We start from the raw sequence: 124,704 nt of genomic DNA, 5'->3' as shown, positions 1-124,704 counted from the left end.
TTTACACGGACGGTTCTGTCGCCTCTAAAAGTTCAGCTGGAGCAGTGGGGATTCTCGAGGAGTCTGTCACCCTCAAGTTCAAGACATATCACATTACATCATCGACGGCTGCAGAACTCGCAGCTATCCGTGCTGCTCTGGAGTTTATTGTTCACAAATCATCACATTCATGGTCCAATTTATGTGACTCAAAGGCAGCTCTCCATTGTCCGATGTCCCCTTTCAACCACGGACCAAATGTGCAACTATTCACAGACATCTGACTGCTCCACTATCACGCAATCAACAAGGGGCACAACATCATCTACCAGTGGATACCAGGCCACGGCGGAGTTTCGGGAAACCACAGTGCGGACGACGCTGCCCGATCGGGCCACGATGGTGCCCATGTTATACCAATACCACTGTCACGAACAGATGCAACCACAAGTGTTCGCTCCCTCGCCCGCGAGCTTAAGCAGAAACTTTGGAACACCAGTGAATTCACGAACGCACGTCTCCACAGATCGGATCAACGTCTGCAACTCCGTCTACCACCAGGGTTACCACGAGCGGAAGCAACACTTCTGTGCCGCCTGTGGCTCGGCGTGGCATTCACGAAGTCCTGTTCATTCCGCATTGGGATGGCCGACAGCCGTACTTGTGACACCTGCGGCTGCGAGGAGACGATTGAGCACCTCCTTTGTGACTGTCCCCGTTACAAAGTGCCAAGAAAAGTGCTCGTGACCATGCTCGAAAAGCTGGACAATCGCCCCTTTACAGAGGAAAAAGCTCTAGGACACTGGTCCAGACGGGCTTCGGCCCTCAAGGCCTTAAGGGCTTTGCTGAAGTTTTTAAGGACATGCGAATTGTGCGGCCGCCTTTGAATGTTGCAGTGCGTAGTATCGCGTTACTGTGTAAATTTTCTGGTTTCCATTATTTCCCTCTTCTTCTTCTTTCTCCTTTTATTACCTTTACCCCTTTCCCCAGCACAGGGTAGCCAGCCGGTACTTACACTGGCTAACCTCCCTGTCTTTCGTCTCCTTTGTCTCCTCCTCCTTCATAAACTTCATAGTGAAACTATACCGGTAAAACATGGCTACAGAAAAAGGGTATCTTTGTCTCTTTGGTCAACTGTTGCCTTTGTGATGCGCTAGAGACAATTATACATTGTTTTTTTAGCTGCACCGACGCCATCCTATTTTGGGATGTCCTCCAATGGACTTTAAAAAAGAATTTGAGATTAACGTTCATACTGTGCTATACCTGCTGCTGACCTCTGATAACAGTGCACCTTTCGATATGTTTTTTCTGATGGGAATGAACAGATTGTGGAAAACGCGAATGATGGACCGAAGCGCCGAAACGGTGGTACCTACAAGGTTACATTTTATCCGAATGACACTGCACCTAAACTTCAAGCTATAGGCAACAACACTTAGTTGGATTTCTTGGCGTATCCCCCCCCCTTTTTCTCCTTTCAATTCCTCTCCCCCCCCCCCCTTTTTTTTTTCAGCCGGCGTGTCAGACGCCCTTGACACGCCGTCTAACATGCGTGGGTTAAAAGAGCGGGGTGGAAGATGAGGGGTGGCCTTGGCTTTGTCCTTGTGCACCGAGTTCTTTTACTCTTAATTCGACACGCTAACACACCTTCCCTCGTTTCCGCACCCTTTCGCCTCACACCCTCTCCCCTTTAGAAGAACCCTACCTATATATACCGTGGCGAGGAAAGCGTACGTCGCCTTGAAGAAGACAAGTCCACTTGTCGAAACATTGGCTCCTGCATTCACCTTGAAGGGCCTATCCTACCACCCTTCTAAAGTGAAACCTACATTTCTACCCAAAGTATGAACGATGCATTTTTTCTGACTTTCATTGTGCTCACCATTCTCTCAGTATGCACAACTCGTGAATGTCGGGTTGATTACTAGTGTAATAAATACCATGAAAGAAACAAAAAAGAACGGGCACTGGCTGAGTTGGTAAGCGTTGAGGCCTCGAAACCCGGATGTCGGTGGATCGAATCCGCAGCCTGACAAGCAATTTTCATTTTCTCACGTCTTGAGTTTTCTTTTTTTTTTTGTACGGCAACACCGACGCCGACACGAGTGAGGCAATGCAAGTTTCGCGTGAATAACTCCTACAGGCGCGTCCATTTCCATTCGATGGGGATGAAATGCGAGAACACATGTGTACTTAGATTTAGCTTCACGTTGAAGAACCCCAGGTGGTCCAAATTATTCCGGAGTCCCTCACTCATAATCAGATCATAATCAGATCATGGTTTTGGCACGTAACAGCCCATAATTTTATGTTTTTTGTTTCATTCAAGGGATGTGCCGGCTAATGCGACTGGCAGCGTTCAAAGTTTCGCAGGGCGATGCGCGGCTGCCGGCAACAACAGGCGGCCGAACACGGAGTCGGCCGACTCTTCAAGAAGACTTCGTCAGTCGTTAGCAACGCGATGTTTATTGAAGCGTCACCAGTGTAACGTAAGGAATTTCAAATAAATCTGCTTGGCTTCAATGAAAGGCCGCCGTTACGTGGTTCGGGGCGGAGTGCTGATGATGCTTACGCTGCGTCTCGGTTTAAACTTGGAGTTGCTGTCGTAACCTGCGGAAGTGGAACGTACGGGGGCGGAGATTCTGCGCACGTATTTCATGTCCACATCCAACACGGGAAGTGCAGCGTCGGTTTTGGCTTTTTCAATCTGGCACAGCTCATTTACTTTAATGAACGCAGACTCAGCTAGCTTGGCATAAATTGTCCAAGTCAATTGGTCTTCATAGAAATAGCATGCATATGAAGGTCTGCATTAAACTGCAGAGAAATTGTCCGGCTAGTTTGGACGCAACACGTATTTGTATGACAGCGATGTTCGCGGTAATGTTGCTTGTTCCACAGCTGTATACTAATTTTACAGCAAAGCTGCAAATTCGAATTCTGCAATGGTTGTCGTGCGTCGGCGGCTGCGTGGTCGACATCGAATGTTATCCAGAGAACTGGACGCAGTGTAGCCTCCGTCGGAGCTCCGAAGCGGCTGGTTGGTCAGTTGTCGGATTTCGTCCACTAATTTGCACTATTAAGCGCTGCGGTACGTCTAAAATAACGGCAAATGCAGGCATATCTTCATATTCATAGCGAAAAGGTCAAGCTTTAACATGATTTAAAATACTTGATGAATAGGCTGAATCGTCCGAAGCCTTATTGAATTCAAAGAAAGTAAGATTTTACGTTTATTTGTAGATTTGAAATCAACTCCCCGGGGTATGCGGGGTAAGCCCGGGCATGGCATTTATTTGAATGCCATGCGTGTGCTTCGTTTGATGTTTAAGGAGGGCGAAGTAACGAAACGAAAATGGGAATGGGTACTTCAGCAGGAGACCGGTATAAGAGGGGAGTAGCAAACTTTACGTTCGCCCTCTCGGCCTGTGCGGTGTTCATCAAGTCCGATGGTGCCAGAATGTTTGACGTGGCACGCGTTGAGTTAGGTCCTGCAAGATGGCAAAAGGTTTCACAATATTCACCGGCCACTTTCTTTGGGGACACAAGCCAGCGACGGCGAAAACAAAATTGCTGCAGTTACCATTAAACCGTTGAAGTCCGGCATTGCCTGAAGTAACCACATTTACTAGAGAACTCACAGCCAAATCACTGCAAAAGCTGCTTCATGACATAAAGTGCCCTAGGAGGCGGTTGCTGTTTTACTCGAGCAGCGCCTGGACTTTCACCGCGTAAACACATAAGGGCCTTCAATCGAAGGCACCTACGGTGGTCTGCAAAGCTACGAATAGTTTGAAGAAAATGGTTATCGCAGCGATGCCCGAAAGGCCTTCCGATGAATATGGTTGAAATCAGGCAGCCGCTTGTAGGAGGAAACATAAATTGCTAACAGGCATGGAAGTGCAGCCAAAAAATAATGAAATCAATGGCGAAAAAAGCCGTCTGCCCAACCAAGTTCGCGAGTTCGAGTGGCTGCGAACGTGCGGAATGTTAGCAACACGTCGGTGCCCGGCGTAATTCAGGGCAAGGTACCAGCAACCAGTGTCCAAATTGCGGTAACCAGGAAACCGAAACCATGCACCATGCCCCTTTTCAAGCTGCATAAAGAAAAGGGTGTGCGGCACATGACCAAACACACCTTCAGACTTGGAGCTAACGCAGGTCGCCGAAGGCAACACAGTTCGTTTCGGGTGTTTGTCTTCTTGTTCGCGCTTTCTGTGCTGTTGAAATGCCGCTGCCTGGTGGCGGTGCGCCACAAACCACAGCGTCCCACACTTTCGGTATTGGAGAGAATCCGCAGCATTATGACGAAATACCTGGCTGAACAACAAGACACAAATGCTCAAGTACACTTTCTGAGGCAATGGTACACTCAGTTTTTCAGAATTCGGAATGATAAAATAGTATGCCCGATATTGTCCAATTATTGTCCCCTAGCAAGTGTTTTTTTTTTGAACGTGGAAGTATGCAATAACTATGAAACCAGCCAATGAAGGTTTTGTTCTTGGATGAAGAAATATTAATATACCAGCCCATGGCAAGCAATGAGGATCAAGCGATAATACACAGGCTAATGTGAAGTTCCGCGAGTGGGGAAGAAAACATTGTTAATGGAGTTCACGCATAGATCTATATAACCTAGTGAATGCCTATTGAACACTTCAGCAACTCTGGTGAACACGCCATTAATAATTCACCCCCGCGACTCGACCCATGCGACGCACACCTCCCGCTGTGTCTCTCCAGCAACAATCCCTTCGTGTTTTACAAAGTATGATTGATTTTTGCCCTCAAAGTGGTCTTACTCTTTTCCTCATCTCCACAACACGTGTTTGCGAGACCACCGCAATGTCTGGGCGAGTTCTCAGGAGTAGCGCAAGACACAGGAGTCTCGTACAGTGCGAATTGCGTGTGAAGCGGATCCACGAAAAATCGGTAACTAAAGACAGCTAGGAAGACGCTTTAGGTTCGTTATTATTTTTTTATGGTCACACCCAGCGACGTCGTTGCCCCTAAATGTCGTGATTGTATCATTTTTCTACACTGAAATGTGCAATCTGCGCTTGCTAAGCATTACCAACTCACTACACTTTTCAATGAATTGTTTTTCCATATTCAAGTGATCATGATTACCGACACATGGTATGCGTCAGAGAACGAACTAATGCGCTTGCCTGGTTCACCATTTTTGGGAACAGAGCTTATCGACTAGGGGGTTACAGCTTGTGTCAAAGCGCTTATTGTGGAAAGTGCTTGCCGACTTTTCCATAGCTACCGAAGATTGTGAAGTTTCAGCAGTGCAGTATGGACAATGCGTGTTTGTTGTTGTATACCGCCTAGATGGAAACACCAACACTTTTTTATTCTTTTTTTTCCAAAACTTACTCAGCTTTGCATCAGTGAACGAAGTGTGCCCTACTATTGCAGGAGATTTAAACATAAATTTTTTATCCCAGTCACCGAAATCTTGTGAATTGCTAATGGTTTTCGAGTCATTTCACTGTACTTATGTTATTACGCAACCTTCATGAATCGGGCATCTTTCTGATAGTTTCATAAATGTATTTGTCACAAATTGTTCCGAACATTGTGCAGATTCAGGTGTGATTGTCGAAAGTTTAGGTGACCACTTACAAGTTTATATGTTCTGCCATTTTAATCAAAGTTTGAAAGATACACGTCACGCTGAGACATTTTTCGTACAGGAACTCAACGTCAAAACATCAGGAAAAGTTTGCGCAAAAATTGAATATATTAATTGGAGCTCCCTGCTTCAAATAACTGATGCAAACAACATTTACAATACGTTTATGAACATACCGAAGGAACCATATACTTGCTGTTTTCCGTTTAAACAAGTAGCAAGGTCCACTAAAATACGGAAGCTATGGGTTACGAATGATTGTCTGAAATGATTCGCGAGAAAAATTCAGTATATGCTACATTTGTGAAAACAATGGCCCCTAATGATCTCGCAGCATTCAAGAAATGCCGCAGTGGTGTAACTAAACTTTTGAAAAACACAAAACTTGGATAGTTTGGACATCGGTTTAGTCAAGTAAACGATCGAAACGAAACACTCTGGCGTGAAGTTAACAACCTTTTAAGACGAGACCGTGAAGATGAGTTGAAAGTTACTGTGGGTGGCAAGTTGCGAAGGGGCGAGGAGCTAACAAAGACATTTAATGACTGCTTTACTTCTCTAGCCTCGAACAATTACGACAAAACAGCAATTAAGTTATTGGGTGTACTACGTAATAAACAGTCTGCCTTTTCTGAACCATTGTCTCCTGAAGAGGTGTTCTAAGCTTTCATGTCTCTGAAAAACAGCAAATTGCGTGATATAAACTGATGGGCTGCAAACGAAACCTATTAAATTTGTGCTCGATTTTCTGTTACCTGTCCTCACTCATATGTTCAATATTGCTTTATCTACTGGAGTCTTTCCCGAAGCAATGTAACATGCCAAGTCACTGCACTGCTTAAATCCGGTAAAAAAAGGAATTTTAATATTACAGACCAGTTTCAGAACTACGTGTAATTCCAGAAGGATTCGAAAAAATTATCTCCAAAGGGTTACCTTATTTTCTAGAAACATTCTATCATATCCAAGCAACAGTTTGGTTTTCAAAAAGGAATGTCGACAGAGCTTGCTTTACTATCACAAAAGGAATCCATTCTTAATGGTTTTGAAGACAGAAAGACAACATTAGGAGTTTTTATTGACCATTCCAAAGCGTTCCACCATAATATCTATTTGATTTTATTTGATAAATTATGACATTATGGGTTTCACAGCACTCCATTAGCACGTACACAGTCATATTTAAGACATAAAAAGCAGTGCGTCTTAATTAAATCTCACCAATCGACTTAAAAAATATTGCAAGGATTTCCGCGAGGCAGCGTTCTTGGGCCAACATTGTTCAACATCTACATAACTGACACCGTTCGTATAAGCTAAAAAACATACTTCATAATTTATGCCCACGACAGCGGTTTGTTTTTGCAGTCAACTAGTCTGGCCTACATTGAGTAGGTCAGACTAGTTGAGTGACTACCCTGAGTAGTTTACTTAAATTCCGCAAAATTAACTCCTTGGAAATGCATAGTACGAAAACAAACGCTATTCTGTTTGCTTCACCACAGAAAAACATTGCTCGGAGCATATTGTTAAAGCTTAGTGCAGAGAGGTTAGAGCTTGTAACAACAGTAAAGGCTTTAGGAGTAGTTTTTATAGACCATTTATTGTGGCATGATCACGTCGCCCAAGTTTCAACGTCTTTGACCCGGGTTTGTGGCATACTATGCCAATTCAGGCATGCTCTACCTCCTAAATTTAAACTTTTATTCTACAACAGCCTTTCTGCTCCTCATAAAAATATCATATCAATTATGAAATCATATATATATATCATATAAATTATGTAAACCATTTCTCAAACGAATCTTCATAAACTACTAGACCAGCAGAGGAAAGCTGTTCGAAATATTACGAATGCCTCTTACGACGCTAACACAACTGAAATATTTCGCTCCCTTAATGTGATTCCCGCAGAACACTCGTACGAAACAAACATTGTTATAAAATGCAAGATCAGTCTTCTATACAACAACACAGTTTTCTTCGACTTATGGAAATTAACTTTTCTCGCACATGTACCGTACAATATAAGGAAAAAGTATGCTTGGCTACTGCCACATTCAAGAACAAATTATGGATTTGCTAGGTCAGGGGATGTATTCTGAAACGTTCGCCGCGGCGAACTTTTCGCACTGGCCACGCCTCCGCCGGAGCGGCGCGCGCTGAATGGCTGCTTTGACAAAACCGGAAATTCAGGTGGCGCAAGTGAATTTCCGGTTTTGTCAAAGCAGCCATTCAGCGCGAGCCGCAACGGCGGAGGCGTGGCCAGTGCAAAAAGTTCGCCGCGGCGAACGTTTCAGAATACGTCCCCAGGATATCGTGTACCGAAGTTACTATACTCCTTACAAAATGTTGATATAACCCTAAATAATGTTTCTAAGCGAACGTTGACAGCACAACTTTCAGAATATGGGCATTTGTGTGAAACCCCTGACATAAACGGTTGTAGAAATTGATTGAAATGCTTCACATGACGGTATTTTGCTTATATATCTTGATAAAGGTCCTTTGTAAGAAAGCATGTTATTGTACTAAATTAGACCTTTGTGTGAGTGGCTGTAGGAGTTACAATGGCAAGTTTTAGAAATCTGAATGTTGCAAGAGTGTTTCAAGAACAATGTTTCAAGAAATTTCTATATATGTACTGATGTTTTTCCCCATTGTTGTAAATGAGCGCACTTCTTTTTTCTTTTGTTTTATTGACAACCTATAGCAGAAACGTTTCTGGTATACGCGTGTGTATATGTATATTATGTGTATTCTGAATGTGTGTATGAATCTGTGCCTGTTGCCAAGAAAAGGGGCAAGGCCCTAATCAAGCTCCTGTTTTGCAGCTTTTTGTTCGGGCCCTAGCTTTCTCAGGGTGTCTACCAACCGGGAAAACCGGGAATTCTCAGGGAATTTGTACAGTCTGGAAAAACTCAGGGAAAACTCAGGGAATTTGTGCTTCTATCAGGGAAAATTAGCTCTAACCTTATTGAAAGGGAACGAAAGTCATGTTAATGCTGGCTCCAGTAACAGACGAATCGCAACGAATCGTCATTGACGCCGTGTCATCGGCACGATGTATTGCCAGAGTAGTTAACGACCGATTTTCCAGACGTTTTTTCGGACATGCCCGATAATTTGCACGGCTTTGCGGCACCACCACATACTCCACAGTGTCAGTGTATATTGCCCTAACTGCAGGTCTCAAATGACATTAATCAAAGCCGCCACCACCGCCATTTTGATTATCTCGTCGCCTCGAACCCGCACTATCACAGGCAGATCCGCCGGCAGCCGCAACCACTACCACATCAACGTTAGGCCTAGCTGCTTCTACGTTCGCTGTTAAGCTTCTTGCCGTGCGGTGCCGTGTTTTCCATTGAAATAATTCGCCGCTGTCAGCAATGGCACCGACTCCGCCTTTGTAATCCTCGCGATTGGCTTCGAAGGTCGCAGAGCACAACGCGTTGCGTAATGCTAGGCTCCAAAAGTTAGCTTCGCCTCAGTGCAGTATTGCTAGGCGGTGAAGCATAACAAGCATGAGTGAGGTGCATTCCCACATTATGTGTGTGAGTGTTCCTGTTTCTGAACAGAGGCTACATTGGTCGCTTTCCTTGCCCCCTGTGATTTTGTTAATGTACTTTGGGTGCGGGTATGTGTTTGTCTGAAGTCGCCGAAACGCGACCGCTTGCGTTTTATCGAGTTGCTTGGCCGGTGGTGGGAGTGCGCGACGCCTCAAGCGATACCTATGGGCTATTTCATGATAAGTCTCGCAGGGTACCTCGTGTCTCATCTCCTCATTCATGCCGTCCGCATCCGCGGACGAGGCTCGGCGCGCGAGATCTCGAGCCAAACTGTGAGCCGACGCGTTGCCGGGCACAGCCGCGTGAGCGGGGGTCCACACGAGGGTTTTCAAGCCGGTTAGTGGGCGTTGTGTGAGGACATGGTGCGCCTGTTTGGAAATTCTACCGCGGACGAAATTGCCGATGGCCTGCTTGCTGTCGCTAATGGCGGTATTCGCTTCCGCATGCATGGCCATGGCAATCGGGGTTTCCTCCGCTTCCACCACTCGGCCAGCCGTGATTGTTGTGTTCTATCAATCCTCCGTTGTGATCCGCTACCACCGCGGTCATTAGGTCGCCGCGAGGGTGTCTGGCTGCCAATGGCGTAGCTAGGTCGTCTGGCACCCGGGGCCCATAAGTCTTCTGTCATCCCTCCTCCTACCCCGGTTGTAGACGAGGAAGGCGAGGATATCAACAAGTTCCGGGTGTCTTCAGACGTATATGGCACCCCCCTCCCCCCACTGGCCCCTTGCACCCGGGGCCCACGGCCCGCCGGCCCCCCCTGTTGCTACGCCACTGCTGGCTGCGTCTGTGTCCATCTTGCAAGCTTAATTATACACGCGTGCACCCCCATCTCCTGTCATATTACGAGCACTGATATGCCTAATAAGCGTACTGGCAGGCCTTAAAAGCTTTTTCAGATGTGCCTGTGGCAATTTTAGCCTTTAAGGGCAGTTAAAGACATGCGTTCATGGTGTTTGGACTGCCCGATTTTTCGGATATTTTTGCGGCCCCTAGAGAGTCCGAAAAATCAGACGTTGATTGTACAACTGACCAAGAGGATGCTTCAAGTAAGCCATGGGGTGAAAGCGTGGCAGAAGGAGGATGAGGACAGAAAGGACCGACACACTGAGGAATTAACAGGAAAGGAAGCGTGCCGGCACCTTTTTGAAGGAGCTTGAGCTAAAAAAAAAAGTGTTGGCTTACGCCGAGATACAGGTGTCCCTCATCCAAACCAAAATAAACTCTTTAAAGCAGTGAAACCCAACACTGAGATGTCATGTACGGGCTGAGGGTATGTCAGGACAGTTGAGGTTGACTTCCCAGCTGCTGAGAGAGAATCTTAGTTGTGACAAAGTCCAGGCCTCATACCGATGAGCTTGCTATCAGTTGATAGAAATAGCTCATGTTCAAAAATATTTACTTATGTATGCATCTCCATTTCATTCATATTTGAATATGTTCGACTCAATTCGGAATGGGTTTTACAATTTTTCTCGCTGCGCATTTTACGAACACCTTCCTTCTGTTTTCTTTTTAAATAAAATAGATATTACTCCTTACTATTCAAACTGGATTAAGTCATTTTTTATTTCACCATGCTTTCTAGAGAGTGATGGCATCGGACAACATGGTGTCAGCTTGTCTTGACATAAAACGAAGTTCTGGCTCAATCAGGAAATTTTGCAAAGGCGCTCAGGGAAAACCTGGAAAACTCAGGGAATTTGGAAATGTCAACTTGGTAGACACCCTGGTTCTTTCATATTGTAAAAAAAAGAATGCTGATATAAAATGAAGTCAAATGAAATAAAAGATACTCTGCAAGGCAGCGATTCCAGATGCGGAGGAAGAAGGAGAGTAAATGGTGCTTGGGGTCGAAGTTGCACTGTCAGACATCCTTGGATGAGCGGGTTAACGCTCAATAAAGGCATTTTGGACTTCAAACATATTTGATTTTGGTCAGCACAGCGGGTCGCTTGCGAAAACCGCATGTCACATGATGTCATGAAAACATGTAGCACTAGCACGCTTCTACCTCTGCAACTTGTGCTACCAATGTTGCCTTACTTTGGAACTGTATTGCCGAGGGGACCATTCGAAACTGGATCATGCATGTTTGGGGTGCACAGGTGCTACATATAACCTCTCGCGAGGCGTTCACAGGGGCACAAAGCTCGGCAGCCCATTTGCCAGTACCGCTGTCAGTGGGCGCGTTTGAGGTAGCTCACTTTACAGTAGTAGGTGCGATTCGTCAAAATTTAAACAGTGCTCATCCGGAGTTATAAGACTTATGAGCGTGCAATTTGTTGCAGAAATTTGGCGTTTGGTTCACTTATGGCGTCCCCGCGTTCTACACGCAGAATTCAAAAAACGGCATCAAGAGGCTCGAGCAGCAAGAAAGGGAGATTAGAATTCGCGCTCACCAAATTTGACTGCGGTCAGCCCCCTACGAATAGAGAACGAGCACGAATACAAAACAAAAACACAAAAAAGCAGCACTGCGGCAGGTGATCAGGTCATCTGAGGCAAGACCGAAGTTAATTATGCTGCAGGAATCCTGAGCGGTCGAAATTATGCTTACTGGGTAGGAAGAGATATGTAGAGACAAAAAGTGGGGAGAGTGTTCGCGACCTTCATTGACGAAAAGCTGCCATACATTGTGCATGATATTCATCTCAGACATTCCAGGTTTGCATTTATTCTAGTTGAGATAATCCTTAAAAGGAACAGATGCAGACGCAAAGCATTTTCTGCTTGAATATTAACAGCAGTCCTAGTCACATGAGGTAGAGGTTTAGAGCACTCTTCAACAGGGTGCTGTCGGTTGCCAAAAACTCCCCGCTCATTATTGAAGGGGACTTTAATGCTCCCTATCGCATATAGGGAGTTCTACCTTCACTTGGAACGCAAAGAAGGTAGAGGAGCTATGGAGTCTCGCCATCGACCTGGGGTTATGCTTGATTACTGATCTGGCGTATCCCACCCGTTGTGGCACGTCCATAAGCAGGGACTTCATATCAAATCTCACTTTTGTAAACAACTCAAGAGGACCCGATTGGGAAAATTCAAACGTGGATCTCTGCAGCGATCATTACATCATACACATAACCATACCCATACCGAGACAGGAAACTAGAATGTTCAAGTTCACTGATTGGGATCAGTTGAAGAAAACAGAAGGAAAGTGGGGCCTTTAGATGCCGAGCAGGAGCCCCTACAGACATGGGTCATCCAGCTCAGAGAGGACGTCAAAGGGGCCACTAAAGAAATCAGGACAGGGGAAAATATTGAGGCTATGGACAGCAGGCTAGCGCAGCTGATTGAGGCCAAATAGGCTATTTTACAGAGATGGAAAACGCAGACTTAACAGAAAGCTAAGGCAAAAATTGCCCGAATAAACAGAGAAATCGATGCACACTCGAAGACCCCCGTGAACTAACAGTGGGATGAGATTTGTAACTCCGCTGATGGTACACTCAAACATGGAGGTAGCTGGAACCTCAAGCACTTGCTCAACGTGAATGGAACAAGGACAAGCAAGAGAACAGCCACAGCTAAATTGATTCATCAGGAAAGCCAGGATAAAACACAGGGGGATACCATGGATTGGGTCGCAGCCAAATATCTCCCACTTATATAATCAAATGAAGGATATTAGAGCCCCGAATATACGGGAGTCATATGTGAAGAACTTGACCGGGACTTCACTGAGAGTGCAGTGAGGGCGGCTGTTCACACTCTTAATGACAGATCGGCGGCTGGACCTGATAGCATAGCTAACAAGGTATTAACAAAATCTAGATGATGAATCAATTTCTTATCTAACTGAGCATTATAATAATGTTGGAGAAAAGCTATATACTCAGAGGAATGTAGGGTGGCCAATACTATCCTCATATCAAAACCAGGCAAACAACTTACTCTGCACGACCTCTGTCCTATTTTTTTACCATCGTGCCTAGGCAAAGCTATGGAACGTGTAATCCTAAATCGGCTCACGAAATACGTTGAGCAGAACGACATCCTCCCATAGAGCTTGATCGGCTTTCGTCCCGGGCTGCCAACTCAGGATGCTATGCTACTGATCAAACACCAACATATACAGGCCAGCCCAGCTCATACGAAACCTTTTTTTGGGATTGGATGTGGAAAAAGCCTTTGATCGTATAAAACATAAGACAATAATTGACGTTCTCTCGGAGATGGGGTTAGGTAAGAGATTTTTAACATGATTAAGGACTTCCTTAGAGGTAGAACTGCACAACTCATGCTGGGAGAGCTTAAATCACAGGTAAGAGCTTGGGAAATAGGGGCACTCCCCAAGGGGCTGTGCTCTCACCCATGCTGTTTAATTCAGCAATGTCCAAGGTTGCAAGAAATCTGGAGAAAATTAAGGGTATACATTATGTGGCATATGCCGACGGCATAACCATGTGAAGTGCCAAGGGCAATGTAGGACAGACAGAGACCAGATTACAGGAAAGTGTATATGTTGTAGAGAAGACATGGTTTTTAAATGCTTGGCAGCCGGATCAGTGCTCTTTGTCATTAAACATCGTAGAAAAGGTCGTAAACCAAGAGGTTACATTCCGAGAGATGAGACAAGAGTGTGCTTATACACTCATAAGAGATACTTCATCGGGCTAGTGGAAAAAATCAAGGTTCTTAGGTATCCCATAGAAGAAAACAACGCTAACTATAGAACACTACAACATACCTCGAATAAAACAGATGAAGTCATTAGGTTACTAAGGAGAATTACCAATACGCACAAAGACGTAGGAAAAGACAGCGCTTTGAAGCTAATACACGCCTTTGTTCTCTGTCACTTCACTTATGTGGCTGGATTATTCAAATGGAAACAGAGAGAACTTAACAAACCGAATGTGATGCTCAGGAAGCTTGGTAAAGTAGCTCTAGGTATACCAAATACCGCCGCAACCGACACAATCATGAATCTGGGGGTGCACAACACAATGGAAGAAATTGCGGAGGCCCAACAACTAGCGCAACACGAAAGATTGACAAAAAACAGGAGCTGGCAGGAACATATTACAGGCAGTAGGGGTAGAACTGAACAGATCAATGAGCCCAATCAAAGCTGATGTAAAATTAAGGACTGAAGTTAGGAACAAGATCAGAACCAACCCTCTCCCCAGAAACATGCATCCAGAATATATCAAAAGGAGAAAGGCAAGAGCTAAAGCACTCTTGCAGGAAGTAGAGCAGCAGAAACAACTGGCAGCTATAGTTGATGCTGCCTTGGTGAAAGGTAAAGAAGCACATACGGCCATTGTATCAAATTATCAAGGGAAGGTGCAAGACGCTATAACTATTGTTACCAAGGACCCTATGGTGGCGGAAAAAGTGGAAATTGCTCTAGTCATCAGTAGTAATAAGTGGGCCTGCATTTAGAGTGATTCTAAATCCGCTATAAAGTGTTTTGATAAAGGCTACGCACCTGGAATTGCAGCTAAATCTTTTGAAAACATTAGGATTAGAGAACGGAAATCCGATGGTTTCCTGCGCATAGGGGAAAGTGGACGAAGCTCGGGTAAATCTCAGTGAGGTTGCTCATGACTTGGCACGAGGACTTGCTAACCGTGACAGTCACCATCGAGCCGTTCGCCATCAGGCCAGGGAATCTAGAGATAATTTAATTACAATGACATTACCAAACAGTACTATTTAGGACGCAGACAATTCCCATTGCCACATTCAGAACAGATCAGGGCTGAAGCAATCTCACTGCGCTTACTGCAATGAGGTACATATCCCAGGTCGTACCACATTAATAAAATATATCCAGGGAGGGAGATTAAGATGAACTGCAACGATTATAATGGCAGCATTGGAATCAGACATTGTTGGCGGGGTGCCGCGCGACTCTCTCCAACCTCGTTGAAGAATGGACACTGTGGAAAAAAAAGGTTTGAAAGCCCATTGTGCCAAGACCCACTAAAGGCCGTCCAGAGGGTCCATGAATTCGCTGAAGGGCTTGGCCTGACGGTGCCAACGTGGGAGCTTGGCTTAAAAAGCCGAGCCTCCGGACGTCACTAAAATATAAGTTTTCATACACACTCGAATGCAAGGTTTGAACGGAGAATCCGCTTCAATGTATCATAATTTAATCAGACAAGCTTACTAATGCGTGAATAAATGTATTTATTGCATTAGGGTTGCGTCAACTGAGTACAGTAGTGCCAACATGCCCTCAGCAGCTCGCACAATACCTTTCACATGCATCACCGCGGCGGCGTACCCGACACTACTAAATATTACTTTCAGGTTTTTCAATGCGTTCTCAGAAACGTTCTGAAAAACAAATCAATCCTTGTAGACATGGGTATTGTATGTTTGTTTTGCAACAGTATAAATACTGAGATTAAAATTGTTGTTTTGGTGCCATATGTAACTCGTTGCGAGGGGATTATTTTCTCTGTGGAGGGGCAACGTAAGACAGACACATTGTGATCAAACCTGCAGTATTTTATTTCATTGACAATTTCACTCACAGAGTGCTGCATGAGCGCACGCAATATTTCTTATTCGCCACCATCGTACACCAGGACGGTGCTCAATAACGGCATTAATAATTTCAGATTTCATAATAAAGGTTCCACAATTTCATTTTATTCATTGCATAATTATAACATGAAAATAGCAGTGACTCATAAACTGTACCTTACCACGTTGGGCTACGAACTGTTGCATTACGTGTGCCATTTCGTGCGATTCAACAGTACGAATTTCCTCAGTAGACTCACTTCGGAACTCAGTTCGCCCCGTTTAACCTATACAGACGGATCAACACTTTGTCTTTAGGTGCGGCCATAAAAGAGCAGGTGCCAATCTCGAGGTCATGCTGCAAAAGAAGGTAAAAGAGTGTCTTCATAGGAATAGCTTATAAGCAGTGTACTATTCAGCACTCCAGCTGCGCGATATTTAAAGAAGCCAAAAGCATTCTGCCAGAAAAACAACAGAAGCCAGAAAAACAACAACAACAAAATACCTTCTACTCAGATCATTTTAAAGATAAATAAAAATAAATTTGATGACTCGAACAATTATAGAATATTATGACATGATTTTGTAAAGTAGCAAAATGACATTCACGACGTCAGAAAACGAAATAGGTTTTACATTAAAGAAAGGCGTTATTAGGAACAGCTGCCGTTTGCCAATTGACACAAAAACGATAATCCTGTAATGAATGCTGTGCATCATGGTCTAATACCTTTTGACTTTTGCCCAGGACGATGCGATAGTGGCGCAGCGTTTGCGCGGCAGCTGAGACCAGCTCAACAAGCGCTAGACGCTGACCGATGCATATGCGCTGGCCCAGGCCGAAAGGCTGGTATGCAGTCGGGTTGATGGAGGTCTTGTTTTCCGGACTGAACCTGCAGTTAAGAGATATACAAACAGTGGCTAATTCAGTGGGTTGGCACTGCTTTATTCCGGCAGCAATGCAAGGGAACCAAAAGCGATAGAACATAAAATGTAATTTTATTCTTCTGCGTAGTTAGCAAAGTGATGCTCAAGGTGGGAAAAGAACTACAGTCGAAGTTGAATGGTTGTTCTCTATATAAAAGGCATTTTGCAGTTTTCCGCATCAGAATCTCGCCTTCAGCAAAACGGGATAATTGCAGACGGTTTCAGATGCGTTGGACTGTTTATTTGCACGTATAAAGGAGTATTCATGCTCTGTGCGGATTTAAAAATATTTTGACGGATGGAATTATTCACAGCGCAATAAACCACCAGCTTTAAGTGAGAAAGCAATATCACAAACTACTTCTTTTGTGGACATAATAATAGTGATTACTATTATTGCTCAGTGATTAACTAAAGAGCTAAACCCTGGTATTAGTTGTGCATATGTTGCGATGAAGTAAATGACGTCGGCTGCATCTCTGCAGCCACTTCCTTAGTGGTAATCGCTCTGTGTAACAATTGTCATATTACCTCTTCTCAACATGCCGTCAAATATTTTAAAGGCGAAGAAAGGGGCTTAATACAGTTGCCTGATTTTATCAGTTATAAAATAAGAAGCCAACAAAACTGACACCAAGGATAACACAGGGGAAATTATTTGTGCTTAATAAATGAAATTAAGAAACGGTAAATTATTGGAAATGAAAGTGGATGAAGAAACAACTTGCCACATGTGGCGTTCCATGCATTGTTTGCCCAAAAAATCTTCCTTGCCGAATGTGCAACAAAGTTAATGGCACCAAAAGTGCATTTTCCTAAGGAGAATGACTAACAATGCATCTCCTATCTTATGCTAAGTTAACAAGTATCGAACAATGACCGGCTTAATTTCAATAGTTAAGGCTATTGCCCTACAGTATTCAATTACCGGTGGTACAAATAGTCGAGACAGCTACAACCACTGCCTGAACAGCAACCTCATAATGGCACTAGAAGATCTTAGTAGCCAGATGTTTCCCTGTAAGTTATCGTTAAATGCAGTTTTTTGTTCGGTGTTTCGCGATAGTTACCACGGCAGGCCTATCTTGCGCGGTGCCGAGAGGCATACGTAATTCATCGTGGCACGAAGGGCAAGCAAAGAAGGAAATATATTTACTGTGTACTTGCCAGAACAAAGGCAAATCCCAAACCAGAGCAGGCAAATCCAAAACCTTAACGTCCTCGGCACCAAAATCGTGCTCTGTCTCTTTCTCAATGTTTTGTACAGGGCTGTAGCAATATTGCACAAACAGCAATGAACCATCGCTGTGTGGCACAATATAGTAAAGACAGCTTCTCAATTTTAAACAATAAGCTGGCATCTCTGCAGCGCCCACGATACACTAATTGTTTGCGGATTTTGCCCGACATCATTCTGTTTAATAACAGAACAAACAATATGTAATTCAACAGCACGAGCCATGGCACATTGTAATAATGTTATGTTATAAATTGTTCTGCGTACTGGTACCTTCATTTTCATTTCATTCTGTTTATCATTATTAGATTAGTAGTGGGTTCGCTTCCACCGCTTGATTTGGAGGGAATGTACTGTTTGGACTGTTTGGAGAGAATTTCCATGTACTACGTACATGGAAAAAAGTACACCTATTACATGCAAATACTAAATGTATTTGCATCTCCTACAGAATCAATATCATTCTGAATACGGTTTTAGCGGAGTGAGAGCGTTGTATAAAGAATGGTGCCGGATCATGAGATAGAAATAATCAGAAGAACAGGAATGGGCTGGGGTGCGTTTGGCAGGCATTCTCAGATCATGAAGAGCAGGTTGCCATTATCCGTCAACAGAAAAGCGTATAACAGCTGTGTCTTACCACTACTCACGTACGGGGCAAGAACCTGGAGGCTTACGAAAAGGGTTCTACTTAAATTGAGGACGACGCAACGAGCCATCGAAAGTAGAATGATGGGTGTAACGTTAAGGGATAAGAAAGAGCAGATTGGGTGAGGGAACAAACTCGAGTTAATGACATCTTAGTTAAAATCAAGAAAAAGGAATGGGAATGGGCAGGACATGTAATGAGGAGGGAAGTTAACCGATGGTCATTGAGGGTTACGGACTGGATTTCAAGGGAAGGGAAGCGTAGCCTGGGGCGGCAGAAAGTTAAGTGGGTGGATGCGATTGAGAAGTTTGCAGGGACAACATGGCCACAATTAGTACATGACCGGGGTAGTTGGAGAAGTATAGGAGAGGCCTTTGCCCTGCACTGGGCCTAACCAAGATGATGATGATGATGATAAAGAATTGGAATTCACGGACCTGACTAGTACGAGAAAGTCGTCACTACGCTCATTAAGAGGCTTCTTCAAGAGTTTATTCTGCGACGGAGCGTTACTAAACCTGGTCAGGTTGACAACACATTTTTCTCCCTGCTTTCGATTGATCGCAGACATTTATTAGGCCTCTAAATATCACAACCCGCTATCCTTGCGGAGACTTCTTCTGGCCTTCATTCCATTGTAGAGATTTATGAAACCTATAGGAGTAACGGCTACGTTTGGTAATAGTATTCCTGCCTGCACTACGTCGCAGAAATGTAACAACGCTCTGCAAATTGCCACTGCATTCTTTTTTGTGCTTTCGTTCTATCACGCACATTTATTGTAATGCTACATGTCACCAATAAGTTCTCTTAAGAGCTCCCTTTCTGCGGTGATTCCTTAACAGAAATTTATTAATCATATGCAAGTCACCACTACATTACTTTAACAAAAGTTGACTGTTGAGAACATAGGATCGCGTTCTATACAAGAGTCCACACAGCAGAATACACTTGGGAGTTCGCGGTGCCAGAACAGTCAGTCGATAAATTAGATTGTCTTATCAAAGAGATGGCCAACCTGAAGACAGCTCAGGAATACAATTGCTTCGCTTAGCGGGCCCAGAGTTAGACTGCAAAAGCAGCGTCTCTATGTACGAGGATAATACAGTGGGCACACCTTGTTCCTTTCGGCGAAAGCGACTTTTGCAAAAGTAAAGATGAAAGTGGGACATCGTGCGGTGCTTTGTCATATGGATCATACGTGCTATCTTTTCATTGTGGCTAGAGTTATTAGAACTATGCGTCACTGGTGCTGATTGTCGTCTGTGAGGACACGTCGGGAGTATCAAATTATGTAAATTTTTGCGGAAGCTTCCAGAAAAATATGCGTAAATTTCATCATATTCGCGATGAATATTTTACGTAATTGCTTCCGAGTTGTTTCAATAATAATAAAGGCAATGTGCAGTATATTGTGTACACAGCGAGTCTCGTGTATTGATGTATACCATCGTCATTGACATATAGCAAAATCCTGTGAAATTTACGGCAGGTATATTCATTCGGAGAATGGTGAGCACACATTCGATTATACCCGCAATAATTGTGGCGCTGATCTACGTCTTTTCTATCTGGCAGGTTGCCTTCATCAGAGCGTATTAGGCGGTTCGTACATGCATCGCTCTCTGCGTCATTACCGGGCTACAGTAAATGTGGCGGGTAGTAGCAACGCTGTTAGCGACATCTTGTGAGGCTTTGCCCAAAATAAATACGTGAAAAGTGTTTGCCTTACGTTGGTGCTCACGTCGAAGCAATATCCAACAAAAAGTACTGCATGGTGCCGATTGCATCGCTGCCGACGCTTCGCACGAGCGCATAGGTGCAACATAGTTAGTTGCTTACCCGCCTTGGTTGCTCAGTGGCTATGGTGTTAGGCTGCTCAGCACGAGGTCGCAGGATTGAATGCCGGCCACGGCGGCCGCATTTCGATGGGGGCGAAATGCGAAAACACCCGTGTACTCGGATTTAGGTGCACGTTAAGGAACCCCAGATGGTCAAAATTTCCGGAGTCCTCCAGTACGGCGTGCCTCATAATCAGAAAGTGGTTTTGGCACGTAAAACCCCATAATTTAGTTAGTTGCTTCAATTTTAGCTATAGTTTCCTTCCTCTTTAAACTCTGCGCCATAAGAAGACGCCACCGACCCGGTAGCTCGCAATTATGTCTGCGGAAACCCAGCATACCTTGAACAGCAATGACGCATATAAACACGTTAAACCATGCTATTGGTGTTCTCTGAAAAAAGCCATCTGCACTCATTTGAAATGATTAGCCCTCCAACAACGTCGACGTGCGCTCACCTTTCCGGGTCAAATTTTTCAGGTTCTTTCCAGTACTGCGGGTCATGATGGAGCTGGTACGTAGGCACCAGAACCGAGGTTCCTTTCCTAATGACGTAGTTGCCGTAACGATAGTCTTCGTCCGCACATCGTGTAGTAAATCTAGCGAAGAAGAATTGGAGATTCGTGAACGTGAATATGAAACCAATCAAAAGATTGCACGCATCTCAATCACATAGCAGGTGAGATTCCTTGCAACATTGCAACACGGGCTTACAGTCTTTTTTGTCTCTTTTATTCCCTGAAAGACTGATTGAGTACCTTATACCGAGTGAAGAAATAATGCGTGGAAGTGCCATAAAAAAATTTTAATTAGTGCTCTTACAGCAACATGCGTGCATGAAGCGGATACTTAAGCTCGTGGTTTTTATCACGCGTCGAGAACGCGTAGCAGTAATAATAATTTGAGTGATAATAAAATGTGAATTCCTGACCACTTTCAAAATTTCAGTACAAACTCGAAAGTAAACCCTTCACATTTTAGTGCTTCTGTTATTTTTGCCGTTCTTAATATAACAAGAGCCCACATACGAAGAGCGGGACGATTTTTGCGCGCTGAATTAGTAGACATAGCGTTTCCGCGGAAATTGTAACCTGAGAGCCCATGCTTGCCGCGATTTGTCGCCGATGTCGAAGATATAGTAATTAAAGATTTTATAGAAATATTGCACTATGACTGGACTTAGCGTTGCTGTCTTGTGTGTAGTATATATGATTCATCATAATGCCAAGCTGAAAGATACCATTGTTCAGTCTGCAAACCTCATTTCCCTTTAAAGCCTACTTTACAATATTGATTCGGTGGTCACTTGTGCCTAAAATAGGAGAACCAAGAATTATTACATTCGTAATGTTGGTTTGGAAGCTCGAATGTTCTTTAGATAAGGCTTAAATGTCAGCGTGCGACCGCCAATTCATGTCGGCTCCGGTTCAACAGTGGCTCCCATCGCGGTGCGCAGATATCTCAGTAAAATTTTTCGCTCTTCAGTCATTCACACCAACCACAATGAAATGCACCGTAATGACAAGCACGCGATGTAACATAGCCTGTTTACACATAAGATTCAATATCAGCGTTGAAAAAGTCATAAAACATGCGGCGACACTGTCATCTATTTTAAAGCTCTCGAAGTCGCATCAGTTTGGACGCCCGTATTGGGATCACCAACATTGTTTCAAAGTGTTCTGTGAGCCGGAATTTGCTAAAGGTATTTTCTTTACGTTTTATTCTTTTGAAGCTGGTTACAAATGCTAACTTCCTGGATTCATAGGGCAAACATCCTTAAAGGGCTCCGCGTAACGATCGAAATTTAGGAAAGAGTACTGGCACGAAATTCTTTATTTTTATCTTTTATTTGCAACAAACAAAGGTTCGAACACTTCAGGGCCTAGAAATAAACCCGGAAAGCTTCAGATCACCACCCACAATTAGCTGTAACACTTGTTTCCATGAACCGGCTTCTGCGTTGGCACTCAGAAACTGCCAGAATCATGGCGTCATGATAGCACAGCATGGCTTGCTGCTACGGCTGCTGTGGTTGCGACAAGCAAACGCAACCACGAGATGCGTGAAAGGAAAAAAAAACTGTTGGGTGACCCCCAGATTTTGAGTTGTCCCACGCTCAAATTTTAGTTGGCCCACTACCGAATTTGAAGTTATCCAACACCCAAATATTAGTTGGCCCACGCCCAAATTTCAGTTGGCCCATCCCCATACTTCAAATTGGCCCATCTCCAGAGTTCGGTTGACCCACCCCGCTATAGGCTCCATTATGCATTTTCTATGGAGCCCTATGTATTCCTACGGGTATGTAAATCTCATCATATGGGTAGTCTCACTGATTATTTTATTTTTTGGTGGTTGAAATTACTCCTTATCGCTTAAAAGCTAACAATCATGCATATTTACGCTAATAAAATGATGAAACGTCTTAACTTCGCAAATTACGCATTTTGGTGCAGATACAAGGAATTACGTTTTTCTCGTGACAGGCAGATTTTGAGGGTTACTCGCCAATGAATGCTTGTACATTAAAAAGTGTCATCAACCCGACTGTAGCACGAACCGCTACACAAGAAACGAAGAAAGGTTTGCTTAAAAATTAGAATCGTGCTCTGTATGTAGGATCAGCTACACTAGGGCGACGAGAGTTTTTCCCGTCTACGAATATTCCTCAGCCTTTCGGACTTCTTCCGTTTAAGAATGATTGGTCACTTGATAAACATGCGCAGCACTACATTTTTGTTTATTTTTTGAGAGCAACATACTTATAACTAACTTATTTGCTACACAAGGGAAATTCAAGACGATGAGCAAAGAAAGCAGGAAAGCAGGAGAAAGCAGGAGACAACGTAACGACAAGTAGACTTGCCTACTTCAAGGCCTTGAAGAAGACAAGTTCACTTGTCGAAACATTGGGTCCTGCTTCCACCTTGTTCTCAATCTGCTCATCATCTTCTTTCTTATACAAAACTTGCACAATTTGACGCCATGAAGTCACGATAATATCGATGACGCCAGGTCTAGCTCTGCGAAAAATATTTTGACATGAAATCAAAGTCAATGTTTCCCTGCCTTCATACTACCATGAGAAGCTATCAGACAAAGACAAGGAGAGCACAGGGGAAATTACTTGTACTTAGTAACTGAATTAAGAAATGATAAATTAATGGCAATGAAAGGGGATGAAAAAACAACTTGCCGCAGGCGGGGAACGATCCTACGTCTTCGCATTACGCGTTGGACGCTCTGAACGTGGGATCGTTCCCCACCTGCGGCAAGTCCTTTCTTCATCAACTTAGATTGAGATTAGTTTATCATTTCTAAATTCAATTAAGAAGTACAAGTAATTTCCCCTGTGTTTTCCTTGTCGTCTTGGTTACTGGGCTTCTCATGATTTGATTAATAAACATCGGGCCTCCTGGTTAACCACCTTTCTCCTCGTGCCTTCATACTAGTAATGTAAACAATTCAATTCCAACAAGCCGCGTACTGCGGTACATCATTTCTATCGAACACACTGAACGATGCTCATGTAAAATAACTGCCTATAACCATACTGTAGATTGGATATGCCGAACTCGGAGAGTTCGTTGCCAGAGCCATTAAACTGCTTGCATGCCACTAACTTACCATGAAGAGGAAGTGTAAACAGCAGGTATACGCAATTTTGCGATTCCCAAATGACATCATTAGTGACCCTGAGGAACAGTTCTACGCACGGCAATATTGACTGCCGACTACGCGCGCTTTTGTTCTTTAAAGAAGGGATTCCGTGCTTGATTATTTTCTCTATTGGAGATGGAAATCTGGTACACAGTGAGCGCATCACAAACGTGTGTGTAAGTCTGTAGTAAGTAAGTGGAAGTATTATACCAAATAATTGATTTACTGACCTATTTAAAGGTAACAACCTTGATCGTTATGACCGTGCACGACTGCACTCCTTTGAAGAATAAGCTTTCGCATGTTTCATGGGGCAGTTTCAATCAACACAATACGGTCTGAACAAGCACTACTTCCATTGGCACCTTACTTTTCGTCGACTACCGCCTTTTCGTGTAGAGTGCAAGTTTAGCTGCTAACCTCTATGACAAGCCTAATTTTAAAAAAAATAAAACACCTGCTAGCTCACTTGTGCCGTACCCTAATCACGGAAAGTGGTTCTCAAGCAGGTAATGACGGTTTCTCACATGATTACTGGCGGATACAGCCGCAGGGTCTCAGAAATGACTTGGTTTGAGTAAGGAAGAGTCGTAACAGTGCGCAGTGATAGCTGGTCTCCCTGAAAAAGGCACAAGAAACACATGCGCAATTGGCACACCGGAGCTAAAATCAGAAGTACCGAACAACTTGCGGAAGATCACTGCATCTTTTAGAACAAAGGTTCCCTTTTCATAAAGTGACATCGTCAAAACTATACATAGTAATAGATGGTCGTAAAGTTATCAGTGACAGCTTAATTATTTCAATAAGTAGCTACAGGCCACATTCAAGTGATGGACGCATGAATTCGCGCTACTTATTGATACATGGGCTACGGAAAAATTGCGTGCAATGTACACGTCAGCATGGTCCCAGTGGTTAAAGGTGCCTGAGGCCTGCACGCTGGTGCCGGCAGACGAAAAATTGGAGACACAACATTAGTACGCTTACTGGTATTGATGAAAATTTTTTGCCTGTCGGCACCGCTGCGTAGTCTGGGAGCGCCTTCGATCTCGCCCACCATGTTCTAATTTATATTGCATCAAGGTTATGAGCACTATGCAGGTTTATTAAAAAAATAATCATAAGAATAAGAATGGGTTGCGGTGCGCTTGGCTGGCATTCTCACATCATGAACAGCAGGTTGCCATTATCACTCAAGAGGAAAGTGTATAACAGCTGTGCCTTACCAGTACTCACGCACGGGGCAGAAACCTGGAGGCTCGCGAAAAGGGTTCTACTTAAATTGAGGACGACGCAAAGAGCTATGGAAAGAAGAATGATGGGTGTAACGTTAAGGGATAAGAAAAGAGCAGATTGGGTGAGGGAACAAACGAGAGGTAATGACATCTTAGTTGAAATGGACATGTAATGAGGAGGGAAGATAACCGATGGTCATTAAGGGTTACGGACTGGATTCCAAGGGAATGAAAGCGTAGCAGGGGGTGGCAGAAAGTCAGTCGGGCGCATGAGATTAAGAAGTTTGCAGGGACAACATGGCCACAATTAGTACATGAGCGGGTTAGTGGGAGAAGTATGGGAGAGGCCTTTGCCCTGCAGTGGGCGTAACCAGGCTGATGATCATGATGATGACCGGTTATAAAAGTATATTAATGGTTCCGACCATTAACCGTCACTATAGTATCATATCTAATGGCAGCGACTTCTCACAGTAAAGTTTTTATGACTAGATATGTAGGATAGTGCTCATTTTCGGCTTTTAGTATTATTCTTACAAAATTACCATGGGATGCAAATTGAGCGGCGATTGATGCATAGGAGTTTGATTCATGGTGAATCGAATAAAAGTAATACATCTGGGCACCTACATAGGAGCTTGTTCTTTAGGCCGCGAATCTCTAAACACACGTTGTAGGTTGAAGAAAGTGCAACGCCACTTCTTATGCCTCGTGTTTTACCGACAGGTTCACGCATCTTTCTATGCCGCTCGTTGAGGTGACCAAGTGTTGAAAAATTTGTATTTGAGGTAAAGGTAATTTGTATTGCGGTATTGGGTGTAAACAAATGACCTTGCATCGGTAAATAACTGACCAAGATTTTGGTGCCAGCATGCCAGGGTTAAGCACCAGCTGCTTGGAGAGACCCTCACTCTAACTTAGTACTCAAGTGTAGCTGAGAAAAAAGTAGAAGGTATAAAAATTGAAAAAGAAATTATGCAGGTCCCAAGCACGGTGTGAACTGGTTTACGCGAAGCCATTGTAGACTACCTACGCGAAATAGCGGAATAAGGCAAGAAACGCGCTTCAGATTCCAGTGAGTGCAGCTTACTTTAGCCACTATGGTGGAACTTGACGAGAAAGTGCAACTTTTATTGAACATTGAAACGTCTGCAAATCACAAGACAAGACGCGCTTGACCTTACGGAAACGGGCCGCATTACAATGACAGACGAGCAGAGCATTTGAGCTAGCAACGCGTTCCATCACTTGTAACTTCATCGTCAGCATCGTCAGAAGATTCACACACTCACTTTGCATAACTTGTTGATACGCGACGCGTTAACGCGCCGAGCGTCTCTAATGCTGGCTTGCACCAGGGAAGTTCGTAAAGGTGTTCAATTTCGCCGACGTGACTCTGTGGTCTAACACAAAGCCAAGTCGAACAATCACGTCTGTTTAATCCAAAAATCCATAGTTTCGTATTATAAGGACCTGCTTTATTCCAGCCGAGCTCGTGCTACTGCCACGAGGATCAATCTCCGCTGTTGGTCATATATACAGCTGTAGATGTACAATGGATTATGATACGTAGATATGATGAAGTTGAAAGTCCGGCATGTGTTGCGCTCACAAGATATATATATATATATATATATATATATATATATATATATATATATATATATAGTATTCAAAGATCCCTGACTGGTTCTTCGGCTTCCCGGCAACTGCACCTTATGTAGCCGTAATGTCTTGCTGGAAACACTGGCGGCGAACGCTATGCAGGAAGGCGAACTTCCTGGTTCCTTTTCAAACGCAGCTTGTATAGGATAGCCTGCTCCGGAGATGTAACGCCAAAAAACTAGCTGCTTTCAGAGCTGCACACATGCAATGACTGCTATTTTAAAAAAAAAGATGAGCAGTGAACATGTTGAACGGAGTATCCTGCTCCGCAACCGCGCTACCAGCGTCACTCCCTCCGCCAATATGAGTCGTTTGTCTAGGTAACTTTAAAGGAACGGGTGCTTCTCGCGTCAGAACACTATCGCAGCTGCGATGGGGCGGCCGCGCGCAGTGCGTTCGACCGAAGGACAGGCGGCGTTTGATGAACGCTGCCGGGAACTCACTAGGGAAAGGGCTCGTGGTTGACGTGCAGACTTTGGCGTGAGGGAACACGAAGCCGATGCGTTACGACAACGAAGAGCCGCGGATCCCGGGCTTCACTTGCAGCCCTATTCGCAGTAGTGGGAGGGTGGTCAATTTCTTTATGGTGTTGCAAGGAACCGAGTGGGCCGGGCACGCTCTTGTTAAGACAGACCTCAAACGCTAGAATAGCAGCTTGGGCTTGTTGGTTTTCCATCCTGCTAGTAACAGCGCAAAATGTAGAAGAGACGAGACAGCGCTTGTGGTGTCTTCTTATTTCGTCTCTTGTCTACATTTCGCGCTATTACTAGCAAGACCTCAAACGGCAGCTGGAAAACGCTATCACGTTAAAAAGAGCTTGTGTTTCAGTTTCCGCGTAACAGAACTATGTTCGCTCGTTGGCCAAATTACAAATCGAGGCTTTCATGACAGCAGGATGTGTTATAGTCATACTTAACGAATTTTATGATGCATTTTACTTTGACGTATTCAATAAGTTTGGCAACGCCTCTGCGCCACGCGTAGGGCCTGCGTTGATTCGGATGCATGGTTTGATCTCATTTTCTTGGCCGGAGACACCACCGCCGGCACCGCCACCGGATGTTCTGGGACACGGGGCCCTCAAGGCTATCACGTTAAAGTACCATGCCACCACGAGATTGCACGGCTATCAAACAGTCTCAGCCCGAAAGTAACCTGTTCCCCACAGACTCGGCGTTCACACGCAGCGCATTTCCTTGATCTTGATACGCAGTAGTCGCCGGGAGCGTGTGTGCGTTGTGGAAAGAACACATGCACGTACTGTTATGACCGTCACTTGGCCAAGTGACAGTTGAACTGCAAGCTTTACCACTCGGACTTCTTGATGGCGCTGCTATATTGCGCGCACAGGTACACACTCACATAGTATATTTCATGTTTTGCGGGATTTCTCGATTGAGCAGGTCCATTATGCCTTGTTAGAATATATACACAGTGAAGCTTTCTGTTTGTGCTGATTCAGTGGGAATGCAAAGTAAAAGCAAACGCTTTGTTCAGGTATATTGTAGAGGAAATGCAATGTATTTTAAACGAAACACATAAGTGTAATATAACGAATAATCACGTGTGTTCGTGGTGGTCACCTTTGTGTTTTAACGCTGACGTAGGAGCCCATATTTCTGCGCCATTTGTTCGAGGTAGCAGACCTCCCCTTGGAGCCGCAGATGTGACCGTCCAGACGGTTGCCATGCGGGGCACCACATGCGCAGCAAAAGACTGTTTCGTCGGTACCTTCTCCCACCTAATCACGGCTTCCCGGATCACGCCCCTCCCCCCCCCCCCCCCTCCGCACCCTTAACCGGCGGCCAATGAGAGCATGCGCAGACCGGCTTTCCCCATCGACCTTGCACTGCTGTGGTCAAAGCAGTGTGAGCCATTACTGCGAGATGGCGCCGCCTTCCTGCAGTGGAAATGCTTTTATTGGACAAAGCAGAAGAAAATGTCTCTTATAGTACGGCAGCAGGACCTGATGAAGTCCCAATAGAGCTAATCGAAAACCTCGGCAAAAGAGCAAGGCACTCGGAATAATGGCATAGAGAAAAGGATTAGAACGAAGAAAAATCCTGTTCGATGGCAGGAAAGCAAGATTAACCGCATCTACAAATGGAAAGTTGATAAGGATAAGACAGACTCGTGCAGGACTGCTACAGTAACGTCGGTCATATATAAAATGGCAATGCAAGCCATAAGATTGCAACTGTCGAAGTGGGTGGAGAAAAATTATGTACGCGTACTAAAGGAACTGCAGAATGGGTTCAGGTAAGGCAGACGCTTAGACGACACGTTTATACTCAGACCACAGATAATTCAGTAGCTCAGAATATACCTTTATTGGTGCCATTTCTAGATAATGAAGCCCATGACAACGTAGAGTGGGAAATGCTATGAGATAAGAACGAAGGTGTAAAAGACGATTTCGTGGAGCTGCTGAGGGAAACATATAGAGAAAACCGAGTACAATATTTATGGTAAGGTCCAAAAGGTAATGAAGCGGTGGGAATTCACCAAGGACTGAAGCAAAGATGTCCTCTGTCAACATTCTTGTTCACGCTTTATGTGAAGTACATAAAAAGACGACTGGAAAACAGCGAATTAGGGTTTGATTTAGCGTACATGCGTAATGAACAAATGCTGCAAGAGAATCTCCGTGGACTGATGTATGCGGGCGATATATTGTTAATAGCGGACAATAAAAGAAATTTGCAGGCGCTTACGAACATCTGTGGCAATGCAGCGACAAATATGGGACACAATTTTACCACAGAGGCATCGGGAATTATGGCCTTTAATGAAGATACGAGTGAAGTAATGAAGATACCTGGTGCCAATTCAACAGAAAGTCATACCCATAGTCAAGAAATATAAATACCTCGGCGTATACACAAATGAAGGAAAGACTCATTGAAACATCCATCAAGATAATGTGAAAATAAAGAGGAAGCAGGATATTGCAATAATAAAACAAGGACCATTTTGGGGTTATAACAATTATGAGGGGGTGCGTGGAATCTGGAAAGAACTAATGGCGCGATCACTAACGTTCGTAAATGCTATTCTGCGCTTAACGGACAAAAGAAACATACCGGAGAAAATGTTCAGAAAGAGACGAGGCATGTCTATGCTTCAGCGAAAATCTGGTGACCCTTCAGCACATCCTAATGGAACGCAAAGAAGTGCGCCCTGAAGTGCTAGCTATTCGTCGAGAACGCACGAACAGCAGCAGGCGCTAGCCACGGTCAGCAAGAGCGGTCAGAAAAAAGAGCTCCGCTTTACTAAACACGTGATGTGTACCTCACTGTAAACATGTTGCTTCTACGCCTCTTATGACTCTCGAAAATCTTAAGGGACATATTGACAAAGTACACTTAAAATTCCTTTGCAATTGCTTTTATTTACTTATTGAATTTGAGTGACGAAAGTTTACTGGCGGTTTCTATAAAGACTCGAAGCAACATGCACTTCCTCTCATTCACGTAGAATAACACGTGTTCTTTTTTTTTTACTCGGTGCATGACAGCTGGCATGCCCTATATATTGCGCAGGGAACAGCGATAGGCAGCACCGTTTTACGCTAAGGCAGCATAACTGATGCTGTTTAAAGCGTGTAAATTCGAAACTGTTGGTGCGCATTGTGGCACGTCACAGCGAAATTGTTGGTCATTAGAGGAAGTGCACCGAAACGACCGTCAACGCACGGTAAATGTGTGAAGAGAAAGTAAGGATGATGGCAGCAGGTGGGCTCGCTCATTAAGAAGAGCGAGTGTTCAGTATTGAACCTGCAACGGTAAGCTGTCCGCGGGGCTTTACGTCGATACAGATGTCAAGTCACCGAGAAGTAAGACAGAGTTATCCTGCTTTTTCTTTATCACGACCTCGAGACGGTGGTGTGCATAATTTTCAAATTTAGTCTTACGCAGGTATTATATAGCGAATTCTGGTATGCTTTTATGTTTGTAGCCTACAGAAGGGGCAATTACGTGATATTGTATTCTACACGAATATCAACGCTCTACCGGAGGTGTAGTAATGTGAGCTACAGAATATATTGCACAGTACAACTTGTTTTACATAATAGGGTGCTGTCCACGACCACAGAAAAAAGATGTAGAATCAATCTTTTACCGAGCATTGTGCCTTTGGTTCCCTGGTGGAAAAAAGTATTAAGAAAGCCTCCACTGCGTCATCTCGCGGCACCATTTTGCTGCTTCGGGAGGCAAACCAAAACGATCAACCGAGACTCGTGCTGTTTCTGAACGCTTTAGAACAGTTTCACCATCTCCTAAACTGAAGCAAGCGCATTTTTTGTTCTTACATTGCACAGGCGAGTACATACCGCTAATACAAATTAAAAACATCATAATTATCTAGCGAACGAAGTATTCAAAATAACAGCTGACCTCTTTACCAAAAGCGTCAAGGACCTCCTGGCGCATTTTCTCCTGCACCTCCGGATACCTCCCCATCAGATAAAACCAGAAAGTCAAAGCCATCCTTGTGGTATCATATCTGCAATTACAAAGAAACGCCGTATTTGCTTCAGCACTCCAATTAGAGTGATAGCGATGCTTACCCTCCAATGAAGATGGCCATGCAGTTTGAAGACAGCTGGTTTAGCGTCTCTGGAGGGAGGGGTGCTTTGGAGAAAGCATGACCGAGGTTACAAATTGTAAAAGAATATAATTTTAGCATTCTGTGCAATAATAGAGCGCGTTGTCAGCTTGAACCTTGATGCTTAATCACAGTATATTTGTGTTCCTGTTGTGCAGCTAGCAAGATACATTAAACAAACACAATAAGAAATTACTTCATTCGAGAAAGAAAACTGGACGCTACATCAGTGTGAAAATAAAGCAGCCTACAAGGAGATTTCAGCACATGGATAAATTTCGCAATGTATTGTTTTGCCCGATAAACTTTGCGTAAAATCATAACCTAGTGAGCTGTGCGAGAGATTATTTCCCCAAAAGCGATTGGCATTCACATCTTCGTCCATTTTGTGTTTTTCTGCCAGAAATCACAAAATACAAAATTTTTTCCCAGTAACAATTGTTGACAATCAAAACTTCAGCTGGTATTCAGAAGTGTAATGCTTGCTAACGTTATCGTGCCATTAACGAAATCGTACTCCATGTGATTTGAATGATACAGACTTTTAAGCAACTGTTAAGCAAGCGTCAATAAATAAAAACATTGTATTGCAGGTGTTGTATTGTGCAGTAAGGAGCAAAATCTGATTACCTCTATGCACGAAGCAGCCTAGAACATCTGCATCATTTCTGTCGTTGGTTTAGCCGATCTGTCACGCATGTCATGTCGAAGCGAGCGAACTTTAGCTGTAGCGACCGCGTCAACCTCGTGGATTCGATGTGCACAAACATGGAACACACAACGGAGCGCAATTCCTGGACATTACAAATGAGTAACGCTTATCAGCTAGCATTATACGGGCTCTGAGGCGCCCGTCAGCACTGGTGAAAAGACGCATTTCGCGGATAGCATCTGCTGATGTGAACGTCTCAGCTAACCTCCGTTTCATACAGCAGGTTCGACGCTGTGGAGGCTAGAGATACTTTTTGCAGTGGTTGCCTTCACAACAGGAAACAGTTTGGTGTCTTTTGACAGATTATTGTGAAAATGTTCTTTATATAAAGCCAGTTCTAAATGAAAACAAGAATTTGCCCTTGGAAGTAGAATTTGCTTTTCGTTGTTTCTTTATTAGCTTTCCGTTGCGGCAGCCTCACGTGCATGCTCGCGCGAGCAAACGCCGCTGGCGCCCAGCGAAGCATAGACGGAACGCGCGGAGGAATACAACTTGGAGACCGCACTACTTGCGTAACATCCACAGCGTTGCACCTGTCGTATGAAACGGAGTATATATTGTATGAAACGGATGTATCTTGCCGTCGTGTGGGTCGCGTAGAGCTCGTAAGCGGAGCACGAAGTCACTTTTTTTCGAAAACGCTCTCTTTTCAACATAAGCCTTCTCGTCGATCTTTTCGGGCTGGTTTATTTCGGCATAAAGCAGGTTCCCATACGCGGCTGCTATTACAGGCATGAGAGAAGCCCCCGAATACACGCAAAATTGCCACGCGACTGGCCTCTAGCGTCCCTTCGCGCTTATTCGCGGGCTTCATTCATGCTTGGAAAACCCTTTTATGTAGCACGTAATGAGCAACAGAAAGCTGTATCAGATGTTAATAATGTTGCTCTGCAATTCTTTTTTGGGCACGTTTCAGCTATTTATAACATTTGAGAAGTGCATAAATAATTGCTAGGTACGAATTACGTATTTAAGCGGGGCGCAAAAATAATCCGAGTGTCTGCAAGAGACGGCAAACAACATTATCTTGGTTCTGTCCAGCTACTTAGCATCTGTATATATTGAAGGATTGGCTCAAATTACGTGGGACACCTGATATAAGAGTCAATACTAAAATCCGTCAAAATTACTATCGTTAAGGCTGCCAGAATATAAAGAAGTCAAGCATGCCGGATTCTACGAATGGCTCCTCTATGTGTACGTATCCTTCACAATCCTTAGTTTTTGCGTACCGGAGACTACATTGGATTTCATCAATGCCATTAAGGTGCTGCGTTCATTTGCATGTTGCAATGGCGTTTTACATTTTACAGCGTACTATTCGTACACCGCTAACAAGATCCCAAGCTTGCAGAACGAGCTGGAAACATCGCTTGTGCGCAGTGATAGTCATTGCGCAGCTAATTTTGCTCAGGCACGGAAACACTTCGCAGGTGTAGGTAGCTTCGATATCTTCAAGAGCCCCGAAACCACGCATAGTCCACAACCAGCGAAATTTTAATTTTCAACCTGTTATAGTCGGAAAAATACTGTAATTACTCCTCTTAAGAATGTTAACATTTCTTCCCAACTGCTTGCATAAGCTGGCGTGTGCTGCGTTACTCTAGGAAAAATAAAAAGTCTCAGACAAAAATAAAATAGTTCCCAAGTGATGCCGATAGTCTGGTGTGAAGAAGCTGCCATACGCGCATCTTGCCCTCCTGTTTTGAATGAAAAATATGATCCCCTAGCATTGAAAAATGAAAAAAAAGTTCGTTTAACCTGTAATTTGATGTTCTTGAAGTACGCTACGTTTGCAGTGATTCACTAGTGTTTTGAATAAATCGGCTACTGCTTAAACTGAATTAGCTGGTGCTTGGTATATCTTGAGTGGGGCTTGGTATACAGTGAGTGCCAATTAGATTAATTTGTATGATTCCCACAATAAATTGACTGATACGTTAAGTTATTCGAGCAGGAAAATCTGTACACATCATACTCCTTTTTAGAAGTTGACTAACAGTAATGATGATGGGCTCTGATAATTTATGTATTTACCATCTTGCATAGCGAATGACCCCTTAGAGCACATAAGTGTGTTTGCCATATGAGAACTGTCGTTGCAAACGCAGTAGCCGAAATAGATCTATGAAACATTCTGCCTGTACAAGCTGTGTGGATGTAGTTGAACGCCCATATATATTGTGTTGCGAGCCTTCAAAATGCCTGGCGTAATGAAGAGGTAGCAACAGGTAACTTTAAAGACATACGCGCTCGCAGGTGTTGGAGTGGGCGCAGCGCGAAGGCAGAGCCCGACTTCAGTGCATAACATAATATAGCTGCGATCAGGCCTTTCAATGTTTTCTTGTCGCGTGCTTTGGGAGGTGCTGTAGCGATAGTGTGGTACCGCGATAAGGTGGGCACATGATAAGAATACAGCTAGTTCACATCGTTACGCTGAAGGTGTTGCGAAAAAGCGAGCTTAAGAAAGGTATAAAATATGCAGAACATATTTTACCATGAAATGCGTCCAAGGCAGGTGTTGCTGAACCAAACATCAAGTACTGACAAATAAGTATTTTCTATGTGCTATACGCACTTGTACGAAATTCTCAGTGCAGCTTTATAAATGATACTTCTGCCTTATAAAACCAGCTGCTAGCGACATCCTTCGAGGAGTGGGCTGGGCATCCAAAACGTATCAGTGTTTGCAATGAGTTTTGAGCAATCTCGATATCTTCTGTCCGAGGACATGAAGAGGTCTTGTTCTCTTTCTCGCACATTTCTATGTTTTATTTGCCTCATTTCTAATAACAAGTTTCGTGCAGTAGGTTAGGTCAACAGTTTACGTGATACCTGTGTTGTCTACACTGACGTCATGCTTCTCGACTTCGGAAACCTTTTCTTCTAGAAGACCATCGAGAAGAATTTGAGCCATGTCCGGTACTCTCACCTGTAGAAAAAATACAGTAGAAGACACACTTCGACACAGTCTTCCGGAAATAATGGCTATCACTAAAAATCTCCACCTACCGACGCATAAGCGCTTTAATCTTTCCGTATCGCCGAGACAATAATGCTAATGTATTATCTTACATTCCTTACCACCGCTGCATTCATGGGTCGTAGGATGAGCATCAGAATGATTGCTGATGACTTGAGCATTCCTCAAGCCCAAGTTTTTGAGATCGTGACAAAAAAGTCAGCCATGAGGAAAGTGTGCGCGAAGTTCGTGCTGCGAGTGTTGTCACCGGAGCAAAAGGCCAACCGGAAAGCGATCTGTTAGTATGTTCTTCATCATGTGAATGAGGACCGCGACTTTTCGGACATTGTAGTGACCCGTGACTAGATGTGGGTGTTTGATTACGACTTGGAGAGCAAGCGGCAGAGCTAAGAATGGCACACCCCTTCTTTCCCACGCCCCAAGAATGCACGAATGAGCAAATCCTAGCAAAATTCCATGCTCATTTGCTTTTTAGATCGACATGGACTCATCCACAAAGAGTTTGTACCACACGAACAAATAGTATATGCAGTTTTTTACGTTGAAGTCCTCAAAGGACTGCGAAAACACATTGTTCGTGTCCACCCAGCCATTACCAACAACTGGCGGCTGCACCATGATAACGAGCCGAGCCACACAGCGTTCCGCGTAGTGGAGTGTCTTGTCAAGCACAAGGTGGCAACGCTGTCTCAGCCCCCCTACAGCCCTGACTTGGCCCCGCCAAACATTTTTCTATTCCCGAGAATAAAATCGACGCACAAGAGCAAGCATCACAAATTAGTAGAGGCAGTTCAACAGGCCATGATGAGGGAGCTAAACAGCATTCCAGTGCAGGCGTCCCTGGAGGCGTACGAAAACTGTAAAACTCATTGGCAACCGTGTGCAGATGCGGAAGGGTGCTACTTTGAAAATTTCTAATCGTTTGTAGTATTCTCATGATTAAATTTAAAAAAAATGAGTCCTATTACTTTCAGAACAGACCCTGTATATAGCGAAACATTAAATTTCGTAACGGCTACATTTGTACCCACCTGGTTAGACAGCTCTGTCTACACCGACGCATTGCCGGTAAGAGACAAAGCAAGACAGCATTAGTAGAACTAAACATTCGTCTCATACATTTGCGACTACCAACTGCAGGCGCAAAAGTGTTTTCGTACTCCAGCCAACACAATGTAATAAAAAATTAGTACATTCTGGTCGAATGCGCTTCACAAAGAAGAATAAAGTGTTACGGCTGTCACCAGTGCTTGCGGCTGGTACCGCCAGTTGCTACGGGGACGCGGTTTTGGCAACCTTCAACAGCGTTTGCTTGGATATTGTATCAGATTGACCATCAGAAAGGGTTCAACAGGAAAGGCAAGATGATGTGAAAACAGGACGAGAAGTTTAATGCATCGTTGCGGGTTAGCGGTGCGCTTCAAGCCAAAAAGTACAAAAACGTTCAGCGTTCGTGCTCCTGCAGGCATGGGCAGAGAAGATGTGTCCGTAGTGTCTCGCTGGCCTTCTGCCTAACACCATCAGGGCAACCGCTTTCTTTCTTGTTTACTGGTAGCGGGCCTTGCGAGCACACTGGTCACTTCACACAAAGGAATACCGAGAAAACTCACCCACTTGCATAAAGGTAAGGAGCGTAGGTAACGCCAGGTCAACACACTGGGCAACCCACACAAAGGAATTCGGAGAGAAACCACTACCTGCCGTAGAGGGAGTGAACGCATATTAAAGGAGAGTAGCATTTGCACTGGTGCGTAATCCCGCCGCTCACACCCGGCGGACAAGTTTTTTAGGTTGACAGGGAGACGATTGGGCATGTCGCGTCTTAGGTGCTTGGCATCCATTTCCTCCATCGCCACACGTAGTGAACCGTAAGAACAGACAAAAATGCACGGAACACGCGGACAAAATCGAAGTGAATAAAAATGCTCGAACAATGAATTTTGTAGTGAGCCATCATATTGACAAAGGGACTTCGCCAGTTGCCCTGACCAAGACAAGTCACTGCCAAGACTCTCACACAGCCCTCCTTGTCTGAAATTGGCCCTGCGGCGCGGACCACACGAACAACTGGTATTTGAGATCAGAGAACTCATTCATACCTTAACTGAGAAAGGACACCACGTGGCATTTCAGTGGCTTCCCAGTCACTGCAGAGTCATAGGGAACGAACACCCTGATAACGCTGCTCGGTCGGCTCTTCAAGGGGACGAAGAGGAGCCGGTACCGTTATCAAGGAGAGATGCCGCTCGAAAACTTCGAATGATCAGCCGTGACATCACGTTCTCCTTGTGGAACGCTGGAAGTTTTCACGACTACCGACTCCACAATTTTGACTCCTCCCTACGCCTTTGTATTCCAGCTGGACTCTGCTGCCGTCGTGGAGCTACCCTGCTTTGTCGACTATGGCTAGGGGTGGCTTTCACCAAGTCTTTCGCTTACCGAATTGGATGGGCCGACAACGCCTCGTGTGAGGACTGTTGTAACGAGGAGACTTTTCAACACCTTCTTTGTGACTGTCCTCGATATAATTTACGGAGACAATCACTCGCAACAGCGATAGCGCGCTTTGACGAAAGACCTCTCACAGAGGAACCTATTTTAAAATACCGCCATCATAAGCCATCGCAGCAGAGGGCGACGAGGGCACTGTTGCGGTTTCTGAGGGCGACAGAATTGGACAGGCGGCTGTAGCCTGAACAGATGTTGATAATGCGTCAAGTGTCACTGTGCTGTGCGATGACAGTATTCGGTGACAGTGACCGATTGTGATTGTGTGTCTACGCTCCTTCCTTTCCTTATCTCTACTTTGTTACCACTTTACCTCCCCCTTCCCTCTCTCCCCAGCGTAGGGTAGCCAACCGGATCTTTCTCTCTGGTTAACCTCCCTGCCTTTCCCCTTTCCCCTCTCTCTCTCTCTCTCCTTGTCTGAAAGTTAGGCCCAGATACATTGTTTTATTGAAGTTTTCATGACTCCCAAGTCTCCATCTTTCCCTGAACTTCTGCCTTGTAGAAACAATACATCGTACTACAGCAAGTGTGGCTGCTGGCAACTCTCTTAGTACCGATTGCTGTCATTTGCTTATATTTATAACTGAGGGCCCGTATTCAGGAAGTTTATCTTACGCGCAGAGTTGCCCCCCACCTCTTCAATCGCCTCGTTATCTCCCGCATCCGAACGCCACCTTAGCAAGTTTCCTATAATTTGAATTTCGATGCCGACGACGACTAAGCATTCACATTGATGCGAAATAGGCCGATCTTTGCTACCGCTGAATATTTTTATGCTGCGATAACGTGTCAGTTCAAGCTGACCTCTTTTATCATCTAGATTCAAGGGTATTTAAGATATAGTTATCGACCCATAACAAGAAATTTACGTTAAGTTATAGACTAGATGCTCTTTAATTCAATGAGGCCATGAATAAACCTAGCGCTGTAATATTCATCGCCATCTCAGAAGCATACTTGAGCGGAGCCTAAAAATACTTGACGGCAGGTCGCACCTGCCACTGTTCGCCGTTTTTCTTGAGGAAATGTAGAAGCACCCACTGGCGCATCTCAGCGGCTTCTTGACATGCATCTTCAATAATACACTGTCTAGCTGCGCGCGATTAGCCTTGCCGGATTTGTGGGGTTGAGGCTGAATAAGTCACATTTTGAATGAGCTTTTCGGGTAATAATTCATTCCTTATGCGTAAAACGAACACACGGTGTTCAAAACAAACATGCGAAGAATGTAGCGCGTGCCGTTAGGGTTATAAACATTTCCACGTTATCTCGCACTAGAAGTGCTGAAAACAGGCTGCCTGCTCTACAAGGTAATTCCAACACACTTGTAGAAAGCACTCGTCCTTGCTTCATGAAACCGAGACCAAGGGTGGCAGAAGTCGGTGTACATGCGGCCACACAGATGAACTGATGTACGACGAAAATCGCTCTTCTTATACATTTTTAGCCCAAGCGTGCCAAGTAACAGATTTGTATATTTTGCAGAAACGAAATAGCCTATTTCAAATAGAAGTATTTCTTTCTAAAAATTTAATTCATTACTGTTTACAAATACTGCCGCACCAACGTAACGGAGGCCTTACTAAATATTAATCAATTACTCCAACGTTACTTTCCTTTTGGCTTTTATTAACACTGCACAAGTGCAGTAAATAGAACAAAATGGCCTGGTTCTTCCACAGCTTACTATGCTGCCCTTCACACGTTGTTTATAGGCGCAAGAATGGCTTTTCGAAGTTTTATTCGGTGCCCTTGCCTCGTTTTGTCGAAGTCGAAGTCATGTGCAGCGACCATAAAAGATCACACGATATGCGCGCTGGAGAAACCAGTGGTGTAGTAACATACGAAAACCTTGATTAAAAGATTGTAGTTACTTAATGTCGCGATGCTCGGGTCTAGGTTCTCGTTCAAGGGCCGAGTTTAATTTTAGGGGATGGTGCTCTCCATAGGGCGAGTGAAGAACAGAAACAGATGAAATAAGGCGAATTCTTGGCATCAGCAGCTGAAGCGGCTATCGCTATTGAGCCACAGAAATGTGGTTTCGGTGTGTCTGCGAACATCTGATGGAGATGTGGTGTGAGAGTAGGGTCGAAGAATAATACGCACACGACAAAGATAATGTTCTGATAGAACAAGAACCTATGATTACCGGTCAACCTCTAGAATCTCTGCGCGTTTCTTTAGCTCAGAAAGCCACAGAAGAGCGGCACCATAAGAAGGACAGTTGCAATAGAATGAAAACGTGTTTTAGCGCACATGGCAGGCATTACTAGATCATGCCAGCAGCTTCCCGTTGTCATTGAAAATAAAGGCGCATGATTATTGCATTCTATCGGCGCTGACATATGGGGAGGAAACTTGCAGTTCAACGAAGAATCTTGACAACAAGTTAAAGAACGCACAAGGAGCGATGGAACCAAAAATGTTTCGCGTAACGTTAAGAGACAGAAAACAGAGTGGTGTGGATCATAATGAAAGCAGGGGTTGCCAATATTTTAGCTGATACTAAAGGGAAAAAAAATTGAGCTGGGCAGGTCTTGCACTGCACAGGACACTTACATCAAGAAATCATCTATAGCTACTCCCTGAACGACGTGTGACACAGTGCACGTAAAGAGAAAGGTCAAGCGCCTAAGACGACAGGGTATTTCCCGTGACATAGTAGGACAATACCAAGCAACATTAAGTGAGGCGTTCAGTGTTGCTAAACATCGCTATTTCCTGTTAACCCTGCCTAACTTCATCAGAACTCCTCCTTCCATGTTTTGGGGCTATCTGAGTAAAAAAAGTAAATCATTCGATTGTGCTGTGCATGAGGGCAATCCTGTCGTCGCTAAACAAGATATCGCTGATCCCTTCAATGCTTATTTTAACACTGTATTTTCGAACTCGCCCGTTTCCCCTCGTGTGAGTGGCGTAGCACACAATGATCATCTTAGTTTTATTCCTTTGTCTGGCGTCTTTTCTATGCTTGTAAATATAAAAACAATATCGTCTCCAGGGCCGGATAACCTGCCACACGTGTTTCTTCACAGATACGCCGAAATGCTATCTCGCTTTCTTGTTAACATCTTTCGTGCATCCCTTTCACCGGCGGTACTTCCTAACAATTGGCTTTCTGCTCGTACTGTTCCGATACTAAAGATAGGCGATCCATTACTAGCGGCACACTACCACCCCACATCACTAACATCATCTTGTTACAAACATTTACAACACATTCCTGCTTTTCACATCAATAATTTTCATGATGATAGAGCCATTCTATCTCCTATGCAGCATGGTTTTCGAAAGGGCCTCTCCCCTGTAACCCAATTAACCACTGTACTTCACAGTCTCGCTAGCACTGTCGAAAAATCAGGACAAACAGACATCATATTTTTGGACTTCAGGAAAGTATTTGATCTTGTATCGCACGCAAAGCTAATGGAAAAACTTGAACATCTCAACATTCCTTCACATCTCGTTACTGGGATTCGCGCTTATCTTTCCAACTGTACGCAATTCGTAGTAGTTGATTATTGTTATTCCTGTATACTTCCTGTCACCTCTGGTGTTCCCCAGGGTAGTGTTATTGGATCATTATTATTTAACATATATACTAGCCTAGTGTGCACGCTGGGATATGCAGCTTAACATTGATAAAACAGTATTTATGAAAATCACTAGAAAAATTAAGAAATTGTCGTTTACCTATAGCCTATGAAAACCTCTTATGGAGGTGAATGAATATAAGTACGTCGGTGCTACAATAGCCACTAACCTTAGTTGGAAATCGCACATCTCTCATCTTTGCGACTCAGTTTTTAAAAAGCTTTGCTACATCAGGCGTAAATTAAAACACGCTTCTTCTGAAACCCGTCTTATAGACTACAGCTCTCTTGTCCGTCCAAAACTCGAGTACGGAACTATTGTATGGTATCCCTATACTAAAACTAACATCGATGCACTAGAAATGATACAAAGTAAAGCAGTAAGCTTCATCTTCTTTAAATATCGCTCAAGTGATTCCCCAAGTCAGTTAATGGCTGAACACAACATTCAGTTTTTATAACAAAAAAGGAAAATTCACAGGCTTAAATGTCACTTCTTACTGACTTACGATAAGCTATCTCTTTCTCCTGAACGTTGTATAACACCCCTTGCTGCCCGCCTAACAAGACATCGCCACGCTGCCTCATTAAGGCCTTATATAAAGGTAGAACCAACGTCGTTATGTATTCCTCTTTCCATCACACATTAACGGAATGTAACAGCCTACCTTATAGCAAACGTGCCAGCACTGACTCAATAGCGTCTATTACTATATAAAAATCAGTGCTTGTGGTTACGAAATATTGTTTCAATTTGTATCGTTATGCAATATTTATTAATTTATGCGGTGTAACAATTTTGAATTAGACACTCCTCTTTCTCTCTATTATATTTCCAGTGCTTCGAAATTCTGCTCATGAAACAGTGTTTCAATTTGTATTTGCCGCTCTCTGTGAATTATTTAGGTGCTTTACTCATCATAAATTCCTAATTTCTATTACTTTTTTTCCGGAGCTGTTTCTCCTCCTTCGTGAATCTATTGTGTTATCTTTTTTGTATGTACCTTCCCCTTACGCCTCGGCCTTCTAAGGCCTGCAGTATTCCTAAATAAATAAATAAATAAATAAATAAAAGAAATAATCGATTAGTTATTGCAGTTACAGAATGAATGCCAGAGGAAGGAAAGCGCACTTTAGAATAACAGAAAATTTGTTGGGGTGACGAAATGAACAAATTTGTGGGCATAACTTTGATTTAATTAACGCATAACAGCCGTAATTGGAGACCGCGGTGAGAAGCCTCTGTTTCACGGTTAACGTAAGAATAGACCGATAATGATGATAATCTGGGGGACTTTCCTTCGGCACTGTTCACTGCCTAGTCAGATAGACTTAAACGACTAGTTGTAACGGACGCCATCAAACGTTCACGTTATTTGAAAAGGTGGCCAAATCTAAAACATATTTAAATATTGAGACGCGGGCGAGATGTAGGCGAAGGATATATTTAAAAGTATTTACACAGAAAACTAGGGCAAGAAATGATGTCCGATGCGGCCCACCTGCAAGCATTCTCATCGTCGTCTTCATCGCTTTGCTTTCCTCGCGTTCATCCACTTATCGATCGCTCCGTAACATCAGCCTCCGGTCGTGGAAGTGCCATCCCGGCACTTGCTACGAAGTTGAGGAGCAAGAAGGTCAATACGGCTTCAACCGGGAACGTGAACGACATGAATTTGTAGCGGGGAGGTCGAAGAAGCAGGGCGCAGGGGTACAATCTCGTGGGTGTAAGGCCCGGTGTAATGTGGGAGGAGCTTCTCTGATAGGCCAACACGGTGCCATAGTGACCTATGGTCGCCATGTCAGGCGTGAAGTGTGCACTTCTGTGTCGGCTGTCGTAACAGGGCTTTTGGTTTGGACGAATGAAGTCGTCAAGCTCGAATCAAAGGCGTGAATCGGGGCAGGGGTAAAGGCCTCAATCTCGCGGCGCACTATCCGTGTCAGGTGATCTGGCGTAACTGACAGCTATGCTGCCGTGTGGTCTTCGGAAGACATTGCCGCCGTGTTGGGAAGACGGGCAAACGCGTGGCCAATACGCTGTATTTTAGCCTGCTCAAATCGCCGGCACCGCTTTGTAAGAGCGTCGACTGTAGAGGAATTTGTGCACATTGAAAGGTTCAATGCGTCGTCGGCAATCCCTTTCAAGATTTGCCCAACCTCGTCGTCCTCCGTCATCTCGGCATCGGTCTTTCGACATAGCGATAACACGGCTTCAATGTACGAGACGTATGATTCTGTAGACACGTCGTGAGCACCTTTTTTCGCGGTGATCTTTTGGCCAACGGGCTTCCCAAACAAGTGCCGCAGTTTTTCTCTGCAGGTGTCCCAGCTCCCGATATCAGTTTCGTGGTTTCCGAACGATAGTTTTGCAGATTCCTTGAGGTAGAAAATAATATTTAGCGACATCAGGGTCGGGTCTCATCGGTTGTTAGCTCTCACGCGTTCGTACTCCGCTAGCCACTCAACGTGCCCGGATCCCGGGGTTGCACCACCACAACCATTAAAGTGGCGGGCTCTGATGTAGGCGCTGGTGTTCCGCCATTGCAGAGAGAAATCCAACACGAAGGCTGCTGCGGAGTTCTGTTACGAGGCATGACGTACCCAGCACTTCCACCAATGTGTGACGAAGGCGAGATGTAGGCGGAGATTTACAAAATATTTACGAAGAAAGCTAGGGCAAGATAAGATGTCTTATCCGACGCACCTGCAAGCGTCCTCATCGTCGTCTTCGTCGCTCTGCCTAGCGTCGCGTTCATCCACCTCTCGATCTCTCCGTAACAATATAAAGGTGCCTATAGTGTACAGTCCTAGAAGTATGTCCTTGTCATAAAATCTAATAGAAATATATATATATGGCTCATAACATGTAATATACCACCGGTAAAATATGGGTTTAACAACCAAAAAAGCTTGCCTATATCAGAGAAGTCATAGACTGCACTAAGCGAAGACCAATGGAGACGCAGCTCTTACTGCCTATGCGGGCCGTCTATGAGCGATTTCAGGAGAGAGGGAAAGAACGGTATTGTAAAAGAAAAACTCAGGCGCTAGAGTACCTACACAATAGTCCTAATCTGCAGGCTGAAAGCGTTGCATGTTCAGGTGACTGAGGTGTAGCTGCAGGACGTTAGTTGTGCGCAGGTGGTAATCAAACAACTTACATTATTTTCATCCCTTCGCACTCTGCACACAATTTACCTGTTCGCAGATGCGTTACCTGTCTCAAGTGGAAATCGTTATATACAATTGGATACTGAAAAAGTGACGGAAATATAGCTAGCGCGTTAGTGACTACGCAAGGTTATTAGTAGATTACAAAATTACTGCAAAACATAATTGAGTAGAAGTAAATAATTACATCTGATTGCTTGCGTACAAGTCTGCTTAGTATGCATAAGGTTCTGTATACCAACATAATCACACGAACAGGAACAAATATAAATTGAGCATAATTACGTTTCACCTGGCGAACGTCGCTCTAAACCCATGAACTATCTTTCCAAAAATTTAGGCTTCCGAAAGACGTTACATTTAGAAATGGTTTAGTAGTGCTATCTATTTGTACAACTGATGCGCACTCCCAAATTCCAAGTTCGGTTACATTACGCACCTCCGGATTTTTTCGTCGGTATTGAATGACTTCTGTGACTTTTTTGGTCATTTCTGCATGGGGATTGCTGCTGATCCTGTCGATGACCATGAAAGCCCACTTCAGGAGCCATTGCCAGTGGTACAGGTTCTCTGAAATGAGTCATATGCCACTCCCTATGGTTTGGTATTTTCAGGAAGATGTTAGTGCGAATAGCCAGCGAACCAAGCAAAGTCTTTGTCAAATATTTGGTTCCATAAGAGCAGCTGGAAACACATTTGAGGCAGTATTGTTAAGAACTGCCTCGAGCAAACATTGAATTCTCCGAGTTAAATAGTTCGTTGTCGTTAGAAAGTATGTGCTTAAAGTTTTCTCTCTTCGGAACAGTTATAAATACGAATTTTTTGTTAAAAATTTGTATGTTTGGAATCACCAGCTATCCGCAATTAAGCATAAACTGGGTCCAAGCACGGAACAAATGTTATGGTGGTGACGATAACAGGCATAAAACACAAGTACCTGAGCAGTGCGGCACCTTACGTTGATCCGGGAGCCATGCTCTTCCGGCTAGACTTCCGCCATTCGCATTCCCTGTTGAGCCTTGACCATGCTAAGAATCTGTTTATTCGCTCCCATAGCTCTATTTGTGCGTTTACTGAATAGCGCTTCATGACATGCAGTGTAACGGCAGGAAGTTAACAAAGTTGTGAATGTAGAGGACGTGAAGATAGCTTTGTATTATTGCTGAGAAAGGCACTTCAACATTGAAAAGGTATTCAAAAAATACTGGGTATTCTATTCGATACCATTTGTCTCTGGTTCTATTCTATACTCGTATTCGATTCCGTCTTCACGATCCCTATTCGCACGTAGACACGATGCCGCGCGCGCGTGCACCACTGACCTCTCTCCTGCGTGGAGAGCTCAGTGACGTGACGCACAGCTCAGTTTTATAGAACACCGCGAGAGAGCGTTGCCTACCGCGCATCGCTAAAGCACCTCAATTTTCGAAAAGTAGCGCCATTCTTAGATCTTTCTGCCACTCTGCTCTCCCCGGCGTTTCCTCCTCCACGCCGACTGTCGCCCGTCTGCTCCGCTCCTCCATAGGCCAGTGTGTGTCACGTGAAAGCACGCGTCACGCTTTTGTATATTATGCGAAGCATACCAGCCGCACAACCACGCTCTTCCTTGCTGTGCCGCGCGCGGCCGCGTAGCTACCATATGACGTCATAACAGCTGCAAAAGCGGAGGCTCAACTCGTGCGCTCGCTTGCGGCTGCGTAGCTACATAGCCGGGTCTCAGCTCGTGCGCTCGCCTGCATGAGTGGTTTCTTCGTCTAGCCGAACCAAATATAGCCAAGCAACAGCAGTTCACCAGCCTAAACAGTTGTTCAACAACTGAAATAAAGGCTAGTATGCTTCGCATCCTGGGCTTAACCTTAGCTAAGCCACAGCCATTTTTTTTTTCTTTCCAGCATGCTCCGATTGCCATTGCTGGTCCAGTGCGACGAAAGTACGCGCACGCGGATTGATCGCGGAAGGTCGCGGGATCACATAGCGGCCGCGGCGGCCACGTTTCGGTGGGCGCGATATGCAAAGACGCCCACGACCCGTGCACTGGGGCACGTTAAAGAACCCCAGCTGGTCAAGAATAATTCCGAGTCCCCCATTCCGGCCTGCCTATAATCGTATCGTAGTTCTGTCACGTAAAACCCAAGAATCAATTTTTTCCCTGTCTTGTGTGCCTTGAGTGTTCCAGTTAAAGCAACACTGCTTCCCTGCAACAACTTACAACGCAATAGAATACAGATGAACCTAGTATACAGATATAACCTAAGCACTTGAATGAAAATGTTACTAGTGCTAATTAAAGGGGGGATAATTATTTAGCGAACCACTGTTCAGTTGTTTTATAAAGTTCGTTCTTGCTATCAAATTGCAACCACTTGCATTGTAATAAATACTGTTTGCAGGGAGCGGAGTCTTTTTCTTCGCTGGATTTACGTTTCGGATAGTGGCAAGTCCGTTTGGCACTATCTGATCAACCCAAAACAACATTTGTAACACCTGACGGATTATACGAACTCATCGTAATGCCTTTCGGCTTGTGTAAAGCTCCAGCCACTTTTGAGATAATGATGGATAACATTTTACGCGGCCTCAAATGGAACACAAGCCTATGCTACCTGGATGACGTAGTTGTCTTTTCCGCTGATTTCCGAACACATCACAGCCGTCTAGAGCACGTTCTGAAATGCCTTACTGACGTGGGACTTCAACTCAACTTTAAAAAATGTCGTTTCGGTGCCCGGAAGCTCACTATTCTTGGCCATGTTGTATCGCAAGACGGCGTCCTTCCGGATGCAGCCAAGCTCCACGCTGTCGCTTTCCACATCGAAAGAAGTTAAAGGAGCTTCAATGTTTCCTTGGTTTATGCTCGTATTTCCGACGTTTCATTCAAAATTTCGCTTCCGTTATTACACCCCTGACAGCCTTTCTTTGTGGCGACAAAGAGCTTTCCGCTTGGTCGCCTGCCTGCGATGAGGCGTTCACGAATTTACGCCACCTGCTAACCTCACCACCTATCCTCCGCCACTTCGATCCTGAAGCCCCCACTGAGGTCCACACCAGTGCTAGCGGCGTCGGACTCGGCGCCGTACTCGCGCAACGAAAAGCGGGGTTTCATGAATATGTCGTTGCAACAAAGGCCGAGGATAATTACTCGGTTACAGAGAAAGAGTGTTTAGCCATTATTTGGGCCATTGGAAAAATCCGTTCTTATTTGTATGGTTGCCCTTTCGATGTCGTCCCTGACAATCATACCCTTTGTTCAGGGTCTACCCTTAAGGACCCATCTGGCCGACTTGCTCGCTGGACCCTTAAGCTAGAGGAGTACGACATCCGCGTTCTATACCGTTCCGGCCGCAAACACAGGCAAGCTGACGCCCTTTCTCGCTCACCGGTGTCCGCTGACTGCGCTTGCCCCTTGAGCCCACGCTTACATCTCATGCACTGCGCAACATGCCGTCCGAGCAGTGCAAGGATCCCTGGATCAGTGCTCTCGTCAACATCCTTTCTGATCCTTCCACCTCTTCACCATCTCGTGCTCTTCGCCGCCAGGCCACCCACTTCTTCATTCGCGACGACATTTTTTATCGTCGTAATTACCTCTCTGACGGTCGCAAGTGGCTTCTCGCGATACCCCGGCATCTCCGTGACCTTATCTGCGACGCTTTCCACGCAGACTCTCAGTGCGCGCATGTCGGCCTCTTCAAGACATATATGCTCGACTACGCACCCGATTTTATTCGCGCGGCTTGTATAACTACGTCCGAAAGTTCATTCGCACCTTCGCTCCGTGCCAACGCCGAAAATCACCTCCCGGACAAGTCTACCCGTCACTACCCCTTCCCTGCCCTATTCGGCCCTTTGATCGTGTTGGTATAGACGTATACGGACCGCTACCCTCCACTCCAGCAGGCAACCGTTGGATTATTGTTGCAGTGGATCACTTGACCCGCCATGCTGAAACAGCCGCTCTGCCGACTGCCACCGCCCGCGACGTTGCATCGTTCCTGTTACATTTCATTCTTCGCCACGGTGCGCCTGGCGAACTTCTGCGCGATAGAGGCCGCGCCTTTCTTTCCGATGCTTTGAAGGCACTAGTCGACGAATGCCGAATCGTCCACCGCACCAGTACGGCGTAGCATCCGCAAACTAACGGAATGACCGAGCGCTTCCACCGTGCTCTTGGTGATATGCTCTCGATGTACGTTGCCTCTGATCATTCAGAATGGGACCAAGTTATCCCTTTCGTGACGTATGCGTACATTACTGCGGCCCAAGCAACTACTGGATTTTCCCCTTGCTTTCACCTATACGGACGAGAACCTTCTAATACGCTCGATACCATTCTTTCATATACACCTCACGCGTCCGAAAGTACTCCGCTATCTGAAGCTGCTCGTCATGCCGAGGAATGCCGCCAGCTAGCCCGTTCTTTTTCCACCGAGGACCACTGCAGCAGCAATGCCGTCAACCTGACGACCGCTCTGCACCAATTTCTTCTCCTGGCTCTCTCGTATGGCTTCGGGTACCCGCTACCACACCCAGCCTCTCCGCAAAACTTGTCGCCAAATACCTTGGACCCTACCGCGTCCTGGAGCAAACGTTTTCCGTCAATTACATCGTAGAGCCCCTCACGCCATCCACAGATACGCCATCGTGGCCGCGAGCTTGTCCACGTCTCTCGCATTAAGCCGTACTAAGCCGCATTAAGCCAATAGTAGTCTCTCCTCCTTAAGCCGCCACGATGGCTCCTTTTCTGCGGAGGGCGAGTGTAACGAAGAGTAGCCTGCCTGCGCCTCAGCACCATCGCTACCGGTATGAGCTCCTGGTTGCTGTTCTTGGCAGACCGCTTGTGACTGCTACTCATTCGCCTTAGCCGGTTGCTAATAAATCTCTTAGAAAAATAAAAAAACGATTTCATGTCCTGGTTCATTGTGCAAATTATCAATACTGTGTACCTGTGAGAACGTTTCTCATGGCCGCCAAAAGACGTGCATGAGGTACACGCATCTGTAAAAGGCACGGCGCAGAAGCGACCTTGTTGCTGGGTGTTGCTGGCCCCAGACAGCTGGAATTTCTCACGCGCCGGCGGAACAAAAGTGTTGTGGAGGTACGTAAATGGACCTACGAAACTAGGTACACATTACTTTGAAGCAGTCAGAACGTGGAAATGAGGTAATTACGCGCGTGTTTGAGCACACTATGTGCATGCGTCGTATTTCAGAACACGGCCTCTCAACGTGCGGGCGCTTTACGCCTTAAATAATAGTACTTTTCTCTATTTTTTTTGCGCAATTCCAACAAGACACTATTAACGCCAGTTACCGACCGACGAAGCGACACCCGGCATCAGAAACTGCTCCGCTGGGCTCGCACGAACTTTTCCGCGGATTTTCTCTGGTGGCGAGTTAGCCGTCGTCTGCTACGGCAGGGCCAGCATAGGTGGGGCCACTGTCGAGGCAGTGCCGAGCGCGTTAGTGGAGCGGAAGAGGCGGGGAGTGGCTGGTGCTACTTTTGGAGATTGAGGGCTTTTACACATCACTGAAATAACACATCACTACGCTTCACAAGTGACGCAGAACAGGGGGAAGTCTGCGATTGCGTCGGCAGTAGCAGCGTATCATGAACACGCAACAAACACGCGTTTTGTCACTTTTTGCGGACACGTTACGCTATTCATTGCGTCATGCGATACCCTTGCGTCGGCCTGCTCGTGTGCTTTACTCCTGTGTCAAACACGAAAGCCCCAGAGCAAGTAAAAAAAAAGAAGAAAAGCTGTCCCTTCAAAATTAGATAGGCTTTCAAATGCGATCTTAGAATTGGTACCGTTTCGCTTTTTCGAGCATGGCTTACGTGACTCGAATTTTGCTCTCTGGTTCCCTTCATTGTTTCCACTCACGGCCAAGGTGGTAAAAGAAGCCCGAAGTCAAATTCGGGAGGACGGCGAGGGCACCCTTGAACAACGGGTTGTCAGGATTCCGTTGCACGCCCGTGTCGATGCCGTACGCTGCCTTGCCAATCACGTCGAAGGTGAAGCGCTCGCAGAGGCTGTTGATGTCCACGTCAACGCCGCGGTCAGCGTGCTCGCCCAGAACATCGACGAACTGCTTCTGGGCGTGCAGCAAGGACGGCATCACCTGGGGCGTGAATGAGCGCGTACCCGCGTCGATTTAAATGCGCTAGCGCCTCGACAAGCGTGTTTTCTGTAAAGCGTTTCTTTGTAATCATTCGACAATGCAACATTAGGAATCCTCTTCTCTACAATAGTTATAGAATGTCTTAGAAATACAGGCTAACATATGCGCATGGTATGCAAAATATATCTTTTTTTTAACTTGGTACGTGCGGAATTTTCACCAATGTATTGGTATTTGAACACTGGAACCAAAATTGTCGTTAGTGTACTTCTTTATTATATTAAATTCCTTATTTATTAGGTACTGTATGCACAAAGGCATAAGCATCAAAGGCAAACAATGTACATAAGACAGAAACGTTTTGCCGAACACAGAATAGGTGGGATACAGAAGGCAAAATATGGCAATGCATAAAAAAAGTACGAGGAAGTAAAACATTCATCAAACGGAAGTAATGAAGAGCAAATATGATATACTATGAGCTTCAGTTTTACCATACGGAATAAGGACATTTCTCGCGTAAGATGTTCCAGCCGACAACTGTAATAAGAAAGTAAACATAAACAAGTTGGCCCTGTCAAAGTATGGCGTTGACGATTGTGAATGAGTATGACGTGTTTGATTAGTTAATTTTCATGAAACTTTTCTTGTTTCTTACAGAAACATGAAACTTCGCAATGAGCTAACACAGGCGCGATATTTAGAAATCTTCATGTTGAATTTAAAACGTTTCCGCAGAACTAGCTGACTTTTGTGTACATCAGTTGTTAGGCTGCATAGCTGTGTTCATTGTCCTTGTTCATGTGACGTAAACTACATCGCGCATAATTAATTGCTGTTTTTGTGCCATGTAGCGGAACTACAGTGTTTCCGACAACGCACACATATGTTAATTTTGGACTAATACATAGGCTCTAATAGTTTAGGCCCACTTCCGAAACCACCCCCTTCAAAAAAATGTTCTCGATTTGGCCTCATTTAGCAAAAGCCCATTTAGCAACCTTGCGAAAGCAATATTTTCTTACTATATTATGTTGTCCGCTAAACTACTAGCTTTAATAAAACTAGGACATTATTTGTACCACGCCCTACGTTCACTTTATTCTGCACGTTGTTGTCTTGCCAAAGGTCGTAGTATATGAGAACAAAAAAAAAAAAAACCTGTTCATACGACTTTGTTCTTGGTTCGTCTTCGCAAAGTTCAGCGTGGTGTTCTCTAAATGAGAGGCCTTTAAGAAGCTCTCATTACTGAGTTAGGACTTTGGAGATGCAATTGTATTTGGGCACTAAGTTTTTGGCGTTTTTGAAGTATACGAAGGAAAAGCAGATTCGGGGTAATCTGAAATCTTCAAAATGCACATGACAAGTTATGTTTGTGTGTGCGTAACGTTTACATACGGAAACATGAAAAATTCAGATATGTAGGTAGGAACACTAATACTAAGAAGCGAAAAGCAAAACAGTTTATAGCCAGAACCTGTGTCCAGAGTGCAAGCAGCAATAAACTAAGACAAATAGCATGGCACATATTCCACTATTAATCAACCCAAACGGAATCAAACCTGGGTGGCCGAGTTTTTATGCATGGTGCAAAAAGTACCAAATATTTCCCGTAAAGCAAGACGAAGGTTCGCGAAGTGTCTACAATGGTCAACGTTGAAGATGTGCTCATGGGTAATTTCGCCACAACATTCGTTACCGCTCAAAGAAATACACTTAGTAATAATTGTACACCTGGGTACTAACCACCCATACGTATAACAAAAAAAGAAGGTAATTCTATACTTTGAGGGATGCTAAAGGAGCTATCTCTTTAATAGAACTCATTTCTGTAACTTTGTTGCCTTTCTAAACAGAATGCACAAAATGTCAATGCAGGATACGACAACGCTTTTCTGACGAGATTATATTTGTTGCTGAAAATTTAAAAGCCTGCTACGTATATATATTGGCGAACGGGCTGGGATAACGATATACAAAAAAAGAGGACGTATACCATAAGAGCGCTGAAAATTAGGACTTGTATTTGTGTTGCCCCGCCCTGTCTTGTTGTACCAGCACTCTTGTTTACAAATAACGAGGTGCCAACCAGCTCTACAAGCCGTCGAATGCCTTGGTTGCTTAACAGTTATGGTGTTGGGCTGCTAAGCGCGAATTTACGGGATCAAATCCCGGCCACAGCGGCCTCACTTCGATCGGGGCGAAATGCGAAAACATCCGTGAACTTAGGCTTAGGTGAACGTTATAAAGAATCCCAGGTGGTCCAAATTTCCGGAGTCCCCAACTACGGCGTGCCCCATAGTCGCATAGAGGTTTTGGCACCTAAAACCCCATCCATCCAAGTCATCCAATTACATAAGTACACTTGTATGGGGCAGGACGGCAAACTGGCACTGTTTAAAAACGAACCTTTCGTGGCGTCCAGTTATTGCCTAACCAGGCCGGATTCTATTTCGAATTTGGTTGTTCGCGGTCATAGCTGTAAGCTGTAGTATTGACGCCACCTAAGAGCCCTTCATCAGCGTTCCTCCCGTGCGATCACTTACCGCTCTGAGCTTCGACGACGTGAAGAACTGCGACATGCAGTTTCGAGAACGCTTCCACACAGAACCTTTGGAGAAGATAAGGTACTTCTCGAAGAGCGGGTCTTGCTCGTAGATGTGAAACATGCGCTTAGAAGAAAAGATTTTATACACAGTGTTGGGAGATGTTGCCAGAAAAATATAAAAACAAATACTATAACAAAAGCGAAGACTGAATTCATACTCAGAAACAACATATATAAAACGTCATACTGACGCGTGCGACGGCCTTCGTGACTGGCGCAGAAAGCATTTGTTGCACATTGCATTCCTTCGAACAACGTTCGCTGAAAACATTCACGGCCAACGGTGTTTAAAGTAGTGAGCAGTTATAAATTCATGTGATCCGCAATCCAAATACATAACATTAGCGCCATGTGATTTGTTGAGTATCTCAAGCAACAGGTGCTGATCCGAAAAGGGCGCTGCTCTCCGTAGCGCTATTTGGGGCCGTTACTTCTCGGAAAATAGAAGGTAGCGGATTTATCTGTGTTGTGAGCGCAATGTATATGACTGTTGTTTAATTCCGTCGGCCTTTGTTTTTTTATTTTAGATACTGTCGATCCCAGTGGAATTTTTACATGTTGGACATATATACGCACAAATAGCGATAAAAACAGGTTTAGATCATTTCAACGATGATATTTGCAATCGACACGAAGCAGATATACACATATGGCAGGAAATAAAACATGAATGATAAAGTGCACTTGGCATAAACGGGTGAAATTGCATTGGCAAATACAATGTTTATACAGATTTTACCTTATACAACGACAAGAGTGGTGTGGTATTTCCGGCTAGCATAATCTAACAATTGCTGAACAATTCTTCTACAAGGGTTACAAATTTCGGCAACGATGTGTTAGTCGTTATGCAGGGGTCCAGGCTATTCCATTCTCTTATTGCAAGAGGAAAGAATGAATATCTAAAACAGTAGTGCGAAATTCATATTCTTTAAGCGTTAGTGAATGCTTTTGGCGAGAAGGTCTGGTGTCGACTAGGGATATATACAACGAAGTATTTATTCGTAAGGGATTGTGTATTAATTTGAACAATAATTCTAGTCTTCATAGTTTGGCGCGGTTTCGCAGAGTAGGAATACAAGCTTTTTTTTAGCAGTTGGGTAGGCGAATCACTATTGTATTCGTTAAAGATGAATCTAATTGCCTTTCCCTGCACTCCTTCCAGTTTGTTAATAAGCTGTTGTGAATAGGGAAACCTCATTGTGTTACCACCCAGTTGAAAAAGACAACAGGAATTCCTGTCGCAACTACAGAAATTTCTGTTGTACAACAGGATTTTTCTGTAGTAACTACAGATTCCTGATGGAGCGACAGACTTTTCTGATGTACAACAGACATTTGTTGTTGCTACTACAGAAGTACAGTCTGTCGTATGTCTGTTGTTACAACAGAAAGCTGAAGCTCTACAACAGATTTTTGTAGTACTACAGAAAAATTTGTCATCACTACAGGCACCCTGTTGTCCCAACAGAAATACTCCTGAAGTAACCCGAAAAACTTCTGTAGTGCTACAGAGAGCTGTTGAAATACTACAGAAACCTATTGTGGCAACAGGCCCCCAATTGTCACAACAGAAGTGTTCCTGATGTAATGCGACCAACTTCTGTTGTACTACAGAAAAATGTTGTTGTACGACAGAAACCTATCATTGCAACAGGCCCCCAGTTGTCATAACAGAAGTGTTCCTGAAGTAATGGACAAACTTCTGTTGTACTACAGAGAACTGTTCCACAACGGAAACCTATCGCCGCAACATATACCCAATGATGACAACAGAAGTGCACTGAAATTGTGTGATGCGACAAGCTTCTGTAGTGCCCGGTTGAAAAAGACAAAAGGAATTCCTGTCGCAACTACAGAAATTCTGTTGTACGACAGAAGTTGTTGACATTTCTTAATTGGGAGACATTTCTGACGTTACGACAGAAATTCTGATTTCGCAACAGAAGCATTATGTCGCGACAACAAGAGTTCTGAAGTCGGAACAACAGCTTTATATCCTGACAGCGACTCCGACGTTACGACACCAATTCTGACGTCGCAGCAGAAACATTCGGTCGCGACGGCCAAGAGTTCCGAAGTCACAACAGAAGCGCTTCCCGTCGCGGTCCTTTAAAATTGTATGTTTTTGCATCGGTAGTGTACACTGTACTTTTCTCCTGCGCGGTATTCAATCGCGCTTCTCTGAAGCCGGCAATGCTGACACCGATGGCACCGACACCGGTATTAAAGTCGACGTGGCGAATAGTTATAATTGTGCCGTGACGACGCGGCACCAGCAACGCCCTACCGGCCTCCTCAAAATCGGCCGCTGATCAAAATCATACCATCTGCGGGAATGGCTGCGTATCCGTTTTTTTTTTTTTGGTAAGATGTGGCACACAGGCCTGCGGACTTACATGTGCTGTTACAGTGACACATTAGTTAATTTCCCAGGAATATTTCACAAGCTTATGCGAAGCGGAAAAGAAGATTTCGGTTGTTCCACAAAGTTGCGTGAAAAGCTGTCTCGCTCGGGTCTCATTAATCTGATACAGTGCTGCCGTGAGAAGCCAGTATGCTGTCAGAAAGAACTCTCATCCACGAATGTTTATGTAGCTATTTTGCATTGAACACACGAATTATATGCGCGCTCAAAAGTGTAAAGAACGAGAGACAACTGTCGAAACTAGCAGTAATAACCCTAAAAGTCAACGTTGTCTATTTCTGAATTTCTTATTTAATATGGATATCGTACATCTAAATCGATGTTCTAGCACTGCACTATGTGCTTGTCGATGGTACGAACACTCTTGCTCTTCTAGAGGTGCGGCACTTGACGCGGTGGAGTGATAGCGGATCTTGGCTCTCAAAATGCAAATGTAAACACCAGCGCATCAGCACGTCGTACTGTTCACATGGGCAAAACGTACACTCGAAGAGCATGTCAGGGGTGGTGCAGTGGTAAGATGCCGGGCTAGGAATCGAGAGGTCGCATGTTCGAATCCTAGGCGAAGACGTTTTTTTTTTTTAATTTTTTTTTTACTTTTATGTTTTTCTTTTTTGTGCTAACAAATTTACGTAATCTTACGGACGTCTCTGTCAATTTTTAATTAAATATTGATCAAGAACTACAGAACTTTCTACTACAGGACGTCACACTACAGACAACAGAACTACAGGCAACAGAACTACACGCAACAGAACTACAGACAACAGAACTACAGACAACAGAACTACAGACAACAGAACTACAGACAACAGAACTACAGAAACAACGTCCCAAAATACAACAGACTGGTAAAATTTCCTGTTGTGTTTTTCAACTGGGCATATTCGAGAACTGGGCGAATAAATGCGTTGTATGATAGCAGTTTATATTCCAGCGGCACAGCTCGAAGTATTCTTCTGAGGAAGAACAACCGTTTAAAAGCCGATGGTATGATACTGTTAATATGCGATTCCCATATTAGGTCATGTGAAATGATCAAGCCAAGAAATTTATGCTCATGAACTCGGGGGAGTGGTATGTTATTAATCGTGTATTCGAAGTCCGACCTATGTTTTTAGCGAGTTATAGATAAATAGGGAGTTTCTTTAATGTTCAGTTCCATCTGTCACTTTTTACACCACAGCACTACATGTCTGGCTTCATGTGCCTTCGTGTGAACCTTATCTGCATTTTTTGCGCCTTGCTTGATTGTTGTAGCATAACTACGCTTCATGTTTCTATGTTTTCTCCCTGTCTTTCTTTAGATAAAATGACCTTTTGAGTGTGCTCTTATCTACTCTTTCATACTTGTGGCCTTCAATATACGCATTTGTGCTTGGAAAGAGGCAGGCCGCATGAATTTAGGGCCCCAACATCTCCTAAACTTCATGCATAAAAAAATTATGTCACACGCATTGTGGCTTCCCAGTTTAGCGAATTAAAAAGAAAGATGCTCATTAGATTCATTCGAATGAAATTAACCGAGCATATTTCCCTTTTCTGCATTTTCTGGCTTAAAGCTGATGGCAAGTCAAAAGACGAAGTGCCTCGATATTAGCATATATTTTACTTACACCACGACTTGAAAAATTGTTTGCCTCCTTGATGAATATTTCGTTTATCATGTCCAGATCCTTGACCACCATGAATGGCGTATCACCAATGAAGAATCTGGGAAGCGCATTCACGAACCAATGGTTTAGGTGTTCGAAAAAAACTACGAAAATACAAACATTTGTGCATGGCAACGAAACTACTCCGCATGCATGAAGCTTGAAAAAAAAAAGCTTAACAGAGTCATAAGCACAAGGAACAGTATACTGACATCAAATATTTCTGTCCACAGCAGAACGGCAGCAACCTCTGCACCACCGACACAGCTTCGTTTTTTTTTCTTTTCCTGCGATAGCAATTAATGCTCAAAACTGGTTTTATTCTGTCTGTCCGTCTATTCCGTCGCACTTATGGCTGCGGTTCTCGCCAGCGACGTAATTTTGTTGTCGTCAGCTCATCGCGTCATCACCTGCTTCACCATCGTCACAGAGCGCATGAAAGGAAAACTTCATTCTCGCCTGGCCACAACTTGGATTTCATTTCAAGCGACTGCAGCGGCGTGCATTTGGGAGTCGGGGAAGCCGAACACTACGATCTTGTGCAATAGCAGTGCTGCACAATCATTACAATGATTTACGCTCAAAAGAGACTGTGAGTGGTGGCGTTGGTTGGTGTATTCCGGATACCAGAACAAGCACTACTGCAGCAAGGAAGGACGACATTATGTCCGTCGAATAAGAGTTGCTCTTAACAAGGTCTCTTTGCGTTGCCTTTAGATTCTTCACCTTGAGGCTCCTAAAAGGCGAGACTCGGTATTTTCATTTTTAAAACCCTGTTTGCCTGTGTTATATGCACTCCGTACGCACTCTCGATGGGGCTGTAATTTTTGAGATCTAACAATAATAGGAGGTGCTTCCAGATAATATCTTGCGAGTAGCAGTGGACTATGAGTACAAGAATTTCTTATATTTATTCACATAGATACGCTGACACACAAGATACACATTCAATAATTCACCATTCGTGTTAAGAAATCTTTTTTTTTGTAGCACAACACCAGATTTTAGTGTCATCGTCATAAAGGTCTGCGGTCAAACCGTGATATCACTTGCGTCTATTGCGAGGCACGTGAGCTCAGAAGCCTACTGATCGGTATCCCCCCCCCCCCCCCCCCGTACCAAAAAGGCATTCAACAAGTTTTAGACTGATTCCACCAAGACAAAATAGGTTCCAGCTGACTTAGCCGCGGTCACATCGTTCTGTTTACCGTGTTTCCCATTCTAACCCCAATACTGCACACCGCACCTCATGATAAATCATCCGTACTCTCCACACAAATAGCTAAAGACTTGAGCGCGTATCACTTGCGCGCAAAGACGCCATTAAACAAAGAACGTCGCAATTAACGGGACATTTATTAGATGATCTCCAAATCAATATCACAAGGACGGCTCTATCTCTCTCTCTCTATCTCTCTCTCTGGGTAGGAAAACTGATGTCAAAGGCTAAGTTCTTGCTGAATTCACGCAGCGCAAGCAATTGCGCAACCCGGAAACATGTCATGGACGCTATGTTTTAGAGACGACGTACAGCAGTAGCTATCTTTCGTTCAGCACACGGAGCAAGAGACGCTCGTTTCACGGTACTGCACCCCCATGATTATGGCCGTCAAGTAATCCCTTCACATCAATGCTTGCACCTCCTTGCTGAACAAGTATTGCCATTTTTAACAGCTTCGAATTTTGCGACGTGCCTCATAGCCCAAAGCATGGAGTGCAGTTACAATCATGTAGACACCTTAAATCAAGGAGCTTACACAGACGTTAGATTTACAGAGAGTGATTGTATTGCTCAAGCAATGTTCCTCCCTGCTGAAGCGACGCAAGCAGCTGTGCATAAGTAAAGCATGTAACATTCCTCATATTTACACTTGACGTGAGCACATATTACTGTAAAAGGTACTGACCCAAAAACGTTGCCATATCGTTTCACCCATTCATCGAGCCTTTCGATGACAGTCTGGAACAACAAGGCGTTCGACGCAATCATAATTGGTACAACCGTAAGACAAATAAGAAAAAAAAACGTAATCGGTTTAGGATGTCTCGCCTTTCTTGCGTCATTGCCAAGGTATTTAAGCTCATGACGTTTGGTTATAGTGCCGTAAATACAGCAGTCGCGGTAGTTTCAGATCTACCGACGGAGCTAGCCTATATGCACGGTTGCAGTTTAATCGTGTTGCTAAGCATCAATTCAAGCTTTATTTTTTGAACGCGCATCATAATTGAAGAATGCTGCTAAGGAAAACTTCCACATTTCTCACCCGTAATACTGTTACATAAATAGTTCTATTGCTTACTTCTGTGTTTTGGTGCTTATTCAGTGTATTCACCTCGTCTGTAATTCCACTTGAACAAAGTTTATGGGAACAAATATAATGTCAATGAAACTGTGCTAATAGAGCAATAGCAGAACAAAATATAATCACACCCATCGAAAACAAGCGTTTTGTGTATGTCATTTCAGATGCGTCGAACAAACCCTTCACAAAAAGCGCGCGTTTTACAATCTTAGCACTTCTGTTGTACTTACGGGTTCCCAGAATTCATTCGTATTGCCGCTGATGAGGCTCCGGAGTGGCACGGTTGGTACTCCCGTGCCATCGAAGGCGTCGAAGCATTTACGACGCTGCCTGTAGAAATAAACGACAAGGTGCGCTCGATCTGACTTGCTCACAGCAAGGTTGCGCTTAGGGTACTCAACTTAGCGCATACATAAAAAGAAGAAAACTTGGTCTTCTTTAATATTGCAGCAAAGATAGTAAAGTGCAAGAAATCAGTGCGCTAGTCTACAAGAAAAAAGGACAGAGAGTGTGCTGCTCCTAAATAAAATCATTCTAAGCAAACAGTGCATTAACGGGACAAAAATGTATTTATTTATTTATTTCAGGATTACTGCCAGCCTCTGATTAGAGGCCTTAAGCAGGAGTGGTTATATACATGACGAACAATATATTGAGTACAAGGTGCGCAGCGTGACCAAAATGAAATAGCACTGAATTTGAAAAAGTGAACAGCGTGTTACATTCGAAAACGTAGCATTTACCGCTAACAATGTAAAACATTCCAGAAGAAGAAAATGCGAACTGCTCTTAGCGCTAAGTTGAACACTTAAGAGACAGAAAAAACAAAACTACAAGAATATATGTATAAAAAGCATGGCAAACGATTTCGGAACATGCATCCTATCAGACAAAGATAATGTAGTAGTGTGCATAAAAATATGTAGCAGTGGCAAACGCATCAGAAAGCACGTGCGTTCAATTACGTAGAAAGGACAGGCTGAAAAAAAAGAAACAAGGAAAGAAAAAAGAAAAAGAGGGCAGTGATGTCGCCCGCACATTTATACAATTTCTTTAAGCAGTTTTAAGAACGATTCAATGGTGTCGCAGGCAACCACCGCAGCAGGAAGTACATTCCATTCCCTAATGGTTCGGTGAAAATATGAATTTCCAAATGCTTCTGTTTTGCAGTGCTAATATTTAAACTAGGGATACGTATTTAATTTAATTTTAATTGGATTTAATTTAAAGTAATTTTAATTAGGGATGCGTATGGAGGAAGGAAAACATAGGAGAAGCCCGGCCAGCACAGATGCGTTGGAGGAAGTGTGGCTGAAGTCACATGGTGTTACAGCATCGGCATGGCGTAGACGAGCTCGTTTCCGGTTCCGCTCGCGGTGTTGCTGATCGAAAGCTGTCTACTCCTCAGGAGTACGTATGGCGCGTGGCCTACCTATTTCTCACGGAGGAAGGAAACTCAGGAGAGGCCCTGACGTCACTCTTTGTGAAGCTAAAGTGAAGCCGGAAGTTGGCGTTGCTCCGCCTCTCGGGCCAGCTCTCCTCTCTTGTTTACATTTCTCGCAAAACCACGCCGCGCTGCGCGCAACCGTGCTGCTCGGACCCGCGCGCTCCGCAGCAGTACTAAACAATCGTTAGCACGTTAGCATGGTTCCGCCAGAGAGGGCAATATTTCCCGCGGATATTCCTTCGTCCGTTGACATTGCTGTGGCGCGTTACATTGCGTACAGCATTGCATGCGCGTTCATTTCACGAACTTTAGTTCCTCCTGTCCCACGTGGCCACAGCAACATCTGGGAGAACACAGTCCAGATAACGCATCGCAACAAAACACGGAGACCAACGCAAACCTGCCGGCACGGCGCCTTTGCCACGGTACGAAACCTACGGAGCAACACGTGTGAGCGCATAGAACCAAAACAGAGTCGCCATTGTGGCCCGAAAGGCATGTCCGCTACGGCAAAGAAATAAAAAATCAGCGAAAAAGAGGAGAACCTACTACGTCACTTCCTCCACACTTTTCTCCTAGCGCGCGGAAGGTGTAGGGCTTCTCCTCAGTTTCCTTCTTCCATGCTATTTCTAAACCGGAGAGAAATTGCTGCGCGCGAGCTCGGCTGCGATGAAGAGCAACGACGACTCCACTAGCGCCGCCAATCGCGCGCTTCTCTTTCTCTTGCTTTCGCGCATGTGCACGGAATTGCGCCGCAGGAGCTTTTAGCGTAAAGGCGATATACGGACGGGCGAGTCGTCTAGCTATACACAGCTTTGTTATGAAAAAGAGACACAATTTCGTCCACAAACAGCTAAATACCAACAAATTCACCTGCTGTTCATAACAAGGCCTCTGCAAAAGTGCTGTCAAAATAATAGGGTTGAGTTCCAGCGTCCAACGTAATGGACACGCGAAATCAAAGAAAGCGTAGATAAATTAAAGCGAGTGAAAAGTTTAAAGTTCGTGTCCTGCGTGTTTGCTGTTGTATGATCGATAAAATAAAATAAAATAAATGCCCTGAAGATGGGTAAAAATACGAGGAACTGCTTACTTCTCCGGCAGGTGACATAAAACATGGCGCTGCAGAATTCCGCCATTTCGGAATTCCTTGGGCGGGAATATTAACCATGTGTTTTCGTCAATGCGGCATAGATGGCGCCAGCAGGTGTCCAATATATAGGAAAGCGGGGCTTCATGAGAATTAATGCCATGTCGTATACGTATTGTCTCATTACCTAGTGTTCAATAATTTAGACGAATTCCGATAGCGGGGTCTCCGGAGCATATGATGCAATCTGGTGGGGTGTACAATTGGTCACAGCGCAGGAAAGGGTCTTGTAGGTATACGTCAATTCATGAATGGCATTCAGAAGACAACTCTGATGCCGAACTTTCCGATGCCGACCTTTCTTTAAAAAAAAACGACGGCGAGATATTGCTACGTGTACGGGATATCTGCAGCGTCTTTGTGTTCCACGTGTCAGGCTTACCATATGTAATTTTGTTTATACGATAGCTGTGCAACGCTTAATGCGGCTTTGTTGATTATGTAGGTGTTTTCTTTTATGCCTCCGAGTAGATCACTCTATCATAGGGGTAACGGTCTTCATCGCCATATCGGCATAGATATCATGTAGTTGTGAGGTGATCTTACCATAAGCTTCATTGTCGCTATGTGGCGCCGAGAAAAAGAATTTTGCACATCACCGCTTCTGCATTGCTCGCGCAACGGCCATTCGCATCCCGTAAACTGGATGATAAACCACAGCGTTCAAAGCCGCAAAAGAGTCCCAGTGAGCTCTTTACCGTTCCTCCTAATGAAATTCTAAACCACGACATGAGAAGGAGAACTGAGGGGCTGGATTATATGTTAATCGAGACCACATCAAACAAACAGACAATGAAGCCAAGGAAAAAAAAAGGGGGGGGGGAAGATACCTGTGGTTAACATTGTAATGTAATAAAATAACTAAGAAAAAAGGAAATGAAAGTGGGCGATGAGATAATTTGTAGCCGGTGGGAACCGAACCCACAACCTCCGCATCACGTGCGCGCTGCACTACCAATTGCAACGCACGCGTTAAGACATCGCAAGGTGGGTTCGTGGTGCATCGAATGCCTCATGCAGACACTGGTTGCGCGAGCCTTGAAGGAGTGCGGCATTTCTGATGCGTTATATGCAACTGAAGAGGTTTTGCCGTCGGTTGACACCGAAAAAAAGCTCTCAATAAATTAGGATAGCTACCAGGTGCTATCCTAGGTGACAGCGCGAGCCCCGGTGGGCATTTGCATGTTCTATAAAATTGTTCCTACACGCTACGCATCTACTGAGGCTTCGTTACTTCATGTGCGTGGTAGAATCGGTACCGAGTTACATTTCGGGATATTTTTCTGGTAATATATCTGCGCGTTACAATCGGTGGTGCGGTAGAATCCTGCAAATGCGGTAAAAAAGCTTTTCAAGATCCCACGCTAAAACTTGTGTTACGAGACAACAAAGCTAGGACATATTTCTCACCTGATCAACCAGCGACCGAGGCTGTGACAGAGGGACACGACCAGTGTGACAAGCAGGGCGCAGCCAATCGTCCACATCTCCGCGCCACTGTCTTGCCACGAGCCCCGACGACAGAAAGAAAGATCTGCTGGCACATCTGCGTATTGGCTAGACACGCGTCAGCAAAATTAGAAGATAGCAGTGATAAAGAAGACGGACCGTCTTCAACGTTCCCTCACCCGAGAAAAGATTCCAACAATGGGTCCAGGACTTTGTACTTATACGTTATCGCAAGAACCTTCGACACGCGGCATCGTCAAGTCCGATTGCTACGGAGCGCAAACGAGTTGCAAAACAGTGCGCGCCCTCTACCAGTTAGCGGCCGAGCTCCTAATCTAGTTGGAAGGAATGTCCTTGCTATTGTTACCGGTGATTTGCGAGTTGAGTAGGTTGACTTCTTTTTCCCCAGATATATATAGTGTAGCCTAGAACACCCTTTGCACTAAAGGTAGCTCGCTAATGCTACCTGAAGGTAAAAAAGAATACAACAATATTTATGACAACTCAATCCGTGTTTTCTTTGGAAAAGTACCTGTCTAATGCGGAGCATTTTTTTCTCCTAGTTGTTCATTGTATTGCACGACAAACCTGGAAGACAAAAACGAAGCATCCGTCGAAATATATCGAGGATTGCTAGAAACGTGTTAGCCTAACCGAGTGAAGACAGGAGTGATAAACAATACCGCATTCTGCGAGAGGCCCTAAAGTGAGAAAACACGTAAGCAACCAGTCACTTACATTGTGCGTACGCGATATCTCAAGTACATTTCGCGCACTGCGTATTTGAACACTGCGCACAGCGGCGAATAGAAGTTATGACGCTGGAGGTAGGCTTGTATACACTCTAACAACAAGGAGCTCCGGGCATTCTCTTTCAAAGAGTATCGGCTTGTCCCATATTTCACATTCTTTTCGCGAGTAGATGGACCCTCTTTGCGAGAGAGGTCAACTCTTCCTGACAGAGTTTTGTTACTTCACCGCAAGGGAGTGCCAGTGCTCTTCCGCAGAGGGCTAATACTCTCCCCACAGGGATTGCTTGTACTCTACCACAGGATGCTAATACTCTCCCTACAGGGGTAATAGTAGTTCCCCAGACTGAGTGCTTCTACTCCAAAGCGAGTACTTCTACTCCTCCAAATCGAGTTTTTCTACTCCCCCAAACAGAGGGCTAGTACTCCTCCCAATATTGTGAAAGCACGATGTAGATCCATGGTCCCGTTTGAAGGGATTCGCAATTCTTACGTGTGTGGAATATTTGATTCCTTCATAAGCAGCTCCTGCACGTATGCTTGGTTAATGGGATGGAATATTTAGTTGCAGAGTTACTCAAATGAAACATGTTCTCTCTTAAAAGGTCAAAATGTTTATTGACCAGTCACAAGACAAACTGAATAATAATTTGAGAAACATATTGACAAACACAAAAAATCACACTGCAATAATGCCCATGCACATTACAACACATATTCTAACAAAACATAAGTATATGTATCTCTAAAGATTCATCAGTATTACACTGTAGAAATATCCTTTAATTTCAATTGGCTCCTTTTATTCAAAAATAAAGTATGCAATGAAAAGGTAAACATAGAGCAAACGTGTGCAAACTCACAGAGTATTGACGCTATGATCGACGAGAAATATGCGCCACATTACTGGCAAGCAAACTCATTTCTGGCAGAAAACGCGCGCACTTATATGGCAGAGGTTACCAGATGAGCTGCTAAGTATAGGGCTGGTAATCTAGATAAATTGGGCAAGAAACTTTCTTTCTGTGCCATGTTCTAAGACAGCACTCATTTTATAATGTCCTGTACAGCGTATGGATGTTCCTGACTGAGAGTACAGTGCATTTAGAAATGTGTTGTATATTCTCATGTGAGGCTGCAGGTCTAGCTAGCTTTGCTTATATCTCACATAAAGTTATTCATGTACGGGCTGCACCTCATTGTTTCTAAGTGTGTCTTGTCGTAGTTATGCAGCAATATCCTGCCCAGTCTCAAACCGGTACAGAGGCGTACTACATTTCCTGTTCAGGTGGCATCCTCACGAAAGTAGTTTCCTGGTGCTGTTGGGATTCATCCGTTGCACATTCTCACAAATAAAGAAAATAAATTTACCATATTATCTAGTGTGTAGCAAATGAGTATAAAACTGCAAGGAGCATTGGCATCAAAATCTTGTGCATCAAATTTCATGTCACATATAGTAGCTTTTCATTCTCACTACGGTAAGGATGCTATACTTCTGAGGAGCAGATTGCATAGTTACATGATTGATTACTATGACTCATTGAATATGCAATCTAACTAAAGTATAGCATGGTTCACATGTGAACCAAAAATCAGATGTGATGAATATGATGCATCAAAAGCGACGTAAGCATAAGTACAGGCAGGGAAGTGCAAGGAAAAGACAACCAAAGAAGCAAAACATAAATTGAGGATGGCACCATCCTGTTTCACATATCACTTCCATGCGCATGGATATGCGTGCGACTATGCATATACTTGCACGATGAACGAACTATCTTTCCCAACTATCTGCAACTATCGGTGAACCAACTATCTAGCTTTTTTTCCTACTCAAGTGGTTAAGATGCGTTAATGTAAGAAAAATTATCGCACTTCACAGAATCTTCGACTCAAAACGAGTACATATATGTCTAGGCAGATTAATACATCGCCTCACTGGGCACTCTATGTTAAGTCCAGAAGAATTATGTCTACCGAAGCCATGAAATTAAGGGGCTTTTGCTTAACACTATATGTTTACACCCGCCAATTGATGAACAAGCGTTCTTCTCAGGTGCTCTCACTTCTTGGCATTGAACGCATGTGTACCTCCACTAGCATACTTGGTCGGCAAGTAGATTGGAGAAACCACAATTTTATATATCTTAAAATAATTTTCAATTCCAAGTTCCTCTTCGGCTCCTTAGACGTAAGGTGTGAACCATGGTGTACACAGTAAAGGCCACGATTGCTCCGTGCTTCCGCTTCGGGAGGCACGAGCGGTTCTAATGAACTGGTTTCATGAGAATGCACGTAAACGATAATGACTTCTTGAACATGGGATTCTCTTCCCGCAATGCTTCCACTTTCTTGAACCTAAAAGGAAGCCGTAATTCTGAAATCAGGTGTAAAAAGTAAATAAAATGGAAGACATGAAAATCTGTCTGCTTCACGTCAGCATTTAAAATACAGAATCAAAGTGGTTTGTATTTGCACCCTTGCATTCACGTGCTGTAGAATGCAAGGTATTAAAGCTGTTGAATGATAAATGTATGTAAGCACCTAACCAAACATGAGCTGTTGCTTTTTATAGTGCACACAGGCACCGTGCTCATTGCAAGTATGCATCATGTCACTAAGCAAATATGCTATTTCATTGTACCGCTATTATTTTGACACATGGATACATCTATTTAGAGACAAGGCAAAAAGCAGACACTTCTCACAACTAATCAGCTTTTTTAAAACACATTTCTAACTTTTCAATGACACTTGTTCATATGTGTTTGTCTCCAGAGAGCATACTTGATTTTGATTTTCCCATCGGAGACAATTCTAAATATGCCATGCTAAGATGACTGCCTAGAGCATGTGAGAATTTTCATCTTGGTGTGACATACTCTATTTTGATTTTGTTGAAGGTTACTGAAATGGTACACCCAACATAACCACATTCTAGTTTTCTTGTCCAAATTGCAATGCAATGTATTTTGATTCTTTGGCGTGCACTCCACTGCACTACGTGAAGTTGCGCTGAGCTGACTCTTTGACATCCTTGTGTCCTTGCAGCTGCCTTCTTGCGTTATATAAAGCGGGTGCCTGAAAAATATCGTGTGAAGAAGTCAACGCAATGACGTGGTGCAAAACAACATCAAGACAGTCAAGGCCATGGCGCTAAAAGAAAGTCTTAGCTCTTAGTCTTCCTAGTGAAATGCATGCGAAACATCTAAATGACTGCAATAGCCAACTGCTAAACTAAGCTCAATTTTCAAATTTAAACAAAAATACACAACCGACAGTCCATTCTCGTTCGGCGCCAATGTTAAAATACTGCTGCTAATAAATAGAATATTGGTCATTGTCAGATGTGATAGGTCTGTCATTAGTCTGGTATGTCGCAAACACCACTTCTGACACGTCTTAAGCACGTGCCCAGTGTGCCCACCTCACCATCTCCGGTTGTGCAACTGCCCAAGCCATAATTTGAGGATCATTTCTGCAAACGTGATGCTCGGTAAGTAGGAAAATATGACCCTCCAGTTCAATAAATATGACTGGATTTGCCTATAAAAAAGAGTAACAAGGCTTGTTGTGGCAAGCTTACCCACATTTCAATAAAAACAGAAAGTCCTCTGCAGCCTGCATCTAAGCTTACTAAAAGGCAAGAACATATTTTCATTTATGATGTGCGCAGTAGAGTTCTTGACAGACTCGACTACTGCTCCAGTTTGAAATCTCTCATTTTACACTCTCGACGGCATGTAAAAGTTGCAGTTCGACCAGAGTTATTATTTATTAGTCCAACTCTTTGTTTTGTGTACGACAGACGACTGGTAACACGGAATTAAAACAACTTTTTATTTTGATACGTTATTTCTGTACTAAACATATTAAAGCGACAAACAGATTTTGATCTGCCATGCCGTAGCAAGATACACACATTACGCTTGTAACCCCCAGAGGAAGGGTGATTTATGCTGGTCATCTGACATAACTCTGAAATGCCAACTCATATTAGCAAGTGCACTGGCATATCCAAAACAATAAGTGCAAGCAAAGCGCCCCTGCAATTGTAATTGCACATAGCCGCCGTTATATTCCATGCCGATGCACAACTCGCGGCTTGACAATTCATCGAGGTCGTAGATATAAGCACCCTTTCAGATTGGCACCGGGCTTGAAAACCGCGATAGGAGACGTAAAATCACACATGTTATCACGCCATTTCGATACATGAGGAAAAAATTACCGACGGTTACGTTACTTCCTAATGCGAAATTTGAGCGCAGCAAATGCGAGCCTTTGTTTGCGTTTGGCCTCGGCCTCGGCCGCGCGAACGGTAGAGTCTTCTCTGCGACGGCGATGAGCTTCTGCTTCAGCCTCGCTTACTGCTGGTTGCTCTCGACGGCGGCGATGAGTCTCCTCTTCGGCGGCGCGAACTGCAGGGTCTTCTCGGCGGCGGCGGTGAGCTTCTGCTTCAGCCTCGCTTACTGCTGGTTGCTCTCGACGGCGGCGATGAGTCTCCTCTTCGGCGGCGCGAACGGCAGGGTCTTCTCGGCGGCGGCGATGAGCTTCTGCTTCAGCCTCGCTTACTGCTGGTTGCTCTCGACGGCGGCGATGAGTCTCCTCTTCGGCGGCGCGAACGGCAGGGTCTTCTCGGCGGCGGCGATGAGCTTCTGCTTCAGCCTCGCTTACTGCTGGTTGCTCTCGACGGCGGCGATGAGTCTCCTCTTCGGCGGCGCGAACGGCAGGGTCTTCTCGGCGGCGGCGATGAGCTTCTGCTTCAGCCTCGCTTACTGCTGGTTGCTCTCGACGGCGGCGATGAGTCTCCTCTTCGGCGGCGCGAACTGCAGGGTCTTCTCGGCGGCGGCGATGAGCTTCTGCTTCAGCCTCGCTTACTGCTGGTTGCTCTCGACGGCGGCGATGAGTCTCCTCTTCGGCGGCGCGAACTGCAGGGTCTTCTCGGCGGCGGCGGTGAGCTTCTGCTTCAGCCTCGCTTACTGCTGGTTGCTCTCGACGGCGGCGATGAGTCTCCTCTTCGGCGGCGCGAACGGCAGGGTCTTCTCGGCGGCGGCGATGAGCTTCTGCTTCAGCCTCGCTTACTGCTGGTTGCTCTCGACGGCGGCGATGAGTCTCCTCTTCGGCGGCGCGAACGGCAGGGTCTTCTCGGCGGCGGCGATGAGCTTCTGCTTCAGCCTCGCTTACTGCTGGTTGCTCTCGACGGCGGCGATGAGTCTCCTCTTCGGCGGCGCGAACGGCAGGGTCTTCTCGGCGGCGGCGATGAGCTTCTGCTTCAGCCTCGCTTACTGCTGGTTGCTCTCGACGGCGGCGATGAGTCTCCTCTTCGGCGGCGCGAACTGCAGGGTCTTCTCGGCGGCGGCGATGAGCTTCTGCTTCAGCCTCGCTTACTGCTGGTTGCTCTCGACGGCGGCGATGAGCCCCCGCTTCGGCGGTGCGAACGGCAGGGTCTTCTCGGCGGCGGCGATGAGCTTCTGCTTCAGCCTCGCTTACTGCTGGTTGCTCTCGACGGCGGCGATGAGTCTCCTCTTCGGCGGCGCGAACTGCAGGGTCTTCTCGGCGGCGGCGATGAGCTTCTGCTTCAGCCTCGCTTACTGCTGGTTGCTCTCGACGGCGGCGATGAGCCTCCGCTTCGGCGGTGCGAACGGCAGGGTCTTCTCGGCGGCGGCGATGAGCTTCTGCTTCAGCCTCGCTTACTGCTGGTTGCTCTCGACGGCGGCGATGAGTCTCCTCTTCGGCGGCGCGAACTGCAGGGTCTTCTCGGCGGCGGCGATGAGCTTCTGCTTCAGCCTCGCTTACTGCTGGTTGCTCTCGACGGCGGCGATGAGTCTCCTCTTCGGCGGCGCGAACTGCAGGGTCTTCTCGGCGGCGGCGATGAGCTTCTGCTTCAGCCTCGCTTACTGCTGGTTGCTCTCGACGGCGGCGATGAGTCTCCTCTTCGGCGGCGCGAACTGCAGGGTCTTCTCGGCGGCGGCGATGAGCTTCTGCTTCAGCCTCGCTTACTGCTGGTTGCTCTCGACGGCGGCGATGAGTCTCCTCTTCGGCGGCGCGAACTGCAGGGTCTTCTCGGCGGCGGCGATGAGCTTCTGCTTCAGCCTCGCTTACTGCTGGTTGCTCTCGACGGCGGCGATGAGTCTCCTCTTCGGCGGCGCGAACGGCAGGGTCTTCTCGGCGGCGGCGATGAGCTTCTGCTTCAGCCTCGCTTACTGCTGGTTGCTCTCGACGGCGGCGATGAGTCTCCTCTTCGGCGGCGCGAACTGCAGGGTCTTCTCGGCGGCGGCGATGAGCTTCTGCTTCAGCCTCGCTTACTGCTGGTTGCTCTCGACGGCGGCGATGAGTCTCCTCTTCGGCGGCGCGAACTGCAGGGTCTTCTCGGCGGCGGCGATGAGCTTCTGCTTCAGCCTCGCTTACTGCTGGTTGCTCTCGACGGCGGCGATGAGTCTCCTCTTCGGCGGCGCGAACGGCAGGGTCTTCTCGGCGGCGGCGATGAGCTTCTGCTTCAGCCTCGCTTACTGCTGGTTGCTCTCGACGGCGGCGATGAGTCTCTTCTTCGGCGGCGCGAACTGCAGGGTCTTCTCGGCGGCGGCGATGAGCTTCTGCTTCAGCCTCGCTTACTGCTGGTTGCTCTCGACGGCGGCGATAAGCCTCCGCTTCGGCGGCGCGAACGGCAGGGTCTTCTCGGCGGCGGAGCTTAGCCTCTGCATAATAATAATAATAATAATAATAATAATAATAATAATAATAATAATAATAATAATAATAATAATAATAATAATAATAATAATAATAATAATAACTTTATTTGCGTCCGAAAATACACGATGCCGGAGGCCTGCAGAAAAAGCTGTCGCATTGCAGCTTGACGAGGCCGCAGGCCCCCCCCCGCACTGGCAACTTCACGTAGCAGTCAGCAAATTATAAAAATATATGTGAGTTACAATCAGCACTCACTGAAATCCATACATACAAAAAGATAAAACTCATTCCATATTCAGACATCGTTATAGAAATTATGTTATACAATTTGAAGTTATACAATTATTACAATTACAGTAGCGATACAATTCATACAAGTAATACAATACAATTATGAAGTGCAAACATTCAGCTTTCAAGACTCTGTTTATCCATGGAAGAACGCCACCAGAGACCACCGCACACAAAATGAACCGCAGAAAGCGCAGATAACTCCGCGGTAAAAGTGCAACAAAATTATACACTAACTATACCATTCTTTTTTTCCTTTTCTTGTTTTCTTCTTCTACGCACTAAAGTATTTTCGAACGTCCGCAAAAGTAATTTTGTCAGGCTCTATATTTTGTGTCTGTAGGGTATTCAATAACCTTGGCAGCCGGTTTCTTAACATTTGTAAGCCATATGTTGTCCTACAAGTATCTATTGCCCATGTTTCAAAATTTCGCGTATTATATGTAGTAGAGTGACATGCTCCTGGATCATCTCGATGGCGGCGACGGTAAGCTTCTGCTTCGGCGGCACGCACCTCTGGATTCTGACGGCGACGGCGCTGGGCCTCTGCTCTGGCAGCTCGTTTAGCAGCAGCAGCAGCAGCAGCAGCAGACGGAGGACTTCCATCGGTTGTCTCGCTCATGGCTCAGAAAGAACTGGCAGATAATTTCGCAGTGGCGAACGGCAGCGGCAATTTCGGCTCGGGCGGTGCACATATACAGAGCCGCCGCCACCGATCTGGCTCTCTGATTGCCACCGCACAGGGGTTGCATTGGAGGAGGAGCGAAGAAAGGAATTAAGTTCGAGCCGGCGCTTTGACAACCGGAGACTCGCAGGAAGAGGGGGGAGGGGGGCGGCGTGTGGCAAACGATGGGGGCAGAAGCGCGCGCAGCAAGCGGACAACACGATAAAGGGAGGAGGGAAGAGATAGCAGCGACTGACTGATGCCGCTGACGCCGATAGTGAGTCAACACCAGCTGCGGAGTTGGTTTCAGGGACAACGCCGCCGATGCCGACACAAACAATATGATACCCTCGCTTCCGCAGCGCTAAGAACCAGGTCTCGCCGTGGGAAGGTGGTCACGTATTCGTCGACGTGCCGGGGCCTATGTGAAATAACCGGCGCGTCGGCAACTGAAGAGCACCCTATCCGCCACACAAGAACAGGGGAGGGGGGACCCTTTCCTCCTCTTTCTGCATGGCGGCGACGGTGTTCTATGCAGTCACGTTATCTTGACTCTCTAGCGGCGTCAGCGGCATCCAGCGGTATCAGTCGGTCGCTGCTAGCGCTGGGGGGATGAAAGGGGGGCGGAGCTGGTTACGAGGCCGACGACAACGCCGACGACGACGCGAAACCCAGGAACGGACGCCAAAGAGCTGCGCTCTAAAACAGTTCAGTCTCAGGGCTAATAAACACCATGAGAGTGATTTAGTGCGCGATGGCGACGAGCGACGGCTTTGAGCAACAAGACGCGCCATCGCTTGAATAGATCGGTCGGTTCTGAAAAACTAGAAATCGTCGCTCGTCTCCCAGAAGTGCCAGAAGCGACTAGCCAATAGCGCGAAGCCCAAACTGGATGTACATCGCTTAAATACAACCTATTGTCGCGCGGAACGAGCAAACAATAGAACATTTATACGTGAAAGGATAAGAACCAATTGCAAGACCTTTGGAAATGTTTTATGCATTTTTGACTTTAAAAACATAAACTTAAATTACTAAGGCACACATCACGCTAGTCTCGACGCGCATTTGCAGCCCTCATACCGCCAACAACGGGGAGGCGTCGCTCAATATCGTCGCTCGCACGGAGTACGACTTGTAGGCGACGAGCGAGCGCGACAGCCATCTCCATCGCATAGCTTGTAGCTGTAGCGCGCAAGATCGCTTATAAGTGGTTTCTACTTTATTCAGCGCAAAACATGGGTTCCTAATGCGTTTTCAGTAAGTTCAAGATGACGCGCGCAATTGACCTATTGCAGCATGCAGCTGATTGCCTGCGGCAGAGTTTCTAACTAGCACTGGCGCTGCACGTAAGTGGTCGCAGATTACCCATGGGCTATACACCCTCAAGCACGCGGCTTATATATAACGAAAGCATGCCGCTAGCAAAATGACCCATTCTGTTATGTGACTCCTCAATTGAACAGCGTTTCGTACACAGTAGACTGCCAGAGTAAATTCGAACACACAAAACACACGCTAAGCACGCCCCGTATCGGTTCAGCATAATGGCTTGTGAACAAACCATTTTAAGCGTTCTCTCGCCTCACTTCTTATCACATACCATGGTTCTAGCAGCGTTTGCGATTTTCGAAGCTCTTACGGATAGCGGCAAGTGATGAAATCGCATGCAGTTATCGCGACGACTGGCGTTTTCGATTCACATCGAGTGACACAGCGCGCTTGCCTAGTCTGTTGCGAATCGCGTCGGCTAACCGCCGCGACGGCTTCCTGGCGGTAGCATGTCATATACGCAGAATGTGCACCTAAGTTACAATTCCCTTACCGTGGAGGATTCGATGTTATATCCAGCGGATGACAATCGACTGTCGTGTTTTCGCGTCGACGCGCGATGGCTGACACATGAGCTCCCTTGGATGGCCTTCGTTGCTGCTCGCTGGACGGATCATCTTTCTCCGTTGCTGTGCTGTTCCGCGATGTTGAGCGCACGCGCGGTGGAGCAACTCCGAGTGAAAAAGTAGAGCGTTCGTACCGCGTTCCTTTGAACTGTGGCTGCCTGTTCTCTTAGAAGCAAAGCGGTGTGTTCTTTGCGCAGCGTGCGCGAGTGATACATCGCCATGTTCGGGGCCAGTCTCCTACAGTTGAAGCAGAAGAGTACACTACGTTTTGTTCTCTATTGCCGCAAGAGTAGAACGGACATTCTGCTCTCTCTCTGAATGGCAGGGTGAAAAGCACATTTCACTCTCTCCATGGCGACGAAGTGAACAATGCATTTCACTCCACTCGATATTTCGCGGGAGTAAAACAACGCTTTGAAGAGTAAATCGACCGCTTCACTCTTGCGATACCCTCAATAATTTTTAGAATGTACATCCCTGCAAGCTGCACATAGGAAGTAAGTTGATTTTGCTTAACTTTGCAGTGCAATACATTTGGCGTCGTTGGAGCAGGTAAATACTACAAAAGCAGCCTCACCAGGATGTCACCAGCGATATCGCTATGTTGTGTTCATTATTCCTCGCAACAGACTATACACACTGTCGTTGTCGTGCGCGCACGTTAGTAATTGAACATTGCTACACGTGTGTGGTATTTGGTTGTTTGAACGAGGCCTGTGGGCGTCATCACTCGAGAAAAAAGGAGGAAGAACGCACTCTGGCTCGCGAGCTGTCGGTTGAACTGGCCAGCGCTGCATCATCCCTTGTAAATCTATTTTGTAAATAGTCTCCAGTTTTAATCCTTCGTTCGCGTAACATTTTGGTGGAGGGTGCCATTCCCCGTCCTCGCCACGGAGCTCCGCAGTGGGCGCACCGTCCTGCTTTCCGCCATGGCTTCCAGTGTCGACACCTCGTCTCCTTCTACTCCTTCGACCCCGACAACAACGTACATACACTACGGTTAGCAGTCCCCGCAATCCTGGCATATTCTCCGACCAAGATAATGTCGGCTTCGAAGACTGGCTCAGCCGGTATGAGCGTGTCAGCCGAAACAACCGCTGAGACCCTACCATTATGCTAGCCAATGTCCTATAAGAAAGCAAAGTAAGTTTGCTTTGCTTACCTTTGCAGTGCAATGCATTTGGTTTCTTTGGAGTTAAGTAAATAGCACAAAAGCACAATCACCAAGATGTTACCAGTGATATCACCATGTTGTGTACAGTATACCTCTCAACAGCCTATACACACCCTCTCCTTGTCGTATGCTCAAATACACACACACTCACAGACACACACACACGCATATATATGTATATATATATATATATATATATATATATATATATATATATATATATATATATATATATATATATATATATATATATAAATATATATATATACATATATATATATATATATATATATATATATATACATATATATATATACATATATATATATATATATATATATATATATATATATATATATATATATATATATATATATATATATATATATATAGGATGTCCCTGCTAACTTGGACCAAGATGTTAAAGATACCCAAGAGCTCTAGAGAAATTGTACCGACTGCAGAGTAGCCGAAGTCGCATGCACTCACAGTCAGTATTCTTTACATAACGAAGTAGTGCCTAATTCATCATCATCATCATCATCATCATCATCAGCTTGGTTACACCCACTGCAGGGCAAAGGCCTCTCCCATACTTCTCCAACAACCCCGGTCATGTACTAATTGTGGCCATGCCGTCCCTGCAAACTTCTTAATCTCATCCGCCCACCTACCTCTCTGCCGCCCCCTTATACGCTTCCCTTCCCTTGGAATCCAGTCCGTAACCCTTAATGACCATCGGTTATCTTCCCTCCTCAATACATGTCCTGCCCATGCCCATTTCTTTTTCTTGATTTCAACTAAGATGTCATTAACTCGCGTTGGTTCCCTCACCCAATCTGCTCTTTTCTTATCCCTTAACGTTACACCTATCATTCTTCTTTCCATAGCTCGTTGCGTCGTCCTCAATTTGAGTAGAACCCTTTTCGCAAGCCTCGAGGTTTCTGCCCCGTAGGTGAGTACTGGTAAGACACAGCTATTATATACTTTTCTCTTGAGGGATAATGGCAACCTGCTGTTCATGATCTGAGAATGCCTGCCAAACGCACTTCAGCCCATTTTTATTCTTCTGATTATTTCCGTCTCATTATCCGGATCCGTCGTCACTACCTGCCCTAAGTAGATGTATTCCCTTTCCACTTCCAGTGCCTCGCTGCCTATTGTAAATTGCTGTTCTCTTCCGAGGCTGTTAAACATTACTTTAGTTTTCTGCAGATTAATTTTTAGACCAACTCTTCTGCTTTGCCTCTCCAGGTCAGTGAGCATGCATTGCAATTGGTCCCCTGAGTTACTAAGCAAGGCAATATCATCAGCGAATCGCAAGTTACTAAGGTATTCTCCATTACCTTTTATCTCCAATTCTTCCCAATCCAGGTCTCTGAATACCTCCTGTAAACAGGCTGTGAATAGCATTGGAGAAATCGTATCTACCTGCCTGACGCCTTTCTTTATTGGGATTTTGTTGCTTGCTTTATGGAGGACTACGCTGGCTGTGGAGCCGCTACAGATATCTTTCAGTATTTTTACATACGGCTCGTCTACCCCCTGATTCCGTAATGCCTCCATGACTGCTGAGGTTTCCACAGAATCAAACGCTTTCTCTTAATCAATGAAAGCTATATATAAGGGTTGGTTATATTCCGCACATTTCTCTATCACCTGATTGATAGTGTGAATATGATCTATGGTTGAGTAGCCTTTACGGAATCCTGCCTGGTCCTTTGCTTGACAGAAATCTAAGGTGTTCCTGATTCTATTTGCGATTGCCTTAGTAAATAGTTTGTAGGCAACGGGCAGTAAGCTGATTGGCCTATAATTTTTCAAGTCTTTGGCGTCCCCTTTCTTATGGTTTAGGATTATGTAAGCGTTCTTCCAAGATTCCGGTACGCTCGAGGTCATGAGGCATTCCGTAGAATGGGTGGCCAGTTTCTCTACAACAAGCTGTCCACCATCCTTCAACAAATCTGCTGTTACCTGATCCTCCCCAGCTGCCTTTCCCCTTTGCATATCTCCCAAGGCTTTCTTTACTTCTTCCGGCGTACTTCTTTCTTTACTTATTCCTCTAGACTATTTTCTCTTCCATTATCGTCGTGGGTGCCACTGGTACTATATAAATCTCTATAGAACTCATCAGCCACTTGAACTACCTCATCCATATTAGTAATGATATTGCCGGCTTTGTCTCTTAGCGCATACATCTGATTCTTGCCAATTCCTAGTTTCTTCTTCACTGTTTTTAAGCTTCCTCCGTTCCTGAGAGCATGTTGAATTCTATCCATATTATACTTCCTTATGTCAGCTGTCTTACGCTTGTTGATTAACTTCGAAAGTTCTGCCAGTTGTATTCTAGCTGTAGGGTTAGAGGCTTTCATACGTTGGCGTTTCTTGATCAGATCTTTCGTCTCCTGCGATAGTTTGCTGGTATCCTGCCTAACGGAGTTACTACCGACTTCCATTGCACACTCCTTACTGATGCCCACAAGATTGTCGTTCATTGCTTCAACATTAAGGTCCTCTTCCTGAGTTAGGGCCGAATACCTGTTCTGTAGCTTGATCTGGAATTCCTCTATTTTCCCTCTTACCACTAACTCAATAATCGGCTTCTTATGTACAAGTTTCTTCCGTTCCCTCCTCAGATCTAGGTTAATTCGAGTTCTTACCATCCTGTGGTCACTGCAGCGCATCTTGCCGAGCACGTCCTCATCTTGTATGATGCCAGGGTTAGCGCAGAGTATGAAGTCTATTTCATTTCTAGTCTCGCCGTTCGGGCTCCTCCACGTCCACTTTCGGCTATCCCGCTTGCGGAAGAAGGTATTCATTATCCGCATATTATTCTGCTGCGCAAACTCTACTAATAACTCTCCCCTGCTATTCCTAGTGCCTATGCCATATTCCCCCACTGCCATGTCTCCAGCCTGCTTCTTGCCTACCTTGGCATTAAAGTCGCCCATTAGTATAGTGTATTTAGTTTTCACTGTACCCATCACCGATTCCACGTCTTCATAGAAGCTTTCGACTTCCTGGTCATCATGACTGGATGTAGGGGCGTAGACCTGTACAATCTTCATTTTGTACCTCTCATTAAGTTTCACAACAAGACCTGCCACCCTCTCGTTAATGCTATAGACTTCCTGTATGTTACCAGCCATATTCTTATTAATCAGGAATCCGACTCCTAGTTCTCGTCTCTCCGCTAAGCCCCAGTAGCAGAGGACGTGCCCACTTTTTAGCACTGTATATGCTTCCTTTGCCCTCCTAACTTCACTGAGCACTATTATATCCAATTTACTGCCCTCTAATTCCTCCAATAGCACTGCTAGACTCGCCTCACTAGATAACGTTCTAGCGTTAAACGTTGCCAGGTTCATATTCCAATTGCGGCCTGTTCAGATTGTCCGGAATGCCTAATTCATTACTTTTAATTTGTGAACATATTAATTCTTGCTTTAATCGCAAACATATCAACTACAGAGTTATCGGGTACCTCAAATAAGCTCCTAATCAAGCCTTTGTTTAGTGCTCAGCTTTGCCTCTTTGGTTTCTTCGAGAGAAAAAAAGCGCGCGACACTTCCAAGATACGAAATAGGCGCTCGCGCGCCGCCACTCAAGCGCTCCCAAGCGAATAGCCATGGATACACGGCTTTACTAGCGGCGGCAGCTCGATACAGGGCTTCACGCTATGTGATGGTCGCGGCATCAAGAGAACACACCGCTGACGCATTGATAAGCGTTGCGGAGCCTTGTACGATGCGGAGATAAGAGAATGCAACCGCATATTTTTCAATGGTTGCTGGCAGGCGCTTGAGTAGCGGCGTGCCAGTGCGCATATATTTAGTATTTCTCGCATTTGGCGGGCTTTTGTTTTTTCTTGGAAGAAACAACCAGGACCACGGCTGCACGAAATAAATGCTTTATTCGGAAGTTATTTAAGGTGCCCTACAACACTGTAATTGATATGTTTGCGATTCAAGGAATATTTAAATAGCTCACTAATTAAACGTAAGTAATTAAGTAATGCTTCGTGATGAAAAAAATTCTGGCCGTAAGTACATACGACTACGTCTGCTATGAGGTCGGCACGATTTCTCTAGAGCTTTTTGGTATGTTAAAATCTTGGTTTAAGTTATGGCGTCCCTCCTACACATACTCAGTGCGTACTCTCTCCCTTTCTTCCTATTTCTATTCCCCTTTCCCCACCCCCAGTGTAGGGTAGCAAACCGGATGCTGTTCTGGCTGACCTCCCTGCCTTTCCTATCCTTGTTTTCTCTCATCTCTTTTGGTCAATGTTAGCTGGTTAGCTGGCAGATCTTGCACATATATATATATATATATATATATATATATATATATATATATATATATATAGAGAGAGAGAGAGAGAGAGAGAGAGAGAGAGAGAGTAGTTTTTCTTTCTACGGTATTCACGTTGGTGGGATAGAACGAGCAAACATGGGGAAAATACATGTTTTACTACTGACGTTTCAGCAACGGCACGGCTTTCGCGCTAGAGTTATCCCGTGCGACTGCCGAAACGTCAGTGCCTCAAATGTTTTTTTGTATCCGAGCGCCTTCTTTCGTATGCGGGTGCCTGTATATATATATATATATATATATATATATATATATATATATATATATATATATATATATATATATATATATATGTACCGCACTTCATATTGCCGTCATCTATCGTCTTGCTCGCACCTCACTTCCTCCTCCGCAACGCTGCATGACGATCCGCCGTGGTGGCGTAATGGCTTTGGCGTTGAACACCTACGCCCGAGCGTGCGGGATCGAACACCGGCCGCGGTGACTGGCTCTCGCGCGGGGCGAAATGCAAAACCGCCCGTGCACCGTGCATTGCGGGCACCTCAAGGAACCCAGGTGGCCCCGAACTAGTCTAGACACTATGGCGTGAATCATAATCATGTGGCGGTTTTGGCACGTAAGCCCCAGAATTTAACACTGAATGATATTCACGTGTCAGTCGATCGCTAAACAATTGCGATGCCGCCAGCACGATTTCCTCTTTTCTGTACATCAACTTACCTCTCTGACTGTTGTTCTCTGATCACTCAACAAACCAGTCCTTGCGTTCAGCCGCTGCTCCGGTGAAGACATGGCCGCGCTAAGTAATACAGTCTTGACAGGCCATCTGATGTGACACCGAAATTTCGTACCTACGGAGATCTAGTGACCTGTAAAGACACACTAAAGAGAAAAATGATGTCTTCTGCATTAGTAAATTACCTTTCTACAACACCAAAAAGCACCACTCTTACCAGGATAAGACGCTTGGTAAGCCACAAAAAGCGCAAAAACGAAAGACGGGTGGCGACGCCTCCTTGAAGTTCACACACCTCGTCGCTGTGACGTCATGGATTTTGATGGAATCTTCTAGGGCCTACACACGGACTCGTCTATCACGCTCCTATCTCGAAACGCAGCGCCATTTAGTGGGAGAGAGAGAGAGAGAAGAATACAGGAAGGCAAGGATGGTAACCAGTCAATAGTCTGGTTGGCTACCCTATACTGGGGGAAGGGAGAAGGGGAAGTGAAAGAAGGGCGAGAGAAGGTGTAGGTACGTGTACGGACAGCACTTCAGTTAAAGTCGCTCGAGCAAACCAGAAGTTCTCAGAAAACACAAAAGTGCCTTCACTGCCTTCTGAGCCGATGATCGGTCGGGACGGTGCTCTAATATTGTCTGTTCACTCGGGGCTACCAAAAAAAGTACGCGCCTGGCACCCGACACGAGATGCGTGGCGCACTTGCACGTGCGAACGCTGAGATTTTTCTCCTTTTCGCGCCGCACATTCAGTTGCACCTAGTGACTCAACTTAATGAGAGGTTGATTGAAAGAGCAGCGCGCAACCAGTGGACTCACGGTGAAGCCGGCTAAAGCGTTGGTTCGAAAGAGGCTCATTGAAAAAAGCGGCACGCACGACGTTCATTTGTGCACAAGCTTGCTAAAATGGTGACGCTGCCGTCCTCGAGGAACCCGGGTGAAGTGGACTCGATGCTTCCGAGCGGGGCAGAAATTTCAAAGGTTCTTTAGGGATACATCCGACTGGTAGGAATCGCCTATCGCGAAATTGCCTGCTCGAAATTTATTCGAATCCCTCTACCGCTTTCTTATACTCTACTACACGCTACTTCCGACTCCACAAGCTGTGTCGTCAGACAGCGCCGCCATAAAGACTGCAGTCAGGACGGGTCTCATTGCGGCGAGTATCAGAGAAATTAAAAGGATAATTTAATGCCTTAGCATTCTTAGTGCACTTGAGGTACTTTCCGGGGGCTACGTAAATATACTTGTGCTTAACCGTTTTTCTGCCTCCCTGGATCACAGCGTAATGCTTGCATGATGGTTAGAGCATCGCGCTACGGGGCTAAGGTTACAGGGTTTGAAACCAACCATCAGGCCAACATGGGCATATGGCTATGTGTACATGCGTGCCGCTCTTCAACGAAGCTCTTGCACGACAACGTGGATTACTGTGAGGCGCGGGATTTGGTAGGTGCTGACTGTTCAAAGAAAGCTCTTTACGGTGACTTGGAGCATTGGCTATTTGCCACTGAGTCTGTGCTAGTCTTCAATCAACCTCTTTGGAGCAAGCTTAGGTCAATGGTCATGTGCCAGCAGGTGTGTGTCGCTCTTTAATGAACGTCTTTGACGCAAACTTGGGATGCTAGGTATGTGCCATTGTGTCGGTCGACAATGACGAAGGAGACCCTTTAAATTTCAGGGATAGCGAGCGAAAACGAGCCCCGACCAAGCGGTTCCTCACGGACAGCAAGAGGATCTATCAACATGCTGCGCCACATATACACTTGGTATGTGCCGCATTTTAAATAACGACTTTCGTGCCAAGTCTTCAGCGAGCTGCGCCGCTAATGCACTGCGTACGTGCTGTTCTTCAACGAAGTGTGGCCGCCAACTTGGGACAATGAGTGTGGGCCACTAAGTGTGCAGCAAGCGAGGCAGTAATTCTCAGCGTTCGCAAGCACCAGCCCGCCACGCTTCTAGGCTCGGAGCGCACAAGCGGACTTCTTGGAAGTGCCACTAGATGGAGCAAAAAGAACCGAACATTGGCCAATTATTATCCCCTGCTCTAGCAATGTTTTTATTTAACGTGGAAGTACACGAGAAGCATGAAACCAGCCAATTAAGGTGTTGTTCTTGGAGGAAGGGATATTGATATACCAGTCTACGGCAAGCAATGAGGATTAAGCGATAATTGTCATTCTAATGTGAAGTTCTAATTCTAATGGAGTCCAAGTTGCACTGCCGGACGTCTTTGCATGAACGGGTTAATTCTCAATAAAAGGCGCTTTGGACTTGAAATACCTTTGATTTTGGTCAGCACATTGGGTCGCTTGCGAAAACCGCATGCCACATTATGTAATGAAAACATGTAGGACTAGCGTGCTTCAACCTCGGCAACTTGGGGTACCATGGATGGATGGATGGATACAACTTTCTTGTACGTCCGGCAAGGTTTAACGCGACCCGTGCTCAGGTCTCCCATGGAGGAACGTCAAGGCCCTGCCTCAACGCCGCCTCACGGGCTTGCTGGACTGCCCACGTCTGGATTCCGAGGTCTGAGCTGCGCAGAGCGGCGGCCCACCTCGACGACAGGGTCTCCGGAGTAACTGCCATCCCTCCTATAACCACATTGCACTCCCACAGCATGTGTTTGAGTGTTGCTGGTCCTTCCTGGCGCAATTTGCACGTGTCGTCCTGATGCTTATCTGGGAAGATGCGTTTGAGACGGAATGGATTAGGGAACCAAAGCTCTTTTACTTTTGGAACCGTAGTGCAGAGGGGACCATTCGAAACTGGATCATGCAAGTTTGCGGGGCATAGGTGGCACCGCTGTCACGTAAGAGACGAAGCAATCGGAGCTAAATTTAACCTCTCGCGCGGAGTTCACAGAGGCGTATAGCTCGGCAGCACAATTGCCAGTACCGGTTTCAGTGGGCGTGTTTGAGGTAGCTCACTTTGCTGCGGTAGGTGTAATTCGTCAAACACCAACCTGTGCTCATCTGGATTTATGAGATTACAAGTGTGCAAATTTTACGTTTCTTTGACTATGGCACCCTCACGTTCTGCACGCCGGATCCAAAAATGGCGTGAAGAGGTTCGAGCAGGAACCCAGAGGGAGTACAATTCGCACCCACCAAATTTCACCGCAGACAGCCCACTGGGAATAGGGAACGAGCATGAATGCAAGGTTTCACCGCGCGATCCCCTTTAGGGCATCATAAGTTAATTATCTAGGCTTAGTGACGCGCGAAAAAATGTTATTATAGCGTTTGCTTACGTCAACTGAATACAGTAGTGCCCATATGCCTTCAGTTGCATGCACAAGACCTTTAACGTACATCGCCGCGGTGGCGTCCCCGGTATTACCCAATATTGCTTTCAGGTTTTTATTGTTCCCTCAGAAACGTTCAAAAAAACAAGTCAATCCTTGAATAAATGGATCATGTAGTTTGTTTTACAAAAATATCAATTTTGATATTAAGATTGTTGTTTTAAACCTATCCGCAACTCGTTGCAAGGCGATTATTTTCACTGTGGAGGGGCGACGTAAGACAGACACATTGCGACCAAACCTATTTTGTTTCATTGACCATTTCACTCACAGTACGCTGCATGAGCACACGCAATAGTTTTCATTCGCCACACTCGTACACCCAGACGATGCTCAATACCGGCATTAATAATTTCAGATTTCATAATAATGGTTCCACAGTTCCATTTTATTCATTGCATAATGACAACATGCAAATAGCAGTGACTTATCAACTGTATACCTTACCACGTTGGGCTACGAACTATTGCATTACGTGTGCCATTTCGTACAATTCAAAAGTACGAATTTCCACGGTAGAGTCACTTCGGACCTCAATTCACCCCCTTCAACCTGTGCAGTCGGATCAACACTTTCTCTTTAGGTGCGGCCATAATAGAGTAGGTGCCAATCTCGAGGTCCCGCTGCAAAAGAAGGCAAAAACGTGTCTTTAGAGGAATAGCTTATAACCACTGTACTATTGAGCACTTCTGCTACGCGATATTTAAGGAAGCCAGAAGCGTTCTGTCAAATAGTCTCGTCGGTATAAAACTTAAGAGAAGGATTTAAGAAAAACAACAACAACAACAACAACAACAACAAAATACGTTCTACTCAGCATCATTTTACAGGTTAATAAAAAGAAATCTGAGTGACTCGAACAATCATAAAAGATTGTGACGCGATTTGGTACAGCACCAAGATGACTTTCACGACGTGAGAAAACGAATAGGTTTTACAATAAAGAAAGGCACTATTAGCAACAACTGCCGTTTGCCTATTGAGATAAAAACAATTTTCACGTAATAGATGCTGTGCAGCATGGTCCAGTACCTTTTGACTTTTGCCCAGGGCGATGCGATAGTGGCGCAGCGTTTGCGCGGCAGCTGAAACCAGCTCAACAAGCGCTAGACGCTGACCGATGCATATGCGCGGTCCCAGGCCGAAAGGCTGGTAGGCAGTCGGGTTGATGGAGCTCTTGTTTTCCGGACTGAACCTGCAGTTAAGATGTATTGAAACAGTGACTAATTCAGTGAGCTGGTACTGCTTTATTTCGGCAGCAGTGCAAGGGAACCAAAAGCGATAGAACATAAGATGTCATTTTACTTATTCTGCGTAGTTAGCAAAGTGATGCTCAAGGTGTAAAAAGAACTACAGACGATGTTTAATGGCTGTTCTTTATATGAAAGTCATATTGCATTCTTCCGCATAAAATCTAGCTTTCAGCAAAACGGGATAATGGTAGCCTGTTTCAGATACGTTTGACTACTTAGTTGCAGGTATAAAGGAGTATTCTTCATGCTCTGTGCGGATTTTAAATATTTTTGGCGGATAATTGACAGCGTGATAAACGACCAGCTCTATGTGAGGAAAGAAAAAAATATATACGACAGTCAAATCGATATTCTGAAGTACTTCTTTTGGGTTACAATAATGGAGGCCGCGGATGAGAAAATGTGTGACGCCCAGCGATTAACTATAGCTAGGTACTGCTATTAGCTACGCATATGTTGTGATGAGGTGAATGAAGTCAGCTACTTCTCTGCAGCCCCTCCCCCTCAGTAGCAATCACTGAGTGTAGCAATTGCGATATTACCTCTTCTCAACATGCGGACAAATATTTTGGCCTTCCACGCATTGTTGCCCCCCCCCGCCAAAAGAAAGGAACCTTCCTCACCTGATGAGCAACAAAGCTAATTCGACCAATATTGTATTTTCCTCAGGAGAAAGACTAACAATGACATCTCCGTTGTTATGCTCAGTTGACAAGTGTCGAACAAGGAGTTGCTTCATTTTAATAATTAAGACTATTAGCCTACAGTACTTATTTAACTTTAGCAGAAATAGTGGAGCCAGCTGCAACCACTGCCAAAATAGCAACCTCATTAATGGCACCAGGCGATCTTCTGTAGCCAGACGTCTGCCTGTAAGTTACCGTTAAATGCAGTTTTTTTTGTTCTGTCTCTCGTGATAGTTAGCATGGCAGGCCTATTTAGCGCGGTGCCGAAAGGTATATGTAATCCATTGTGGGACAAAGGGCAAGCAAACAAGGAAATATATTTACTGGGTGCTTGCAACAAAAAAAGAAAAATGGCACAGCAGGCTTGCCCCAAACGTCCTCTTCAGCACCAATCTCGTGCTCTCTTTCTCAATGCTTTGTACAGCTTTGTAGCAATATTGCACAAACAGCAATGTACAATCGCTGAGTGGCCCAATATTGTAAACGCCGCTTCTCCCTTATATATAATATACTGGCATCTCTCCAGCGCCCACGATACACTAATTTTTTGCGGATTTTGCCTGACATCATTCTGTTCAATAACAGAACAAAGAAAACGCAATTCAAAAGAACGAGCGATCGCACAGTGTAATAATGTTATGTTAGATATTGTTCTCCGTACTGGTACCTTCATTTTGATTTCATTCTGTTTACAATTATTAGATTAGTAATGGGTTCGCTTCCACCACTTCATTTGGAGGGAATGTTGCCGAACACCAATAGCCATAAAGCTGAGTACAACCGGTCATGGTAAGTACAATGCACTCGTAAAAGGAGAGAAAAACAAGTATTTCAGGAATGAACAAATTTCTGTTTAGAAACGAAGGCATGTGCAACATTATTTACGATGAAAGGTCCACATCAGGCAGTTCCAGAAGCGTTTTTTTCCTATGAGGTCAATGTACACCTTATGCTTAGTTCTATACTAACTTGGGTGTTTCCTGTGGGAATGCACCGTACCGCACACATGAGACCGATATCTCGTCGGTCAAAGTAACGTGCCCCAGAAACAACGAAGGACGATATATAGCAGAGGTGCAGACAGCGCAATTTCAGTTTCTGGCCGTGCATGAAGCGATAAGCAGATCCGCCACCAATGAAGCAGTTCACAATTATGTCTACAGAATCCCAGCATACCTTGATCGGCAAGGACGTATATTTATTCTATTTATTTATTCAGCATTGATTTAGACACTGTGAAGGTCTTGGATGGCAAGGCTAAAGGCAGAACATTGTCTGCCTGACTAAGGCCCACTCACCCATACATTGCTCAACGCTAAGGTAGGACATAATCAAATATAGTATACACACACATCAATAGTGCGGATTACACATACATAGCATACATTACAAACATATGTGCATTAAATGCAAGAATCATTGTACAACTTTGTAAGTATGAAACAGTTTAGATCGAACAGAGTAATATGAATACGAAAAAATGTTTTATATATATACAAGCGCAATATGAAACCGACTTAAAATAATTATACATAAAACACATAAGAAACCAATTAGCACAATGTCAATCAGAAAGGAAACGCAAATATTTCTTCATAGCACTTTTAAAGCAATTCAATGATATGAAGTTTTGCGCAATAGTGATCGTGTTAGGATGTGTATTTACGGAGAATTGGACTAAGTATGCTAGTTGTTTTCTACCTTAGTTGGTCCTGCAAAATGGAACTCTAATATGGTCATGCCTGCAATTGTATTGGGTGTAACGTGAGAGGTAGTTTTTATAAAAAAATGAGCGAATTTTTCTCGAGTTCGCCTCGTCTATATGTTGTCACGTGGTGGTGACGTTGAATAACACAGTAGCAATACTGTGACCGAGAAAACTAACTTTTATTGGGCGAACCTTCTCGGTTCTCGAACCACGTCCTGGCCGCGTCTTCCAAAGCGAAGAACACATATCGCAGTTTGTCGTCGCTGTTCCAGTTGTTAAAGGTTGCGACTCTCTCGTACGTCTCAAGCCAGCTTTCAGGGTCCTCGAAAGTTGAACCGCGGAACGTCGGAGGCTCCCTGGGCTGCTGCAGCACGACGGGTGACGCTGGTGCTGCCATTGGGGTGGACTTGGTGGCCATCCTCCTAGTCGTCTCGGGCAAAAGTCCGTGCTCCGGGGGCAGTCCTTGCAGCCTGCGGCTACCTCGCTGGTTCTTGTCGACGTTGGTGTCTTCCGAGTGAGGGCTTGGGTGACGGCTTTGTGGGGGCGTCCGGTGCATGAACGCAAAGCACCTCCACCAGATGTCACGTGGTGGTGACGTTGAATAACACAGTAGCAATACTGTGAACGAGAAAACTAACTGTTATTGGGCGAACCTGTGCCCACAAAACAGGCTACACTTAAAGCACAACGATAGCGGCGAACACACTCGGCGATCGTCGAAAATCTGATCAGCGGGTCAAGCGCGTCGGCTTTTATACAGCAGTCATCGAATGTTCCAGATTAATCGTTGGGACCCCGCATGCCTTCTGCAAAGTTCTACACCATTCGTGTCACGCGATGAAATCGGATAACACAAGGTTCGGCGACAACAGACAGCTGATAGAAGCATCGATAACTTTCCAGAAACTTCGGATACATGCAGGCGCGTCCCGCGCTGTGCGATAACATTTCTTAGGCGGCAAAACTTGTCGCCCGATAAAGACAAGTACACGTGTCAATATAGCGAGCTTAAGTTCGTATAGTTGATTAATTTTTAAAAGTCCATGTTTCAAGAAAAAAGGTGCCATGTGATCTCGGGGTCCAAGGTGTTCAACGCAGCGAACTGCTTGTTTTTGGAGACATATCAGTTAATCCAAGTTTGATTAAGATGTACTTCCCCTTAGAAGAGTTAAACCACTCTATCAGTGTTCTCTGCAAAAAGCATTCTGCATTCATTTGAAATGAGTAGTCCTCCAACAACGTTGACGTGCGCTCACCTTTCCGGGTCAAATTTTTCAGGTTCTTTCCAGTACTGCGGGTCATGGTGCAGCTGGTACGTAGGCACCAGAACCGAGGTTCCTTTCCTAATGACGTACTTGCCGCAACGATAGTCTTCATCCGCACATCGTGTAGTAAATCTAGCGAAGAAGAATTGGAGATTCGTGAACGCGAATGTGTAGCCAATCCAAAGATGGCACGCATTTCAATCATATAGCAGGTGAGATTCCTTGCAACATTGCAACAGAGTCTTACCGTCTTTTCTGTGTTTTTTCCCTGAAAGACTGCTTGAGTACCTCATACCAAGTTGAATAAGCTTCGCAACATTATTGCGTGGAAGCTCCTCCCCCCCCCCAAAAAAAAAAATTAAAATCGGTGCTGTTACAGCAAGACGCGCCCATAAAGGGCCCCCTTAAGCTGGGGGTTTTAATCACGCGTCGAGAACACGTAGTAGTAATATTCATAAGCGAGGTAATGAAATGTGATTGAACGGGCACTTTACTTTCAAAATCGTAATACAAACTCCGAAGGAAGCCCTTCACATTTTAGCGCCAATATTATCTTTCCCATTCTTAATATAACAAGAGCCCACATACGAAGAGCGGGATGACGTTTGCCCGCTCAATTAGTAGATGTAGTTTTTCGGCGAAATTGTTAGCTGAGAGCCCATGCTTGTCAGGATTAGTCACCTATGTATGAAATTGTAATTAAGCATTGTACAGACATATTGCACTATGAATAATCTTAACGTTGCAGCCTTGTGTGTAGTATGCCTGATTTACCATAATTCTAAGTCGAACGATATGATTGTTCAATGTCCAGTCTTTATTGCCCTTTAAAGCCTGCTTTAGAATTTCGATCGAGTGGTTACTTGTGCTTAAAATAAGATAACGAAGAGTTATCACATTCGTCATGTTGGTTTGGAAGCACACTTGATTTTCAGATAAGACTTTTATCGAACACACTGCCAGCGCTTGACTACCAATTCATATCAGCTCCTGTTCAACAGTGGCTCCTAACGCAGTGCGAAGAGACTTCAGTAAATATTTGGCCTGATATCGAACAGCAAACCTTCAGTCATTCGCACCAACCACAATGAAATGCAGTGTAATGACAAGCACGTGATTTAACACAGCTTTTTTACCCATAAGATTCAATATTAGCATTCAAGAAGTAATAAAGCATGTGCGACACTGTTATGTCTTTTAAAGCTCCCGGAGTCGTATGGGTTTGGTCGCCCGCTAATGCGATCACCAAAATTGTTTCAAAGTCTTCTGCGAACCGGGATTTCTTAAAGGTATTTTGTTGGCGATTTCTTCGTTTAAAGCTGGTTACAAACGCAAACGTGGCGGTTTCATACGGCAAACATCATTTAAGGGCTCCACGTAACGAAAGAAACTTCGAAAGGGTACTGGCACGAAATTCCATATTTTTATATTTTGTTTCCCTAAAATGAAAGTTTGAACACTTCAGTGATTGAAATAAACCTGTAAAGCGTCAAATCAGCGCCCACGATCAGCTGTAATACTTACTTCCATGAATTGGCTTCTGTATTCACACCCAAAAACTGCCTGAATCACGGCGTCATGACAGCATGGCTTGCTGCTACGGCTGCTGCTGTTGCCATAAACAAACCCAACCAGAAGATACGTGAAAGGGAAAAAAAATTCAACTGACCAACCCCCAAATTTTGAGTTGGTCCTCCCCCCAAAATTTTATTTGACGCCCTACCGAATTTGAAGTTGGCCAACACCCAAATATGAGTTGGCTCACGCCCAAATTTGAAGTTCGTCAACCAAAAATTTCAGTTGGCCCATTCCCATATTTCAAGTTGGCCCACCCACAGTTTTCAGTTTGCTCGCCCTTGCAATACGTGCCATAGTGCATTTTCTGTAGAACCCTATGTATCCCTACGGGTACGCATAAATATAATCGTATGGCTAGTCTCTGTGATCAATTTTATTTTTTGGTGGTAAAATCGTTCCTTTTCACTTAAAAGCAAGCAATAAGCTACAGTTACACTATTAAAAGGACGAAATCTCTTAACTTAGAAAAATGCGTATTTTTGTGCAGATGCAAGCAATTGCGCTTTTCCCGTCACGGGCAGATTTTGAGGGGTACGCGCCAGAGAATACTTGCACATTAAAAGCGTCATCAGCTCGATTGTAGCCCGAACCACTAAACAAGAAACTAAGGCAAGTGTGCTTGAAAATTTGAATTGCGTTTTTTATGTAAGTATCAGCTACACTCTAGGCGATGACAGTTTTTCTCGTCTACCAATACTTCTCAGCTTTCGGTCTTCTTCCGATCAGGAATGATTGGTCACTTAAGAAACATGTGCAGCACTACTTTCTTGTTTTTTTTAGAGCAGCGTAATTATAAGTCACTTCATTGCTACACGAAACTTGCACTATTTGACGTCATGAAGTGACGATAATATCGGTTACGCCATGTTAAACGTTGCGAAAAATATTTTAACATCAAATCAAAATAAATGTGTTCCTACGGTCATTCTAGTAACAATTCCCTAATGCAGTTCAGTAGCATACAATTCAGTAATATACGATTCCATAATTACGTGTCAGTGCCGTTAAACGAGAACATAGCAAACCAGCGTAAAGCGAAAGATCATTTTCTTGAACATACTGAATGATGCTCACATAAAATAACTGCCTAATAACCATACTGTAGATTGAATATATCGTACTCGGAGAGTTCGGTGCCAGCGCCATTAAACTGCTTGCATGCCACCAGCCTACCGTCAAGAGGAAGTGTAAACAGCAGGTCTACGCAATTTCACCATTCCCAAACGACATCATTAGTGAAGCTTAGCAACAGTTTCAGGCACAGCAATATTGATTGCCAACTACGCACTCTTTGGTGCTTGATTGATTTGCGCTCTTTGGTGCTTGATTCCGTGCTTGATTATTTTCTTCATTGGAGATGAAAAGCTGGTACATAACGAGCGCGCCACAAACGTGTGTGTAAGTTTGTAGTAGCAAAGTGGAAGAAAGTTTATACCACAGTTGGTTTGAGTAAGGAAGAGTCGTAAGAGTGCGAAGAGATAGGTGGTCTCCCTGAAAAAGGCACAAGAAACACATGGGCAATTAGCACACCGGAGCTAAAATCAGAAGACGTACCGAACGACTTGCTGAACATCACTGCATCTTTTAAAAGATTTCTTTTCGTGAAGCGACATGGTAAGAACTATGAATATTATTCAGTGGTCGTAAAGTTATTAGTGACAATTGAATTCTTCAAGTAAGTGGCGACAGGCCACATTCAAATGATGGACACACAAATTCGTGCGGTTCATTGACATTAGCTACGAAGAAATCGCGTGCAATGTACACGTCAGCATGGTGCCAGTGGTTGAAGGGGCCTGAGGACTGCACTCCCGTGCCGAAAGAGGAAGAAACGGAGACACAACACCAGTACGCTTACTGGTATTGATTAAAACAATTTTTCGCATGTCGGCACCGCCGCGTAGTCTAGGGGCGCCTTCGATCTCGCCCACTGCGTTGAAATTTATATTGCATACGACTATACATGTTATAAAAGTATATTAATGGTTCGCGCCTTAGTCACTAGTATCATCAATAATGACGACGACTCCTCCCAGCAAAGAAATTTTTTTATGACTATTGTGTAAGATTGTGCTCATTTTTGAGTTTTAGTATTATTATTACAAAATTACCGTAGGATAGAAATTGAGCAACGATTCACGCGAAGGAGTTTGATTTATGGGGACTTGAATAAAAGGAATACATATGGGCACCTACATAGAAACTTGTTCTTTAGGCCTCGAGTCTCTAAACACTCGTTGTAGGTTGAGGAAAGAGCAACGCCACTTCTTATGCTTCGTATTTTACTGACAGGCTCACACATTCTTCTGTGCCGCTCATTGAGCTGACCACGTGTTGAAAATATTGTATTTGCGCTAAAGAAATGACCTTGCCTCGGTAAATACTTGACAAGATTTTATCGACAGCATGCCAGGCTTAACTACCAGCTGATTGGAGAGCCCATCACTGTAATGTAGAAATCACGTGAAGCTGACAAAAAAGTAGAAGTTTAAAAATTGACAAAGAAATGATGCAGGTCCCAAATACTGTGTGAACTCGTCTACGCGAAGCTTTTATAAACTATCGACTCGATATAGCGGAATAAGACAAGAGGCGCGCTGCATATTCCAGTGACTGCCCGTACCTTTGCCATTATGCTGGAACATGACGAGAAACTGCAACTATTACTTAACACTAAAACGTGTTGAAGAGTGAAAGAGTTCAGTATTGAACCAGCAACGGTCAGCTGTCAACGCGGCATTACTTCGATGCAGATGTCAGACATCAAGCACTGAGGCAGAACTGTCCTGATGTTTTTTTTTTTATCATGACCTTGAGACGGTTGTGCGGATATTTTTCAAATTTTGTCTTATACACGTATTGTATCCCGAATTCTGACATGGTCTTATTTGGTTTAGTAATGTGAGGCACAGTACAGTACTACTTGTTTTATATAATATGGTGTCTGTCGACTGACACGGAAACACCTTGTAGAATCACTGTTGCGCCGAGCATTGTGCCCTTGCAAAAAATTATTAAGAAAGCCTCCGTCGCGTCATCTCGCGGCACCCATTTGCTGCTTTCGGGATACAAACTGAAATGATCAACCGAGATCCGTGCTGTTTCTGAACGCTTCAGAGAAGTTTTGTCGACTCCTTAACTGAAGCAAGCGCATTTTTGTTCCTACATTGCACGGGCGAGTACATACCGCTACGACAAATTATAAACATCATAATTATCTAGCGAAGAAGTATTCAAGATAACAGCTAACCTCTGTATCGAAAGCGTCGAGGACCTCCTGACGCATTTTCTCCTGCACCTCCGGATACCTCCCCATCAGATAAAACCAGAAAGTCAAAGCCATCCTTGTGGTATCGTATCTGCAATTACAAAGAAACGCCGTTTTTGCCTAATATTTCAGCATTCACTCTAATGAGTGACAGCGATACTTACCCTGCAATAAAAATGGCCATGCAGTTGGAAGACAGCAGGTTTAGCGTCTCTTGAGGGAGGGGTGCTTTGCAGAAAGCATGACCGAGGTTAGAAAATGTAAAAAATATATTTATATATAATTTTAGCATTCGGAGCAGTTATAAAATGCGTTGTCAGCTTCAACATTGATAATCACACTATATTTGTTTTCCTGTAATGTAGCTAGCAGGTTGTGACCAAGTAAAGCACCAGGGTGGCCAATTCTGCTCTGGTGAGGGAGTGCGCGTTACCGGTCTGGTCACCGGGATCAGGCCACACTCCAGGCCTGTTCGCAATTTTATGAACACGCGGACTTTTTCTTTTTTTTAATCCGGTGGAAAATTGCGCGGCACCGGGATTCGAACCACGGACCTTTCGCACGTGAGGCGGGTGTTTACCTCTACGCCACCGCTAGCATTCTGAGATCATGAACAGGAGGCTGCTATTATCACTGCAGAGAAAGATTGTAACAGCTGTGTCTTACCAGCACCCACGTACGGGGCAGAAACCTGGAGGCTTACGAAAAGAGTTCTACTTAAATTGAGGACGACGCAACGAGCTATGGAAAGAAGAATGATAGGTATAACTTTGAGGGATCAGAAAAGAGCAGTTTGGGTGAGGGAACAAACGCGATTTAATGATGTCTTAGTTGAAATCAAGAAAACGAAATGGGCATGGGCAGGACACGTAATGAGGAGGGAAGATAAATGATGGTCATTAAGAGTTAAGGAATGGATTCCAAGGGAAGGGAAGCGTAGTAGAGGGAGGCAGAAAGTTAGGTGGGCGCATGAGATTAAGAAGTTTGCAAGGACAACATGGCCACAATTAGTACATGACCGGGGTAGTTGTAGAATTATGGGAGAGGCCTTTTGCCCTGCAGTGGGCGTAATCAGGCTGATGATGATGATGATGATGATGATAATGATGAATTTAGCTAGAAAGATACATTAAACAAACACAATAACAAATAACTTCATTTGAGAAAAAACTGGGTGCTACATCTGTGTGAATATAAAGCAGCTTACGAGGAAATTTAAGCACACGCATAAATTTCTCAGTGTATTGTTTTGCCCGATAAACTTTGCGTAAAACCATAACCTAGTGAGCTGCGCGAGAGATAATTTCCCCAAAAGCGATTGCCATGCACATCTTCGGACGTTTTGGGTTTTTCTGCCAGGAATGACAAAAGGCGAAATAATTGTTTTTCAGTAATAAATGTTCACAATCAAAACTTCAACTGGCATGGAAAAGCGTAATGCTTGCTAGCGTCATCGTGCAGTTAATAAAATCGTCCTCCACATGATTTGAATGATACTGGTTGTTAAGAAAGGGCCGGTAAATAAAAATATTGTATAGCACGTGCTGTATTGTGCAGTTAAGAGCAAAATCTGATTATCTATATGCCCACAATGCAGGCTAAAAAATCTGCATCGTTTCTGTGCTTGGTTCAATCGATCTGTTACTGATGTCATGTCGGCGCGAGCGCACTTTAGGTGTAGCGATCCAGTCAACCACGTCCATTCAATGTTCAGAAAAATAAAACATGCAACGGAACACAATTACGGGTGATTACAAACGAGTAAGGCTTATCAGCTAGCGTTAAACGGGCTCTGAGGTGCCCCTCAGGTATGGTGAAAATACGCATTCTGCGCATAGCATATGCTGCTGTGAACGTCTCAGCTAAATTTTTGGCGTCGCGTGCGTCGCATGAAGCTCGCAAGCGTATCGCGAGCTCACCTTGTTTCCAAAACGATCCCTTTTCAACATCAGCCTTCTCCTTTCTCTTTTCGGGCTGCTTTGTTTCGTAATAAAGCAGCTTCCCATACGCGGTTGCTATTCCAAGCATGGGAGAAGTCCACGAATACGTGCAAAATTGCCTGGCGACTGGACGATCGATGCACTTCTCGTGTATTCGCGGGCTTCGTCCATGCTTGGAAAACAGGTTTACGTAGCACGTAATGAGCAACAAGAAGCTGTATCGGGAGTTTTTAATGTTGCCCAACAATTATTTCTTTGACATTTTTGAGCTATTTATAACCTTCGATAAGCTTACGAATGTAGGAATTACGTGGTTAAGTGGGATTAAAAATTAATCGGACTGCCTGCAAGAGAGAGAAACAACATTACCCTAATTCTGTCCAGCTACTTGGTATTTGCATATCTTTAGGGATTGCGTCAAGTTACGCGGGACACTTCATACAGGAGTCAATACCACAACCCGTCAAAATTGCTATCGTTAAGGTTGCCAGAATAGAAACAAGTCAAGCATGCCGGATTCGACGAATGGCTCCTCTATGTCAATGTGGCTTTCACAAACCTTACCTTTTGCGAACGGTCGGCTACACTGAATTTGAACAATGCCGTTGAGGTGCAGCATTCGTTTTCGTGTTGTCACGTAGTTTTACAGTTTACGGCGCTGTGTTCATACACCGCTAAGAAGATCCCAAGCTTCCAGAACGAGCTGGAAACATTGCTTGTTCGCAGCGATAGTCATGGCGCAGCTTATTTTGTTCAGGCGCAGTGACATTTGGCAGGTGAAGTTAACTTTGTCAAGCGCGCGTGAAACCTTAGGAAACTAAACCACGCATAGTCCGCACCCAGCGAAATTTTAACCTTTAAACTTTTATAATCGGGAAAATACGGTAATTATTTTTCTTAAGAATGTTATAATAATAATATATCGGGTTTTACGTGCCAAAACCACTTTCTGATTATGAGGCACGCCGTAGTGGGGGACTCCGGAAATTTTGACCACCTGGGGTTCTTTAACGTGCACCTAAATCTAAGTACACGGGTGTTTTCGCATTTCGCCCCCATCGAAATGCGGCCGCCGTGGCCGGGATTCGATCCCGCGACCTCGTGCTCAGCAGCCTAACACCATAGCCACTGAGCAACCGCGGCGGGTGAAGAATGTTATGTTGCCATGTTCGGCCAACCGCTTGCGTGAATTGGCGTGTGCTGTGGAACTATCGGGAAAAACGTCTGAGACATAAATAAAATACTTTCAAAATGATGTCGGTAGTGAGGTGCGAAGAAGCTGCCATACGCGCATCTTGCCCTCTTGTTTTGAACGAGATATATGATCCCCTAGCATTGAAAAATGAAAAATGAAAAAAAAGTTCGCTTGAACTGTAATTTTAGGGTCTTGAACTATACTACGCTTGGAGTAGATTCATAGTGTTTTGACTAAATCGGCTATTGCTTAAAATGAATTAGCTGGTTCTTGGCTTATGTTGAGTGGGGCTTGGTATACAATGAGTGCCAACTAGACTAATTTGTATGATTCCCACAATAAATTGACTGGTATTCTTGAGTAAATCGAGCAGAAAAATCTGTACACGTCATACTCCTTTTTAAAAGTTGACTACAGTAATGAGGACGGGCTCCGACAATTTATGTATTTGCCGTCTTGCATAGCGAATGGCCCCTTAGAGCACAAAAGTTTGTTTGCCACTTAAGAACTGTCGTTGCAAACGCAGTAGTCGAAATAGCTCTATGAAACATTCTGCCTGTACAAGCTGTGTGGGTTTGTCTGAAGGCCCATATATATTGTGGTGCTTGCCTTGAATATGCCTGGTGTAATGAAGAGTCATTAATTAGCAACAAATAACTTTAAATTTGTACGCCCGCGCAGGTGTTGGTGCGGGCGCAGCACGAATGCAGAGGCCGACGTCAGTGCATAATATCATATAACTGCGATCAGGCCTTTGAACGGTTTCTTGCCGCGTAGTTTGACACGTGCTGTAGCTATACAGTAAAAGCTCGTTAATTCGAACCGCAAGGGGAAGCCTCTTCAGTTCGAATTAACGAAAGTTCGAACTAACGAAAGTGAAGGAGGGCAACAGTATACACTGCGATTTGGAAGCAGTAGGGCATGTCAGAAATTTGGCGTGTCAGAAAGTGATGGCGTGTGCCGCGGGCACACGCCATCTTCAAGTCGAAGCTCTGGGTCCGACTGTGCCACACCACCGATGTCCATCGAAACGAACGTGAGCCGAGGCTTAACACCATCACAATGAATCGCGACGGCCGATACCTCCTAAGCTGAAAACAGAGGTACACAACCGATGAAGACTGCCTAGACAAAGACGCTGAACATGTGAAGGTGGCGTAGGCCCTGATTCGTTGGTTCTTGATTGCAAGCGCAGCTGCGACGTACTTGATTCGCTGTGTTTCGGAGCTTGCCGTGCCATCTCCGCACAAAATTAGTAGCTGTACAAGATTTGCAAAGCCTCCGAGATTCGCAACAGGCAAGAAGTCTCGGAGGTTACGCAGAACGGAGAGGCGGCAGCCGCCGCTGCCTTCCGGCTGACCCCGCGTCGGTTAGATTTTTTTCCGATTTTGCCTTCTCTCGCCGTTCTCTCCGTTTCGGAGGCAATACAGCCTTCTGTGTAGGCAGTAGGCGCGTTTCTCTGGTCTTGTGCCAGGCGAGCGTAGTTTGAATTATCCGTGAGGTCACCTTCTCGAGTTCGAATTAACGGACTTTCTTATACATAGACTTCTGTGGAGCTTGGCCGGACCAAATCGTACAGTTCGAATTATCCATAAATTCGAATTATTGAAGTTCGAAATAACGAGCTTTCACTGTAGTCTGGTACCGTGATAAGATGGGCACATGATAAGAATACAGCTAGTTCTTATCACTACGCTGAGCCTGTTGTGAAAAAGTGAGCTTAATAAAGGTATAGAATATACAGAACATTTTGGACCGTCGAATGAGCCCAAACTAGGTGTTGCTAAAGCGAACATAAAGTACTGTCAAATAGGCATTTTCGAAGTGCTATACACACTCGTATGGAGTTCTTATTGTAGCTTTATAAAAGATGCTTCAACCTTGTAAAACCTGCTGCTAGAGACCTCCTTCAAAGAGTGGGCTGGGCATCCAAAACGTATCAGGGTTAGGAATGAGTTTTCAGCAATCTCAATATCTTCTTTCCGAGGACATGGGACGTCATGTTACCTTTCTCGCACATTTCTATGTTATTTGCCTCATTTCTAATAACAAATTTCGTCCAGTAGGTTAGGTCAACAGTTGACGTGATACCTGTGTTGTCTACACTGACGTCATACTTTCCGGCTTCGGAAACTTCTTCCTCTACAAGACCATCCAGAAGAATTTGCGCCATGTCCGGTACTCTCACCTGAAGAAAAGAATACAGTAGGAGGCACATTTCGACAGAGTCTTCCGGGAATAATCGTTATCACTGAATATCTACATCTACCGACGCACAAGCTCTTTAATCTCTCCATGTCACCGAGGCGAGAACGCTAAGGCAATTCCTTACCACCGCAGCACTCATGGGCAAACAATTCCTCGATATCGTTTCATTTTACCCACTTTTGATTTCTTACATACGCATCTTCATTTATTGTTTCAGCGATGCGCTATGTGAGTTCTCGATATTCCAGATTCGCGTCGTTTGACTTAAGGTGTCTAAATAAGACACGTAGACGTGGATTTTTACGCTTAAACGTAAAATCAGTGTCGCACCCATCTGAACCCCACCTATAAATACTGTGGCGAGGAAAGCATTTGTCGCCTTGAAGAAGACAAATCCACTTGCCGAAACGTTGGCTCCTGCATTCACCTTGTTCACGTTTTGCTCATCGTCTTGAATTGCCATCTCCCGCATTCCTCGTCTTTTCTCTGGACACCGCCCTTATGTAACGCGAAGGCAGGCGGTCGTCCCTTGTTAACAAGTCTGTTAGATGAGCTAGATTACAGTATTGTTAAAGTAGTTCCCTAAATTACCTTTTATATTCGAAATAGTGGGCCTACCTAGCCAAACATTAAATTTCGTAATTGCAGTATTTGTGCTCGCCCGGTCAATATACAGCTCTCTCTACACCGACGCGTTGGTGGTAGGAGACAAAGTAAGGGAGCATTTATAAAGCTGACCATTCGTCTCATGCATTTACGACTACTGACCGCAGGTGCAAGAGTATTTGCGTAGACTTGCCAACACAATGCAGCAAGGGATTAGTACATTCCGGTAGAAAGCGTTTTACAAAGAACAGAGTGTTACGGCTGCCACCAGTGGTTACGGCTGGCATCGCCAGTTGTTACGGGGCAGCTGTTTCGGCAATCTTTAACAGCATTTGCTTGGAAATAGAATCAGATTGACCATAGGAAAGGGTTGGTCAGGGAAGACAAGACTTAATGAGAGCAGCATTCCGGGCAAGTTGGTAATCCATTGCTTAAATGATATTGCGCGACATAAAAAACGACACGGACGTGAAAGAAGACGACACACCAAGCGCAAAGCGCAGTGTGTCGTCTTCTTTCACGTCCGTGTCGTTTTTTATGTCGCGCAATATCATTTAAGCAGAAGACAAGACGACGTGAATACAATACCAGACGTTAAATTCACCGTTGCGGGTGAGTGGTGTCGTCCAAGCCAAAGAGTAAAAAGAAAAACGTTCAGCGTGCGTGCTCCTGCAGGCATAGGCAGAGAAGATGTGTCCGTGGCTCTCGCTGGCCATCTGCCCTACAACATCAGGGCAACCGTTCTTTCTATTGCTTCTTGGGTGAAGGCTTTGTGAGCACACTGGTCAGTTCACACAAAGGAATACCGAGAAAAGCTACTCACTTGCGTAAAGGTAAAGAGCGTAGGTAACGCTGGGTCGACACACAGGCCAGCCCGCACGCAGGAATTCGGAGAGAAACCACTCCGTGGCGTAGAGGGGGTGAACGTAGATTAAAGGAGAGTAGCATTTGCAATGGTGCGTAATCCCGCCGCTCACACCCGGCAGACAGGTTTTTCATGTTGACAAGGGAGACGATTAGGCACGTCGTGTCTTAAGTGCTTGGCATCCATTTCCTTCATCACCACACGCAGTGAACCGTAACAAGAGCCAAAAGACACGAACAAAATCGAAGTGATGAACAATGCTCAAACAATGAATTTCATTGGAGCCAACGTATCGACAAAGGGACTTCCCTTCGTCAATAGCCCTGACAATGACAAGTCACTTCCAAGACTCTCACACAACCCTCCTTGTCCTAAAGTTAGGCCCAGAGCGACCGTTGCAGTGGCGGGCTCGGGTGTAGGCGCCACGTCTTCCGCGCTTGCAGACAGATATCCAACACCATGGCCGCTGCGGAGTTCTATTGTGAGGCGCGACGTAGCCAGCACTTCCACCAATGTGTGACGGAGGCAAGGTGTAGGAGAAACATATATTTACAAAATATTTACAAAGAAAGCTAGGGCAACATGGAATGTCTGATCCGGCCCACGTGCAATCGTCCTCATCGTCGTTTTCATCGCTCAGCCTAGCTATGTATTCATCCAACTATCGATTGCTCCGTAACAATATAATGGCGCATATTGTACCGCCCTAAAAGTATATCTGTGTCATAAAATGTAAAAAAAAATATATATGTATATGGGTCATGTATTATTACACAGGTAAAAAAAATATGGATTTAACGGTAAAAAAACTTTTACCTATGTCAGAGATCTCATAGACTGCATAAAGCGAAGAGCCATGAAGACGCAGCTCTTACCGCCTATGAGAGCCGTCTGTTAGCAATTTCGGGAGAGAGGGAGAGAACGGTATTATAAGAGAAATGCTCACACGCTTGGCTACCTAGAGAATAGTCCTAATCTGCAGACTGAAAGCATTCCATGTTCAGGTGACTGAGGTGGAGCTGCAGAACGTTAGTTGTGCGTAGGTGGTAATTAAGCAATTTACATTACTTCATCCCTTCCCACTCTACAGACAATTTACCTGTTCCCTGATGCGCTACGTGGCAGAAATTGTTTTATCAGAAATATACCTCGTTACATGCAGTTGGTTACTAAAAATGTCATTGAAATACAGCTAGCGTCAATGAGTACACCAGTTTATTAATAAATTACAAAGGTATTGCATAACGTAATTGAGTACAAGTAAATAATTACATCTGATTCGTTCCGTACAAGCCTGCTTGGTAAGCATTAGGCTCTGTATATCAGAATAATGACAGGAATATAAATAAATATAAATTGAGCCTAATTAGATTTTACCTGGTGAATGTCACTGGCTCTAAACCGACGAAATCTCTGTGCAGAAATTTAGCCTTCCGAGAGACGTCACATCAAGGAGTGATTTAGAATTGCTATCTACTTGTAGAACTGATACACACTAGCATATTGCATGTTAGGTTAGATTACGCACCTGCGGATTTTTTCGTCGGTATCGAATGACTTCTGTGGCTTTTTTGGTCATTTCTGCAAGGGGATTGCTGCTAATAGCGCCGATGACCTTGAAAGCCAATTTCAGGAGCCATTCCCAGTGGTACAGGTTCTCTGAAAAAGGTCATATGCCAGTTCCTATAGATTTTTATTTTCAGCAAGATGTTTCTGTCGATGATCAGCGAACCATGCAAATTCTACGTCAAATATTTGGTTCTCTAAGCGCCGCTGGAAACACATATGAGGCAGCATAGCTAAGAAGTGCCTCAAGCAAATAGGTTGAATGGTTGGAGTCGCATATTATTTCGTTTTCGTTAGAATGTATGTGCTGAAACTTAGGAACAAAGTACATGGTTGCAGAAAATGTAAAAAAAACACGAATGTTTAGATAAAACTGCGACTGCGAGTCTCCGATTTGTGTAGGAGTAACTTCGGCTGAACGTTGCCGCAGGAACTTGAAAACGACAGATTTTTACCAAAAGATTTCTCTTTTTGCAACATAAATAAGTATTAGTGTGCGCTCAGAAACATTGCCTTAGGCTATGTGCATTCTATTTAAGCTAAGCTCAACTAGACAAATTATAGGAAAGACCCAGGTAATCTCTGCCTTATCGAGGCAGGAAGTACATCCCAACCTTTCGTGTGGTATGTTTAGAAAAAATTAATGTAACGAACATTCAGTTAAAACGGTTGCACCTTTTATTTCTTTGACTGCTGGAAGCACCCTTGCGAGTCCTCCTTAGTTAAACTCTTCAGAAGCGATGCCGTTACCTTTTCACAGTTGCGATAGCCGCCATCTCTGGAGCACGTGCTTCCATTGGGGGAACGAGAAGTAGCAGTCAAGCGCTAACTCCAGCGAGTTGGAATGGTGTTCAAGCACAGTGATGGGGAACTGCGAGCAAGAACTCGCGCACTATCAAAACAGACTACGCATGAGCGTTATCGCGGTGCATTATCTAGCGTAACTCTTTAGACAAATTTGGTCGGGCACCTTGCACGATATCCTTTAGATGCTTGAGCACGTCGTCGTAAAAAGCTGTATTTACAATTTCATATTGCGATAGAAATTCTTTGATCTTGATTACGTGACAGTCGTAGAACACTATGAAATTGTGTTTTACTTTTGCTTTGTTCATCGCTCCGTTTTTTTTTTTACTTAGGCTCTCTTTTTTCGATGTCGACGCCACATTCGTAAATAAAAGTCTCGTTACCGATGACGACCCTCTTTATTGCTGCCGTATTATTCTTTCCAATCAATGCAACATTCCATTTTTCCGTTGTTTTGCTCGCAAGTCACGATTGCAGCATAATCGTGGCGCAAATCTTTGTAATATTCGAAATAATATTGAAAATGTGCTGAAAGTCAACTTTCGCAAAGTAAGTGCTTCTGCTTTTACACTAACAGCCATTCAGCCGTCGTTGAGCCTAAAGGAACACACACGATGGTTTTTTTAATTCTCTGTCACTTTTGGCGTCTTCATGGATTTCACGAAAAAGTTCACTCAGTTAAACACAGTTCGTCATTTTATGGCATTATTTTCATAGGCCTGTTGCAAGTTTTGTAGAATTTCGGCTCCTTCTTTCGCTGTTTCATTAGAAATAATTTACTGATCCTATGTTCCGTGTATTTGCAAATATACAATTCGAGAGAAAGCTAGAAATGTCTTGTACAAAAATTACACCTTAAAATTTTCTCGTTTTAGATAGAGGAGTACTGCTCGCAGTAAATGTCAGACAGGTTCTTCTGAGTGGAGAAAGCGAGACTGATGAGCCGTTTTTTTGCTGGCTCACAGCATGAACTCTTGACAGAGAATTCGCATGATATACTGTCCGTAATCAACTCATAAGCGCGTAAACAACAGAACCCGTGCCGTGCAAAAGTTCCGGCGCAGCTGCTACTAGGGTCAATACAGGCCGTGAACCCGCATTCACACACAAAAAAATATTTTCCGTAAGTACTCTGAACCATTAGATCATCACATACCCAATGTTTAAATCAGTTCGTAAGCGGACAACGGCTGGCTCATACCTGCAGTGGTCCCCATGCCGAGGGGCTCTACATGCTGAAGTGAACCAGTGCCTTCTACTTTCGGCGCTTTCTGTGGGCATTTTTTATAATTAAGTGCCGCATTACTTTGCTGAGGACCACAGTACGAATGCACAAATGGAGGTATAGAAAAAAAGTATTCCTTAACAGTTACTTACCTCCAAGAATAAACAAAGCGGGGCAGTAAATTTGTCAATATAAATTTATTTCCCTTGTACATATTTATATAACCTATAGCAGCGAGTTGCCAGTTTAGGTGACAATGCCATCGCTTTTGATTTTGGCCACTGCAGTATCTGGTCTTCCATAAGGTTGTATCTCTGATAAAAGACACACGAGACAATTACGTGACATGACCTAAGGCATGCGTAGAGGCGACCACGGTCCAGTTCAATATCATTGACCGACAAGAGACATAGCCACCACCTTAACACTATCTCCTCCTCATAGTTTCTGCTTCCCTCTCCACTATTTACTCTCATGCTCCTCAGTCTTGTTGCCCACGGCTTATAAATTGCCGATTAATTTTAAAGCGAAGCTTTCTGTGCCCCTTCCTTAGGAGGAGGAGGAGCAAGTAAGCTTTATTACTCTAGAAAGAGTAATTCAGCGGTCGGTCCGGATGTCTTGATCTTCTATTGGTTGATGAAGATCTCCGGCCTGCATGGTTGCCGCCCCTATTCCAGGGCACCACTGAGCGTGGCTGCTCGTCGGGCGTAATCCACCAGCTTCCGTTGGAGGCTAGGGTTGGAGAGCACGCTCTCCCACTGCTCCGCACTCGGATTTTCTATTTTGTGAAATTCCTTATTCACATTGCACTGCCATGTGACGTGATAAAGGGTGGGTATCGCACCACACCACGGGCATTTGTCCCTGTATTGATTTCGGAACATTTTGCACAGTATATGTAAATTTGGGAAAGTTCCTGCCTGCAGCTTTCGCCAGTAAACTGCCTGTTCTTGAGTGAGTGTATTGTGGGACGGGGGATATCTGATCCTCGTCCCTGTATGGTAATTTAGTATGTCAGAGTACGTTGGTATCACTGTCATGAAATCTTCAGGATCTCTGTTTAGGCCCGCTCGGTTTGTATGCTCGCGAGCGATCCTGTCAACCCTGTAGTTGCCCTCTATCTCAGTGTGCCCAGGTATCTAAAAGATGGTGTGTCTAACGTGTTTATTCTGTTGGCCAGCGCGGAGGAAGATTTGGAGCGCTTTTTGACCGATTCTGCCGTTAATGTAGTTTCGGCATGCTTCCTTGGAGTCTGTTAGAATTATAAGGGATCTATTTGTGCGGTTGCCCTCCACATCTGCTAGAGCAAGAGCCATTTCCTCTCCTTCGGTTACCGTATAATCCCATGCCGACGCGCAAGCGATTTTCCTATAGTCCGAGTCTATTACTGCCGCGACAACTCTTTGTTCTGTTTCCCATTGTTCTCGAGGATATACCGCGGCGTCTGTGTATACCGTGTTCGCTTTTGTTGCTGGGCATTTTTCTACATATTTTGACCTAGCGTTCCGCCTGGCTGTGTGTAAATTCGGGTCCATGTCTCTTGGTAGGGACCCTATCTTGATGGTGCTGCGATACTCATCGGGTAGGTTTGCCATTCTTTGTTCTTGCCTTTCAATTTATTTGTGCCCCAGTTTTTTTCGGAGCTTTCTGCCCGTGGTAGTCTGCTGGAGTCTCAGTATCTGCGACCCTAATTGTGCTTCTTTGAGCTCCTCGAACGTGTTGTGGAGTCCGAGGGCCAGAAGCTTCTCTGTCGAGGTGTTGGCCGGCAGTTGAAGCGCTGTTTTGAATGCTTTCCTTATGATGGCGTCGGCCTGATCCCGTTCGCCTTTGTTTGTGTTGTAATATGGGAGGCCATACGTAATCTGGCTGATTATGAGGCTCTTAATCAACTTGACTGTATCTTCCTCCTTCATGCCGCTTCTTTTTTGCGAGATGCGGGTGATCATACGTGCCACCTCTGCCGTCGCTTGCTTCAGTAGGTTTATGGTGTGTGTGCAGTGTTCATTGCTCTGCACCAACATTCACAAAATCCTGCCGGCTTCTTTTTCTGGTACCTTTTGTCCTTGTAGGGTGACGCTAATTTGTTCTTGCGAGCGTTTTCCTCTTCTGACTCTCAGGAGCTCTGATTTCTCCGTCGAGCAGGCGAGGCCTCTTTCCATAACATATTCTTCCACACATGTTGCTCCGGCTTGTAGTCGTTCTTCTTTTTGGCTGAGCGAGCCTTGGTTAGTCCAGACGGTGATATCGTCGATATAAATGGCGTGATTTATACCGTCGATCACTTCCAGTTTCCGGGCTATCCCAATCATTGCAATGTTGAAAAGGATCGGTGTGATCACGGATCTCTGCGGGGTTCCTTTGTTAGGCGTGTGGAACTTGTCTGTCCGCAAGTCTCCTAACCCCACCGTGGCTGTTCTGTTTGATAGGAACGCTGTCACGTAGCCGTGGATTCTACTTCCGCTGCTGAGATCATCCAGTCCCTTGAGGATGGCCGCGTGGCTGGTGTTGTCGATCGCCCCTTTGACATCGAGTGCCACTATTATGTTTTCTCCGTTGTAGGGGATGTTGCTTAGAACCCCCTCTTTAATTTGTAGTAGGACGTCTTGGGTTGATAATTTGTTGTGAAAGCCGTGCATACTGTGGGGATAAACACCTTCGTCTTCCATTTATTGTTGTAGCCGCCTTGTCACGATTCGCTCGTACAACTTGCCAAGGCACGAAGTGAGTGATATCGGCCGTAGGTTTTCTACTAGTACCTTTTTGCCTGGCTTGGGGATCATGACGACTTCTGCATGTTTCCATTCCTCTGACAGTGTCCCCGCTTCCCAACGTGTATTGAGGAAGTTCGTCAGCTGTGTGACCGCCTCATCACTTAGGTTGCGGATTAGTGCGCTCCTAATTTTGCCCGCGCCTGCTGCTGTGTTCCGGGTCGATGCCTTCACTGCTGCGAAAACTTCCTTCTCGGTGATGGGTCTGTCTAGGTCGGGGTTTTCTTCGCCTCGGTATCTCTCCGTGTACGCTTCGGGTTTATCTTGCCCGTAGCACTTTACACGGACTTTTTCCAGTAGCTCTTCTTCTGTCCCTTCAAATAGGTGTACTAGTCTTTGGATGGCCTTGTTACTTTCTGACTTGGTCTTGGTTGGGTCTATTAGAGCCTTGAGGATACGCCAGGTCTTTGCGGTGCTGAGGGTTCTATTCAGCGAGTCGCTAAATTTTTGCCAACTTTGTCGTGTGAGTTGGGCTGCGTATTCCTCTGCCTCCTTGGTAACCTCTGCTATCTTCTTCTTTAGCTTCTTATTCAGTCGTTGTTTTTTCCACCTTTTGGTTTATCCACACCTTGCCTCCCATAACCTGAGGAGTCGCAAGTCCACCTCCGGCGTTTGCTCTTGCCTTTCCACCTCCTGGGTATATTGTTGTATTTCCTTAAGTTGTTTGCACCATTCCTCTATGGAGGTTATCCCACCCTCCGTTGCTTGCATTCTTTGCGAAAAGCGTTCCAGTCCGTTATTTCCCGTCCGTCCGTTATTTTGCCTGTTCCTATCTTGCGCTTGATGTTCTCTGTTGACACTTGCGTTCTAATAATGAAATGGTCGACACCCAGCTTCTCCAGCAGGTTCTCCCACGTGGCTTGCCTAGTTCCCCTGACGCATGTCAGGTCTGGGCATGTTTCGGGACTAACGCTGTTGCCTAGGCACGTTGGTTGGTTTGCGTTCGTTAACAGGGTGCAGCTTGTGATTTCTGCTGCGTCGCTAACTTGCGTTCCCTTATTAGTATCTTTTTGATATTCCCAGCTCTGCCCCATGGCATTAAAGTCGCCCATTATGAGCAGGGTGTTGGATTTCGTTAGCTTGCTGGCTCCTATAAAAATTTTCTGAAAATCCCCGTCATTTTGTTGTGGTGGACTGTATAAGTTTATGATAAAAGTGCTTTTTTGTTGTCCCTTTTTCTTTGGAATTATCTCTGTCACGATGTGTCCTATCCGCGTGTCCGGAATTTCATCGTGTGCTATGGCGACTAGTTTTTTACTAATTAAGGTGGCCGTGTGATCTTTTTCTTGGCACGTGTATCCCTTGAGTGTCGGCACTGTGTTTGCGTCCTGCAGCGCGATTATGTCAGGAGGATTTAACTGTGAATTTATGAATTGCTGCCGCGGGCCTTGCTTTTTTCGGTAGCCTCTGCAGTTCCACTGCCATATATCTCATGTGTTGTGTCTAGCCATTTCAGTTTATCGTTGGTTGTTGTTATACTTTAGTTTTCGGTGCCGAATTTTTTATCGTGATGGAGTCTATCTCTAGCCTCATTTGTTATCTTTTGCGTATTTTGTTTTATGTAGTTGCGAAAACTTTATCTCGCATTGGGATTTTTTGTTGTACCAAATTCATTTGCTCCTGCATTTTTTCCATAAAGGATTGCATTTGCATTTCTACGATTCCCTTTTCCGGCTGCTGTGGCTGTTACTTCACACCTGGAGATGGAGTCTGCTGTCGCGGCAGGCTACCCACCCTTTGCTGTCGCAGTTCCCTGATTAGTTCTTTGATTCTCTCCTCTAGTTGTTCTGTTTTCTTCCTACTCTGCTCTAGTTCTCGCCTTAGAGCCTTATTTTCTTTCCTTAGTTATTTAAGTTCGTTGTCGTTATTTTTATTATCCGAGTGCGGAAACAGTGATTTGGGAGGGCCTGCCCCCCAGCTTACCTTAACTCCGCCCTTATTTAGTTGTTGTTGTTGTGGTTTCGGCTGCTGTTTCCTCTGCCCTTGGGCTGCAGGTGGTGGCCTCAGCGGCGGGAAGGAGCTGTCCCTGGACTGGCTCCGGTCCCGGATCCGCGTTTGGCTGCGGCCCCGGCTCCGCGAGTGGCTCTGCTTTCCTTCCGAGCTCAGCCACCTGTGATGGCGCCTACGGCTCCGGCTCCGCCTTCGGCTTTTCGTCCTCGCAGCTCGTCCATGTTCTTTAGGCGCATCCGGCAGTCCCTAGTACCGGAGGCGTGTTCGCCTCCACACACCAGGCACTTTGGTTGGCACTGGCGTCCTTGAATTGGGTTGTTTGCTCCGCACGGCCTGCAGGTTCTCGCTCCCGGTCCTGGGCAGACGTCTGAGCGGTGTCCTTGCGTGTCGCATACGTAGCAAAACTGTCTGGTTGGTCTATAGGGGTATGTCTTGTATTCTACTGCGCTGAAGATGACCCATTTGGGAATGATGGGGCCGTCGATGGTGATTAGCGCCGTCTCCGACTTGCCCAGCATTCTTGCCGCTAGGATCTCCACCCCTTGATTGCGTAGTCGCAGCTTTGATTCCAGTATTTCAGATGGTAGTCCTATCGGTAGCCCCGTGGATTACCGCCCGCCTTACGTCCCCAGGCGTGGCCACGTAAGCGTTTACTTCGTAATTGATGCCGCTGTATGTGAGGTACTTGACCTTCCTGATTACGTCCGCAACTTCTTCCTTAGAAGCGCTGGCGATGACGATGTTGGACACTGGTCGGAACCTGACCAGAAAGTCTTCTTCCTTGAATTTCATCCCGCAGGCCTCTATGATGGCTTGAGTTGCTTGATATGGTTTCATGTCCTTCATTTCTTCTTCTTCTTCCTTAGACTTTCCCACTGATGCTGCTGCTGATGCTCGTGTATGGCACACCGCGTACAACACATTAGCAATTTGACTCGATAAACTCGTTTGGACCCACCGCATCGAATCGGCACAATGCCCTCTTGAGCTTCCTGGGCGTCGGAACTTTCACCTCTTGACAGCTGTAACTACACGTCACATACGCCAATGTCATTGAAGAAACTGCAGCGCTTACCATTCTACTAACTTGCGAGTACAGAGGGGACGTAGATATAATTGTAGAGAGCAGGAGGGGAGGGGGGGAAGGGGCACTTTCCATACAAGGGGGGAGGGTGGGAGGCAAATGTGACGTGAGTAAAACTTTGGCTGGGGGTGTTTGTACGTATTATTTTGAGGGTGAAAAACTCAGCGCGAACACCCAGCACAACACACAAAGGCAAGCACTGGCGTTGTTAGTCAGCGCCAATGCTTGTTTCATCTCTCCTTTGTGGGTTGTCCTTGGTGTTTGTGCCGAGGTTTCTCACCTTCAGGTGACTTGAGAAGGCAAGGATACACTACACGAGAGCGGTTGCGAAAAACGGTATAAATTGAAGTTCAAGGTGCAGAACACTACGTTGCTGCAGTATCTGAAAAATAAACACCATGCAACTACGTCAAGTGGACAACTTACGCACGGCGTGCCAAAGCCGATCCGCATGAATTAAAGCGCACCGCAGGGCCCAGGCGACACTACGGAAGTGGTCGCACGTCAAATCAACACGTCTGTGCCCGCCGTGGTAGCTTTGCGCTTATGGCATTGCTCCAAGTCGCGGATTTGATCCCGACCATGGCAGCGGCATTTCGACAGGTGCGAAATGAAAAACGCACGTGCACTTAGACTTTCGGACACCTTAAAGAACACCACGGTGTCAAAATCATTCAGGAGTCCGCCACTACGGCGTGCCTCATAATCTGATTGCCGTTTTGGCACATACAACCCCATAAATCCATTCAAGTTTAATACTTCTGCCACGGTGGGGTGTGCCATGTGAGGCAATGACAATGCTCAACCCTATCAGAGGTTATGAAATATGGCGCACAGCAATGCCTCAAGGAAACACCTTTGTGTTTTGTGTACTACGCAGACTGCAGTGGTGCACACACGGCAACATTGAGCATCAACTCACCACTCTCGTGTTACACTAAACATTGAAGAAATTAAACGTTCGCCGTCAACATCACCGATAGTTATCGTCAATTATAGCGACCAGCAGAGAAAGCTCGGCTTACATCCATTCCCCAGTGCGTGGGATCTGCATAAATTTTGTTCCCCTATTCTTATGTTTGAGAGGCGGAACCAAGCTTGAAACACAAATGTATAAATTTTTGCTAGCGTAAAATTTGCAACCTTTTATATGCTAAATATAGTTGGAACTAGTGGCTTTTGAAAAGATTAACAATATTTGTTATTATATAGCACGCATTGCAGTAACAAACAAGAGACATGACACTAGTGTTGCCCTATGCCGTACAGTTAAACGGGAAATAAGAAATATGGCATAAGTGAAAGGTGAAGTCCAGCTTAAATATGGATTGCAATATGCACAGAGCAAAAGAACATAAGGGCTTTTGAATTTCAAACTGCATGCTCTTTTCTACAGAGGGAAGGAATGTCAATTGGCTTCGATGTTTCGGTGAAACCGACGCCTTCTTTGAATAACCACACAATCAACACAATCAACATGCAAGAATTGATGCTCGCACGCTATAGATTTGCTGGAATCGGCACGAACTGCATCGCTATGTCAAATGCATGCTCCAAATGAGCACGCACGCTGTGCCACATGTTTAGTGGACTGGAAGTGGCATGGAGATCAACGACAGGGTTGCTGTAATATGCTTTGAATTGCGAGGGAGTTTCAAGTCACCTGGTTCGGGCAATTTGGTGGCTCTGGGAGGGGGGGGGGAAAGAGGGGAAGGGGTCGGCTCAGCAGCACTCGGGTCTCGTTAAGAAAAAAAAACAGTCGACAGCGCTCTACTCCAGCCTCACAGCCAGTGCCCGCACGCCACCATTCCAGTACAATTTTCGACATTTTCGCGCCACTCCAGTCAAATTCTCGAAAACGATTATTCGAACAGGTCTAATTGATTAGGCCGACTGAATGAAAGGCGGACATCGATGAAGATTAACCGTTCGTCTATATTACGGCTGCGTTAAGCTAGAAAAGCATAATGCGATTTATTGCAAGAATGACACGCAGTGATGGGGCGTGCTCATGCCAAAATCACGTCGCTGCCGGTTCCAGCGCTTCGGTACGTGATTAAGGGATTGCCTATATTGCATTCTTTTAAATAACCAAGCAAAAATGTAAATATTTTATTCGGCCTTCGTATTGATTAGTAACGAGTTATAAACACGAGTATTTTCTGCTAAATATTTGTATGTTCCGAATCTTCAGCTGCCCGCAATTAAGCATAAACATGGCCCACGTAAGGAACAAACTTTATGGTTGTGGCGATAGCAGGCATAAAACAAAAGTACCTGCGCAGTGCAGTACCTTACGTTGCTCAGGGAGCCCCACTTTGCCGGCTAGACTCCCGCCATTCGCATTCGCCGTTGAGTCCTGGGGCGGTTTGCACGAAAATTTGTTAATGAAAATAATCACATATTTAAGAACGCGTTCTTGTGCGGACTAGGCGTTGTCTACGGAATTTTTTTAATTTGTCATTATTTTCTTTATTAGATGTTCGTGCAAGGCGCCACTGAGCATGCGAAGAATTGAGCTCCCAATGCTCCATTCGTAAATATAATGAATGACGCTTCAAGAAGCGCAGTGTAACGGCAGGAAGTTGATAACATTGTGAATATACAGGACCTGAAGATAGCTTTATGGTATTACCAGGAAAGGGCACTCCAATATTGGAAAGCTATTAAAAAACTACTGGGTATTCGATTCGATTCCATTTTTTTTCTGGCAGTATTCTATACACGTATTCGATTCCGTCTCAAAAATTACTATTCTCACTTAGACCCGATGCCGCGCGCACGTCCACCGCTGACCTTTCCCCTGTCGTAGAGAGCTCAGTGACGTGACGTGCAGCTCGGCTCTCTAGAGCACCACCAGATGGCGTTGCCTACCGCGCATCACTATAATCGCACATCACTACGCTTCGCAGTTGGCGGAGAAGCGGGGCAACTCACCGATTGCGTCCGCAGTAGCTGCGATCGCGAACACGCAACAAAGACGCATATTCATTTTTTTTTTTGCCAGGCATGGGACGCTATTTATGGCTTGCAATAACGTCGCGTGGGCCTCGCCGTGGGCATTTGCTCCCATGTCAAGGAGGAAAACCCGAGAGCAAACTAAAATTAAAAGCTTTAACTTCAAAAGACAATATGAGTTCAGTTGTGATCGGTTAATTGGAATCATTTTCCTATTTCTACCGTGGCTTATGTAACTCAAGTTTTACTCGCTGATTCCCTTCATTGTTTGCACGCGTAGGGACCCTTTAACAAATTTCTTGGGTCCCAAAAGTATGTACTTTCCCATTGTATACGTTCATACGTTAAATAAATTTTCACACTTTCAGACTTTCAAACTCACGGCCAAGGTGGTAAAAGAAGCCCGAAGTCAGATTAGCGACGACTGGGAGGGCACTCTTAAACAACGGGTGGTCAGGATTCCGTTGCACGCCCGTGTCGATGCCGTACGCTGCCTTGCCAATCACGTCGAAGGTGAAGCGCTCGCAGAGGCTGTTGATGTCCACGTCAGCGTCGCGGTCAGCGTGCTCTCCCAGAACATCGACGAACTGCTTCTGGGCGTGCAGCAATGACGGCATCACCTGGGGCGGGAATAGGCGAGCGCCCGCGTCGTTTTAAATACGCTATCGCCTCCATAAGCAAGTTTTCTACAACGCGTTTCTTTTTAATCACTGAAAGCCGCTCGTAGCATTCGACAATGCAGCACCGACAACCCTTTTCTGCTCAAGGTTTATGGAGTGTCTTATAACTACATGCTAACATATCTGCGAGTTATGTGAAGTAATTTCTTGACTTTGTCAATGTCCAATTTTCACCAATTTCTTGGTAGTTTAACATTCAACCAACTTTGTTGGTAATGTATTTATTTATTATGTGGTTGTTATTCTTTCTTTAAATAATGGATTCACAAAGGCACCAGCAAAAGGGGCAAAGCGCATAACAAAGTTACGTTTTGCCAAACACAGAATAGGTGGGATGCGCACGACAAAATATAGGAATGCCAAGAATAGAATAAGAAAAAGCGCGATTATGTAAGAAAGTTTACGAAACGGAAGTAACGCACTGTTATTTTATAACATATGAGTTTCAGTTACCTATACAAAATTAATGCTTTTCTCGGGTAAACTGTTCTATATGACAACAGTTATATGAAAGTAAAGTTAAACAAGTTTGTACTGGCAAACAATGGCGTATGGGATTGCGAAGGAGCATGCTGCGTTTGATATTCATGAAATATTCCTTGGTTCTTACACAAACATAAAACTTTGCAATCAGCTAACACAGGCATGATACCTGGAACTCTTCACATTGCACACAAGATGTTTCCGCAAAAAAATATCTGATTTTCTCTATATCACTTATCAGGCTACATAGCCTTGTTCATTGTCCTTGTTCTCGTCACGTAATCTACATCTTGCAAAATTAATTGCTGCTCCTGCGCCATGTTCCGGAACTACAATGTTTTGGACGACACATACCTAGGCTGATTTTGTTAGAATAATAAATAGACTATGTTTATTAAGCCCACTCGAAAAGCTTCCGAAACCACCCTTTTCAAAAATGTTCTCCATTCTGCTTCCCTCCATCGCAAGTAATACTACAGCAGGCATCAAAATGCCTGTTGTTGGATTTGGCTGCATAGCTTGATCGGCTGTGTGTGGATGCATCTGGCTTGATTTCATGTTTTGGTAAAACAGAGATATTAAGCAAAACGATATCGCAATGTTGCCGTCTCTGTAATTGTACAATGCGCATTTAGTAACCTTGCGAAAATAATATTGTCTTACTATTTCATGTTGGCCTCTTAATTACGAGCTTTGAGCAAACTAAGAAAGCAGTTAGACTACGCGCTACGCTTACTTCATTCCGCAGCTTGTTGTGTTGCCAAAGTTCATGGCAAAAAAATTACAGGGTCTCTTAAGATCTCTCTTGAGAGGTGAACGGCGAAAGCCTGCTCTTCCTCCTACCATTCGCCTCAACAGTAAGCATTTTTAGTCATTGTAATCAATTGAAGTTGTTACAATTCGTCGTTTGACATTTTATTCCTTAGTAGCCATTCCCGGTCATTGCAAATCATTTTAGTCATTATTAGTGACCACTGTTCCTTACTAAGGATTTTAAGTCATGTTTAATGAATTCTAGTCAGGCATATTGATAATTTCATTGTCAATACTAGTCATTACAAGTCATTTCAGTCATTCTTAGTCATTACTGCTAACTAGGAAGCATTTATAATCAATTGTGGTTATTACAAGTTGGCGTTAGACAGATTGGACATTTCATAGTCATTACTAGTCATTACACGTCAGTTAGGTCATTATTAGTCATTACTGCTAACTAGGAAGCATCTCCAGTCATTTCTACTCAATTGTGGTGAGAACAAGCCGTTGTTAGACATATTGTTAAGCCGTTAGTTTGGGGATGATAGGCTGCCGTTTTTCGGTGGTCGGTGTGCGTCAATGTGAAGACTTGTTGCAATAACTCCGCTGTAAACGTAGATCTCGTAGATTGGCAAGACAGCAGAGCGAGTGGCGATCACTGATCGCTCGATATGGCCGGCCGTATAAGTAGGATTGGAACTTGCTGATGGCCCACGCGACTGCTAAGCATTCTTTTTCGGTCGTTGAATAATTATCTCCTGCTTTTGTCAGACTACGACTCGCGTACGCAATTACGCGTTCTGCGCTATCTTCCCATTGAACCAGAATGGCCCCGAGTTCAACGTTGCTGGCGTCGGTATGTATTTCAGTTGCCGCGGTGTCATCAAAATGCGCCAGCACTGGAGCGGATTGAAGGCATTTACGCAGTTTGGTGAAGGCCTGCTAATGTTCTTCCGTCCACGCTAAGGGCACATCTTGTCGCGTCAGTCTCGTGAGCGGTTCAGCAATCCTTGAGAAGCCTTCAACGAAACGACGGTAGTAAGCACCGAGGCCCAGGAACCGCTGAACAGCCTTTTCGTCTTTAGGACGAGGAAACTCGGCAACGGCAGCAAGTCTTTCTGGGTCTGGTCGTACTCCTTGGGAGCTGACCACGTAGCCTAGAAACTTGAGTTCCTGGAAGCCAAAGTAACATTTTTTCAGGCTTGATGGTGAGGTTGGCCTTGCGTATTGCGGGAAGGACACTTCGTAGCTGGTCGAGATGTTCATAGAACGTGCTGGAAAACACAACAACGTCGTCTAGGTACACTAGACACGTCTGCCACTTCAGTCCAACGAGTGCAGTGTCCATCATTCGTTGGAACGTAGCAGGAGAGGAACAGAGACCGAAAGGCAGCACTTTAAATTCGTACAGCCCATCGGGAGTCACGAAGGCGGTTTTTTCACGGTCGCGCTCGTCCACTTCGATTTGCCAGTAGCCTGACTTTAGGTCTAACGAAATAAAGAACTGAGCATGACGCAGACGGTCCAAAGGGTCATCGATCAGTGGCAGGGGATAAACGTCGCGTTTGGTGACTCGGTTAAGCCGTCTGTAGTCAACGCAGAAGCGGAGTGTGTTGTCTTTCTTTTTTACTAGTACGACAGGCGATGCCCACGGACTTGTCGACGGCTGGATGACGTCATCATTTAACATTTCTTGAACTTGACGCTTAATCGCCTCCCGCTCCATAGGTGACACGCGATACGGATGCTGACGAACACGCCGCGCCGATTCCTCTGTAACGATCAGGTGTTACGTAGCGGAAGTGCTTTGGACTTTGGATTCCGTGGAAAAACAGCCGGAGAATTCTGTCAGTAGGCCCAGCAGCTGATCCTCCTGTACATCTGCTAAGTCAGCATTAATGTAGACGCGGGACCAGGCTGGCGTGAGTTGTTGCATCCGGTGAAGTCACTTGTAATGTGCCGATGTCGGAGAAGTCAGCAATGTCGTTCAGGAATGCCACAGCTGTACCTTGAGGGACGTGCTGATACTCATGGGTGAAGTTTGTCAACAAAACTTGCGAGCACTTATGCTGTATTCGAACAAGGCCCCGGGCGATGCAGTTGTATCATTCGAGCAGCAGCGGGATATTTGCCTCGGCAATACCCTCATAGCCGTCGAATGCGTCGCAGGTGACGAGGGTCACTACGCTGCTCCGTGGCGGCACCATGAGGTTCTCGTCAACAATCCTCAAGGCGTTGACATACGTGTCGTCAGTGCTGCTCCCTGCTAAGGCCTGCGCTGTCGAAAACGTTACCCGCGACTTTTGTAAGTTAAACACAGCTCCATTAGCCTGCAGAAAGTCCATTACCAGAATTAGGTCCCTCGACCAGCTTGGGAGGATAACGAAATCTCCGACGTACGAAAACCCACGAATGCTCCCGCGCGCTGTGCATCTTCCTACCGGGGTTAGCAGATGGCCCCCTGCAGTGCGAATCTGCGACCCAGTCCACCCGGCAGAAACTTTCTTCAGCTTGCAGGCAAGGTCCATGCTCATAACTGAGGTGTCCGCTCCAGTGTCGATTAACGCCGTTATTTCTTCGTCGTCTATGGTGACGGTAATGTTCGACGTTACTTGCTCTCGTAAGGTGTTTGACTCCGTCCGTCGTAGTGGAGTATCTTGCGTACGGTCGTCGTCAGCGGCCTCACCTCCGAAGGTCGCTGAACTCAGTTTTCCCGACCCGCCGGGCTAGGCAAGCGGCGTCTCAGCGCCGCGAGTATAGGCTTGGCTTGGTGATGGTGACATGTAACGAGCAGGAGACGACGAACGGGGCTCCTGCCATCGCTGATCAACATTTCGACGATTCGCGACGAAACGCTCCATTTCCGGCGGCCGCTCACCAGGTCGTGGACGAGATGCATTCGGCGAGAATACACGGAGCCCCACATGACGATAAGGACACATTCTGTAGATGTGTCCGGCTTCGCCACAATGAAAACAAAGGGGCTTGTAGTCTGTGGTGCCCCAGACGTCTCTCTTCCTAGTCCTTGCTTCGGCGATGTGCGGTGGGCTGCGAGGCGGCCTGCAGCTTACGTCTATTTGTTGAGTGGGGTGCACCATGCTGCACGCACTTGAGGGTGGTGGATGGTGTACTGCTTCAGCGTAACTCATTTCGGCGTGCGGTCCCTGCTGTGGTGCCTCGTACTGTCCAGGATTATGGACGGCCTGTCGGACATTGGCGCGCGCCATTTCCGCAATGGAAAGTTGTCCGACAGGGGCAGTGGTCGTTTGCATCTGCTGCAGTTCCTCCTTGACGACAGCCCTGATGAGTTCTCGAAAGGCGCCAACGTCGTTACCGAGGGTAACGGCAGAGAGCTCCCTTGAAACCATGGCATCGCGGTTGTTTTGCCTGGCCCACTGTTGAAGGGCCTTTTCCATACTAGTGGCTTCGTCATGGAACTCTGGAAGTGTCGTCGTCGGATTTTGAATGAGGCCAGCAAAGATTTCCTCTTTGACGTCGCGCATGAGATGGCGCACCTTCTTTGTTTCAGTCATCAAAGGGTCCGCATGTCTGAAAGCCGATTCATGTCTTCTACGTACGCCGTCACTCGCTCATTCGGGCCTTGAATTGTTGCCTCCAACGCTAACTCCGCCCTCTCCTTCCTGTCCGCCCTGGCGAAGGCATTGAGGAACTGCCTACAAAATTCTTCCCATGACGTCAGTGTCGCCTCGTGGTTCTCAAAGCATGTTTTCGTGGAATCCTCAAGAAAGAAGTACACGTAACGTAGGTTACGCTCGTGGTTCCAGTCGTTGAGGTTGGCAACCCGGTCAAAATGGTCAAGCCAGTCGTCGGCGTCCTCTGAACCACTTCCGTGGAACAGATTCGGCGTCCGGATGTGATTGACGCCAACGTGCGATGCTGCAGGAGTGGCAGGAGGTGGTTGGTTCGTTATTCTAGTTCGTTCGGGTAGCAGACCTGCTGTGGCTGGAGTCCCTGGAGACATCGGCTGGCACGTACGTGCACAGGGGTAAGCTCGGCTGAACTACTCGCCGGGCTTACGTCTAGGGTATGCTCCGGAGATCTTAACATCGACCGTACCCCGCACCTCCACCAAAATATCACCTAGCTATTACAACCAAAACAGTTTGGCAAAATACAAATTGGCAAAAAACGTCTGCCTTTAGAGATGGCTGGTCCTCGGAGAGCGCGCGCGCAACCACGAACTTCGTCGTTCTCGCCTTAAGGGTCCCGTGCCATCACGTGCAAACTTATTTCGCCTCAATATTGGTCATTTCGTAGTCATTAGTAGACATAACAAGTAATCAATGGTCATTTTAGTCATTACTACCCATTAATAGACATTTCTAGTCATTTCTAATGAATTGTGGCAATTACAAGCCGTCGTTAGACATATTTGTCATTTCGGATTCATTAGTAGTCTTTACAAATCATTAGTAGTCATAATTAGTAATTACTAGTCATCATTAGCCTCTACCAATCTCTACCAAACGTTGTCCTTCAATATCAATAGTTTTTCATTCTTTAATCTTTGTTTAACCTGTCTTCATATGGCGTGATGACGCTTCGGCGGACAGTCAGGCGGTCAGGTCTGCCGACACGAACTTGACAGTGAGCCTAAAAAGGCTTTCACCTTACAAACAATCTATTTATACGACTTCGTTCTTCCTTCGTCTTCGCAAAGTTCCTCGAAGAATTCTCTAAATGAGAGGCCTTTAAGAAGCTCACATTCTTGCGTTTGGGGCTTAGGAGATGCATTTGTATTTGGGCACTAAATCTGCGGGGCTTTTAAAGGCTACGACAGCAAAACGGGACTCGATGTAGTCTCTAAACCTTCAAAATGCATGTATAAGAATGTGAGTTTGTGTGTGCGTACGTTATACGTAAGCATGCAAAATTCAGATAACCCGCCATGGTTGCTCAGTGGCTATGGTGTTAGCCCGCTGAGCACGAGGTCGTGGGACCGAATCCCGGCCATGGCGGCCGCATTTCGATGAGGTCGAAATGCGAAAACACCCGTGTACTTAGATTTAGGTGCACGTTAAAGAACCTCAGGTGGTCAAAATTTCCGGAGTCCTCCACTGTGGCGTGCCTTATAATCAGAAAGTGGTTTTGGCACGTAAAACCCCATAATCTTAAAATTCAGATATGTTAGCAGGAACACCATTATTAGGGAGAGAAATAAAAAAAACAATTTTTTGGTCGAACTTGTACCAAAACAGCATGCAACACTCGACTAAGACCGATTGCGTCGAGCATATTCGGCCATCGATAAACCCGAATAGAATGAAATCTCGGCGGGCGATTATTTATGCATATGCAAAAAGTAGTGTACAATCGGCGTAAAGCATGACAAGGTTAGCGAAGGATCTGGAAGCGGCGCGCTGAAGGCTTGCTCATGGGTATTTTCGCAACAAAATTCGTTATCGCTCAAGAAATACACTTTCTAATAATTATGCACTTGTGTACTAACCAGCCAAGTGCATAACAAAAAAAAAGAGATAATTCCATATATTGAGGGCTGCTAAAGCAGCTTTGTCTTTAAGAGAACTAATTTCTATAACTTGTTGGTTTTCCAAACAGAATGCACAAAATGTCATTAGAGGATACCATAAAACCTTTCTGTAGAGAAAATATTTGTTGCTAAAGATTTAAAGCCCTGCTACGTATGTATATACAATGATAACGAGGTGGGATGATGACGTAAGAAGAGGACATATACCATAGAAGCGCTCAAAATTAGGGCTTGTATTTGTGTCATTCCGCCTTGTCGTGTCGTCCCAGCACCCTTGTTTACAAATAACGATGTGCTAACCTGCTCTACAAGTCATTCAATTACACAAGTACATTTGTATACGACAGGAATACATAGTGGAACTGTTTAAAAACGAACTTATGCGGCGTCAAGTTATTGCCTAAACAGGCCGCTTTCTATTTCGAATTTTGTTGTTCGCGGCCATAACAGTAAACTGTAATAGTGACACCCCCTGAGAGCCCCTCATCAGCGTTCCTGTCGTGCAATCACTTACCGCTCGTAGCTTCGACGACGTAAAGAACTGCGACATGCAGTTTCGGGAGCGCTTCCACACAGAACCCTTGGAGAAGATAAGGTACTTGGCGAAGAGCGGGTCTTGCTCGTACATGTGAAACATGCGCTTAGAAGAAAAGGTTTTAAACATTGTTGGGACACGTTCATATAACATGCTGCTAGCAAATTATTTAAAAAGATCTTAAAACAAACCCGAAGACTGAATTCACATTCACAAACAACATAAACGAAATCTCATACTGAGGCCTGCGTAACTGGCGCACAAAGCCTGTGCAGTACTTCGCATGCCTTCGAACAACGTTCGCTGAAAACATTCATGGTGAACGGCTTTTAGCGTAGTGAGCAGTAATAGATTCAAGGGCTTGGCTGTGCAAAGGCATAACGCTAGCGCCGTGTGATTTGTTGAGTATTTCAAGCGACAGGTGCTGATCAGAAAAGGGCGCTGTTCTCTGTAGCACTACTTGGGGTCATTACTTCTAGGAAAGTAGTGGGCAGACTATTTATCGTGTGCTGTGAGCTCACTCTGTATAATTATTGTTTCATTCGGCGGGCCTTTGTTTCATTCTATGCCTGGATTCATGTGTCTTCGTGTGAACATTATCTGCCTTTCTTTATGCGCCCTGGCTTTATTCTAGTTATACAGTATAACTACACCTTATGTTTCTGTTTTCTGTTGCTGTTTCTTTAAGGTGAGATGACTTAAATGCGCAGTGCTTCACTTATTTATATGAGTGGACTTTGAGTTTGAGTGTGTTCTCAGGTACTTTTTTATACCCGCGGGCTTCATTATGTGCATTTGTGCCTGGCAAGGCACAAATGCACATATTGCATGTGCCTCATGCATTATGTATAAGCTTCATGTATAAAAAACTTTACTTCACGCGCATTGCGGCGCTCAGTTTAGCGAAATAAAAAGAAAGATGCTCGTTAGATCCATTCCAAGAAAATCAACCGAGCATACCACTCTACTCTGCCTTTTCTGGCCTAAAGCTGACGACAAGTGAAAAGACGAAGTGCCTCGATATTAGAAGGCGTTTTACTTACACCACGGCCTGAAAACTTGTTTGCCTCCTTGATGAATATTTCGTTTATCATGTCCAGATCCTTGACCACCATAAATGGCGTATCACCGATGAAGAATCTGGGAAATGCATTCACGAATCAATGGTTCAAGTGTTCGAAAAAGAAAGAAAACCTACGAAAGTACCATTATTTATGCATGGCATCAAACCAAATCCGCATGCATGAAGTTTGAAAAAAAAAAAGCTTAACATGGTTACAAGCACCAGGAAAAGTCTACTCAAATCAAATATTTCTTTCGACAGCAGAATGGCAGCAATCTTTGGACCACAAATACAGCTTCTTTTTTTTGCGATAGAACTTAAGCGCTCCAACGGGATTATTTTGACTGTCCGTCTATTCCGTCGCGCTTATGATTGCGGTTCTCGCCACTGATGTAATTTTGTTGTCGTTAACTCGCCGCACTAAGAATCTCCTGGTGAAGCACACCACCAGATTCTTAGTGTCATCGTCATAAAAGTCTGCCATCAAACCGTGATATCACTTGCGCCCTTGAAAACACGTGAGCTCATAAGCCTACAGATCGGTGCTCCCCCATCTCGTACCAAAAACGCATACAACAAGTTTTCGAAAGATTCCACCAAGACAAAATGGTTCTGGCGTTCGTTCCAGCTGACTTAGCCGCGGTTAGACCTTTCTGTTTACCGCACTTACCGCTCTAACTACAAGGCAGCACACTGCAGTGGTCCCTCGTGATAAATCATCCGTGCTCTGCACACAAATAGCTAAAGACCTCAGCGCGTATCAATAGTACGCCAAGAGCTCATTGAACAAAGAACCTTGCAATTACCAGCAACGTTATTAGATGGTCTCCAAATCCAGATCACAAGGACGGCTCTCTCTCTGGGTAACGAAACATATTTCGAAGGCCAAGTTCTTGCTGAATTCACGCAGCGCAAGATATTACGCAACCCAGAAACACGTCGTGGACGCTATGTTTTAGAGTCGACGTACAACAGTAGCTATCTTTCGTTCAGCACACAGAGCAACAGATGCTGGCTTCACGGTGCTGCAACCCCATGGTTATGGCCGTCATGTAACCACTTCAACGCTTGCACCTCCTTGCTGAACAATATTTCCATATTTAAGAGCTTGGAATTTTCCGACTTGCCTCATGACGCAAATCATGGAGTGCAGTTACAATCGTAGGAGCTTACATAGGCGTTATGTTCACAGAGAATGATTGTATTGCTCAAGCAATGTTTCTGCCTCCTGAAGCGAAGCAAGCAGCTGTGCATAAGTAAAACATGTAATATTCCTCATATTTACACGTGACATGAGCACATATTGCTGGAAAAAGTACTGACCCAAAAACGTTGCCATATCCTTTCACCCATTCATCGAGCCTTTCGATGAGATTCTGGAACAACAAGCCGTTCGACGCAATGATTTTTGGTACAAACGTAACACAAATAACAAGAAATGTAATCGATTTCGGGTTTTTCGCTTTTCTTGTGTCATGGCCAAAGTATATAAGCTCATGAAGTTAGGTTATCGCCCCGTAAATGCAGCAGTCGCGGTAATTTCATATCTGCTGACGGAGCTAGACTATGAGCACGGCTGCTGTTGAATCGTGTTACTAAGCGGTAATTCAAGCTTTATTTTTTAAAGGTGCATCATAACAGAAGAATGCTGTTCGGGAATACTTCCACATTTCTTACCCGTAATACTGTTACGTAAAAAGATATATTGCTTGCTGCTGTGTTTTGGTGTTTATTCAGCGTACTCGCCTTGTCTGTAATCCCAGTTGCAGAGAGAGGTTATGGAGATAAATATAATGCAAACAAAACTATGCTAATAGAACAATAGCAAAACAAAACATATTCATACCCATCGAAAATGAGCGTTCTCTGTATGTAATTTCACATGCGTCGAATAAACCCTTCCCAAAAAGCACGCGTTTTACAATCTTAGCACTGATGTACTTACGGGTTCCCAGAATTCATTCGTATTGCCAGTGATGGGACTCCGGAGTGGCACGGTTGGTACTCCCGTGCCATCGAAAGCGTCGAAGCATTTACGACGCTGCCTGTAGAAATAAACGACAAGGTGTGCTCGATGTGACTTGCTCACGGCAATATGGCGTATAGGGTAAGCATCTTAGCGCATAAATAAAAAGAAGAAAACTGCTTCTTCTTTAACATTGGAGCAAAGACACTGAAGTGCAAGAAGTCACTGCGATTGTCTACTAAAAAAAGGACAGAGAGTGTGCTCCTCTTAAATAAAGATCATTGTGAGGAAACCGCTCATAAACGGGGCAAAAATGAGACATACGTATGGACGAACGAAAACGTAGAAGAGGCCCCGGCCAGCACAGACACGTTGGAGGAAGTGTGGCTGAAGTCACATGATGTTACAGCATCGGCGCTGCGGTTCTGCTCAGGGTGTTGCTGATCGAAAGCTGCCTACTCCTCAGGAGTGCGTAACGTACTGCACGTGGCCTACTTATTTCTAAACCGGAGAGAAACTGCAGCGCGCGAGCTCGGCTGCGACGGAGAGTAACGATGTCACTACTGGCACCACCAATCGCGCGCCTCTATTTCTCTTTTTTCGCACATGCGCATGGAATTGCGCCAGAGGATTTTTTGGCCTACAGGCAACATACGGACTGGCGAATGATCTAGACATATACAGCTTTGTTGTGAAAACGAGACAAAATTTCGTCCCCAAGCTGCTAACTACCAACAATATTCGTCTGCTGTTCATAAGAAGGCGTCCGAAAAAGCGCTGTCAAAATAATCCTGTTGAGTTCCTGCGTGCAACGTAATGGACACGCGAAATAAAAGAAAGCGTAGATAAATGTAAGCGCGTGAAAAATTTAAAGGTCGTATCCTGCGTGTTCGCTGTTGCATGACAAGTAAACTAAAATTAAAGAAATTCCCTGAACATAGGTAGAAATACAAGAAAATGCTTACTTCTCCGGCAGGTGACATAAAATGCCGCGCCGCTGAATTTCGCTATATTGAAATTATTTTGGCGGAAATATGAACGATGTGTTTTCGTCCATGTGGCATAGATGGCGCCAGCAGGTGTCCAATACACTGGACAGTGGGTCTTCATGTGAATAATTGTCATGTTGTATAAGAATTGTCTGATTACATAGTGATCAATATAATACACAAATTCCCATAGGGGGGTCTCAGGAGGATATCATGCATTCTAGTGGGGTGTACAATTGGTCACAGCGCCGGAAAGGGTCATGTAGGTATCCGTGAGATCTTGTGTGGCTTTG

The 124,704-nt window shown here is 45.0% G+C and overlaps 2 protein-coding genes across 2 annotated transcripts; both read right to left on the bottom strand.

Moving 5' to 3' along the window:
• Positions 1–15,803: 15,803 nt before the first annotated feature.
• On the bottom strand, positions 15,804–73,991 carry LOC135909741 (cytochrome P450 3A6-like). The gene is made up of 15 exons (XM_065441803.2): positions 73,870–73,991; positions 63,603–63,749; positions 59,826–59,925; positions 59,200–59,252; positions 57,254–57,350; positions 53,148–53,273; positions 50,364–50,601; positions 44,919–45,049; positions 35,060–35,156; positions 31,475–31,538; positions 31,302–31,410; positions 24,529–24,620; positions 20,797–20,937; positions 16,415–16,577; positions 15,804–16,042 (listed from the first exon to the last, which is right to left on the bottom strand). Exons 2-15 carry the CDS (start codon positions 63,677–63,679, stop codon positions 15,953–15,955), a joined length of 1,578 nt encoding a protein of 525 aa, XP_065297875.1. The 5' UTR covers positions 63,680–63,749; positions 73,870–73,991; the 3' UTR covers positions 15,804–15,952.
• A 9,873-nt stretch (positions 73,992–83,864) lies between these two features.
• LOC135909730 (cytochrome P450 3A6-like) lies at positions 83,865–123,498 on the bottom strand. The gene is made up of 14 exons (XM_065441790.2): positions 123,402–123,498; positions 122,780–122,832; positions 121,437–121,533; positions 120,373–120,498; positions 112,810–113,047; positions 101,598–101,728; positions 98,482–98,578; positions 93,420–93,483; positions 93,238–93,346; positions 91,423–91,478; positions 89,962–90,018; positions 88,401–88,541; positions 84,530–84,692; positions 83,865–84,120 (listed from the first exon to the last, which is right to left on the bottom strand). Exons 3-14 carry the CDS (start codon positions 121,506–121,508, stop codon positions 84,031–84,033), a joined length of 1,344 nt encoding a protein of 447 aa, XP_065297862.1. The 5' UTR covers positions 121,509–121,533; positions 122,780–122,832; positions 123,402–123,498; the 3' UTR covers positions 83,865–84,030.
• Between the last annotated feature and the right edge of the window lie 1,206 nt (positions 123,499–124,704).

This window comes from Dermacentor albipictus, chromosome 8 (genome assembly GCF_038994185.2).
Source record: "Dermacentor albipictus isolate Rhodes 1998 colony chromosome 8, USDA_Dalb.pri_finalv2, whole genome shotgun sequence".
Lineage (NCBI taxonomy): Eukaryota > Metazoa > Arthropoda > Arachnida > Ixodida > Ixodidae > Dermacentor > Dermacentor albipictus.
Note: the sequence above shows the minus strand (reverse complement) of the source record. Positions and strands in the feature narration are given on the sequence as shown.

Coding starts and splice junctions, on each gene's coding strand:
- LOC135909741 (XM_065441803.2), bottom strand. CDS start 63,679: ATGTGGACGATTGGCTGCGCCCTGCTTGTCACACTGGTCGTGTCCCTC. Junction 59,253..59,825: donor CGAATGAATTCTGGGAACCC/GTAAGTACAACA, acceptor TTGTTGTTCCAG/ACTGTCATCGAAAGGCTCGA. Junction 24,621..31,301: donor TTGACGCTTTTGGTAAAGAG/GTCAGCTGTTAT, acceptor TGCCTTTTTCAG/GGAGACCAGCTATCACTGCG.
- LOC135909730 (XM_065441790.2), bottom strand. CDS start 121,508: ATGGTGGTCAAGGATCTGGACATGATAAACGAAATATTCATCAAGGAG. Junction 84,693..88,400: donor GAAAAATTTGACCCGGAAAG/GTGAGCGCACGT, acceptor TCTTAACTGCAG/GTTCAGTCCGGAAAACAAGA. Junction 84,121..84,529: donor CCCTGGGCAAAAGTCAAAAG/GTACTGGACCAT, acceptor CTTCTTTTGCAG/CGGGACCTCGAGATTGGCAC.